This window comes from Serinus canaria, chromosome W (genome assembly GCF_022539315.1).
Source record: "Serinus canaria isolate serCan28SL12 chromosome W, serCan2020, whole genome shotgun sequence".
NCBI lineage: Eukaryota > Metazoa > Chordata > Aves > Passeriformes > Fringillidae > Serinus > Serinus canaria.
In genome coordinates this window covers 10,753,208-10,897,386 of record NC_066342.1, presented here as the reverse complement: position 1 = coordinate 10,897,386, position 144,179 = coordinate 10,753,208, and the positions used below count along the sequence as shown (strand labels likewise).

General features: G+C 43.9%; 2 protein-coding genes, 2 long non-coding RNA genes and 1 other non-coding gene across 7 annotated transcripts; 4 read left to right on the top strand and 1 right to left on the bottom strand.

The window, feature by feature from the left end:
* Positions 1-22,978: 22,978 nt before the first annotated feature.
* Positions 22,979-79,310, bottom strand: LOC127060994 (uncharacterized). Of its 2 annotated transcripts, none has more exons than XR_007780359.1 (4): positions 79,186-79,310; positions 74,867-74,971; positions 63,290-63,356; positions 22,979-24,343 (listed from the first exon to the last, which is right to left on the bottom strand). It is a non-coding gene; the product is annotated as an uncharacterized LOC127060994 (long non-coding RNA). The 2 variants fall into 2 exon arrangements; XR_007780358.1 differs by lacking the exon at positions 22,979-24,343 and adding an exon at positions 48,648-49,761.
* On the top strand, positions 64,339-67,236 carry LOC127060986 (uncharacterized). Of its 2 annotated transcripts, none has more exons than XR_007780339.1 (3): positions 64,339-64,695; positions 65,775-66,038; positions 66,697-67,236. It is a non-coding gene; the product is annotated as an uncharacterized LOC127060986 (long non-coding RNA). The 2 variants fall into 2 exon arrangements; XR_007780338.1 differs by having other exon boundaries at positions 64,340-64,695; positions 66,713-67,236.
* LOC103824835 (60S ribosomal protein L37-like) lies at positions 79,251-82,009 on the top strand. The gene is made up of 4 exons (XM_009100143.3): positions 79,251-79,362; positions 80,119-80,254; positions 80,538-80,622; positions 81,893-82,009. The coding sequence occupies exons 1-4, from the start codon at positions 79,360-79,362 to the stop codon at positions 81,960-81,962; spliced, it is 294 nt and encodes a 97-aa protein (XP_009098391.1). The 5' UTR covers positions 79,251-79,359; the 3' UTR covers positions 81,963-82,009.
* Positions 81,711-81,791, top strand: LOC115485395 (small nucleolar RNA SNORD72). Its single transcript, XR_003946150.1, has one exon. It is a non-coding gene; the product is annotated as a small nucleolar RNA SNORD72 (small nucleolar RNA).
* A 1,537-nt stretch (positions 82,010-83,546) lies between the features above and the next one.
* On the top strand, positions 83,547-142,048 carry LOC103824837 (5'-AMP-activated protein kinase catalytic subunit alpha-1). Its single transcript, XM_050986361.1, is given in 11 exon segments — positions 83,547-83,924; positions 93,205-93,356; positions 106,718-106,859; positions 110,382-110,475; positions 111,305-111,449; positions 114,925-114,954; positions 114,957-115,011; positions 115,913-116,137; positions 132,144-132,630; positions 133,037-133,163; positions 136,054-142,048. Coding segments are annotated over 10 exon segments (1,686 nt in total). The 5' UTR covers positions 83,547-83,924; positions 93,205-93,220; the 3' UTR covers positions 136,299-142,048.
* The last annotated feature ends 2,131 nt before the right edge of the window (positions 142,049-144,179 follow it).

The following is a 144,179-nucleotide window of genomic DNA, read 5'->3' as shown; positions in this document are numbered from 1 at the left end:
AGCATATATGAACATAAATATCATAAACTTATTGATGCAGTGAAGAACAGCACCTCTTCAGTCCTGTCGCCAGTTCATCCTTTTACGGAACACCTCTAGAAGGAGAAAACTCGATCCCACTTGGACCTGCTTCAAAAGGAGGAACTATCCACCCAGATTTCTTTTGTATTCTCTGCCATAGAAAGTTTTGGTGATCCTTTAATCAAACTAACTATTACAATCTGTGAAAAGAAACTTAAAAGACATAAAAAATGTGATAATGACTAATAAAACTTATTAAGTAAAACTTATTTAAACTATCTACTACCTTAACAATACTGCTAAAGATTCTTAGCACCATGAGGACAAACTTGAATTAGAGTAGCTAGCCACTTTTGAGATCTTTTCAGTTTTAGATAAAATGTTTTTTGTCAGATCCACACATTCTGTTACATCCTATTTTGAAAATTTGGACTGAAGTCCATAAACCAACCATTAATATCAGAACTATGATGATTATGCCAATCAGTTTTCTTACAACTGCATTTAAATTTGGAATACATTATGTTATCCAATGAAATATTTCATCCCCTTAATTTTTCCTATTTCATGAAAGATCCTGGTGTTCTTTCTAATTTCTTCCAAAACAGTTTGCATTCTCAAAGTCTGGTCCACATCTACACAGGAACTGGTGGTGATGACTATGCATACAACACCTTTGGAACCCAAAATTAATTCTAGAGCCATTCAGTCTTGGTTAATTACCTTCAAAAGGCTGATAATTTCTTGTCACAAAGTGCTCATTGCATTGTTTGTTCAGTTTTCTATTTGTTTGATAACTCCATATAGGTTCACTTGCTCCTTCTCCAATTCAGATACCCCTAACCATGGTAAAAGACCTCTCACAGACTTGTGAAATGCAGAGGACCTCTAAACTAAGGTATTTAAATTTCATTTTGCCTTGTCATAAAAGATCATAGATGTTCTCTGGGAAATTCCAATTTATCAAATACATAGCTCTTTGGTACCACAGTTTCAATGGTGCATATTCCTTGCCATCCAAGGGGTAGAGCTTTTCTTGCCTGGTTTCCATAAAGCCAGTAGTATCCCATATTATCTGGAATAGGCCGCCAATGGGTATTTAAAATACTCATCATTGTTACATCCCAATAAGGATTACACTTGAGATAATCTCCTACCATCATTCCTTGGTTGCAATTAGGTGTAGCAGGCACAGGGCCTGCAAGGCCTCCCTGGCGGTCAGCAGCCTAAGCTAGGAAATGCCTAGTCATGATGACTGGACCCAAGAAGCCCCTCTTCCGCCTTCAGACCTTTGTTATCTCTCTATAAATGATAGGTCATTTTCGCCTTGACCCTTACTATTGGACTGTTTCCCAAAACTCCTATACCCTATATAAGCCCCTATTTCTGCCCAGTTCGGGAGAAGAGCTGTCACTGGGATCCTTTGCAGAAGATACCAATAAAGACACCTCTGTGGAGCCTCATACAGCACTTCTCCTCTCTCTCCCTGTGTCTGCTACTGCAGCACTTAGCAAGCAAAGAGCTGGAATCACTAAAGAGCTGAAAATCACCGAAGAGCTGATCTCACTTAAGAGCTGAGCTGCTTGCTAAGATTGCCTGTGGCTTTGAGGCCTGCCTGAGGGGCCTGAACAGGTTGTGCTTAACTGGACTTCTCTGTCTGGGACACCCACAGCAGCCGGGGTTGGGGAGACCCCGAAAACCCCAGAGCCGCATTAATTAGGTAACTATTTTCTGGTAAGGGACTGCTCCTGGTCCTTTTAGGCATCGTTGAACACATGGGGTCTCTATGACTACTACTGTTGTAGTGTGTTTTAATACTTTGTAATACTTTGAAGTCATTTTGTTTTTGTATCCCTGTATTTTCCCCAAATTGTTTATCCCAGATTGTACCCCCTTCCCTTCACCATTGTAATCCCTCTCCCTAGTAGAGATCATCCCCAAATCCCCACCCTGGCTCTCTGTCAATCACTCAGCATCCCATCCCCTCCATCTAGAAGCTTCAGTCCAAGACATTGAGTGATTAGCCAGAGGCTAGGGGTCAGCCCCCCCAGACTTGCCCTATACGCTGTCCTAAATGTCTATCCCCCAGTATCCATCCCTTAGGGTCACTTATTGGTTAGTAAAATGTTATCTACTTTTGGTTTCCACCTCCCTTTAAATGTAACCTTGGCACATCTCCTGGGGCTCTCAGCAGGAGGCTCCCTGAGGTGTAGGAGCTCCCCTGGATCCTGAATAAAACCTTGGATTAACCCCTGCTAAGAGTCAGCCCTTTATCTTCTACCGATGTCTCTAGTGTCTCTTCTGCTGCAAAAGCAACTGGCCTAGCTACCCTCAGCACTCTTGGGACACGAGACAGTGTCTCCCCGCTGCTGGCCGTGTCGGGGTTGCCCCCCTTGTGTCTGCCAACTTGGGGCTGGCTGGGGGGTTCCTGAGAGGCTCCCAGAAGGACAGAGACATACTACTTCTACCAATGGGATTTGTTGACCTATGGGGGTTTGGGTTGCTTTTCCTTCTAAAAGGAGCATCACTCTATTTGAAGGAAAAACATTAGAGAATATGTTTGATGTTGGAAGTCCCATCATCTGAATGCTTTCATCTGAATGAGTGGGAAATGGAACAAATCCAGCAGTCACTGCTGTTTGTTATCAGTGTTACAGCTTGCATTAATTTAAGGTGTGAATTTCTTTTCGAAGGGTCAAGTAGTATTTGTTCTATGTGTGTGATATTAAAGTGGTCCTTAGGGAAAAGGGTACTGCTTTCTTTTCTTTGTTGCTCACTTACCCCTCTGGCATTTGAAGCCATACTTACTATTACAATCATTAGGTAGAAGGTCCGCCTAGGATGGTTGACTAATCCAGGAACAAACAACCATGCTGCCATACTGGAAACATTGCTCTGAAAATACAAAAACATAAACCATTTAATGTTTTTAATTTTAGAGTTTCTGGTTTTGTTGTAGCTTTGTCTGCAGTGGATTTGCTGTTTACTATACTGTCCAATACAGTTCCTCTGTGTCCGGAGTCTCCTAAATTATGCAAGTAAAGTCAGCAACACCTGTCTGCAGCACAGAGCCAGAGATGGTCAGGGTTGGGCCACCGTTAGTTAGTGCTTGAGAGTCCATTTTTCTTCCTCCCCCCTATTGGAACAGGGACCCAAGACAGCAGCACCGACACCAGTGGCTTGGGGGATGCAGTGCTGACACCAGTTGGATCCGGGTGTGACACACGTGCTGATGAGGCCCCACTATATAATAAATTACCAGAAAGTGAGAAGCAATATGCCTTGTTTACTGATGGGTTCTACCATCTTGTGGGAAAGCATCAGAGATGGAAAGCAGCTGTATGGAGTCCCCTATGAAAAGTTGCAGAAACTGTTGAAGGAGAAGGTGAATTGAGTGATTTTGCAGAGGTGAAAGACATCCAGTTGGCCTTAGACACTGCTGAACGAGAGAAATGGCTGATACTTTATACTGACTCATGGATGGTGGTAAATGCCCCATAAGGGTGGTTGCAGTGATGGAAGCAGAATAACTGGCATTGCAGGGATAAACCCATGTGGGCTGCTGCATTGTGGCAAGATATTGATGCTTAGGCATACAACCTAGTTGTGAAGGTATGTCATGTATATGCTCATGTACTCAAGAGTCAGGCCACTGAAGAACATCGGAGCAACTAGCAGGTGGATCAGGATGATGGGATTGATGTTGCTCAGGTGAATTTGGATTGGCAATACAAGGGTGAATTATTTCTGGCTCAGTGGGCCCATGCCACCTTGGAACATCAAGAAAGAGATGTAACTAATAGATGGGTGTCCTAGTTTTGAGACAAATTTCAGGAGAAAATGCCCTGGAATGAGCATTTCCTCTACAGAGAAAGGGCTTCAATAACTCCCTTTTCTTCTGCCAATGAGAGAAATGGATACCGGTTGATGAAAGTGAAAAAAAATCCCCAAAATGTTTAGTAACAAAAAAAAAAAAAAAGGGGGGGGGGTTGGTGTGCCTACAAGGCACAGAAAAGGATTGAATAAATGCTAAATACTGAGATTTCGAAACCTTAACCCCCCTCACCAGACTGCATGGCCAGGAGACAAAGATGGTGGCTGCCCTTCTTTGTCTCAGGGGATGGGAGGAACAGGAGTTTACATAGCTGCTTGATTCAAAGAAATCTACTCCACAGTAAGGCACTGTAAAGTAAAGCACACCTTTACTGCAGCATGTAGGGGGTTAACACCACACTTCCATGTGCATTTCCAGCATGCTCATCTTACAGAGGTTATTTATACATTTATAAGTTCGGCATCTGCCCTGTTTGTTCATTTATCAAGTTACAGTCTTAAAGGGTTGGGGTCTTACATAACTTGTGGTTTTCTTATCTTACTGTTACAAACACAACATGCTATTCTTATTTAATACATTCATCACACCTATTTTGCTAATGCTTACCTAATTCTATTATTGCACACTTTATTGCTATATTAGTTATACTTAATCTATAATTGGGTATTAGTTATGTTCCTATTCTTTTATTACATTTTTCTATCCTTTGTGACTGTGAGAAACAAAGCCCACTCCTCAGTTAAAATTTAAAGAAAATCTAATAAGAGACAATAGGGGAAAATGTCAATAAAGCAAAAGGAACAGGGCTAGATACTCAGCTGCAGCCAGAGGCATGTCAGTCAGTGCAGTAACACCCTTTATATACCCTGGGTGTTGCATCAGCCTAATACATATTTACAAACAGTTATACATATTCAAGCATTTTAACATAAATCCTCCTCTGTCCCGCCTTTTTAGAGCAAGTGCAGCTGCCCTAGTCATGGTCATTTGTTACTTTTTGATACATTCAACAGGTTTTGAGTCCTTCATTGGTTAAATGTTAACATCACAACGCTTCACCAACATTGGCATAACAACAAAATATTTGCATTAAAAGAGCTCTAAACTTAAGCAAAATTTCTTTTACAAAAGTCAACATTATAAAACACATACTATTCACTCTAACAATTGTGAAAGCCAACACAGTAATATATTTATCACAATACCTTCTCTTCCTTTTTCTAAATCATTTGGCTTGAGCAATAATTCTTATCTTTAACTTTGGTGATATGCTCATGTTTTTCATAAATCAATTTAGCGTCTTCGAAGGGGTCCTTTATTTTGTCTTGCTTCTGTAAAACCATTGTCTTTTGTGCTGTTCCAGATATAGCCAATTTTGGGTCCATAGGCATTGCTACCACTGGCATACCCTGGACTATACTGGTGATTAGCCAAATAAAACAGGGAATCAGACAAGGAAGAAATAATAAACCAGCTGCTGCACATAAGAGGAAGAAGCTTAGCTTTTTCCACCATTTCATTCCCAATAAATTGTCCCACCAACTGGCTTTTAGTATTGATTCCCATTTCTGAACAGGGACATGGACTATTTTTCTGATATCCTTGGCTATATCCAAGACAGCATCCCTGTTATCAGCTATTTTCAAACATCAGTTGGATGTATTAAATTTTCCATAGACACCCCCTTCTTCTGCTAATAAGTAGTCTAAAGCAACTGTCCTGGGTTGACTATCTGATGCTTTTATCCCCAGTTGTCTTGTTCTGTTTATGCTGAATAATAAGTTTTGTACTTTTAAGACTTGTTCCAGAGAGTGAAGGGGGAAGAGAAGAAGCGCACAGTTTGTTTTCAGACACTGCACTCACTCCTCCACATTCCTCTTCCTGGACTGTGCTCTCTGCGGATGGACAGACAGTGGGACAGTGCTCTCCTTTGTTTTAGTTAGTTTCAGCTAGCTGAGGCAAAGAAGTTCCCTGGACTGTGGGGTTTTTTTCCCTTTTCTTTGGACCTATTTAAACCTGCTCTGGACTGAACACCCAGAAGAGCACTGGCAGCTCGCATCTGTGGCCCACCAGGCCAGGCCTGCGCTGTGACATTTCCAACGCCACAGGGACTGATAAGAGACTGAGTGAGCCGAGCTGCAACCTGGGGAGGGGACTTTTCTGAGTTTGTCATCTCTTTTGGAGCAGCAAGAGGTTTTACTGTTTAATATTGTTTAGGTTTTATTGTTTAATAAACAGATTTTAATCCACTTTTCTCCAAGGAGGTATTTTCTCCTGAACCGGTTCAGGGAGAGGCAGATTGAATCTGCTTTTCTAGAGGAGCCCCTTTGGGGGTTCTCTCCCAAGTTTGCCCTGAACCAGGACACCAACCTATTTGGGTACACTGTGGCACTTGTTTGCCTTTGTTAGTTTGATATTAATTCCAGTGCTAGAGCAGATTTTTTAGTTATTATTTCTACAACTACTTGGAGTTTTTTAATACAATTTAGCATATAAATTGGGGTCCGATATCCCCAACTCCCATCTTGAGCACATCTGCCTGGCCCATACATTTCCAATATTCATTCAGGAGGCTATTCCTCATTCCCCCATTTTTCACAGAATTCACACAGAATTCACAGAATGACTGGGTTGGAAGAGACCTTCAACACCATCAAGTCCAACCCATGCCCTAACACCTCAACTAAACCATGGCATCGAGTGCCATATCCAGTCTTTTTTTAAACACATCCAGGGTTGGTGACTCCACTACCTCCCCGGGCAGACCATTCCAGAACTTTATGACTCTTTAATTGAAAAACTTTATCCTAATATCCAACCTATATTTCCCTTGATGCAGCTTGAGACTGTGTCCTCTGGTTGTCAGTTGCTGCCTGGTGAAAGAGACCAACCCCCACATGACTACAACCACCTTTCAGGAAGTTGTAGAGAGCGATAAGGTCACCCCTGAGTCTCCTTTTCTCCAGGCCAAACAACCCGAGCTCCCTCAGTCGTTCATCATAGGGTGTCCTGGTTTAGGACAAATTTGGGAGAAAACCTCCAAAATGGGGCCCCCCCAAAAAGCAAACCCACACGGCCTCTCTCCCCAACTGGTTCGGGAAAATTTTCCTCAGAGACAAGTGGAAAAAACCTGTTTATTTAACAGGCAAAGCACTGCCCAGTGCAAAAAATGAACAATACCAGATGACAAAACTCATTCGCCTCTCTGAAGAGATGACAAATTCAGAAAGTGCCTCCTGTGTGTGGTCGCTCTGATATCAGTCCCTCCGGCACTGGGAAAGGCTGCTGCCCAGAGTAGGCCCTTGTGGGCCACAAAGCGAATGCTCTCAGTGCTTCCCAGGTCCCCAGTCCAGACCAGGTTCGAACAGTTGCAAGAAAAGGGAAAGGAAAACAGTCCAGGGAAAACTTCTCTGCCTCAGCTAGCTAAACAAACTAAAAAGCAAAGGAGGGCTTGTTAGCGTTCAGGCACACATAATCACGAGAAATTATTATATGCAGGTGATTTTATTGAAGAGCTCTGGGTGTCAGGGGTACAAACCCAAATCTGACTCCGACATAGGTTCGGGATGGATATGCTTTTATATTCTATCGTTATATAACTTTCATGTTAATTATTAAACTTACATTGTTCTATAGTATACATAGATTTCAGCCAAGCATGGCCACCTTAGACTAGGAACATACAGTTTCTCATTGTTCTTCTTATGATTATACAATAATTATTTTAATTACTAAACAATCATCACATCTAGCAATTATACTACTTATGCAGGTAAAACACAAGGCTTAACATTTCAGAATTTTATCTTAGCATTTTTCCAGGGCCTCACTATCAGGCTCTGTTCTGCTCCATCCATGCCCAGACAACACAGTCTAGGGCTGAATGTCGAGGAGTGAGGCAGTGCAGTCTCTGATGACAAACTCTGCGCTTCTTCTTCGCCCCGCCTTCACTCTCAGAACCAGACTTGAAGGCACAGAATATAACATCCAGCATAAATGGAACAGACGATTGGGGATACAAGCATGATAAAGTCACCCTAGGACAGAGGGCTTATGTTACAAGCCCCTCACCAACCTAGTTGCCCTCCTCTGGACTCACTCAAGCATCTCATGTCCTTCCTACACTGAGGGGCCCAGAACTGGACACAGTACTCAAGGTGCGGCCTCACCAGTGCTGAGTATAGGGGTATAGGTCCTGCTGGCCACACTATTCCTGATACAGGCCAGGATGCCATTGGCCTTCCTGGCCACCAGGGCACACTGCTGGCTTATGTTCAGCCAGCTGTTGACCAGTACCCCCAGGTCTTTTTCCACCTGGGCACTCTCCAGACACACTGTCCCCAGTTCATAACGATGCAGGGGGTTATTGTGGCCAAAATGCAGGACTCAGCACTTGGATTTAATAAACTCCATCCTACTAGACTCAGCCCATCCATTCAACCGTTCCATATCTCTCTGCAGAGCCCTACTACCCTCCAACAGATCGACCCACGATCCCAGCTTAGTGTCGCCTGCAAACTTATTAATGAAAGACTCAATCCCCTCATCCATGTCATCAATAAAAATATTGAACAGAACAAGCCCCAGTACAGACCCCTGAGGGACACCACTGGTGACTGGCCACCAGGTGGATGCAGCACCATTCACCATCACTCTCTGGGCCCGGCCATCCAGCCAGTTCTTAACCCAGCAAAGAATGTTCCTGTCCAAGTGGTGGGCTGCCAGCTTTTCCATGAGTATGCTGTGGGAGACAGTGTCAAAGGCCTTGCTGAAGTCCAAATAGACAACATCTACTGCCTTTCCTGCATCCACCAGGCGGGTCACTTGGTCATAAAAGGAGATCAGGTTGGTCAGACATGACCTACCCCTCCTAAACCCGTGCTGTCTGGGTCTGATACCTTGGCCATCCTGTAAGTTCTGTGTGATGACACTCAATATAAACTCTTCCATAACCTTACCAGGTACTGAGGTCAGGCTAACTGACCTGTAATTAACAGGATCCCCCTTCCTATCCTTTTTATGAATGGGCATCATATTGGCCAGCTTCCAGTCATCTGGAACCTCACCAGTGAGCCAGGACTGCTGGTAAATGATGGAGAGCGGCTTCGCAAGATCATCTGCAAACTCCCTCATCACCCTGGGATGGATCCCATCTGGTCCCATGGATTTATGAATATCCAAGCGTCTCAGCATTTCTCTGACTGCCTCCTCTTGGATAATGGGGGGACCATTCTGCTCCCTGATACCATCGACCAAACCAAGAGGACTGTTATCCTGAAAGCAAGTCTTCCCACTGAAAACTGAGGCAAAGAAGATGTTAAGCACCTCTGCCTCCTCCTCATCTGCAGTTACTAAGATCCCTTCTGCATCTAATAAAAAACAAAGATTAGTCTTTCTCTTCCTTTTGCTATTAATATATTTATAAACACATTTTTTATTATTCTTTACAAAAGTCACCATTTTAAATTCAAACTGAGTTTTAGCCTCCCTAATTTTTTTCCTACATACTCTAGCAACCCTCTTAAATACTTCCTGAGAGACCTGACCCTCCTTCCAAAGATAATCCATCCTCCTTTGAGAGCCTCCAATTAATTCCCTTCTATTTCTTTTCAAGGCTTTGTAAACTGGCACCCCTAAGTCATCCCCATCCTACCCTGGTAAAAAAACAGTCCTGGCTGTATAATTCCCAGAGTACAACTCCCTTTCCACTGTGGGGGAAGGGGGGGGGGGGGCAGCGGGGGGGACGACAGAGGTTTGGGTAAGCTTTTTTCTCACATATCCAGAATAAGCCATCTGGTGCTCTCCAATATTCATTACTCTGTTGATGTTTATTTCCCCAAAATTTGGCTATCTCTGGGATTTCAGAAGAGGCATTCTTGCCTGTATCATTACACAGAAAAAGCCCAGCTTCATTATATATTCCCAATTGTTATTAGTTTTTCTCTGGGCCCAGTACACTGTTGGTTCTTCAGGGACCCACCATGTAAAAGTCCCATTACTAACTGTATATCTCTTACATGGGGTACTTCCTATTCTGTTAAAAAAAATTTCCAAGTGCACCAGAAGCACTCTTCTCCTATCACTGTTGAACTCAAGATCTGTGGTATTTTCCACAAGGGTCACAGGATGAGGGAAGAGACGAGAAAGTTGACTCCATGTTTTAGAAGGCTTGATTTATTATTATATGATAGATAATATATTAAAACTATACTAAAAGAATAGAGGAAAGGATTTCACTAGAAGGCTAAGCTAAGAATAGAAAAGGAATCAATAACAAAGACTTCTCTCAGACCAAGACCGGCCGGACAGGTGAACTGTGATTGGCCCTTAATTGGAAACAGCTTGATGAGGCTAATCACAGATTCCCCCTGTTGCATTCCACAGCAGCAGATAAGAATTGTTTATAGTTTGTTCCTGAGGCCTCTCAGTTTCTCAAGAAGGGAAAAATCCTAAAGAAAGGATTTTTCATAAAACATGTCAGTGACAAAGATCCACCCTTCTGGTCGGTTGCCCCCTCTAATATTTGTTCAGTTCCATTTAAGGAGTTCAAAAGGGCCTAGGCTACTGCCTTTCCATGGCCATTCCTCTGTCATTATGAGCCCCCCACAAACCCAACAGTTGTTTACATTCAGTTCTCTACTTATTCTTTCCCCCAAATCCACAAACAGGTTTTTCCCTAGTCTAGGGATTTCTATTTCCTTTTCCAATTGTTGTTTGAGTTTTGCATACAAATTTTCATGTGAGGCTGACACCAGGTTAGATTGCTGTATTTGCTTTGTCATCTTGCTCACCATCTGTTCTTTTACCAAATCCTGGACTCCACCCCTGAGAGCAATTGTAAAGCAATCCCATCTTTCCCCCTTAGGGCATTTACTTCCCAGCCTTTGGCCACCTTGTCCTAAGTTTTCTGCCACCCAGAATGTCTGCCCGTTCTGTGTACAGTTTTCTAATTTGGATGGGTCATAACAGTATCTGTTGATGTGTGTGTGAGCAGTGAAAAAAGAACCTTGGGTTTTTCCTAAGTAAAGCAATTTGTAGCACTTATGACATGGATTTGCTTGAATTCCAAAAAGGAAAAGACAAAAAAGGAGTAACAGACAAAAAAGGAATAACAGAGGTCCGGTATGGCTTCTACCCCCATGTCCCATGCCTATGGGGTTGCTACCCATAGCAGGTGTATATGATCTTCTTGGTGGTGAGTACAGCGGCCAACCCGGTCTTGCCCTCTATTTCCTTGTCACTCTCTTTTCACTAATTTCTAAGTAAATTGCTTTTTGCAGTTCTGTATTGTAGTTTTTCCACTGTTCATCAGGTACTTCCCTTTCAACAGACACTAGTAGCTCCCATCCACAAAGTAAGATAATTATATTAGTAAAATCACATACTAATGCTAGTACATTAGGACGCCCTGACCAATACAGTCCTGATCCTCCTGCTTGGAGCATAAGTGTCCCTCCCCAGAGGGGTACTGGAGGTTTCTCAAAACTTTTCCAGACAGTACTTGAAATCACTGATATGAACTTGGCCTTGTTTCCTGATTATCTGTGATTCTTGGAACATTCCTTGGATCATTCAAGTCATCTCAGTTCATTACCTCCTAGTCCTCATTTAAGAGTCCATTTTGTATCGCCCAGTCTAGATGTTATGGTCCATTCCTTACTTTCTTCCACAGGTCCTTTGATTCTGCTGGCGTTCATCCACTCACTTTCCTTGGTTCGGATCTTAGCTTCAGTTGTCAGTAGTACCTGAAAAGGACCTTCCCATTGTGGAGTTAAAGATTGTTCTTTCCATGTTTTAACCAATACCCATTCTCCCAAGTGAACATTATTGTGGATGTGACAGCCTGGTCAGAGAGTGAGAAAACGAGATAAGTTTTCTCACAGCGGACTTGTGAGACTTTTTAGGGAGTTGTAGAGAAACTATGATAACTTGCTATTATAAACAACCTGCAGGTGGTGTTTTCCTACTCTGTTTTTCTCAAGGATTGTTTGTAAGAAAGATGTTGTTGTTAATTATCCAATCAGGTAGAATGTATTGGAACAGTCTATAAAAGAGAAGAGTTTTTCACATTAAAGCTGCTGTTGTGCAAACCAGCCTTCTTGGAGTCCGCGCCGCTTTCTTACTCAATAGCTACATCTGGTGACCATGCCGTGTTTCGCATCAAAGGGATGGAGACGGTGCCTCTCCGCCTGCATCCTTTTCAGCCCCTCCATCACCAGCAGGTCGGTTCTCCCCTTTCCTGCGAAAAGCTGCTGGTGGGTCTCTGCGGTGGCCAGCTCAAGAATCCCCCCATGGCGGGTGAGGGCGGAGTCAGCTCCAGTGTTGACGGTCGCCGTGACAACACTGGCCACTTCCTTGTCGTCAGCTACGGAGCCTATGCAGCTGTACCCGTCATCAATGCCTTCCCGCGAGTGTCTGTTCCAGCCGATGTCACGCCCTCAGCCGGCTTCCCCCTCCTTTTCCATGGCGCCTGTGCAGACAACAGCAACTGTGACCGCCGCATCAGCGCTGTCTCTCCGAATGGTGAATTACACAGCAGGGGCTGTGTCTCCTTTTGTTCCCCCATCTTTGGTTGCAGAGCAACTGCCTTCTCCTCCTCCCGGAGTGGCGGCTGACTTGGTTGACTTAATGTCTTTTACACATTGCAGCCCACGGCAGCAGCAGTAGTGCCACACGCCGCCACACCTCCAGCTGTGCCATCTGCGTCTGGACCCCCGGCCGAGGCACAGCCAGCAGCCAGCCACTGTGCGCCTGGGCTCACAACTGGCCTTTTGGCCTCACAGCCCGCAGTCGGCCCCTTGACTCTGGAGCCTTTAGCCAACCCACCACCCCCTGCTGCCCACTGGCTGTCCTCCCCATCCCTGGATGGGAACAAGCCACAGCAATGAATGCCAACAGCCAGTCCCCCATCAGGGGCGTGCCTCAGTGGTAGAATGCTGGCACCAACAGGCAGAATCATCGTCCGTGTGTAACCTCTGGACTTTGCCTCCCTGTCGAGTGACTGTGCGCCCCAAGAATCCTCACAGCTTTTGGGATGCAGTTAAGACCCGAGCTTCAGAAGCTGGGGATTGGGATCTGTCAGACCGGGCGGGGAGGCCATGGTGTACAGCTGACACGACACTTGCTCTGGGGGGAGAGGCAACAGATGTTGGTCAGATAGCTTATCTAGAATCTGTCAGGGGGACACAGGCGGTTTGGGAGGACCATGTTCTGCCACAAGGCGAGGTGCAAGCTCTTCCCATGTATAAACCTGTCCCAAATTCAGGACACGCTGACAGGCATGATGTGATTGCCTGGAGGGTGATCCAGAATTTGCAGGACAAGGTTGCAAAATATGGCCTTGGCTCTGTGCAAGTTATGCAGGCTCTCAGAGTGATAAACTCAGATCTGCTTGCTCCATTTGATATTAAACATTTTGCTCAGGCACTGTTCCAGCCTGTGCAATATGAGGTCTTTTTGGACAGCTGGAGGCAGGCTGGTGCAAAGGCTGCAGCAAGCAACAGGCTTCTGCCTCGGGAAGACCCTAGGTATGGTGTGGGGGTGGGTGCTCTCCTCGGAGAACAGGCCTTTTCCAATCCTGATTTTCAGGCTACCTGGGACTCTGCTGTTCTTGAGCAGTGTCAAAGGGTAGGATTTAATGCATTGCTGAAAACTATTGAGACGGCCTCCCCCAGGCCACAGTTTACAACGATAATTCAAGGAGCAGGTGAGCCTTTTTTGCCATTTGCCGAGAAGCTTGCAGCTTCCCTGGAGAAACAGGGTGAGGATGATACCTTAAGGAAGATTTTATGCAAGCAGTTAGCTTGGGTCGACTCAAAAAGTTAGTGCCAGAAGATCATAGATGCTCTTCCAGGTGACCCAACCCGACGCTAGCAGACATGGCCAATGCATGTGCCAAAACAGGTTCTGTAGACCACAGGGTGTCGACTCTGACTGTTGCTTTACAGCCAGGCAAGGTACCCTTCGGGGGTGGACAACAGAAAGAGCAAAAATAAGGGCAAGAGAAAGCAAGAAACACACACACCAACAGGGCTGGGTGCCACCTTCTTGTGCGCTAGATGTCTAACGGCAGGTCATTACTCAAACCAATGCAAGGCTAAATTTCATGCCAATGGCCAACCTTTGGTAGGCCTGGGAAACAGGACAATGAGCGCACAGGGGAATTGCGCCCTGACACAAGTGATTCCTCAGAGCATGGCACTGGCTCAGGTCTGCCCAGCCAGCTCGAAGGCATCACCCATGGCTCTGCCGGCATGGATATATTTACTGCTGATGCAGACATGTTAAAATCTTGTTGTGAACATAAGGTTCCTTTGGATGTGTTTGGACCTTTGGGACAAGGACTGGGGGCGTTGCTTGTGGGGAAATCTAGTGCCACCCACCAAAGAATCTTTGTTCACCCAGGAATCATTGACTCTGACTTTTCACGTCAGATTTGCACCACGGTTTTCACACCCTCCCCCGTCACTATTCCAGCAGGGACTCGGATGGCTCAACTTGTGCCTTTTCAGTCATGTGTCTCCAGGACTGACCAGCAAACTTGTGGGAGTGGTGGCTTCGGATCCATGGGACTGCCACAAGCCCTGTGGTCTGCAGACATTTTTGCTCAGCGACCTCAGATGGTGTGTACCCTGACCCTACCGGGTGCTCATCCACCAGTGATCGAGCTTCAAGGTTTGATCAACACAGGAGCGGATGTGACAATCATCTCCCTCTCTGCGTGGCCTCCTATGTGGCCTTTGGCTCCTGTGGAGTCAGCCGTCATAGGGGTGGAGGGTGAGGCATGTACCTTGGTGAGCCAATGGTTCGTGCTGATCACTAACGCGAATGGGCAGATGGCTGCTGTTCGGCCCTATGTCATTCCATCTCTCATCAATGTCTGGGGGCGGGATGTATTGGGGAGTGCGAATTGGAAAAGGTTTTAATTGAGGCCACTGCAATGCAAAAAAGAAAAAAGAAAAAAAAAAGGGGGAAAGGGGGATGCCTGGAGAAACCAAATCAGCCACCTCACAGTGCCACAGGATTCAGAGAATCTTGTCATTCTAAATCATTTTCTCTCATTGCATTCTTCAGGTGAGATGCGCCTGCCTTGAGCAAAGGTCCAGATACAGGACCTAACCACTAATAAGTGGGAGGGCCTGTACGACCTTATTGCTTGGGGCTGCAGATATGCATGCGTTTCCACAGAAACTGGAGTGCGATGGGTACCTACGAGACATGTCCGCCCTGACTTGTGACACCAAAGACAGAATGTGGCCAACTGGAAACCCTCCGAATGATGATCAAGAGGATGTCCATCAATTAGATGGCGTCTCCCTGAGTAGGGAGTGAACATTCCATCCTTTGTTTTTGAAAGAGGACTGTCAACAGGCTAAGACTGTCAGTTTTAAACAAATTAATGATAAGTTGTTATTGTATTATTAGACTTAGTATTGAAATTGTATTAGAATAAGTAAATGATTTTAGGATTGATAGTGCATTTTTTGTAAGAGGGAATCACATGATCCAATATATCTGACCATTTTAAATTGGTGTCAAGTGGAGGAACCTCTGGAGCTGTGTTTGTTCTTCTTCCTGCAAGGGGCCCCGCAGAGGATTACAAACACCGCCTCCTTCTTTAACAAAAAGGGGGCCCTGTGGATGTGACAGCCTGGTCAGAGAGCGAGAAAACGAGATAAGTTTTCTCACAGCTGACTTGTGAGACTTTTTAGGGAGTTGTAGAGAAACTATGATAACTTGTTATTATAAACAACCTGCAGGTGGTGTTTTCCTACTCTGTTTTTCTGTTTTTCTCAGGGATTGTTTGTGAGAAAGGTGTTTTGGTTAATTATCCAATCAGGTAGAATGTATTGGAAAGGTCTATAAAAAAGAAAAGTTTTTCGCATTAAAGCTGCTGCTGTGCAAACCAGCCTTCTTGGAGTCCATGCCGCTTTCTTACTCAATAGTGACACATTATGGATATTGAAATCAAAGGGTGTAGTTGGAGGGATTAGCCCTTTCAACCATAAATTTTCTAGAGTTCGTGCAATTGTGGTGACATATTTTCTAACACTTGCTTCCCCTTCTTCATAAGTAGTGGTTTCATGTTGGGTGGTCAAAAAGGGCAATCCAAACGTAATTTCATAGGGTGACACTCGTAGATCTGATCTGGGTTTTGTCTGGACCCTCAGTAGTGCCAGAGACAAACACTTTACCCATGACATCTGAGTTGCAATCATCAGTTTAGTTAGAGTCCTTTTTAAAGTTTGGTTCATCCTCTCTACATGGTCTGAAATCTGTGAGTGCCATGTGGTGTGTAACTCCCATTCTATTCCCAGGACTTGAATTATTTGTTGTAAGACTCTGGATGTAAAATGTGTTCCTCTATCCGAGTCTATCTTGTTAACCATTCCATACCTGGGAATAATTTGTTCCAAAAGGGTTTTACACACCACATTAGCTGTAGCTGTAACAGTTGGGACAGCTTCTACCAATGAGTTAAACGGTCTATTATTACAAATAAAAAACTTCCACCTCTGCACTTAGGGAAGTTCAGTAAAGTCCACTTGGATGCTTTGAAATGGTGGCAGGGCTAACTCACGACCTCCTGGTGCTGTTCTTCTCATAACCTTTTTATTACCTTTTGGCAAGTTATACATCTCTCACTTACTTGCTTTGCTAACCCAAAGATCCCAATGCACCTGTCCTAGGGTGACTTTATGATGCTGCATTGGATCCCCACTCATCTGTTTAGCCCAGAAATAAGTTTTGTGCCTTTAAAACTAGATCTGAGAGTGAAGGGGGGAAGAAGGAAAAGCAGTGGAATTTTTTGCAGTTGTATTCAAAAACAAAGTGATACGAGCTTCAGCTCTCTTGGTGTGTGTTGTCTGCAGCACAGACAGACAGCGGGAGAGAACTCCCCTTTGCTTTGAGTTAGTTTTTTAGCTAGCTGAGGCAGAGAAGTTCCCTGGACTGTGGCTTTTTCTTTTCCTGCTTTTCCTGGAACTGTGCAAACCTGCTCTGGACTGAAAACCCAGAAAAAGACCAGGAGCTCACACCTGTGGCACACTAGGGCCCAGGATGTGGCATTTTGCAGCACAGGAAGGACTGATAAGAGACTGAGCAAGCTGAGGTACACCCCACAAAAAAGACTTTCTGAATTTGCCATTTCTTCAGAACAACAAGAAGTTTATTTGTTTAATATTATTCATTTTTTCATGTTTGGGAGTACTTTGCTTGTTAAATAAACAGGTTTTTTCCACTTCTCTCGAAGGAGATTTTTTTCCCGAACAGGTGGGGGGAAAGGCCACTGAATTTTGCCCTTTAGGGAACATCCCTTAGGAAGTTCCCTTCCAAATTTGTCCCAAACCAGGACAAATACTTTTTGGCACCCAGCATGTGGCTCAAGAAAGTGGAAAAAACCTGTGGTAATTGCATTTTGCTTGTACTTACTCTGTCTTGGAATAAAGCAGTCAGTAGCCATGCTGCTTAAATTTATACTGTTTCTCTGGTTTGAGTTCCTAATGTTTCTCTGGTCCCTAGGCTTTTTTGAGGTTTTAATTCCTTTCTGGTCCCTCTGCTTCTTTTCTTATCCAAAGATAGCTCCAGTATTGTCCCTAACACGTAGCTTTTACAAAAGAGGGGTGGGGATTAGAATAGCTATTTTCCTGGGCATGGTGATAATGATTTATAGGGAGTTTACAAAGATACTAAGGTTTGCTTAAAATATGTATAGTTTATGGTTTCTTCATCCTACCCTGCGTCCTAGTTCCAGTAGCCTGTTTTGGGGGTTTATTAGTAATTGCACCCAGTTTGTTAGAGGAGGAGCAGGGGATGAGGCTTTTCAGCCTTTCTTTTCCTTCTTCTCCTTTGAATCTGTTACGTCACTTTTTGAAAATTTTCAATTTCCCCTGTATGTTAGAGACCACTTTCCTGGTATTTTATCTGGTAAGCTTCCTCTATATAGTCTGCAGCTTGTCTAGAATGAGGGCTAGTATTCCAGAAGAGCTGATGAGACCCCTGACCCAGGAGTAGACCAAAGCATGGAAAATCCTGAGTGGTGTGGGGAATGAGAGGATATGGGCCAAACCCTGAAGGAATTTTCTGACGCTCTAGCCAGAGACTTTTCACATAGACAAATACAGAACCCAGCTGAGGTGGGGAGAAATCAGAAAAAGAAGTGCAAAGATTATTCGAATGAGAAAAAGATCATTGCAATAAGCTAAGCCTTGGCATATGCTTATCACATGCTGCAGATAAAAGCAGGGGGGCAGGGAGAAAAATCAGCAGCTACCCCAGTCACTCAGGCTGCAGCTAAACCAGACAGTGAGTCTAAGCCAGTAGCTAAACTAGATGGTGAGCCTAAGTCAGCAGCTAAACCAGACAGTGAGCCTAAGGCAATGATGATGGCGATTGATGAAAGAGATGGGGCATCTCTTGGGTTGTATGCAAGAAGCAGATGTTTATTCTTTGTGAAGCAGGGTTTATATAGTTTTACAACATCAGCTAAAATTTTCCACTACTAAACAATGACTACATCACTGATGTCTCTTAACTATGTTGCTTAACCACAGTTCTGCAGGTGCAGTTCTACCTGGCTACTCTAAAACAAAGTATAACATTCCTTTTCACTTCCCCCCTCTGTCTTGGTTTGAAAAGACAGGTGTTTGTTAAGGAAGGCAGGACCCTCTCTTGAAATTGAAAATGTAAACTTCCTCTCTCTGAATTATTATAATTTTGAAATTAAGAGGCTCTCAGGTAAAGATATGGGAATAGGAATAACAGTTCTTTACTAGGAAAATGAAAAATACAAATGCAATAGTGCAAACAAACAAAAAAAAAACCCCACTGACAGAGTCAGAATACAACCTGACACCCTGTTGGTCAGGGTGTTGGTAGCAGACTGAATAAGTGGTGGCTGTAGTGATCCTGTAGAAGGGTGTAGTTTTCTTCTGAAGGTCTAGTGGTGTAGATGGGCCTGGTCTTCTGCTGGCAATCCAGTGGAGAAGAAAAGTTGCTCCTCTGAGAGTCTAGTGGCAAAAGGCTGCCTCTGGTATTCTAAATCTCAGATTATATCTAGGTAGGAATGCTTGGCTCCTCCCCCTGGGCAAAGCATCTCACAATGGGATGGTGTAATTTTATCAGTCATGCAGTGAGATTCAATGGCTTATTAATAGAAGATATTTCCTGGAGGGAGGATTGGTTGTGGAAGAGATAAAGAAAACTGTCCAATTAACAGAAGATAACTGCCCTACCTCTAACAGATGGTAAATAGAATATACATCCCCATTTCCAACTTAAGACACCCCCACACTCCTATTCATTGATGCCAAAGTTTCCATTCCACGAAGATTAGCACATCTATGTTGGTTTCGGCCCTGCTCTCTAGCTGAAACCCCACATTTCCCCCTTTGTTTTCTACCAGTAAAACCTTCTTCATGGACTTATCAATTAGTCTCTGAATACACTGTAAAACATATGGCAAGCAAATTGCTATAAGCAGCAAAATAGCTAAAACATAAATCCCTGTCATAACTGAATTCTTAAGCCAGCCAGTAAGCCCCCATTCCCCAAGCATGCGTCCAAGCCAATTGCTATCATCTACAATCCCTAATTTAGTGACACTGTCTCTAAGGGCTTGTATGCTGGTGTGAATAGAATGAGAGTCATCAGATAAATTCATGCAGCATAAGCCTTCAAAGTCTTCACAACTGTGTCCATGTGCTAAAAGCAAAGAATCCATTGCAGCTCTATTCTGCAGCACAGCATGTCACACTATCAGCATCTGTTAATAGGCCTGTTAAAGCAGAGCTAGTATCATTAGTTTGTTTTGCAGGCCAACAGCCAATGTTCTTCAGGGTTTTTAAGGCGTGTGCTATGCCAGAAGATGGGATAATTGAGGCAAATACTTGTGGTCCAGTGTTCCAAGACTCAATGCTATTATCGCAATCTTGGCTATGTGTAAAAAAAGCCACGGGGCCTTGCTTCTAGCCGGATAGCTGAATCCCCACAGGATCAGGGTGCCCCAGGCAAGCAGTTTTAGGCCAGATAGCTCAGCCTTCTGGAGGCTGGGTGTCTGAACCCTGGCTGCTGGACAGCCGTGGCCAACCTTAGCAAGCTTAGTGATTGTCAGCTTTTAGTGATATCAGCTCTTTCATAGTTTCAGCTCTTTTTAGCTTGCTAAGGTGCTCTGGCTGATCGTGGCCTTCAGAATAGCAGACAAAGAGAGAGGAGAAGGCGGTCTCGGCTGGTTCCACGATGGTTTATTTGAAGGGGTCCGTAAAGGGGTTCCGACGACAGCTCTTCTAACAGAATGGGCCAAGGTAGCCCCTTTTATAGGATTTGGGGGGCTTGGAAACTGACCAATTGTAAGGATTAGGGAAAATAGCCTATGGGGTCACAGAAAGATAAGCAGGCCTGGAGGATCGGAGTGGAGACTTCTGGTTTAGTTCCTATGACTTGGCATTTCCTTATCTCTAAGCCTCCATCCGCCACAGGGCTGTAGCTAGCCCCGTGTCTGCTACAGCTATACGTGTGGGAGCCACACTTTGTTGGTACAAGCCTATGAAAGAACGTTAAATTTTCTTGTAAAGAGTGAAACATGGTCAGTCACCCAAAAGTACATGGACTTCCTAAGGCCCTTCCTGGTATTCCTTTCCAAGCTCTATTTCCACATATCAAAAATATGTTGTGTAGTAATCCAAGGGCCACTTCTCTTGCAACAATTTGCCATGGCAACATGTGATTACACCACGCCAAAGCATTGGTATAAATGCCTGTACCTGAAACATCAAAGGCAGGACCTATGTTTTCTCTGTTAACATGATACTAGCTCCCACAGATATAGTTTAAAAAGAAAAAAGCAAAAGACTGCACAGATCAAAAAATATCTAACTCCTGAGGTTGTAGGGAAATAGGGGGAAAGTTTCCCATGAAATGAACTTGATTGTTCTCATCACCAAAATACCATCTAACTGGCAGACCACGCTTTTTATACCAATCTATCTTGTCATACCACACTGGCTAAACTAGGCCTGGGGCGGTACACTCTTTATGCATTGTTAAATTGTACAAATTATCCCACTCACTTTTCTCTAAAGGCATGGCCACTAAGCAAGTTTGGAAAGGATTACCAGGGGAGGTCATGGATAGGTACAGCGTAGATTCATTTAAAGCCTGAGCTAGGGTAAGCCACACATTATGTTCTGGAAGGGGTGGCATTTTCGCTGTCGAGGCAGTCACAACACAAAGCAGAGACCACAAGCAGTCTCAGTTGAAGAAGAAAGAATTGATTTTGCTTCACTAGGAGACAATTTAAATTGCTGCTGTAAATCTTGAGCACTCTGATGAAAAAATTAATGAGATAAAATTGCCTGCTGCAACACATTAGGTACAGTTTTGATTGCAGCAGCAGCTACTAGAGAATCTACATAGGCATTGCCTTCAACAAAAAATCCTGGTAATGATGTATGGCTGCGAATGTGCATGATGAAGTAAGGATGTTTTCGAGTACCAATAACTGTCCATAACTTCCCTAACATGATAAACAGTGGTTTCTCTTGGATATTATACAACGCTGCTTAATCTAGATGCTTAACCAAATTGGCAACATAAATGGAATCAGTAACTATATTTACAGAACCAGGAAATAAAGTAAAAGCCAAAAGGACAGCACAAAGTTCAACCAATTGAGGAAATCCCTGCTGAATCATGGTCTCATATTCCCAGTGATGGTCCTTTTTCCAAGCCACAGCTGCTTTTCTGGTTTTCCTGGATCCACCTGTAAAAACTGTTATACCTACCACTGGAACAGGAGAACAAATTTGTTTCCCTTCAAAAGGAATCTCTTTGGTCAGTTTTAGAACAGGATGAGAAGGCAAATGGTATTGTATTTGACCTGTAAAACAAGATAAGGCAGATTGCAACTCATGATTATTTTGAAAGCACCATTCAAAATACCACTGTTGTACAGGGATCACAATGGCCACAGGGTCGTGTCCCAAAATCTCATGACAATGCCTGCGGCCTTTGATGATAATATCTGCAAAAAGCTCATAAAGTCCTGGAGCTGTTTTCAGAGATCTGAAAGATAAAAATATCCATTCCAGAATATGCAGTTGATCTTCCCAATTATCACTCCACTGACACAGTATTTCACATGGTATTTCATGGTCCTTCAAAATAAACAATTGAACACCAACAGAGGTATCTATCCTGTTAACAAATTTATGTGATAAGGCTAATTCAATTTGTTCTAGGGCCTTTTTTGCTGCTGGGGTCAATTGCCTCCTATCAGTAGAGGAGGTGATGCCCGAGAGCAAATCATACAATGGTTGCATCTGATGATTAGTTATGCCTAGATATGATCGAATCCAACCTATTAAACTACCAATTTCTGTACATCAGTAGCAGTTTTAACACCAATGTCTAACTTCGCAGGTTGAGGCATAACTTGAGTGTTAGTCACCAGCATACCTAGATATTTCCAAGGCATGTGTTCCTGCACTTTCTCTGGGGCAATGATCAGACCAAAAGCTTTCAAATTTGTCACAGCACATTAAGAGCTGATAATTGTTGTTTGTTATCAGATGCCAACAAGATATCATCCATGTAATGGTAGCAGTAGCAATTTTTAAATTGCTCCCGCACTTTTGACAAGGCCTGTGCCACAAACCATTGACAAATACTTGGCAAATTTTTGATGCCTTGTGGAAGTACTCTCCATTGATATCTTTTATTGGGTTCAGCATGATTTATGGAAGGCAAGGTAAAAGCAAATTTTTCTTTGTCCTGCTCAACCAATGGAATAGTGAAAAAACAATCTTTCAGATCAAAGACAACTATTTGCCATTCCTATGGAATCATTTTAGGTGTAGGAAGGCCTGGTTGTAAAGCTCTCATGGTTGCCATTACAGCATTTATCTGCTGTAAATCATGTAAAAGTCTCCATTTTCCTGATTACTTTCTTATTACAAAACCTGGGGTATTCCAGGGGCTGAATGATTCCTCAATATGTCCCGCTTGCAATTGTTCTGTTACTAATTCTTGCAGGGCAGTAAGCTTTTCAGTAGTAAGGGACCACTGGTCAACTCAGACAGGCTTAGTTGTCAACCATGTCAGGGCTTGTCACGATCCGTCCCTACAGACGGGTTTCGTGGTGGTTCATAAGGGATCTCAGGGTGCAAACAAAAAAAACCCGACGCGGTACAAGGGGGTTTTGCAGCAATAATCAAAACAAATGCACCTTTATTGAATGACCACAGCAAAATGTGGTAGAGGGATTAAGGGAGAAAAAGACAGAGAGAGAAAGAGAGAAAAAGGGGAATATAGCTACCAAATGTAGAGACGAAGTCCTTAGGTCCAGTCCAGTCGAGGATCCGCCTGTTACATTGGGGAGATCTCAGAGATGCAGTCCATCTGGACTCCAATTATACACTTTTCGATGGGGGGGAAGGAATTGTTTTGAAACTGAATTTATCGTAAAGAGAATGGTATTTGGAAAAAGGGTACACACAGTCCATATCTCAGCGGGCGAGGGCCATTGTTTTCGTGGTCTAGTCCCCGCACCTGCAACATCCATCTTGCTTTGGTCAGCTCGCCTCCCCCTGTGCACCTCCCCCGGGCTGGGGGCTCCAGTCCCAGTCCTTGGAAAGTGTGAGGGAGGCCTTTCTCACGTGGGGATTTCATGTCTCGGGTTTTTTCTTTGGTGGAGAGGCTTCTGTCATCTCAGCTTGTTTGTCACGGTGGTTGCAAACAAGTGAGAGGGGTCTTCTATGGGGGACCAGCCAAAAGCTCAGGAGAAGTCCAGCCAGGCCAAGAGGTGTGACAGCTTCCAAGGCTATTGTTGCAAAAGGGCACAGTGCCCCTTCTTCTCATTGGGCTCAGTGTAGCATGTAGCATGCACCTGTGAAAACAATTACTTAGCAATGCTCTCAGGTCTCAGGGCCTTTGTGTAACTTTCTCCTACAAAGCCAGAGATCGACAGAGGAGTCTTTTCTTCAGTGGTCCCCCAATGACAGTTGTGAGGCAGATGAGGGATATTTCAGACAGACTCTCACAGGGCTACAACTGGACGTTCATTGCCCTGCATCACAGTGGCCCCTATTAAAAATCTCATAGTAATTTTGACACCCCATTGAGATAAACAATCTCGTCCCCACAAACTTTGAGGAGCATCGGCAACATAGGGTCTGATGTTAGCTTGTTGGCCATCAGGATGTTTCACATTAATTACAATGGCTGACAAACCACCTGTCGTAGCACCACCCAACCCCAGAAGTCCAAAACTTGCATGAGTGAGAGGCCACGAGTGAGGCCAACAAAGTCGCAAGAGTATTGTGACATCTGCTCCAGTGTCAATCAAACCTTTTACTGATATGGTTCCTGGATGACATCCACTGGCGGTGAGAAGGCATGTCTTTTCTGGACGGTTCTCTGTTACTTTCTCAGTCCAGAACACTTGCGGTATTCCTGTTGATCCAAAACTTCCTGTGCCGCAACTTCGATCCACTGTATTTGGAACAGAACAAAAGGTATAATTTGAGCAATGCAAGTTCCTTTCTGAATAGTGACAGGAGGGTCATCAATGGGTACCATAAGCAAATCTGCATTAATTACACATATTAATTGCATTACCTCTGAGGAATTAATACCATACTGAGCCACTTTCGATTGGAGATTTTGCACAACCCTCCAGGCAAAGACGTGACCACTGTCATCCTGCCCTGTTCCAGGAGCTGCTTTAAAAACTGGAAAAGCCATAGGGTTATCACAAGCAACATTTGGATTGACACTGTTTTCCTGAGGTACTTTTGGAGCACCTAATTTTTCTATGATGTCCCAATTATTTTCTTCAACTGCTTTCCTCCCAACAAATTCCCAAAACTCCTGAGGCTGTCGAGGAAGCACAGTTACTTGACATGGGGGCAACATCCATGGGGCAGTAGGGCTAGAGCTATTAGAAGGTAAACAGGTTGGGGTTCCTTGCCCCAACTCAGGTGTTACTGCGGGCTACTCATCACTTGATTTGCTGTTGCTGTCACTGTCAGGTAACAGAGGATACGGCCTTGCAGATTGTTCAAGCAGCTCAGAGGGAAGTGGGGTGGCAGATGGTTGGACTAGAGCGGAGGGAAGTGGGGGGACAGATGGCCAGATTTCTTTCTCTGCTAGAGACATTTCAGCTAACTGGCGAAGCAGTGTAGTATATACAGGCACCATCGCCAGCTGCTGAGCAGGTGTGAGATAAATAGGTTTAGGGGTCTGATAAGAAGATACTATGGCTGATTGCCCAGAAGTTTTGGCAGCTTTCCCAGAAGCCTTGGCAGCCTTCCCAGAAGCTTTGGCATCCAGCCCAAAAGCTCTGGCAGCTTTCCCAGAAGCTTTGGCAGCCTTCTCAGAAGCTTTGGTAGCCTGCCTGGTAACTTGCATGGCACCCGGACTTTCTTCAAGGATAGATTCACCAAGTTCCCCATCAGAGGCCCCCTCTGCCTCATCCCCTCCGTCAGTTTCTGTTATCAGCCCCGCTTCTTCGTCCGCGTCCTGCTCTGCTTCTCACTCTGTTTTCCATTCTTTTAATGCCTCAAAGAGTGATCCCCAAGTAACCGCTAGATTGACAACAGTTTTATCTCCCGCTCAGATAACTTCCCACAGTCTGTCCCCGACTTTTTTCCATGCTTTAACACTAAATGCTGTGCCAGGATCAGTGCCAAAATCCTGTGATTTAGCCCACAGCAATATACTACGAAGGGCATAGTCTGAAGTATCAATTGCCTGATTTCTTAACAAAACTTTCCATGTAGCCAAAACATTCTCTTCCTCTTTAGATAAATTATGTCCCATTATTACTAGTTGGTGGCTCCCCTACTTCCAGGTGTCTTGATAGGAGAAAATCAGGTCCAGACCTCCCTGTGGCTTCCACCTGCCACTCTCAGCTGCACCAACGCCGCCTCCCCCACTACGTCCCAGTGGGTCACGGTTGCCAGTTGCTAGGACCCTGTATGGGTCCAAGGCCGAGTATGTTCTTAAGGGTGTTATATCACGTCGGCGATCACCAGATGTCGCTGTCGAGGCAGTCACGACACAAAGCAGAGACCACAGGCAGTCTCAGCAGGCAACTCTTTATTCTTGAACATGGCTGATCTTTTATACACTTTCCAATTGTTTATGCTTCTTCTACCTTAACTATTGGCTACAATAATTGGACATAATTTTATTGGTGAAAATTTACAGTGACTTAACTAACTTTCTAAAAATACTTTGTCCAGCTGCAAAGTTCTTATCTTTCTTCAGTTCCTCTCTTCTCTTGGTCTCCTTGGTGACGGCCTTGGAGAGAGCTCCTTATCAGCTTCTTCTTGCTTCTCACTCCTTTAGCTAACAGGCCCGCTGTTAGCCCCTTCCACATGGCATTGCGACCACCTCTTCTTTGCTGAAAAGGAGTCCTACTAAGAGGACCAGCCTGAGAAGGAGGATCTGGCTCCTAACAATACCATTGTGGAAGCCAGCCATACTATTGCCCACACACCAATTTTAAAATGACACAATGACTAGAAGAATAGCACAAAGGGTCATGCTGTGTGAAATTTCAGCGTTGGCACTCTGTTGCGCAATACCACTTCCTCTGGCACCTGTAACATAAACACAAGAGTCCATGCCTGGTGGGAATAGTCTCTGCAAATAAAACAAGGAATAGGGTTGTTTTCAAGGGTAAGTCCAAGTCTCTACTCTCTTCGCTCCTGCTGCTGTTCACGAATGGTGGCTTGTTCTGCAATTAAAGCTTTTACTATCTCTGGAACAAATTGACCATACAGTTCACAGAGTGTTAAGAGGTCAGTGAGTCCCCTCAGGTCAGGTAACAGCTGGTTTGGGTGCCCACGGGATCTAGTCGGAGGTGGGCTCAGTGGTCAGAGAAGGTGAAGACGGGGTTGAAGTGGGCGAAACCGGGGGTGGAGTGCCAGGGTGATCGGGATCCTCAGGAGAGGTATTCAAGGATTTTCTGAAAGGTCTCACATTCTTGGCCGGGATCCACCTCAGGCCATTTTCTGTGGAGACACAAGCAAAACCTCTTCCCCATGTGACAAGGGGGTAAGATTCCATAATCTTATCTGTTTCTGGATCTCTGATCAGCACTGAGGCCTTTTGCTCAACTTCTGAGGGTTATTGCCAAAATGCCTTACAATTGGAGGATTAGGGCCCATCAAGGAAAAATTTAAAAAATTGAAGGCATACAATGCCTTCTGTAATCACTCAGCTGGGGTGGTATTCCGCATTCCCCCTATCTGTTGTAACAAAAGACGCTTAAGTGAAGCATGGGCTCTTTTGATTATAGCTTGACCTGTTGAAGAATGGGGCATCCCTATTTTGTGTATCACTTCCCAGAGGACAAAGAAATTTGCAACCCTGTGGGAAACATATGCTGGGCCATCGTCAGTTTTGATTTGTGAGGGGATTCCCAGGACTGCAAAGGCACTTGTAAAATGATGGCAAATGTCTTTTGCTGATTCTACAGTATGACAGGATGCAAACAGAGCACCTGAAAAGGTCTCTATAGAGGAGTTAATTTACTTAAGTCTGCCAAACTCAGGAAAATTACTTACATCTGTTTGCCAAATTTGAAGGCTTTGAAGTCCTCTAGGGTTAAAGCCTCCGGACACAGAGGGGAAGGAGTGTCTTTGACAGTCTGGGCATTCAGCGACAATGCTGGAGGCTTGGCAATTAGTCAGGTCAAAAGTACAAGCCAGTGAGGCAGCATTCTGGTGAAAAAAAGAGTGACTTAATTTTGCCTGGGCAAAATGGTTTGGCAAAACTGGAGCAGGTTGAACCAGTAGGGCAATAGGTCTTCCTGCTGGTTCCCTTCTGCAATAAAACCAGGTAGTGTTGTATGAGACCTAACATGCATAACAAAGTAGGGGTGTTCTCTGGCATCTAAAAGGAAAGCAAGTTGCTGTAACCAGTGAAACAAATCTGCTTAGGCACATCCTCCACTACAGCAGCTTCAGCCCTCTCCACAATACCTGCAACAGAAGCAGAATCATTGATAAGGTTAAGAAGGGTAGCAAATCGCTGGAAGGCTCATACAACAGCTGCCATTTCAGCAGTCTGAGGAGAACTTGAAGTTGTGCAAGGCTCAAAAGGAGTTTTCCCGAGAGAGCGAATACTTCCGGGGACTCCTCCAGACCTCTTTATTAGATACAAATGTAGTACCCGCCGACTTGCGGACGCTTTTTTCATGTCTCCTTAACCCCACCGAATTTTTGGTGTGGGAGGAGGCGTGGAAAAAGGGGATAAGGGATATTCTTCCACAATTGTGGGAAAATACCCAGACTGCCACAACTCTTAGTGGTGAAGCGATTTGTACCGACCTACTAGTCGGTCTTGGGAATTGCGCCGACGGAGCTGTTGAAGCCAGGGTCATCCCCCGTTTAGCGCTCCGGGAGAGTGCAAAGTTGGCCGAGCGTGCTTTCCTAGCACTCCACCCTATCACCCAGGAGCCCACCTTTTCTAAAATTTTCCAGGGGCCAGGGGAACCGTTCATTCTTTTTGTTGAGCATCTCCGCAGGGCTATTGAACAACAAGTCCAGGCGGAGAGCGCTCGACTTGAAATCCTAGTGGAATTAGCGAATGCTAACGCTAATACACCCTGCAAAGCTGCAATCTTGAGTCTCCCGTTGTATCCACCACCAACCATCCAGAAGATGATTGAAGTCTGCCAGCGAAAGGTCCCATTAATCCTCAGGGAGGACCCCGGAGCAAGACCACCAGCCCGCCGGGTGTCCTTCGCTGAGGCGGCAGACTTCAGCACAGACGTGATGACCACACAACAGACACCGACGCAGAGACGGAAGCCAAGCCAAGGACAGTGCCACCTGTGTGGCGATCCAAGCCATTGGATGCCTGACTGCCCCCTGCAAAACCAATTTTACGAATTCAGGAAGAGGCAGGCAGCATCCACAGAGGGGAATGAACAACTGTCAAAAAACTAAATTATGAGCGCAACCCCTCCATGCGCAATGATACAAATGTGGCGGGAGTCAACACCATCAATGAGGGGAATTCAGGGAGGGGACCCCAATCCCGCACCTCAAACCTGACCACTTCACCAGACAAGACCTTCACATTTAACCAAACTTTACCAGCTATGACAACCTTTCTTTGTGCCTTGCCTTTCAGGTTGCGCCTCGTAGAGTCTCTTGTCATTGTAGACTCCCTCCACAAACAGCGATGGTAGAGTTCCAGGCACCAGGTACCTGGCACCAACTCGGATGTAAGTGCGTTGTCGTGGGAGACACAAAATTCACTCCCCCGGAAATCTCCATCATTCCGGGAGTGCTGCCGACACTCACTGACAAATTCACCATAAACATCATATGTATTCAGCCACCTGTCGTTTTGCCCAAGGGTCAAATCATTGCACAAGTGATACCGATTTTTACATCTTTAATTGAACAGTGTGAGCACACATCAAACATGTCACCACCTACATTCAACGTCAATTGGGTTCAGACTTTAAGTCTTGAGAAACCCCGCCTCACCTGCAAACTTACAAAAAATGGGCAATCGACAAAAGTGAATGGGATGCTTGACACGGGAGCAGATGTGACGATCATTCCCACAAGGGAATGGCCGTCACAATGGGAATTGCAAAGCGCTGCCGGGCGAATCCAGGGCGTAGGGGGTTTCCAATTAGCTAAACAGTCAAAGAGTGTGGTGCAAATTATGGGGCCAGGTGGGCAATTAGCTTCTATTTGCCCATTCGTTTTAGATTATGCAGAACCCCTGTGGGGGAGAGATGTTTTAGCCCAGTGGGGAGCTACAATTAACCTGCCCAAAGCTCCTCAAATTTTTCAGTAGCGGCCACTGAAGAGCGCCCTACCCACAAATTGACTTGGAAATCAGACAAACCTATTTGGGTAGAGCAGTGGCCGCTCAATAAACAAAAACTAAAGGCGCTCACAGAGTTCGTGGAAGAGCAACTGAAAAAGGGTAACATCGTAGAGTCCATGTCAGCGTGGAATTCCCCGTCTTTGTAATCAAAAAACCAAACAAAGACAAATGGCGACTCCTCCACGACCTCCGACAAATTAACAACATTATTGAAGATATGGGCACTCTCCAACCAGGGATGCCGTCCCCGACCATGCTCCCCCAAAATTGGAATTTGGCCGTTTTAGATAATAAAGATTGCTTTTTCCAAATTCCCCTTCACCCACACGATGCTCAGCGCTTCGCCTTCACGGTTCCCACCATCAACCGTGAAGCCCCAGGGAAGAGGTACCACTGGCGAGTCTTGCCGCAAGGCATGACAAATTCGCCTGTGATTTGCCAGCGGTATGTCTCTTCCTTGCTGTCCCCCGTTCGCGCGGCAGCAACGAACACCATCATACTTCATTACATAGATGACATTCTAATTTGTGCTCCTGACGATGACACACTTACCCACGCTCTTGCCCTGACAACCGATGCGTTGACTTCTGCAGGGTTCGAGCTTCAAGAAGTAAAATTCAAAAGATGCCACCCTGGAAATACCTTGGCCTTGAGATCACGAAGCGGACCATTGTTCCGCAGAAATTGGCAATCAATCCAAAGTGTCCACTTTGGCAGATGCCCAACAGCTGTGTAGGGCTTTGAATTGGGTAAGACCTTGGCTAGGCATCCCTACAGAAGACCTAGCCCCCCTTTTCAATCTTTTGAAAGGGGGAGAAGAACTTAGTTCTCTAAGGACCCTTACCCCAGAAGCCGCCGCAGCCTTAGAAAAGGTACAAAAAACCATCTCACAGAGACAGGCACACAGGCACAACCCAGATTTGCCTTTCAAAATCATAATTCTAGGAAATTTGCCACACCTCCATGAGTTGGTTTTTCAATGGGATGAGTCAGCAAAGACATCTGAAGACCCTGGCTTGAGGGACCCTCTCTTGATTATAGAGTGGGTGTTCCTCAGCCATCACAGGTCCAAGAGAATGACAAGGCCACAAGAGTTGGTGGCTGAGTTGATCCGGAAGGCTCACTTCCGGATCCGGGAGTTGGCCGGAGTCGATTTCGCATGCATTCACATCCCTATCCAATTGAATTCTGGCAACCTAACAAAAGCCATGTTGGAACATCTCATGGAGAACGAAGCTCTCCAATTTGCTCTGGATTCCTACACCGGACAAATTTCGATTCACAAACCGGCCCACAAATTGTTCAACAGTCAATTTAAGTTATCTTTAAAAAGAATTCAGAGCCGAAAACATCTAAAAGCTTTGACCATTTTTACTGACGCGTCCGGAGCATCCCACAAGTCTGTGGCGACTTAGAGGGATCCTCAAACTCAGCAATGCGAGACCGATGTTGCTACAGTTGAGGGATCACCTCAAATTGCTGAGTTGGCCACTGTGGTCAGAGTCTTTGAGAGGTTTTCCGAGCCCTTCAATTTGATCACAGATTCAGCATATGTAGCCGGTGTAGTGTCCAGAGCGGAGAGCGCAGTTCTCCAGGAGGTTCCCAACATGGCCCTCTTCAAATTGCTCTCGAGATTGATAAACCTAGTCTGCCGTCGAGAGCAACCATTTTATGTGATGCATGTGAGGTCACACACTGACCTCCCGGGGTTCATTGCGGAAGGTAATCGGCGTGCCGATGCCTTGGCCGCCCCCGTTGAGATGGCCCCGCTTCCCGATGCCTTTCAACAAGCAAAGCTTAGCCACCAGCGGTTCCATCAAAATGTGCCCGGCCTGGTCCGTCAATTCCACCTGACGAGAGATCAAGCAAAAGCGATTGTGGCCACATACCCACAGTGCTAAGCCTTCCAACTTCCCGCTATCAATGCTGGCGCCAACCCAAGGGGGCTCAACAGTTGTGAAATCTGGCAAATGGACATCACACACATTCCCTGTTTTGGCAAGTTTAAATATGTGCATGTCTCTGTTGATACCTTTTCTGGGGCCGTCTACGCTTCCGCACACGCAGGAGAGAGGACCGCAGATGTTAAAAAACATCTATTGCAAGCCTTCTTTGTGCTGGGCATCCCCAAAGAAATTAAGATGGACAACGGGCCAGGGTACACCTCCAGGGAGTTCCGGAGCTTCCTGCAGGAGTGGGGAGTGAGTCACAAGACCGGCATCCCTTACTCCCCGACAGGGCAAGCCGTGGTTGAGCGGGCCCACCAGAGCCTCAAACCGACTCTAGAACATCAAAAGGGAACTGTGAAGGTGGAGTCCCCTCAAATCCGACTCGCCAGGGCCTTGTTCACCATCAATTTCTTAAATTGCAGTTTTGAGTGCCTGAACCTGCCCATCGCGAGACATTTCAACTCCAACACTGCAGCCCGATTTAAAGACAGACCACCTGTCTTGATAAAAGATCCTGAAACATGGAAGACTGAAGGGCCCTTTGACCTGGTGACCTGGGGTCGTGGGTACGCTTGCGTATCCACCCCTGCCGGGCTCAAATGGGTCCCTTCGAAATGGGTCAAACCCTTCCTTCCAGGGAAGACACACAAGCCCAGCGCCTCTCCACAAATCCCTCAGTCAGCTTGGAGGCGCAAACTAAAGTTTGCTTTGTGTCCAGTGCCCCCCAGGCTGAACCATCCCCCCCAGAGCCCTCAGTTTTAACCTACTTTCTTCGTTTATTTCAGTTGGACCCCGACTCTTCAGTTTAAGCATGTTATTATTCTCATTATTTTCATTCTCTTATGTGATATCCTGAGTTCTTTAATTCTGTATAAGCTACTTCTTCGTTTCCTATCTACCTCCACACCACAAATCAACCGTGTCGCAGTTCCCTCTCCTGAAAGCTCTCGCCAAGAAGTTTGCAGTTCTGAAGACCACCTACGGAGCTGAAGACCAAACATTATCAGACTCAGAAACTAATCTTTAAAGACAATTTTTAAATTTGTTTTACAAAACAAAAAAGAGGGAGATGTTGTGGTGTGGGTTCAGTTTCCATTTGTATTGTTTTCCCTGTTGGTGTTGTTCTCCCCATCTTATAATGTTCTCCCCATTTTACATCCCTAAGCCTATGTTGATGGTTTAGCCCTGGTTTCCCCCTCTCCCTGAAATGGTTCCCTCCCAGTCTGGGCATACTGCCAAGCCCTTGTCTCCACCTCCGTTTCCACAGTTACCATCCCTCTTGTTGCTTTTCCCCTCCTCCCGGGCCCTGTCCATCTCCCGGGGCCCTGCCCATTTCTCCAGGAACTTCTCCCTTCCTCAGAAGGTGATTAGGCAGGTGCTCCGGGCCCCTCCCTAGCTCTTATATCATTAGTTTTCGCCCGTGTCAGTTATGTCCGATTCCCCTCCTCGGTTTCCCCCATTGGTTCTTGTACCTATGTTCCACCCCCTTTATATACTGCTGTTACTCATTGTTCTCTGCCTTTTCCCGCCTGGACCCCCTGGAGACAATAAACCTCTGGACTGCACCAAGCGAGTCAAGGTCCTCTTTTCTCTTAAGCTTCTCCGCTTTTGCCGCTCCTCTCGACATTGCTGCCCTGTCGAAGGCGCTGCCCAGACGCCCCTGGCGCATTAAGGCAGTGCCCCCCGCTGCTAGCTGCTGCTGTGCTCCCAGCTAGCCGGCGCCGCCTCCTCCCTGCTCTCAGGGGAGTAGAGTGCACTCGACGCAGCAGCGCGGCACACCACCACCACCCTCTTCACCCGTCGTCTCTGTTCACACACTTTCACATCACCGCACTCTCTTAGCTCTTAACCATTGCCTCCCCTTAGAATGCAGTCTCTGTGTCACAAGAACTCAAAGGTTCTGTCATGGCTATGTAAGAAAAGTCCAGCTAAAGGGCACTCTATTATCTCTTCTCACCTAAGATTCTACTCAGCTTCTCTCTATCTCATCAACTTCAAGAAGAATCAGCATTTGCAAAGTTTCTATCATCCCAAGAAAAGTTAAAAGTCTCAAGCTCTGCCGGTTTAGTTCATGAACTCTCACGGCTGGCTGCCCTGCTGGGCACTCCCCCCCCCCTTCTCCTTCACGCCAGCTGCGCTATCACAGGCACAGGCTGCTCACTCTCTCTCTCCCTCTGGGGAGGAGGAAATGGAAGATGGCTGCCGAAGCCCTCGCAGTGTTCTCCTCCACCCTTCAGCCCAGGCCTGGCCTACCTCCCTCCGGCCGCATGGCTCCCCTCCCCCCCTGCCCAACTCGGAGCTGGGCAGGGGAGGGTCCATTCTCTTCCAAACCAGAACCCAAAAAGAAATTCCCCTAAGAGTTCACAGCTTTTAACCCCCCGTGTTCTCAGAAGCGTATCCATGCCCTCAGTAGACAAACCAAGTGCTAATATTAAAATCTGAACACCGATTGGCGTGACCACACCATCTCAAAAAACTTCATTTATTCTCAAACCACAACAGAAATCAAACAGAAGGGCTCAGATCTGCATTTTTAATTCCTAACATGGAACAAACCCAATTAATTGTCCCCAAAAGCTTTTGTGCATCATGCACGAAATGAATGTCTGGATTTGTAAAGGCTGAGGAGAAATACTCTGGGTCCTAATGCGCCAACCAAGGTATTTCCAAGGGGGTTGACACAGGATTTTTCAGGAGCAACACAAAGTCCTGCTTGAGTTACAGCAGCAATGACAAGGGCTAAGGCATCTTCCATAACCTCCTGTTTTTCTCCTGCAATAAGAATGTCATCCATGTAATGATATTATAAAGCAGCAGGCATCTTTTGGCGAATGGGGCTGAGGACCCTCACAACAAACCACTGGCAAATAGTAGGGGTATTTTTCATTTTTTTAGGAAGAACAATCCAGTGATATCTTTGCAAGGGTGCTTGCATATAGATGTTTGGGACAGAAAAGGCAAATTTAGGAGCATCATCAGGATGCAAAGCAATGTCAAAAAGCAGTCTTTTAGGTCAATGACTATCAAGTGCCAGTCTCGAGGGATCATTGTGGGAGATGGGAGTCTAGGCTGCTGGACCCCCATGTCCTCTATCACAGAGTTAATTCTGCAGAGGTCTTGGTAATGCCTTTTGAAGGCTGACCTAAAACAGATACTAGACAGAGTTAAGTAGGTATTTATTAGAAGGCCTCAATGGATACACCTTGGGCAGCACAAGAACCCAGCCAGGACTACAAGCAAGATGAACTCGAAATGGTCACAAAATGGACAACGGTCACTGGGTCTCTCACTTTTATAACTTCTGGTCCATTAGCATATGGGAGTTAATTGTCCAACTATAGCTTTAACTTATAAAGTTCCATCTTTCTTGTTTTTGTCTCTTCAGTCCACCCTTGTTTATGCTCTTGGGCCTGAGATTTGAATCATTTGTCCTTGGTCCCCAGCTAGAGAAGGAATTGTTTTGTCTACCTACTTTGTGAAGAGAACCTACTATTCCCTAATATGAAGCTCAGAAGTACACACTAAGGCAGTACAGAATCTGAAAAATATAAAAGCTAAAATCTGAGGCATCATTGGAGCAGGTGCCACTTGCCAGTGTGTTTTTTAATTATAAACACAGGCAAATTCCAGGGACTGAAAGAGGGGACTACATGCTCCTTCTGGAGTTGTTCTGAACAAGGTCAGTGACTGCATGCAATTTAGGTAGTCATAGGGGCCATTGATCAACCCAGACAGGAGTATCAGTCTTCCAGGTCAATTTCAGGGTCTCACGTGCCACAATGGCCCCTAGCAAAAATCAGGCAGTTCTGAAACCCCATTGAGAAAGTACATCTCTTCCCTATAACACCATGGGTACAGGTAAGACAAATGGCTTTACAGAAGCTATGTGACCTTCTGGTCCTGTCACCTGAATTAAGTGGTGATTTTGAGAACTGCGACTGCTTCCCCCAATCCCAGTAAGGCCTTGGGGCACCTCCGTGAGGGTCCAAGTGGGGGGCCATTTGGCTTGGGAGATAACAGTAATGTCAAATCCAGTATCTAAAATACCAATGAGTCTTACCTGTTGCCCCCGTAACAATAGGGTACATTTTCAGGTAGGGTGTTTATCAGAAATTGCCTGCACCCATAATATTTGTGGGGTCCCCGCAGAGCCAAATCCTCCCACTCTTGTTTTGTATTTTTCTACAGGACATGGTGAATTGTGTGAAAAAGGAATCAGCCAAGCAATGTGAGTCCCTTGAGGGACAGTACAGGGTGGAAAAGGGGTCCAAGCCATAATTTTAATTTCATCAATAGAGTCTGAGTCTATGACTTCAGCTATCATTATCACTGCTTTTCAATGAAGGAATGGGACCACCATCAGGCTAAGAATGATTTATTACTCAGATAAACATCAGTCTCAGAGGCTGTGAGATTTATGAGAGCAAGCCATTGGCCAGAGCTCAAGAGTAGTAACAAGTTTCTTCGTTACAAGGCAATATATAACTTTCTAACCCAATAGACAGATGCCACAAAGTTTATTTTGCTTTTCTAACCTATCACCTTTACTTACTTCTACTGCACTGCGGATACTTTCATCCAATGGGCTGCTGTCACACGTACACCCATATGCTTCTATTATAACTTCTAAACTCTTAGCTTACTCTATACAATTACATAACTACATTATGGTGTGCTTGAGGGCCACACAGGACCAGAGTGGGGCTTCCTCCGTCACTGAGTGGCTATTTGGGAGAATGCTGAGCAGGTGTGTTGCTTGTGCTTGAGGGTCACGAGGTCTGGGGCAGGGCTTCCTCTATCACTGAGTAGCGGGCTGATTAAAAGAGGCCTCTAGGGAGCGTGGCGACCTGGAGCAGGGTGGACAGGAGCAGGCAAACAAGGGTGTGGCACGTCTCTGAGGGTGTGGCATGGCAGTTTGTGAGGCAGTTCTCACAGACAGGGCAAGAAGGCAAGGTTGCAGCGTTTCTTGCTAGTAAGGTTTACTATGTGTTGTTCACAGTGTTTCTGTTAGTTGGTAGGGTTTTTAGCATTTCTGGTAGTAATGGTTCGTACACGATCCAAAACTGTAGTTAGTATGAGTGCATGTAATCAAATTGAACCCTCCAAAAAGGATGTGCCTGTCCAGACCCATTCCTGTGCAGACTGTTTGAGCTTATCAGTGGTTTCAGGGGGCATTGTGAAGGAAACCTGCCTGCGGTGTGCACAGGTGAATGATCTCCTTTCACTGGTGGCTGAGCTTAGAGAGGAAGTTGAAAGACTAAGGAGCATCAGGGAAAGTGAAAGGGAAATAGATTGGTGTAGTTCAGCCCTTCCATCCTTGAGGGAGGCCCACCAAGAGTCAGAGGACACCCATGCCTCTCACTGTCAGACAATAGAAGGACACTTGGTAGGTGAAGGGGAGTAGAAATGGGTACCTACTCAAGGAGATAATAATAAGAATTCCTCCCAAGCCCCACTCCCAAGCCAGGCATCACTTCAGAATAGGTATGAACCCCTGGATCTAGAGAGTCAGCCAGATTATTTAGAAGAAATGTCCCATCCTTTATCAATCCTTCTATTACTGGCTTTAAGCCTTCTCTTCCTTCTAATGATATAGGGTACTGACACACACGTATGGGACATTCTCTCTCAATCATTACCCTTATTGGGTCAATATCCAATCCTCCCCTATTTCCTTCCCCGGCCCAAACTTCCTTGTTAATCCTTTCCTCATCTTCTTGGCGGAGTTTTAGCACTTTGGCTACCATTTTCCCTTCTTCAGGTGTAACCACTTGACGTTGCGTACCGATCGTGGGAGGAGGGGTGGCGCTAGTCACCCACGGGCTCCAATCCCCTTTTGTTTTCGGCATGAGTGCCAGGAGTGGCTGCCCCCTGCCTCAGCCACCGGTAGGCAAGATCGCAGTTCGGGCACTGGCTGGGGTCCATGGACCCACGTCTAAGGATCAAGGCAAAGGAAGAAGGAAGGACTCTTTGCTTGCGTCTCTGAGCCGTCTTTATTCTTTCCCGTGACAGGAGCGGCGCTGGGGCTGCAGCACCATGCGGGAGCAGCAAAAGAGCACTAAACAAAGAAAAACAGAGGCTTTTATGGGGGGGGAGGGGGGGCGGTTTCCTGGGAGAAGACCGTCTAACAAGTCAATGACTAGATAGGAGGGGTCTGGGGGCACAAATGTAAACATAATACCAATAGAAAAGGGGACAGGAAAGGTGCATACCAGTGAGAGAAGGGAAATATCATAACTGATAGCGAAGCTTCTGGATAAATGGGTGTAGCAAATTATGACAGACAGAATGCAGGGGCAGGATTTTGGAGGATAGACAGGGAAGAATCTGGAATTATCATAAATGCCATGGAGAAAAGGCGGGAAGACAGGTGGTAAACAACTCTAGGGAGAGACTAAACATATAATCTTCAAAACCCCACTGCCACAACCCCTATTCCTAATTGTACCTGCAAGTCTCTCCCCAATAAATCGCAACCTGCTCCAGGTACTAGCAAGACATCTCCCATCCCTATTCTAGTTTCCCCCTTCAATTACTGTGGGTGAGGGTCCATAGTGATGCAGAGTCCCCCAGCAGATGCAAAGGAGAGCTGCTTTATTGCAAAAACAAGGCTTTTTTAAGCAGTTAGGCCTTTATCAGTTACATAGTTTTAAATAATAACAAACATAATTCAACCAACCACCATACACCACGATAGAAACACATGATGGTATATAACTTGTTTTTCTACCTCTAATTCAGCTGAGTCACTCCCATAGTCCTTTTCTACTTAGCCAAAGTAACAGGTCTGAGACATGATTTTACAAGGCCTTCATTTTGTAAGGTTTTTCCTATATGTAAGAAATTACTACATTTTTTATTAGAGGAACCTTCAAACCTTCTTCTTTAGCTCCCATTACTTTTATAATGTCATTGCTTATTTTACACCCCTTTGGAATAGTAACTACACAAGTTCCCTCTGCCCAAGTATCAACTATAAATTTTAATACCTCCCCCTGGGGGCCTACTTTTAAAGTTATCAAGGGCTCTAGATGATATTTATCCAGGAAATAGAGCCCTGGACATCCCTAGTCTGCAAACTCTCCTGAATGTCCCTCTTGGAATACTTTCAGATCCTTGTTCCGTCAAGGTCAATATCTCTTATAGTGTCTCTCTTCTCCATAATAGAAACAGACATTTCTAGTTTGCTCCTGAGACCTTGATCATACAGGGGTCCTGTTTCCTCCCCTTTCCTTATCTCTGGAATCTGAATATCCAGGAATAGTACTTGGGAGCTGCAGATTCCTTGAGGGGTTACTTTCTGGCATGGTGGCTACCATAATTTTAGCTTTTGCCTTGGCTTTTTCTTCATCCCTCAGTACATAAGCTTTTTGGGCTTCTTTCAATAATTTGTTTAACCCCTTATCTTGCCATTCCTCAATGTTTTCCAATTTTTTCCTAATACTTGGCCAGGCATGGGTGGCAAAGTTAACCCTTAAAAGGGCTTGTTCGGCTATACTATCGCGGTCTGTCCTGGAGTACTGGTGCATGTTTTTCTAGAACCTCTCTAGCCATTCAGTTGGAGTTTCTTCCTTTCCTTGCTGCCCATCAAAAGCTTTGCTAACATTTTGCCCTCAGGGTGCTGCCTCTTTTATCCCTTTGATTATCTGATTGTGATAATCATTCATATTTCCTCGTCCTGCTGCATCATTGTGACTCCAATTAGGAGATGCTATTGGCATTTTATGGTCCCCTGGTGGGCTGTGATGATTTTCTCTTTCCAAAATTATCATTCTGGCAGCCCTAGTCATCTGCCTCTCCTCTTGGGAAAACATTATGCCCATTATTGACTGCATTTCTACCCAAGCAAAAATGTTGGGGCCTAAAAATTGGTCTAATTGTTAACCTAAACCTATGGGATCTTCTAATAATCCTTTAATTTCCCTTCTGAAGAGGTCAAAGGAGCATTCACAAATCCTATCCCCCCTTGAGCCCCTTCCATAGGCACTTTCCCTCAAAGGAAATAAGCCCACTTCTTGATCTCTTTCTAAATCAGACCAGCCTTTCTGTTTCTCAGCTATCATGACCTTGGGAAAGACCTGTTTCCCTTGCGGTGGGGTGGTGGCAGGGGAAGACTTATCGAGCAGCCCTCAAGTTTTTACTGAACTTCCCCTAGTGTTTTGGTATGGTCCCCCACTGGTGGGAGGGGGAGCCGGTGAAGCAGCAGGGGCCACTTGAGCAGCAAGGGTCACTGGAGAAGTGGGAGGGTACAGAGGGGTAATGCATCTAGCAGTTCCCACCTCTTTTCCTTCTTTTCTTCAGCTTGCTATAAGGCTTCTGATACCTTAAAAACATTTACCCCTGGGGCCAAATTTCTGTCCATCAGGAGGCATATTCATTTTCCTCAGGATCGAAAGGTTCTTTTGCATTTACAAATATGTTTAGAGCTTGACTAATGCAATGCTCAAAAGACCCATACCCAGGCCAATAGACATGATCGGATCTTATTTCCTTTTTTGTCCACTCTATCATGCAATATCGAATCATTTTGACTTTATCTTTTCCTTTAGTACATGGATTACTATCCCAGTTAGCTAACTTAATTCCTAGGGGACTGTCCTGGGGTATGCCTGCTGGTGCACTTTTCCTTCCCTTCTACCTCGGACCTGACTTACTTGTTCCTTGTCCCATCTTCCTGGGACCTGACCTGCTCGTCCCTGATCCCTATTCCTTTGCTCTAATTCATTCCTCCAGCAGCTTTGGCACCATCCACTCCCCACAGCTGCTTCCCACATTAAGTACAAAAAATCTCGCCTCTCTAGACACTCAATCCACCACCCTTCAGACAACAAGGCTGAACTCCAAATCAACAGTTGACATAACTGTCCCTGTTTAGGGCAAATTTGGGAGAAAACCTCGAAAAGGGGGCCCCTCCAGAAAGCAAACCCACAAGGCCCCTCCCCCCAGCCGGTTCGGGAAGGATCCCTTGGAGAGAAGTGGAAAGAATCTGTTTATTTAACAGGCAAAGCACCTCGCAGCACACAGAATGAACAATACCACATGACTAAACTCTTTCACCGCTCTGAAAAAGATGAAAAATTCAGAAAGTCTCTCCTGAGAGTGGCCACTCTGTTATCGGTCCCAGTCAGCAGCAGGATCCAATGGTTCCAAGAAAAGGGAAAGGAAAAACAGTCCAGGGAAAATTTGGACTGCCTAGCTAAGCTAACTAACGAGAAAAGCCAAAAGCAGGAGCAAGAGCAAAGCGAAAGCAAGAACAAAAAGTAAAAGCAGCACTAAGTACTGCCCCGTCTCTGTGTCCCGCTGATTGTGGGGGAGTGCGCGGGCCGATAAAAAAACAAAACTTCGATTTTCAGAGGCAGTCTTGAAGGCACAGAACATAATATCCAGCATAAACAGAACAGATGATTGGGGATACACGCATCATAATATCACCCAAGGACATTCCACCCCTTATCCCCATATCGTCAACATACGACCAAACATCATGCATTTTATTCATGTTAAAACTTCCATCTGTTCCACCCAAAAATTACAAGCAATACCCATCACGCCCTCGTCGCGTCCCCACACCGAACCACTGAATCCAAGCCCCATACTACAGAGCTGCAGGATTCCCCACTTTCATTTTACTCACTCAAAACTCCATCTTTCACATGCTCAGACCTTCAACACTTACACATTTCCTTCTATCTCCTGTCTGGGTGGTTTAATGTACAGTCAATGGCAATAACATCCAACAAACAGTGATATTTGCATATCATTCTCACCCCACAATCAGATCTACCTGAGGTACACATCCTGTTGCTCCATCTCTTTGCATTATACACCATGTGCAACCTGGTCCCTGAGCAAAGACAACCCCACGGATGGGTTTGTCTGTACTCGAGGCAGAATTGATCCACACGGTCTTCCCTAACAAACCTCTGACATGTACCACTGGGATTTTACCTCCATCTATTATATTCAGGGACTCAGACTGGGCAGGACCTGCTCGGTTGGTGGAACCTCAGGTGTTAACTAACCAGGTGGCCTTTGCGAAATGCTGCTCCCAATTTTTGAAAGATCCCCCACCCAAGGCTTTCAACGGGGTTTTTAGTAGTCCATTGTACCTCTCCACTTTGCCTGCAGCTGGTGCATGGTAGGGGATATGGTACACCCACTCAATGCCATGCTCCCTAGCCCAGGTGTTGATAAGGCTGTTCTTGAAATGAGTCCCATTGTCTGACTCAATCCTCTCAGGGGTGCCATGTCTCCACAGGACTTGCTTTTCAAGGCCCAGGATGGTGTTACGGGCAGTAGCATGAGACACAGGCTAGGCTTCCAACCATTCTGTGGTGGCTTCTACCATTGTGAGCAGGTAGCGCTTGCCTTGGCATGTCTGGGGCAGTGTGATGTAGTCAATCTGCCAGACCGCTCCATATTTGTACTTGGACCACCACCCACCATACCATAGGGGCAGCACTTGCTTGGCCTGTTTGATGGCAGCACGTCTCACAGTCATGGATAACCTGCGAAATACTGTCCAAGGTTAAATCCACCCCTCGGTCTCTTGCCCACTTATAGGTGGCATCTCTACCCTTGTGTTCTCAATCTAGGTCAATATTTGACACCCTTATCTTTGCAGCCTGGTCTACCTGCTCATTGTTTTGGTGCTCCTCATTAGCTCTACTCTTGGGGACATGGGCATCTACATGGCAGACTTTCACAGATAGCCTCCCTACCCTGGTAGAGATGTCTTTACACTCATCAGCAGCCCAAATTGGTTTTCCTCAACGCTGCCAGTTACCCTCTTTCCACCTCTCCAGCCATCCCCACAGAGCGTTGGCTACCATCCATGAATCAGTGTAAAGGTAGAGCTTTGGCCACTTCTCCCTTTCTGCAATGTCCAGGGCCAGTTGAGTAGCTTTGAGTTCTGCAAGTTGGCTTGATCCACCTTCTCCTTCAGTGGCCTTTGTGACCTGTTGTGTGGGGCTCCATACAGCTGCTTTCCACTACTGATTCATCCCTACGATGCAACAGGAACTGTCAGTGAAAAGTGCATAGCGTGTTTCCTCTGGTGGCAGTTGGTTATATGGTGGAGCTTCTTCAGCCTGTGTCACTGGTTCTTGTTCTTCATCTGTGACACCAAAATTTTCACCTTCGGGTCAATTTGTAATTACTTCCAAAATCCCAGGGCGATTCAGTTTACCAATATGGGTGCGCTGTGTGATAAAAGCAATTCATTGGCTCCATGTGGCATCAATGGCGTGGTGGGTAGAGGGAACCTTTCCTGTAAACATCCACCCCAGCACCAGTTGCCAGGGTGCCAGGAGGACTTGCACTTCTGTACCAATAACCTCTGAGGCAGCTTCGACTCCTTCATAGGCAGCCAAGATTTCTTTCTCTATTGGGGTGTAGTTAGCTTCAGACCCTCTGTAGCTTCGACCCCAAAATCCTAGTGGTTGACACAGAGTCTCCCCAGGCACCTTCTGCCAAAGGCTCCAGGACAAACCATGGCTCCCGGCTGCAGAGTACAGCATGTTCTTCACCTCCGGTCCTGTCCTGACTGGGCTAAGGGCTACTGCATTAGCAATCTCCTGCTTGATCTGGGCAAAAGCTTGATGCTGCTCAGGGCCCCAGTGGAAATCGTTCTTCTTGCGGGTGACCAGGTAAAGAGGGCTCACGATCTGACTGTACTCAGTAATATGCATTCTCCAAAAACCTATGGCACCAAGGAAAGCTTGCATTTCCTTATTGGTTGGTGGAGACATAGCTGTGATCTTGCTGATGACATCCGTAGGAATCTGACGCCGTCCATCTTGCCAATTTACTCCTAGGAACTGAATCTCACGGGCTGGTCCCCTAACTTTGCTCTTTTTGATGGCATAACCAGCTCCCAGGAGGATTTGGATGATTTTCTCTCCTTTCTCAAATACGTCTGCTGCTGTGTTCCCACACACAATGATGTCATCAATATACTGGAGGTGTTCTGGAGCCTCACCCTTTTCCAGTGCAGTCTGGATCAGTCCATGGCAGATGGTGGGACTGTGCTTCCACCCCTGGGGCAGTCAGTTCCAGGTATACTGCACTGCCCTCCATGTGAAAGCAAACTGAGGCCTGCATTCTGCTACCAGAGGAATGGAGAAAAATGCATTGGCAATGTCAATAGTGGCATACCACTTCGCTGCCTTGGACTCTAGCTCGTACTGGAGCTCTAATATGTCTGGCACAGCAGCGCTCAGTGGTGGAGTCACTTCATTCAGTGCACGGTAGTCCACAGTCAATCTCCATTCTCCTTCAGATTTACACACAGGTCAAATGGGGCTGTTGAAGGGTAAGTGGGTTTTGCTGACCACCCCTTGGCTCTCCAGCTCTCAGATCATCTTATGCATGGGAATCACAGCATCTTGAGTTGTTCTATACTGTCAGCGATGCATTGTGGAAGTGGCAATTGGTACCTGTTGGTCTTCCCCCTTCAGAAGTCCTACGGTAGATGGATTCTTGGAAAGTCCAGGCAAGGTGCTCAGTTGCTGGATGCCCTCTGTCACTACAGCTGCTATCCCAAATGCCCACCTGAGTCCTTTTGGGTCTTTGAAATACCCACTTTGGAGGTAATCTATGCCCAAAACACATGGGGCCTCTGGGCCAGTCGCAATAGGGTGTTTCTTCCACTCATTTCCAGTCAGACTCACATCAGCTTCCACCAAAGTAAAATCCTGTGATCCCCCTGCCACGCCAGGCTAGAGGCAGGGCCCCTCTAAGCCTGGTTATCCTTCTCTCCTTGGACATACATCTTGGAAGTTCCTTCAAGAGGATCGGACATGTCATCATCATCATCATACCTGGCAGTTCAGCTACAGGCAACTGGAGCTGCTTTCCTTTTGGTGGAACTCCCTCTCTGAGCCTTGCCTTCCTTTAATTCACACACCTGTTGTGCCAGAGCAGCAGTAAATTTTCCATCCCATCTCCTCATGTTTTCTCCTCAATCACGCAGGAAGAACCACAGCTCACCTCCTGGGGTGTACCTTCTCTCTCCATCTGGGGAATGTCTGCGTTGGGCACTACCACCTCTGATCTGTACTGCTGAGATTTGGAAAAGGTCCTTTTTAATCTCCTCCCTGAGTTTCTTATGATTCTCCTCTATCTTGTCCTCTAATTTCTGCAGACGTGTTTACACCGCTGTGATTCTGGCATGTGTTGGGCCATGTACAGCATCTGCATATGCTTGGAGCTTCTTCGCCACATCAAGCACGGTCTCATCCCTCTCATCCCGCTTCATTATGGCTAAAGCAGAAGCATATTCCTGTGGCCCAAGTTGTGCAAGTTTCCCCACATCATAGACATACAATGTACCAAGTCTGGATTCCTAGTTGTTATGCCATCTGAGAAGATAATCTCTGCCACTGCCATTTCTCTCAGGCATTGGATACCTTGTTCTATGGTCTTCCACTGGGTTTGCTGCATATAGAGATCATCTGCACACAGGTATCTTTGTGCTAAACTTTCCAGGACCCGTACTCTGGGGCTCTGAGGGTTAGCCCCCCATATCATTCCTTGGTCGAGGACGGGATCGTGTGACAGGCATCCCAAATGCCTTGCTTCACTATCATCCAAAATTGTAGCCTCGCTTGCAGCATCCCCAAGATGGACAAATTAACTAATTATAGATTCATCAGGTCGTTGAGTGTAATCCTTCCTTAGGCCATGAAGGTCCTTCAGGGAAAAGGACTCAGTACTGACTTCTGATCTTGTGCCTTTTGCTTTGACTCCTGATTTTATGTCAGGAAGCGCTGAGGGTCCTTCTCCTGCATCATCACCATCATTGTCATCATCATCATCATCATCTACTGGTCGATCGGTCTTGCCTATGCACTTTCCGCTTCTAGTGCTAGTAGCAATGGCCATTGGTTGAGGCTTATTGTCTGGTTTAGCTGCTGGCTTAGGCTCACTATCTGGTTTAGCTGCTGGCTTTGAGCCTGGGGTGTTGGCTGTAGCGTTACTGGGATAGCTGCTGATTTATCTCCCTGCCCCCCTTCCTCTGAGTGCTGCCCTACAATATCTTGAAGAGTGTGATAAGCATATGCCAGGGCCCAGCTTACTGCAATGATCTTTTTCTCCTTAGGGTCATCATGGTACTTTTCTTTCAGGTATTTCCCCACCTCAGCTAGGTTCTGAATTTGTTCATGGGGAGAGTCCCAGACTATAGGGTCAGAGAATTTCTTCAGGATTTGGCCCATATCTTTCCATTTCCCATACCACTCAGGATTTTCCACTCCTGGGTCTTCTCCTGGGTCAGGGGTCTCATCAGCCCGTCTAGAAATCTCAGCCCTCATTCTAAAGAAGCTGCAGACTGTATAAAGGAAGCTTACCAGATTAAATACCAGATGGTCTCTTTAACATTCAAGGGAAACTGAACATTCTCCAATAGGGATGTAACAGATTCAGAGGAGAAAAAGGAAAGCAAAGGCTGAAAAGCCTCATCCCCTGCTCCTTCTCTAACAAAATGGGTGCATAACCATAGCCATGAACCAATCATACCTGGAGCAGACCCCAGCATGTTTATAAACTTCTTACAAGTCATTACCATCAAGCCCAGCAGGATAGCAATTCTGGTCACTGCTCCTCTGCTGTAAAAAGTATGTATTAGGGACAATACTAGAGCTATTTCTGGATAAGAAAATAAACCTTGAGACCATAGAGGTATTAATATCTCAAAATAACCTAGGGACCAGAAATGCATGCAAGCCTTCACCCCAAGAAACATGAATTCAAAAAACATGGCTATTAACTGCTTTATATCAACACAGAGTAATGGCAACCAAAATGCACTCAAAACAGGGTTTTTTCGACTCTCTTGAGCCCCACGCATTGGGCACCAAAATTTTGTCCTGGTTTAGGGCAAATTTGGGAGAAAACCTCCAAAGGGGGCCCCTCCAGAAAGCAAACCCACACGCCCCCTCCCCACAACTGGTTCAGGAAGGATTCCTTGGAGAGACATGGAAAGAACCTGTATATTTAACAGGCAAAGCACCCCCCAGCACACAGAATGAACAATACCGGATGACACCACTCTTTCACCACTCTGAAAAAGATGACAAATTCAGAAAGTCTCTCCTGGGAGTGATTGCTCTGTTATCGGTCACTCCAGCGCTGGGAATGGCTGCTGCAGGCCACAAAGTGCAAACTCTTGGCGTTTCCCAGGTCCCAGTCCGGAGCATGTTCGAATGGTTCCAAGAAAAGGGAAAGAAAAACAGTCCAGGGAAAATTTGGACTGCCTAGCTAAGCTAACTAACGAGAAAAAGCAAAAGCAAGACCAAAGCAGGAGCAAGAGCAAAGCGAAAGCAAGAGCAAAAAGCAAAAGCAGCACTAAGTTGTTGCCCCGTCTCTGTGTCCCACCAACTGTGGCGGAGTGTGCAGGCCGATAAAAAAACAAAACTTCGATTTTCAGAGCCAGTCTTGAAGGCACAGAACATAATATCCAGCACAAACAGAACCAACGACTCGGGATACAAGCATCGTAACGTCACCCCGGTGTAAAATAAATGGAGCCACAGGGGCTAGCTTCTTAGCCGGATAGCTGGTTCCCCGCAGGGTAAGCGCCCCAGGCAAGCGGCCCAAGGCCGAACACCTCAGCCCTCTGGAGGCTGGGCTGCCCTAGGCCAGACTGCTGCGCAGCCAAGACCCCTAGCAAGCTTAGTGATTGTCAGCTCTTAGTGAAAGTCAGCTCTTTTGTGATTTCAGCTCTTAGTTTGCTCGTAGGGGCTGCGGCTGGCCGTGGCTCCTGGAAGGCAGACGAAATGAGAAAGGAGAAGGCTGCCAAGAGTGTTCCACGATGGTTTATTCTGAGGGTCTGGCGAAGGGTCTTGAAGCTGCTCTTCTAAAGAAAATGGGCCCAGACAGCCTCTTTTGTAGGGTTAGGGAGGATTGAAAACTGACCAATTGTAAGGGTTACGAAAACTAGCCTATGGAGTCACAGAGATATAAGGAGGACCAGAGTGAGGACTCCTGGTACAATTCCTATGACTCAGCAAATACCTATCTCTAAACATCCCTCCGGCGAAGCCGTAGCCGGCCCTGCGTCTGCTACACCCTGGGACAATAACCTACACTCATTCACTCACAGTCACTCGCTCTGCCTCTGTCCGGCTGCTCCCAGGACTGGGCCACAGAAATGCCGACAAGGCCTTACACTCGCCCCACACTCACCCTGAGTCCATATCACATCTCTCTTATTCACTCCACTATAATAACGGAATGACAACACAACAATAAGGTACCTTTATTTTCAAATCACTTGTTAATCTTTACCCACAGGTATAAGTTATCAAGTAAAAATGCTCTTATTTAGGGCATACGATCAGTATCTCAAATGTTATTAACCAACCCCAGATGCTCTTGGATGTAGGATCCTTAGGGTATTTTTCTAACCTTCAAATCCCCACTTCCTGTCTGGAGGAATTTTCCTAGCCTTCAATTCCACACATCCTGTCTGGAGGAATTTTCCTAGCCTTCAATTCCACACATCCTGTCTGGAGGAATTTTCCTAGCCTTCATGGACCCCAACTCTCAATCTGATCCTCTTTTTGGGATTGGGGACCCTCATTCTCATCTCCTATTTTCTGGGGGATTGCTTAGGAAATTTCTCTCTTTCCTGTCTCTGTATTAGGGGTCTAACCCCTCCCTGGAGCCCTGTCTCAGATACCCCTGGGGATCATTCAGTCTTTGCCTTTCGCTTTGTCTCTTCCCTGGCTGGTCTCCTCGCAGAGATACGGAACTGCAGCTAGAAAGACTCCCAGACTTTCTTCACAGATCTGGACTGTCCAGTCTGCGTCTCACACACACACCAGTCAATCCCCCGTACACTGCCCCCCTCACAGTACTTACAGTCCCTTTTCTTGTCTGGGTCTTTGTGCACAAGAATTGTAGGCTAGTTACCGTGGTTTCTTAGGGACCCTTTATCCTTCCCCCTTTCTTTTGCTTTACGAGTCCCTTCTTGTCCATGGGGTGTCAGCCTGCAGTCACCGATGATGCCAGAAGAAGCCAATCAAGCTGGCAAAGTTGGTGGGGCGCGCCTCTTGCTTGAAATCTCCTAGGGCCACAGAGATGAGGCGTCCATCCCGGATGAGATCCCAATTGTGAGAAACAAAGCCCACTCCTCAGTTAAAATTTAAAGAAAATTTAATAAGGGACAATAGGGGACAATGTCAATAAAGCAAAAGGAACAATGCTGGGTTCTTAGCCGCAGCCAGAGGCACATCAGTCAACACAGTAACACCCTTTATATACCTTGGGTATTGCATCAGCCTAATACATGTATTCAAATGGTTATACTGATCCAAACATTTTAACACAGTTCCTCTTCTGTCCCGCCTTTTTAGAGCATGTGCAGCTGTCCTAGTCATAGTCATTTGTTACTTTTTGATACATTCAACAGGTTTTGAGTCCTTCATTGGTTAAATGTTAACATTAGAACAACACTTCACCAACATTGGCATAACAACAAAATATTTGCATTAAAAGAACTCTAAACTTTAGCAAAACTTCCTTTACAGAAGTCAACATTATAAAACATATAGTATTCACACTAACAATTGTGAAAGCCAACACTGTAATATATTTATCACATGACAGTTCTTCTATTTATCATAAAAATGGCTGTTAGCATGCATCTTCCTTCTTATCCCTTAGCCCTCATGGGTTAAGCCCTTGTCCTGCAGAAAAAGCAGTTATCCAAACTCATTAGCTCACATTCCTTTCCCTTATCATCTTAGTCCACTTGGTTTTGTTTCTCTCCAAGAGCAGTTAGCATTAGGCATAGCATCTACTATTTGTTTATCATTGTAGCCCCTGCTGGGGCTAGGCTTCTTGTTTTGCAAAAGCGGTTGTGGTTGAGCACAGCAGCCAACACCCAACTTTTATTAATCTATACTTTATACTGAGGCGCTTGTGTTAAGGGAGTCCTGTGTTTCACACTCAGGCAGAATAGATGGGAACTTGTCTAGTGTTAGTGTCTTCCTTGCAGCAGTCAAAACTGGTGGGTTTTAGTGTCCCTTCTTTTGCTGGCTCGGTCTTTCCCAGGCTTTGGAATGGCTGGGGCTTCCCCCCCCCTCCACAGGCTCCCTGGACCAGAAAAAAAAAAACAAGCCAGAAACAGTTCAAGGGAAAAAACAAAAAAAAAACCCCAAACAACAAAAGAAGAAACAGCTGAAGGATCTCTGCTGGAGTCCAGGGAAAAAAAGGTGGGGAAAGAAAAAAAGAAGCTTCTTGCCTTAGCAAGCAAAAAAACTAATCCAACAAAGGCAATGAAGTAACAATTTGTGTCACTGCCTGAAACACACTGGAGAGAGAACGTTTAAACCAAACTGCACAGGAGCTCAAGGCTCACCTCCCCACCCCCCAGGTGCATCTTAAATCGACAGCAGCCGTTTTCTGGGCATAAAGCAGATGGTTAGGGAATAAAGTATCATTATAAAATCATCCCAAGACAATGGGCTTGTGATTGAGGGGTGGACTTAACCATGGACAATATTGCACAGGTTATACATTGACGTGGCCACTGGAGCCCAGGCTAGCTCTGGAGAAACTCTGGCACCATGCCAGGAGTGGAGGACAGCTGAGGTTTGGATTTAACGTGCAGCTGAACCTGAAGAGCAGCTTGCTCTACAGCGAAGAATGTCACAGCCACAGCAGGGATCGGGCAAAGGAGAAGGAGGAGGCTCTCTGGTCTTGAGGTTCCAACAGGGAGAAGTTTATTACAATTGAAGAGGTAAAGAACAAAGACCCCCGAGAACTGCTGTGCTTGGGTTTAAATACCCGGTGGGAGGGTACAAACAGACAGCCAGTGGGGAATCCTTGGGGGAGGAGTGAGGGGATTTGGTCACTTGCTTGGGGCCAATTAGGGCAGGTGGGAGGAGAGGGTAGGTCACATGGGCCAATGGGGCATCGAGGCTTAAGGGAATTCCAGAGGGGTGGCACAATCAGGGATTGGCCTGAGGTGGGAGTGACAAAGAAGATTCATTCAGAAACAAGGGGCAGGGTTACACTGACAAGCAGGGAAGGAGCTGGAACAAAGGGCATGGAATACCATAAAGGGCAGCTTTAGGGATGGATACACCTCAGGGACAAACCAACTTGGGGAAAATACAGGGGTACATTGGTACAAACTACTAACATTAACTTTTAACAATAAACTAATAAAATAAACATGGGCCGCAACAATACATGAATGTGAAACATGCTGCAATCAAGCAGAGGCAAGCAGGTAAAGCCTCTGAGGTATGGAGGATGATGGCTGAAACAGTTATGGGGAGATCTGGCAGATTGACTATATCACACTCCCCAAAACCCATAACAGCAAGTGCTGTGTGCTTACAATGGTGGAAGCAACCACAGGATGGTTAAGAACATACCCCATGCCCCATGGCACCACCCAGAATACTGTCCTGGGCCTTGAAAAGCAAGTGTTATGGCAACACAGTACTCCAGAAAGAATTGAATCAGACAATGAAACTCATTTCTGAAACAACCTCATAGACACCTGGGCCAAAGAACATGGCATTGAGTGGGTGTATCACATTCCCTATCATGCACCAACCTCTGGAAAAATTGATCAATGTAATGGACTGTTAAAGACTACACTGAGAGCAATGGCTGGTGGGACCTTCAAAGATTGTGACATGTCACGATATGGCACGAAATGATGACACAGACACTGCTGCTCTCGAGGGGAACAAAAAGAGGACCTTTATTTCCTGACTCCAACATTTATAGTTTTCTAAAGGTGACAGTGGATTGGAGGGTGACAGTGCCACCTCTCCAATGCCACTGGACAGACTAAGGGTCCATCAATTCTCTCCACCTCCATGAAAGAATGCAAAACATAGGTTATTTACAGAATGGTGTGTGAGAAAGTTTGTTGAAAGAATGTAAACATCAGAAGGCTTAACAAGGTTTTACAAAATCAGGGCGACAGTGACACACATTTAGCAAAGGCCACTTGGTTAGTCAACACCAGAGGATCTTCCAATTGGACTGGCCCTGCCCAATCAAAACTTTTATGTACTGTGGAAGGGGATAAAGTTCCTGTAGTGCACATTAAAATCATGCTGGGGAAAAGCCTGGGTTATTACTGCCTCAGGCAAAGGCAAACCCATCCATGGGATTGCTTTTCCTCAAGGACCCGGGTGCACTTGGTGGGAAATGAGGGAGGATGGAGAAGTCCAGTGTGTGCCTCAAAGTGATTTGATTCTGGGTGAAAATAGCCAATGAATTAAATTGTATTATGTTAATAACTATCCAACACTGTGTATTACCATTTGTATGGTGGCAATGTGTGCATTACCTCACTGAGCACCTCACGGCATCAATCTTAAACACAAGTGTTCTGGAGATGGGAGCCTGACTTCCCTCTGACTGTCACAGTCACACCAATGAAGAAGGAACTTTGATAAAAGTGAACAAGTGCGGCAGTACTGGAATCAGAGCTGACTCAAATGTGCAACATGCAACAATCCCACACCTCACACCATCTTTCCTGCTTGAAAAACTGTTACCAAGGATGAAGGCCAGTCATGGATTAAATGAATTCAACAATTTTTTTTGTGTGTGGACATTTTATGAACCATTGACAAAGGTCTTCCATAGACTAAGGGAATTATGTCTGTATGTATATCTATCAAAATAGATAAATGGGAAAGGTGATGGCATATTGGGGGCTGTGAAACTTGGCAGACATAAATGGTATGGAAGAAGGGGTTGATATTGTCCTGGTTTCAGCTGGGATAAAGTTAATTTCTTCTCAGTAGCTGTTATAGTGCTGTGTTTTGGATTCAGAATGAGAATGGTGTTCATAACACACCAATGCTTTAGTTTTTTGCTAAGTTGTGTTTATCCTAAGTCAAGAACTTTCTTATTTGTCACATGCTCTGCCAGTGAGGTTTGCAAAAGAAACTGGGAAGGAGCACAGCTGGGACAGGTGGACCCAAACTGACCAAAGGGATATTCCACACCATATAACATCATGCCCAGTATATAAACTGGAGGGAGTTACCCGGAAGGGTGGCTGATCTGGGTTCGGAAAAGGGGGCCTGGCATCAGTCAGTGGGTGGTGAGCAATTGCATTGTGCTTCAGATGTTTGTTTCCTTTTTATCAACATTATTATTATTATTTACTATTATTATTGTATTTTACTTTATTTTCCATTATTAAACTGTTCTTATCCCAACTTACAAGTTTTGTTTCAATTCTCCTCCCCATTTCACTGTGGTGGAGGGTAAGGGGTGGGGGTTGAGTGAGTGACTGTGAGGTGTTTTATCTCCAGCTGAGTTTAAAGCCATTACACCCACCAAAGTGTCACAGTAGAGCAAGGAGGTCAGGAAGGTCCATTGGGCCTTGGAGAGGGTCAACTTGAGGCAGAGGGACTTCTACCCCAGAGTCATGTAAGAAAAAAATTATGGGCATGTCCAGTGTAGCATTTTGCTTCCATCTTTTAACCCCAACTAGATAGGACAGGAGGCAGAACATGGTGCTAGGGGATACAAAAAGGCACTCACTTCCACAGTATTCAATAAACCCTGATCTAAATGCTTAACAGGATCACAGTATTTGCTGGCACAACAGTTTCTCCCTCGCTGGACCTGGCTGGACCAAAAGTGCTGGGTGGAAGCTGCAATGGGACTGAATTTGGTTTGCATGTGAAAAAACAAAGCCTTTGGGAAGGGCTTGCATTGGAGAAGTTCATGGAGGACTGTCTCCTGTAGGAGGGACCCCACGCTGGAGTAGGGGAAGGACTTCTCTCCCTGAGGAGGAAGCAGCAGCAGAAACAACATGTGATGAACTGACCAAAACCCCCATTCCCTGTCTCCCTGCACTGCTGGGAGGAAGGAGGTAGAGAATCCAGAGTAAAGTTAAGCCCGGAAAGGAGGGAGGGGTGGGGTGAAGGTGTTTTTAAGACTTGTTTTACTTCTCATTATCCTACGCTGATTCTGATTTGTAATAAATTCAATTAATATTCCCAAGTCATCTGTTTTGCCCATGATGGTATTTGGTGAGTGATCTCTCCCCATCCTTAACTCATGAGCCTTTTGTTATATTCTTTCTCCCCTTTCCAGCTGAGGAGGGGAGCGATAGAGTAGCTTTGGTGGGTACCTGGTATCCAGCCAGGGTCAACCCACAGCAGGGACACAAGCTGCAGTAACAGACTGCTGTTTCCTACATTGAAAAGACAGTCCTGAAACCCAAATGTGTCACTCTCTAAATCGTTTGGACTACTTCCCATACTTTGAAGCAGAAGGGTGAATTAGCCAGTGCTGAATTTAAGCTGGTGCTATTCAGCAGTTGCGAGTACAAGTGTGGGGTTTGAGTAAGCTGGAGAACACTATTGGCAGTGACCCATGACCTGCACTACAGCTAAGAGCCTCTGGGATTGTACTGGATCAGCCCTATCCCTGCCCATTACCTACCTAAGAAGTATCCAATGCTCCTGAATACTTAAGACAATGGCATGATGATATTAAAAAAAAATCTTTCCTAACAGTTTTGAAGACATGTAAATTGTTGGAACCCAGGACATCCCTCTGGCTGTCCTGAGCAGCCAAGACCCCTGCCAGGGGGCTCAGAGACCCTGGCACAGAGCCCAAGATGCCGGTGGTTTTGATTATGACCTGTGGAGCAAGTTACCAACCTTAGATGAAGATCTGCAAGCCACAACAGCGGGAAGGCTGCCAGCCAGCAGCAGACAGCTCAATTTCCCACAGGGGCCGGGGGTGGGAGTTGCCCTGCCAGCAGCAGGCTGCACTTGTCCCTACCAGCCCAGGGGAGGCAGAAATTGCACCCGTTGAGGGGGAACAGGAGGGAATGCCATCACCTCCAACGTCCATGGGGTCCCCAGAGAGCCCAGGAACCCCAGAAGTCTCAGGGCCCTCAGACATGGACTCAGACACACCCCTGCCAGTCCCGGGAAAACTAAAATTAACCATTTTCCCCAGTGAGCACAAAGATTGGGACTTAGCCAGTTTTGAGGCTCTGTATCCCAATCCGAGAAAAACAAAACGCAGCCTCACTGCGGGAACGGCAGCAAAATCGATGGGGGGTGAGACCACGGGACCCGAGGGGGAGGGGGAACTGCCCTTTGGAGACTGGCAAAGCCACGCGGTGGCAGCACCAGACAGACAGCGGCAGCCTGAGGCAGCAGCGGGGACAGCCGGGGGGGCCACGGGGGAGGTGGCAAGAGGCATAGAAGCTGCGGAGGCGAGCAGAAGCACGGCACTGACGGTTTCAGGCGGGGTGGTGCCAAAGACGCCCGCGAAAGGGAAAACCGGCGTGACTGCAATAGCGGGCAATCAGCAGCCACCCAGAGAAAGCTCACGGGTCGCGGCGGCTGCGTCAGGCGGGACTAAGCCAGCCGGGACAACTGCAGCGTCCCTGGCTGCAACCTCAATGGAACGCGGCAAGCGGGGAGGGTTTCCCAGTTTGCATACGTGTCACAGGCACTGGCCGAGCGGGGACCACGGGCCTTGGTTGTGGTTGAGGACACGGGGTTGGAAGATGAGGGTTGCAAATGGGATCAGGGCAAAGCAGAAATATCAGAGCCGGAATGGGACCGGGACAGTGGGGATGTCAGTTTCAGGGAAGAGGAGGGCGTTCCCGAGACTGCACCTGTGCTGAGACGAGTGTAGGGGAGGCGCAGTCGGGGCAGGGATGCCCGCAGTCCCGTGACAACACAGGCTGAGATGGGGGCATGGTCAGAATACAGAGGGTTCCCGAGGTACCACCCCCTCTCCAGTCCCATGGCAACAGGCACGCAGCCAACCCCAACAGCCAGCCCAAAACCAAGCTCAGCAAACCACGCAGTTTTAGCCTCAATAAAAATCTCAGATGGGAGAGTTGTCGCAAATACAGCAAATATTTTATAAGGCAGTCAACGACCCATCAGAGACACAAATAAGAGACTATAGTGAGAATGTGCAAGTGTTACAGCCGGTCACCATGCCAGATCCAACTGGGCAGGTGACAGCACCACCTTGTGGTGGGACCACCACATTGCAGGAAACGGTGCCAGACCCAGTCGGTCGAGCAACAGCGCCACCTAGTGGCGGGACTGTAACATTGCAACATTTGTTTCCAGTTTCATATAAAAAGAAAGCTAGGTTGAAGAAGACAGCTCCGACACAGCAAACGGAGCTTCCATCAACTTCAGAATGTCATGGGGCTCATGACACTCCTACTGAAGCACAGCAACAGGATGACACAGTACGTATTACTACTTCAGAGGGTATTCCAGCCTGGATGTTTTCAACATATGGTAACTGCTGGCTCATCTGGCCAGGGGCCAATGGTTACAATACCGAGGAGTGTGGCCAAATACCTTTTGCAGTATTTGAACACAGCTTTGGGAACCACAGCACAGGAATTTCAAATCCCTGTTCCTAATCTAGGGTCAAGGGCCAAGGCTTCAGCCTGACAGGGGATGCGGATTACAGCGACACCGATGAGTTCCAGGATGGGAGAGGCTGCAGCATGGCAGCAGCCTCCGCAGATGACTTCACCTTACATGCAAGTACCCATGGAAACATAGGTACCCAAAGCACAAATTATTCCAGCCATAGATTGGACAAACATTAGAAAAGAATTAGAGAAAGAAAAAGACCTATTACAAGGTTCAGGAGACATCACAATGCCCGTGGGTTATGATGCTCAGGGCCAGAACCCAAGATGGGAGAGGTTAGATGATGAAGTAGTCAAAGATCTAGCCAAGGTCATCAGATACAATGGACTGGGTTCTTCATATTTTAAGCAGCTTTTGAAGGGCACTTTCAACATATATGATTTAACACCTTATGATCTTAGATGTCTTGTGTCAATGATTCTTACAGACACACAGAACCTCGTGTGGGACACGAGATGGAGAAGAGCTCTTGGTGAGCTGAGAGCCAGATACCAGGGCGGACCAAACGTGGACCTCACCTTGGCACAATTGGCAAGTGATCCTCCGGAGGACAACCTAGCGTAGCAAGCGGCGAGGCTTCCACGAGAGGTGCTGAATGACATCAAGGAAGCAGCGTGGAGGGCAATCCTACAAATCGCACCAGCAGGAGTCCAAGACACCATCTACATGGATATCAGGCAAGGTCCCACTGAACCTTTCTCTTCATTCACAGATCGACTCACGCAAGCAGTGGATCAACAGGTGACTGATGAGGGAGCAAAACCACACCTCATCAAGGATCTTGCCTTTGCCAATGCCAACCAGGACTGCAGGTGAGTCTTCAGTGCGATGCCCAATCAACCCTCTCTGGCAGAGATGGTGGAGGCGTGCAGCAAGGTGGGAACACCTCAGCATGTTGCATCCATCATGAAGAGAGAACTGGAAGGACAACTGGAAGGACGACAGGAAGAACGGGTGGAGACAATGTTCCCAGCACATAATGAAAGGATTGATAAGGTTTTTATGAACTTTGAAAAGAAAAGCAACCCTCCTGGAGGGCAATGCTACAAATGTGGGGCATTTGGACACTTTAAGAGAAACTGCCTACAAATGCCAAGGACTGAAAAGCCATTAAACCTCTGTCCAAGGTGCAAAGGAGGAAGACACCTCTCAAGTGAATACCACTCTAAGACAGATGTGGATGGAAAACCTCTGCTGCATCTGGAAAACTCAAAAAAGAGCGTGCATTGCCAGCGCGTGATGACACAAGTGATGGCAGTGACACAAGAAAAGACAGAAAAATCATCGGGGAACGTCAAGCAGACCCCCTCAGCAAAGCAATCTGAAGAATCCCCAGCAACCCAGAGTTGCTCCCACCAGGAGCACAGTGCATCCTGGCAGCCTCAAAACTGATGTGCTTCATGAATGAGAGCCACGCAGTGATACCCACTGGTGTCACTGGAACTTCGCCCAAGAGACAGGACTTTTTAATAATCGGTATGGACAGAAGCAGCACCCTTGAACTTGTCATTTATCCTTCAATTGTCTCGGCAAATCAGAATGAAGAGCTGATAGTTCTAGCCAAAGCTCTTTGACCACCACTGACTGTTCCAGAGAACACCCCAGTAGCCAAAGCTATTGCTTTGCCACCACATGCAGCAGAACAAGTCATGTCGGTGTTTGATCAGCAGGACTTTCCCTCAGGAGACCATGTGGAAGTACACGCTTCCTGGATAAAACACATAGGTTGGGATCGACCCACTGTCACTTGTCAATTGACCTGTGGCAAAAAGTTGATCACCATCAGAGGGATGCTCTACACAGGGGCCAATGTCACAGTCCTATCATACATCTTTTGGCCCCAGGAATGGAAGTTGGTTGCTCCCTAGTTGGTTGCTCTCACAGGCATAGGGGGGAGTTCCCTGTTTCTGCAGAGTGAGAACACAATTGTTGTCACAGGACCAGGAGACAAAACAGCCATCATTCACCCTTTTGTTGTGCAAAAGCCCATCACTGTATGGGGAAGGGACCTTTTAGAACAATGGGGCACAAAACTGGAAGTGGATTTTTAGTGGGCGTCACTGTGGCACTCACCACTCTGAAATTAACTTGGAAAACAGACAATCCTTCCTGGGTGGATCACTGGCCCCTTGAATGAAAGAAATTGAGTGCTCTGAAGAGCCTGGTCAAAGAACAACTGCAAAAGGGACACATCAAGCCAATGAACAGCCCATGGAATTCTCCAGTGTTTGTCATTCAGAAGAAAACTTCAGGTTCATAGAGACTGCTGCATGACCTCAGGAAGATCAACAAAGTCATCGAGGACATGGGACCACTTCAACAGGGACTTCCTTCATTCTCAGTGATTCCCAGAGATTGGCCACTTGTGATCATTGATCTCAAGGACTGTTCTTCAGTATTCCGCTTCATCCAGATGATGCTCCTCGACTTGCATTCTCTGTCCCAAGCATCAACAGGAGCCTTTGCAAAGGTACCATTGGGTGGTTCTTCCACAGGGCCTCAAGAACTCGCCAACTATCTGCCAATGGTGCGTGGCACGAGCTTTGTCTCCAGCACGGAAGAAACATCCAGGGGCAAAAATCATTCATTACATGGATGATTTGCTCATCGCAGCACCAACAGAACAGGAGCTGCAAGAAGCTCATGACTGTGTGATTGCGGAGGTGCAAAAAGCAGGCCTGAAAATCAGTGTTTCAAAATTTCAGGAGATCGCACCGTGGAAATACCTAGGGGGGAAGATCTTGGAGCGAACAATAAGACCACAGAAAATGGAAGTCAGCTCCAAAGTCAACAATTTGCATGACCTGCAACAGCTTCTCGGAGAAATCAACTGGATGAGACCAATCTTGGGGATCACAAATTATGACATCCCATCATTGCTTGATCTTTAAAGAGGGGACAATGACATCAAATCTCCCAGAACCCTCACACCGAAGCGAGGAAAGAACTCGAGAAAGTTACAGAGGTCATTCAGCAGAAACAAGCACATTGTTTTGTAGAGTCACTGTCCTTTCAGTTGGCAGTTCTGGGGGAAAAAGTTCAGTTTCATGGCCTGATTTTTCAGTGAGATTCGTCTCAAAGAGACCCTCTCTTTATCATAGAGTAGATTTTTTTGTCTTACAGGTCTCCAAAGACGATCCTCACGGACCAGGAGATGGCATCTCAAATTATCATAAAAGCAAGGACAAGGTTGCTGACAATATCAGGCAGGGATTTTTCTACAATTCACTTACCACTGAAGAAAGATCATTTTGACTGGGTGATGCAAAAATCAAAAGACTTGTTAATTGCATTGTTAGGATACCCAGGCATTTGCACGATTCATTTTCCAGGTCACAGACTGCTGAAATCAAAAATATGTTACAGGGAAAAACCAAGAATAAGTGAGGAACCATTGGACAGGATAACAGTATTCACTGATGGTTCAGGGAAGACCCACAAATCAGTAATCACATGGCAGAATTCGGTCACAGGGGAATGGGACTCAGATGTAAAAATAGTCCAAGGTTCACCACAAATTGTGGAATTGGCAGCAGTGGTCAAAGTCTTTCAATTGTTCCAGCAACCTCTCAGTCTGATCACAGATTCAGCATATGTTACGAATATGGTCAAACAATTGGAAGGTTCACTTTTGAAAGAAACAAGCAATGACATCTTATATTCATACTTATCATGTATGAAAACACTGCTGGAAAACAGGGAAAATAAATATTTCATTACTCACATTAGAGCACACTCGTCCCTTCCAGGATTTTTAGTAGAAGGGAATGCCCAGGCAGACAAGCTAACCATGCCCATTTCACAGACTTTACCGGATATTTTTGAGCAGGCAAGGTTGAGCCATGCATTTTTTCATCAAAATGCACAGGCACTGATGGAATCCTTTCGCATCTCAAAAAGCCAGGCGAGGGAAATCATTAGTGCTTGCCCGGACTGTCAGCTTGTGCAACCACCTGCATCCACAGGAGCAGTCAATTCGAGAGGATTGCAGAGTCTCCAACTGTGGCAAGCTGATGTCACAAAATATCCATGTCTCAGTTGATATGTTTTCGGGAGCAGTTTTCGCATCGTTACACACAGGAGAAACTGCACAACATGCCTGTTGACACTTTTTGCAAGCATTTGCATCATTAGGGGTGCCTCAGGAAATAAAAACAGACAATGGTCCAACATATACAGGGAAGGTGCTTGACAAATTTCTGAAAAAGACATATATTCGGTATTCCCCACTCTCCCACAGGTCAAGCAATCATTGAAGGAACACACCATACCCTGAAATCCCTTTTGGATAAACAAAAAAGGGGGGAGCCAGAGGCAACACCTCACATGAAGTTGAACAAGGCATTGTATGTGTTGCATGTCCTGGCTAGATGGTTACAGTGGGGGGGCGACAGTCCCCTCTTTCGGGTCTCCGCAGAATCCCAGCTACCAGTGGAGGCGCAACATGGAACAGAAGGGCCACAGCATGGGCCTGGGTGGCACTGGGTTACTTTATTTGATGTTACACTCCCCGAGTCTCAGGGTCCCAGGCAAGGAACTGGGGGCAAACAACAGCTTATAAAGGGGGGCAGGTCTCAAGGGAGGATACAATGTTCAACTAATTAGGAGAACTGGGGGTGGAACACAAGGCAGGGGATACAAGGGAGGAAAACTACTTGGGACAAGAGGGGTTAACAAGTGGATGTGGGGGAGAATGGGTTTGAAACTTGGCAGGAAAGTAGCTAAGTAACAACAGATAAACCGACACCTGGCTCAATTGAATACCAAAGGCAGGTCTGTGTCCCTCTAAAACAGGGAGAGAAAAAACCCCAAAAGGACTACCAAAGTACAAATCAAACAATAACCTACAAAATAAAACCACATTGCAACAGCATGTGCTGAATTTTCTAAATGGCTCCTTTTCAGAGCCCACTCCATCAATTATCAGGCATTTTTCTAACAGTACCCAGGCAAAACTAAGGGAGAATCCTTTAGTTTTGATCAGAAATCCAGAAACAGGACAGATTGAAGGTCCTTTCAAACTAATCACATGGGGCAAGGGTTTCGCTTGTGTTTCCACAGGGCGAGGTCCGAAGTGGGTGTCAGCAAGACACGTGAAGCCCTACCGGACTCAGACACAAGAAGACATGGATCCCAGAAACAAAGAGGGAAGCACACAGATGGAAGGAGAAGAAAAGACCGTGGACATCTCCTCGAACAACACATAAAGAGTTCAAGGACTTGGGGTTTCTTTGAGGGGCTTGGGTGTCACGGCACGGCAAAGCTTCTCACAAGGAGTGAAGCCATGAGCTTGAGATTCCATCAAGTGTTGCTCATGTGCCTCATTCTCCCACCTATTGCCTTAGGCAATGGGGCAGATTTGCCCATGTTCCGGCCAAAACAAAATTTTTGGGAAGCTATGGCCAATGCAGTGGGTTTAGACAGCATCTGCTTGACACATTCAAGGCCAGGGAAACCATTCTCAACATGCTTGGTGGGCTTGCCGGTGAATGAGTGGCAAATTTCAGAAAACACCCCTCTAAAGGTTTCACAGGTTATTTCGAATCATGTGAATGAATGGCGTCTTTGGACACAGTTCCTTCCTGTGGCTCCTTTTGAACCTCAGGAATTGGAAATTCTTAGGTCAACAAAAATGAATTTTTGCATAAAATTCGAGCTTTCGGAGGCGACACAAACAGAAAATAAGAAAATTGATGTCATTCCAAATCATATAATTTATAGAAATGCATCTGCTTGGTGCAAATATACCAAGGTGACAGCCAAAGCATCACTCCAGGTTCCAGCACAATTGCCACAGGGAATCATTTTCATTTGTGGGGACAGAATTTGGCCTGGTATCCCTGCAAATGTCAAAGGTGGTCCATGCAGCATTGGGAGAATTTCATTGCTAACACCCGATTTGAAAATTTTGAAAGAGCAAAAACATAAGGGGAAAAGATCAGTGGAACAATACAGTCCAAATTGTGATGATGATGTACACACATGGGACAAGGCTCAGAGAATTGCAGTTGCAGTTTTCTCACCACAGACAGCATCAGGGGTGGCCTTGACTCAATTGGATCATATGGGTTGCTGGCTGAGCAAGCATGCTTGGGCTGGTTCTCTTACCCTGAGTGAAATGTTAACAGACATCAAGAATGTGAGACAAGCAACTCTCCAAAACAGAGCAGCAATCGACTATCTGTTGCTAGCACATGGACATGGGTGTGAAGAATTTGAAGGGATGTGCTGCATGAACATGTCAGATAATTCAAGATCGATTCATGAAAACATCAAAAGGTTACAAGAAAGCATTAACAAGCATGGGGAGGTCACTGGATCCTGGATGGATGATGTGACTGGATTTTTTAACCTTTCACCATTGTGGAGGGAACTTTTAAAGATAGGTTATGTTTTGATAGGGCTTGTAGTTCTGCTCATTTTACCATGCGTCTTCCAGCGCATGCGGCAGGCCATGAACAAAGTTCCGAAAGAGGTGTTTTTGGTGCAAACAGAAGGGGGAGATGTCGGAACCCAGGACATCCCTCTGGCTGTCCTGAGCAGCCAAGACCCCTGCCAGGGGGCTCAGAGACCCTGGCACAAAGCCCAAGATGCCGGTGGTTTTGATTATGACCTGTGGAGCGAGTTACCAACCTTAGATGAAGATCTGCAAGCCACTAAAGTTTAAGTAGAATGATAGTGAATTTATCACAGGGTGAAAAAGTAGATTTTGGGGTTTTTAGAATGGGGGTTCAGGGGGCAAGATGGAGGAATCTGGGTGTGTCCAGCCTTTCTCCTTCTTCCTGGCCTCCATCTTCTGCTGTGATGTTGGCACTTTTAGATTGGTTTAGAGTAGAAGATCACTGTCTAACATAGGTGATAGGTATTGGAAAGTAATTATAAACATTGTATACGTAGGTTTTAGTATAAAGACATAACACCGCCCCGGGGGCAGGAAGAGTGCCTTGGGCTGTCTTGCTGAACGGACCTCAGCTGGACAGGAGAAAAAAATTTTATAGATAAGGAACAATAAATAACCTTGAGACCGAGAACTGAAGAGCTCTGACTCCTTCTTTGAGCGCCAGGCTGGGAAAAGAGACTTTCTAACATTTCTCAGGGTCACTCTGACCAGCAAGAGGCCTCGAGAGTAAATGAGCAAGACTATTTTTATCCCACAAAGGAGAAGAATCTGTGTGTCCTTGCAGGTAGACAAACCAACATACTTCCTTTGGAGGCTGTTGCCATGGCATCTGTCCAATGTCTTCACAGCATCTTCCAGATTTTTGAGATCTAATGAGAAAGAAAGAGGAAAGGAGGCACCAGTTAAAAGACACACAGCAAGTTGCTGGGACAAATATGACCCAGTCCAGCCTATATTTATACTTTGAATTAATTGGAGGGGTTTTTGTATGGCATGTCATCCATAGAACACTGAGTTTTCTCATTTGATTTTTAGTAAGAAAGACAGAATTGCTACAAAAATATTTTCATTAAGTCAGGGTAAAATTAATTTTACCTAACTTCGGCCATCTAAGCCTAGCCTAAGGGGGCTGTCTAGGCTCCTGTTAGAATTAATGGAAGGAGAAGGGGTCCTCCCAAGGATGACTTATCCAGCCTATTTTAAATACCTAATTTAAGATAGGATGATTTACCCTTTTTCAGTATTTATCTCCTTTAACTACAGTGGGACCGCGGATGGACTAAATGTCTGGTATTTCAGATGAGGTAAAATGAATATGAGCAAAAACCTCTGTTAGGTGTTATTTCAGGGACAGAAATTGCCAGCCAAAATGAATGAGCTGAATGAACAGCCTGGGGCACACCTTTGTGTATCTGGAAACAATGCAGCTAAAATAAAAATAACTTTTTGCTTTGCTCCATATCTCAACCTTAACAGAAATCAAAAGCCTCCCAGCATATCAATCAGTGCCAAAGGAAGTCAGTGGAATGCCATGCTCAGGAAACAAGTGAAGATAAATTAACTCTTCTTAGATAAAATTGTCTATAGACTGTGAGTCTACTGAAGTTGCGTGGTAGGCTGGTGTACTGGTTTCAGTTGGGGTAGAGTTATTTTTCTTACCAAGGGCTGTTTTGGATTTGTGCTGAACACAGAGTTGATAATACAGAGATGTTTCTGTTATTGCTGAGCAGGGCTTACTGTCCTAGGGTGACTGTTATCCCCATCCGTGTGTATGTAATTTATGCTGGATATTATGTTTTGTGCCTTTAAGACTGGTGGAGTGAAGGTTTTGTTTTGGGCCTCTTATCAGCCACTTGGTGGGACATACAGATAGCACCAGTGCATGTTGCGGCTTTTTTGCTTTTTGCCCTGCTTTTTGCTTTCGCTCTTGCTTCTGCTTCGCTTCTGCTTTGCTTGCTCTTGCTTTTTTCCCCCCTTCTCAGTAGTTACTTTAGCTAAACAGTCCAAATTCCTTTCTGGACTGTTCCCCCCACCCCGTTGGACCTGCTTACTGCTCCGAACTGGGATTCAGAACACGGAAAGAGAGTTTACACCTTGTGACTGCAGCAGCTGCCTCAGCGCCTGAGGTACTGATAACAGCAAACCCCCAGGAGAGACTTTTCTGAATTTGTCATCTTTCTCAGAGCAGTGGAAGAGTGGTGTCATCTGGTATTGTTCATTGTGTGTGCTGGGGGTGCTGTGATTGTCAAATAAACAGGTTCTTTCCACCTCTCTCCGAGGAATTCTTCCTGAACCAGTTGGGGGAGGGGCCGTGTGGGTTTGTTTCTGGAGAAGCCCTTTTTGGGGATTCTCTCCCAAATTTGCCCTAAACCAGGACACTTACACAGAGCCAAGGCCTTTGCTGCTCCTTGTATGGCCACGTTACTGGGGCGGGGCGGGGGGGGGCAGTGTGTATGGGAAGTTGGGAGGTGATACAGCTGGGACAGGTGACCCCAAGTGACCAAAGGGATATACCAGACCATATGACATTATGCTCAGTATATAAAGTGGGGGGAAGAAGGGGGAAGAAGGGGGAAGAAGGGGGAAGGAGGGGACATTTGGAGTGATGACATTTTTCTTCCCAAGTAACCGTTACCCGTGAAGGGGTCCAGCTCTCCTGGAGATGGCAGAACACATGCCTGTCCATGGGAAGCAGTGAATTAATTCCTTTCTTTGCTTTGCTTGTGTGTGTGGCTTTCTGTTATAAATACATATTATGCTGTTGGCTTTTCGCAAATATTAGGATGAATGTTATATGTATAATGTTAAAATAACTTTGCTTTTATTTCTGCTATTAGCAAAAACTTAGTAGTAGGGATAGCTGATATAGTTAGGAGTGAACTGCCTGTTTGGTTGAGATAACATCCACTGAACATGTAATGAAGACCCTGCTATTGATATGCCAACTATCAGCATCTGCTGTCTGAAGAAAGTATGGACCAAAGCCCAAATTGGAAGTGATAAAGAGAAGGAGCCAAAACCACAGCCAAGAAACACACATGCTCTAAAAAGGCAGACCCGAGGAGGGGCCATGTAAAATAGTTCCTGGAATATCTAAACTAGCTTATGGATATGCATAACGGTCTATGAATATGCAACAGGCTGATGTAATTGAAAACGTATTTAAAGGGTATCCCTGAAGGTGACAGTGTGCTCTTGGCTAATTGCCAAGACACACCCGGCCATAACCTTTGCTTTACTGTCTTTGTCTCCTATTGTCCTTTATGAAACTGTTTAAATTTTCACAGGAGAGTGAATGTGTTTTTCACAATTTGGGCAGCTAGCCCAGGATGTAACACCTCGCTTCCGAGACCCCAGAGGACGCAGAGCGGCACACCCCACTCAAGTTCGGCAGCCTCACTCGCTTCTTCTGGCGTGGATTGGCGGTTGCAGGTAGAACACCCGGAAGACAAAAGGAGACACATAAAGCAAAGAAAATGGAAAAGGCTCCCTAAACCGCGGTAGCCCCACAAATTCTTGTGCATTAAGACCCGAAGAAAAAAAGAGGATTGGTAAGTATTCTCTTGGGGGGAAAATATGGGGGATGAATGTGTGTGTGAATGATAGGTGAGCTGGTTATCCCACACCTGCTAAGTAAGTGAGGGGTCTCCCATGCTACGGCCAGTAAAGAGATGAAGTGACAGATAAAAGGAGTGAGAGAACTCCCCAGGGTAACTGGGACTAGGTCTCAGGGAAGGGGTAGGACCCCTTGGAGGAAGGGAGCCGAGGGTTTTCCTGGCACAATTCACTGGGAAACAAGGATAAAAAGTGTAAGGGGGCCCCTAAAAATTCTTCTGGATTGAGGGATAAATATGCCCAAGAGCATCCAGGGTTGAACCTGCTGCGTTGAGGGATAAATATGCTTGTCACTGTCATATTTTCTGAAAAATCCCTTTGGCAGGATTTCTTTTCCTGGGAAGCTGAGAAGCCTCAGAGAAAAATGAGAACAATAATTATCTGGTTCGCTTCTCCTGTGTTTGGCTGCTTTGGAATGTGGTTTGTGTTATGAACAAAAAAAAAAGGTTACCTTTTTTTTAAGAGAAGGAGCAGCAGAGGAGTTTTTGAGTTGATCTGAGAGTTGACCATTGGCCAAGAGTTCTTTGTTAGTGAAATGTTGTAACCGCCAGTTAAGTATCCTTAAGTATCGCCATTTGACTCTCTATTGTGGAGGATTCTTGTTTTCCAGCACCACCCTAGTCTGTTGCCAGGAGGATGACAATTCCCCTTGGACGGTGGGGAGAGGGGGATATTTGCATCTCAGGAGACATGCAAATTTACCCCCAAACCCAGACTACCTTGGGACAGGACCTTTACCAAATCCTGGAAAATACCCCAAAAGAGACGAGCCGAAGCAGAATTAAAAGGTCAGAGTGGTATCTGGACAGCAGGGCCGAGGTCCGAAGCCGGCAGAGATGCTTGAAAACCTCGGTCACTCCTCGCCCCAACTACAAACGATGTCAGTCAGACCCAGGACCCGCTGAACTGACAACCCAAACTGAGAAACCCTGGGTATACCCCACTGCCTTGCGAGGACAGGACTCCCGGCTCTGCCCCCTTGAGGAAAGAGCTGCAAGTCCTCCTCTTCTGATTCACTGCTGGGAGCGGCAGCAGAACTCTGCGGATCTGCCAAAACCCCCATTCTCGAGCTGATCACTTTAATAAAGGCATTAAAAGGAGGAGAATCTCCTGCCCTGTTTATTTCAGTTTGGACATTGTTTACCAACTGGTCATTGTTTTATTGGTTTCATGTGAATATTTTTAATTTAATATCCAATCACAGCCAGCTTTGTCGAGGCTCTGGAGAAAGTCACGAGTTTTTCATTAGTATCTTGTTAAGCCTTCTGTAAGTATCCTCTCTTTATTCTTTAGTATAGTTTTAGTATAGCATTCTTTAATATAATATAGATCATAAAATAATAAATTAGCCTTCTAAGAACATGGAGTCAGATTCATAATTTCCTTCCTGCCACGGGGGACCCCGAAAATACCACATATGCCCAAGAGCATCCAGGGTTGAACTAAATTCTACCAGACTGAGGGATAAATATGCCCAAGAGCATCCAGGGTTGAACAACACAGCTGGATTGAAGGATAACCAAGAGCATCCGGGGTTGGCCAATAACATTTTGAGATTTTATAATACCCATGGGTGGATATTAACAAGTGTCTTGAGAACAAAGGTACCTTATTTTTGTGTTGTCCTATTGTGAGTGAGTGAGACAGACAAAAAAAAAAGAAATAAAAGTGAGTGTGAATGGAGGAAAGTATATGTAATGTATGTTGTTTATTTTGGGTTTAACTTTATTTTCTGGAAGGAGGTGTTTTATACTGTGTTGTAGAGAGAAGGGATTTTCAGTGTTACAGGGAGTGGGTGATTTTCTGTGTTGTGGGGAGGGGGTGAAATTCGAGTGGTTGGGAAGTAGGAAACAGGGGCCAGGGACAAACAGATAAAATCCTGAAAAAAACAGGGACAAAGAACCAGTAAGTTGGGCTCAGGGAAAGGAGGGAATAAAAGGGTGCCAGCAGATATACCCCAAGATAGTCCCCTGGGAATGATGTTAGCTAACTGGGATATTGATCCTTGTATAAGAAAAAAGGATAAAGTAAAAATGGTTCAGTATTGTATGAGGGAATGGACAAAAAAGGAAATAACACCAAACCATGTTTATTGGACTAGATATGGTTCTTTTGAGTGTTGGATTTGCCAAGCCTTAAACACATTTGTAAATTCTAAAGAACCATTTAATCCGGAAGAGGGAGAATATGCTGCATGCTGGACAGAAGACACGGAACCCCTGTGGATAAAAGTTTTTGAAACAGCAGAAACCCCAAAAACAGAGCAAGAAGAAAAAAAGGAAGTAAAGGGCTGGGACCCCCAGGAAATGTTGCCTTCCCCGCTCCTGCTAGTTCCCCCAGCTCAGGATTTTCCATCCGCCTCAGCCCCAGCCATGACAGGGTTCCCTCCTGCGCCGGCTCCTGCCGCCTCACTTGCGGCAGCCCCGATCACCCAAACCCCGGCCGCCTCGGCCACCCAGACTGCTCTGGTTCCTCCAGCCCCTCCGGCTGCGCCAGGACTCCCGTATGCATTGGCCGTGCCGCTTTTTTCAGCAGCTCAGGTTGACCCAGTTTTTCCAGCCTCCCGGCCTCGCTAGCATTCCTGCCTGTGCCTGAGCCTGCACTGGCCCTGGCCGCTCTGGCCATCCCAACCCCGGCCACTCTGGCCGCGCCGACACCAGACGTGCCGGGCCCTGCTGCTCCGGCCTCCATGGACCTCATGCAAACTGTCCGCACCCCAGTTAGGTTTCCTCCAGAAAACTCCACCCCTTTGGCGGTTCTGGCGACGGTCTCCGCCTTTGCCCCGCCCCTGCCCCCCCTTGGAGGACTCAGCAGCCTTAGTGCTGACTCCCACTCCCAATCTCCTTTCTCTGGCAGCCCCATCAATCCCCGCCCAGGCCACCATTTCCTTGGTAACGACAGCTCCTGCTGTTCAAGGGAACTTTCTCCTTAAAGGAGGGCCACCATGCCAAAATTCAAGAAGCTCACTTAAAAAGCATCTTAATAACCTTTCCCCTGACACTTCCCCAAAACAAGGGAAAAAAGCTATAAAGAATGAAGAACAAAAGGGTTGGGATGAAGAGGTTAGTTTATTTCCATTACGAGAAGTACCAATGGGTGGAGTCCAAGGGGGGACAGGATTTGTAAACGTCCCCCTGACTTCTTCCAATGTCAGAAATTTTAAAAAAGAGATTAAAGGATTATTGGAAGATCCCATAGGTACAGCTGAAAAATTAGATAAATTCTTAGGTCCCAACATTTTTACTTAAGAAGAAATGCGGTCAATATTGAAAATACTATTTTCCCAAGAAGAGAGGCAGATGATTAGAACCACTGGAATGAGAATTTGGGAAAAGGAGAATCAACAAAGTCTACCAGGGGACCAGAAAATGCCAATAGCATGTCCTAACTGGAACCAAAATGAAGGGGGGGGGCGAGGACATATGAATGATTATCATAATCTGATAATCAGAGGAATAAAAGAGGTAGCACCCTGAGGGCAAAATGTTAAAAGGGCCTTTGAGGGACAACAGGGAAAAGAAGAGACCCCAACTGAGTGGTTAGAGTGGCTCCGAAAGAATATGAAACAATACTCTGGAATAGATCCTGAAACCATAGCAGGGCAAGCCCCATTGCTAGTTGATTTTGTCACTCATGCCTAGCCAGATATTAGAAAAAAGATGGAAAAGATGGAGGACTGGCATGATAAGTCACTAAATGATCTATTAAAAGAAGTGCAAAGGGTTTATGTACAGAGAGATGAAGAAAAAGCCAAAGTGGATGCAAAGATTATGATAGCCACAATGAGACAAAGCAATTTCCAGAGGAATCTAAATCCCCCAAGTACCACCCCCAAACATTCCGGTTTTAGAGAAAGGGAAAAGGGAAGAAATAGAATCCTGGCACAATCAATATTCCAGGAGCAATCTAGAACTGTCTGCTTTTATTGTTGGGAAGAAGGGCACTATAAGAAGGAATGCCCTCACCTAAAAAAGGATCTGAAAATTTTCCAAGAAATACAACCAGAAGAGGAATAGGGAGGTCATGGGCTCTATTTTCTGGGGGACAAGTACCATCTAGAGCCTTTGATAACTTTAAAAGTAGGCCCCCAATAGGAGGAATTAGAATTTATAGTTGATACTGGGGCAGAGAGAACAATGTGATGTCAGTAATGATACTGTGAAGGTAACAGGAGCAAAAGGAGAGGGGTTAAAAGTCCCTGTTATTAAAAATGTAGTAATTGAAGGGGAAACCAGAATAAGGATGAGAGATTGTTGTATTGCACTAAATAGTTTATTTAGTTGTTTTGCACTGGGTTTTGTATTATTGCACTGAATAGTATGTTTGTATCCTCTCTTATCACATGGTCTTCTGCCGCTAAGCCCTGGTGGTAGTGGTTTGTCCCAGGTTTACTCCTCCCCTCGCCCCCTCCTCACTTGTATCCCATTGGCTGTGGTCCCCTTCCTTCGCCCCCCCTTCCCCTGAGCTTAAATTTCCTGAGAGGAGACCCCCAGGCTCTCTTTTTCTCTCCTGGGACACTGCTTCCTTCCCATCTAGGATCCCCTGGAGTAATTCCACAATAAAGCTGTGGGATTGTTGGTCCCGAGAGGAGAAGAGCGCCTCCAGTCTTTTACTTCTGTCCTTGTAAAGGCTGCAAGGGGCCAGGGTCCAGAGCTAGTCAGATTGGATCCAAACGCCCTGGAGAAACCAGCTATTTACAAGAGATGTCTTATTAATTCCTGGAGCAAGCAGCAACTTATTGGGGAGAGACTTACAGGTGAAACTAGGAATCGGGGTCATACCAGAAGAAGGAAAGACGACAGTTAAAGCGTTAAAGATGGGCCAAGAAGATGAGGAAAAGATAAACAAAGAGGTTTGGGCTGGGGAAGAAAATAGGGGGGGAATGAATATTGATCCCATAAGGGTCATGACTGAGAGAGAAGAATGTCCCATACATGTTCAACAGTACCCTATATCCATAGAAGGAAGAGAAGGCTTAAAGCTGGTAATAGAAGGATTGATAAAGGATGGGACATTGGAACCTTGTATGTCTCCTCATAATACTCCTATTCTCCCAGTAAAAAAATCTGATTGGAGTTCTAGATTAGTACAAGACCTAAGGGAAGTTAACAAGAGAACTCAGACCCATTACCCAGTGGTACCAAATCCCTATACTCTTCTAAGTAAAGTCCCACCCCAGCATCAGTGGTTTAGTGTAGCAGATCTTAAAGATGCTTTATGGACTTGCCCATTAGCAGGGGAAAGCCGAAATATTTTTGCCTTCGAATGGGAGGATCCAAGTACTGGGAGAAAACAGCAACTAAGATGGACAAAGTTACCACAGGGATTTACAGAATCTCCAAACCTATTTGGACAAGCTTTAGAAAAAATATTACAAACTTTCTCCACTTCTCCTGGAATACAAATTACCCAATATGTGGATGATCTTTTACTATCAGGAGAAGATGAGGTTGAAGTAAGGGAGGCTACTATAAAACTTTTGAATTTTCTTGGGGAAAAAGGATTAAGAGTATCAAAAGAGAAGCTACAATTTGTGGAACCAGAAGTAAAATATCTCAGCCACTTAATAAGCAAAGGTAGCCAATATCTGAATCCTGAGAGGGTTGCAGGAATTTTATCTCTTCCCCCTCCCTCTACAAAAAAGGAAGTTAGAAGGCTGCTTGGATTATTGGGATATTGTAGATTATGAATAGAAGGGTATACACAGGCAGTAAAATTTTTATATGAAAAATTGACAGAGGGAAATTATATAAATTGGACTAGGGAAGGTGGCAATAAATTAGAAGAACTGAAGTTGAAAGTAGCCTTGGTACCAACTCTGAGCTTACCTTCATTAGAAAAGCCCTTTCATCTGAATGTGAATGTGGAAGGTGGAGTAGCTCATGGAGTTTTAGTCCAAGAATGGGGGGGAATAAAAAGACCAATAGCATATTTATCAAAATTGTTGGATCCAGTGAGCCATGGCTGGCCAGTTTGTACTCAGGCTGTAGCAGCTGCTGCTATTTTGGTGGAGGAAAGCCGTAAACTTACTTTTGGGAGCAAACTAATTGTGTGTACATCTCATGCAGCCCGAAATGTGTTATATCAAAAAGCTGAAAAATGGTTAACAGATTCTAGGATATTAAAATATGAAGCTATTTTGATAAACAGTGATGACTTAACACTAGAAGTAAACAAAAGTTTGAATCCAGCACAATTTTTATATAGGGAACCAAAAAGTAATTTACACATAATTGTTTAGAAATTATACAAAACCAAACTAAAGTTTGAGAAGATCTAGCAGAGCAAGCCCTCCCAGAAGGGGAAAGAACATATGTTGATGGTTCATCCAGATGCATACAAGGAAAAAGAATGTCAGGATATGCCTTGGTTGATGGGCAAATGATGCAGACCATTGAAAAAGGAAAATTACCTTCAAATTGGTTGGCTCAATCTTGTGAATTATATGCTCTAAAAAGAGCACTGGTATATTTGGCACACAAGAGAGGAACCATATATACTGATTCAAAGTATGCTTTTGGGGCAGTACATACCTTTGGAAAAAATTCAGAAGAAAGGGGGTTACTAAACTCAAAAGGAAAGGGACTGATACATGAGGGACTCATTTTGGAGGTTTTAGAGGCATTAAAATTGCCTGAAGAAATAGCTGTAGTACATGTTAAAGGACATCAAATGGGAATGACTTTGGAAATAGGAGGAAATAATTTGGTAGATCAAGAGGCTAGAGATGCAGCAGAAAATAGGACCAAAAGGGTTATAATAATTTTGACCTCAGATAAGGAAGAATTGAAAGTTCCAAAGTTTAGTGAGGTGGAAGAGGGGGAACTAAGTAGGACAGGGGGAGAGAAAGATCAGTTAGGGAAATGGAAACTCCCTGATGGGAGACAATTACTTAATAAACCACTTACTAGGAAAATATTAGAAGACATGCATCAAAAAACTCATTGGGGTACTCAAGCTCTGTGTGATCACTTTCTAAGGAATTATGGGTGTATTGGGATTTTTGAATTGGCAAAACAAGTAACTGAAAGGTGCATAATTTGTCAAAAGGTAAATAAAAAAGGTTGTTGGGGCACCAGTTATTGATGTTTGTTTTACGTTGGGCCCTTCTGGGTCTCCCTGGATGGGGGAAACCTCCTGTAGCAGTTCTGTGCCAGGAAAAAGGAGACGCATGGGACTTTTTTGGTCTTCAGCTTCTTGTTTATTGTTATCTTATCTAAAGTTTTGCACGCTGTCCACACCAGGCTCAGCACGCTGGAAAAGCACCGCAAAATGGCCCCGAAATGTACAGTTTCAAGGTCTTTTAAAATCGTCTCATCCAATTAACTCTTAAAACGTACATTATTTCTACTTATCTACCAATAACTCATCCCTTGACTGTCCACGTAACCTCTGCACTCTGCTTTCCTTGAGCAATCACCCTGTGCCACCAACACTGCAGAAAATGGAGTAGATGAAGAAGACAGGGACTACACCCAAATTCTTCCATCTTGCTTCCTATCTACACCATACTAAAAATCCCAAAACCTAAATTTTTCATCCAAGTGACATACTATACTACTCTCTATAATCTACTTCACACTTTGGTAGATTCTAGTATATCTCAAAGTCTTGGAAGTCCTCTCCATGGGCAAAGGTTAAAGGCAGTGTTTCTCTGGGGGTCAGAACCCCTCAGAGCAGACAGAGAAATGTTCCCTGTGCCCTGGGTCCCCACACAAGGTCATGAGGAAAACAACATTTGGAGGTCGTGAGTTAGCTCTTTGACCATTTCAAAGTATCCAAGTGGACTTTACTGAACTTACCCCAAGTACAGAGATGGAAATTTTTATTAGCAATAATAGACCATCTAAATCATTGGGTGGAAGCTATTCCTACTGTCAGAGCCACAGCCAATGTAGTATGTAAAACCCTTTTGGAAGAAATTATTCCCAGGTATGCAATGGTTAATAGGATAGACTCAGATAGAGGAATGTAGCCTCTCTCCGAGGCCGCAGGAGCTGGACGGGTGCCCGGCTAGGTGCTCCCGGATCCGGCTGAAGATGGCCACACAATGTGCCACTCCTGGATCCCCACCAGAACCCTGAGCAGTGGTTACCGTCTGCGGCGTGGGTGGCACAGGCAGGATCATGGCTACGAAGTCCCGAGATAAAGGAAGGAGGAGTGGACACCCGTATAGGTACCAAGGATTTTTAATCTTCCCCGGTGGGGCTAGGGGCGGGTGACAAGGAGGAGGTCTCAGGGGTGCCCTGATAAAGGGAGTGGGTGTGATTGGAGGAGACACAAAGCTAACCAATAAATGAGGACCCAGGGAGGAGCGTGGGTTACAGCTAAGCCACTGAGGATCACACAGGGGAGGGGAGAAATCCCAGGGGCAAATCATACATCGAATAAGGGATGGTTGACACAGAGAATTCTCGAGATAAAGGGGGGTGGTTACCATGACAGATGGGGGGGGCAGCTCCAAAAGGGAGGAAATAGGAGGGAGAAACCATTGTGAGGGAAGTACATGGGGGGAACTGAGGACCAAACCATTATTGACTTACAAAAGGAATAACCAATTATAAAAACACACGATGCCACAGAGGAACACATTTTACACGAAAAGTCTTACAGCAAATAACTCAAGCCTTGGGAATGAAATGGGAATTACATCCCCCATGGCATCCGCAGAGTTCAGGCCGGGTAGAGAGGATGAACCAGACTTTAAAGAGAACTTTAACAAAATTAATGATTGAAACCCAAATGTCATGGGTAAAATGCCTACCTTTGGCTCTGTTGAGGGTCCGAACACAACCCAGGTCAGACCTGGGAGGGTCACCCTATGAGATGATGTTCGGATTACCCTTTCTGACCACCCAACATGAAACTGCTACTTATGAAGTAGGGGAAATGAGTGTTAGAAAATACATCACCACAATTGCAAAAACTCTTGAAAATTTGCGGTTGAAAGGGATAATCCCTCAAACCACACCTTTAGAATTTAAAATTCATAATATCTATCCAGGGGAAGGGGTACTAGTGAAAACATGGAAAGAGCAATCTTTAACTCCACAATGGGAAGGTCCTTTTCAGGTACTACTGACGACTGAGGCAGCGATCCAGACCAGGGAACGAGGGTGGATCCATGCCAGCAGAATCAAAGGACCTGTGGAAGAACCTAAGGAATGGACTATAACATCTAAACCAGGTGATACCAAATTGAGTCTCAAGCAGGGACTGGGTGGTAATGAACTGGGAGGACCCAAATGAACCAAGGAATGTACAAAGAATTACACTTAATTGGGAAATAAGGCCGAGCATATACCAGTGGTTTCAAGTGCCACCTGGATAAGTCCTGAGATACCTCCGATACCTTCCTTGGGGAGGAATACTTCCACTCCAAACAGGAGGTTTAGGACTGTTTTGGACAGAGTGTTCTTGTATTCTGACCTTAGCCTGTGACTTATACTAAGAATAGGAGGAATTACAACTTCCATCAGTGCCATATCGTATACCCTGTTTGATTCATCCAAATACCAGACATGCTAGCTGGGTTAAATGTAAATGTTTAAATTGTGGGAAAAATTGGTATTTTAGTTCACACAATTGATGCTCTCCTTGCAGGAAGTGTCGAGTGCCTAATCTATCCTCTATCCAGGTAGAACTCAACTGAAATAATAACTTTGTTTTGTGGATGGAAATTATTAGTGCCTGTTGAATGGAATATACCTGAAGAATGGTGGGAAACTACAGTTAAGGAGTGTAAAAAACTATTTGCCTGGAAATTAGCAAAAAGGAAGTGACAAGGAAAAAGAAGGCAAGACTGGATTGGCCGTTGTACTCGCCACCAAGAAGATCATATACACCTGCTATGGGTAGCAACCACATAGGCATGGGAGGTGGGGGTATAAGACATACCAGACCTCTGTTATTCCTTTTTCTGTCACTCATCTTTTCCCTTTCAGGATACTGACAAAGTCATGTCACAGATCTTACCAAAAACTGTATGTGGAAAGACACCAAGGTTCCTTTTTTATTACACACACCCATATCAACAGTCACTATTATAACTCATCCAAATTATGCAATTGTATACAAAATGGGAAAAAGTACTGGATTGTGGAGAATTTAGGAACAAGTGGTAACAGGTTGGGAAGCAAATGTCCTAAAGGAGAGAGATGGGTTTGTTTCACTTTTGCTAGTGGGAGTAAGGTCCAAGATTTGGTTAAAGAACAACTGGTAAGCAGAAAGGCAAAACCAGTACAGCAATCAAAATCTGTGCCAATTTCACTTCAAGATTTATATACAAAACTTGAACAGCAATTAGAAAAGGAAATAGATGTCTCAAGACTGGGGAAAAATCTGTTAGTGGAATTAGGGGAAAGAATAAGTAAGGAACTTAACATGACCTACTGCTGGGTTTGTTGGGGAGCTTTGATGTCAGAAGAATGGCCATGGAAAGGCAGTAGCTTAGGCTCAGTTGAACTCCTTAAGTGGAACCAGGCAAATACAAGGGGGGAAAACCGACCTCAAGGGTGGATTTTAAGCTCAACAGTGATAGGAGAGGAATGTCTCTGGCCCACTGGGAAAAATTTTCATAATGAAGTAGGAAATACTCCCTGTAAGAGATATAAAATTAGCAATGGAACTTTTACATGGTGGATCCCAGAGGAACCAACTCTGTATTGGACTCGAGGAGCAATGAAAAAGAGGAATTGTAAATATAAAAATGAAATAGGACTTTTTCAATGAAATTATACAGGCAAAAATCCTTATTCTGGGATCCCAGAAATATCCAAATTTTGGGAAAATATAAATCAACAGAAAAATGGTTATTGGAAGGCACCAAATGCCTTATTTTGGATATGTGGAAAGAAAGCATACACAAGACTCCCCTCTAGCTGGAGATGGAGTTGCACTTTGGGAATTATACAAACAGGATTTTTTCTTCTACCAGGACCAAACGGAGTTCAATTAGCAATACTAGTTTATGAGGACCTAAAAAGAAATAAAAGGGACTTGACTGGGGGTTCTCAAAAATGGGGAGATGAGGAGTGGCCCCAAGAACACATAGTGGAAACATATGGGCCAACCACGTGGGCACCAGATGGGTGTTGGGGATATCAAACCCCAATTTATATGCTGAATCATATTATAAGACTCCAAGCAGTTGTGGAGATAACAAACAGAACTGGTCAGGCAATGGAATTAATATCAAGGCAACAAACCCAAACAAGAGCTGCTGTGTATCAGAATAGGTTGGCCTTAGACTATTTATTAGCTGAAGAAGGGGGTGTTTGTGGAAAATTTAATACATCAGATTGTTGTTTGAAAATAGATGACAACGGAGATGCCATCCTAGATATAGTCAATGATATCAGAAAAATAGCCCATGCACCGGTCCAAAAGTGGGAATCAATGCTAAAAACTAGCTGGTGGCATAATGTATTGGGAATAGAATGGTGGAGGAAACTAGGCCTCTTCCTTTTATGTGCTACAGCTGGTTTGATATTTCTTCCCTGCTTTATTCAGCTAATCACCAGCGTAGTCCGGGGCATGCGAGTGGTAACAATGCCTATAGACCCAAAATTGACTACATCTGGGACTGCACAAAAGATAATGGTGTTAAAGAACCAAAATAATATGGAAGACCTCTTGGAAGAAGCAAAAATGATTTATGAAAAAAATAAGCAAATAATAGAGGATGGAAAACAAGGAATACTGATCAAGCCAAATGATTTGTAAAAAGAGAAGAGGAGAGATTGTTATAAATACATATTATGTTGTCAGCTTTTCGCAAATATTAGGATGAATGTTATATGTATAATGTTAAAATAACTTTGCTTTTATTTCTGCTATTAGCAAAAACTTAGACATAGTAGTAGGGGTAGCTGATATAGTTAGGAGTGAACTGCCTGTTTGGTTGAGATAACATCCACTGAACACGTAATGAGGACCCTGCTATTGATATGCCAACTATCAGCATCTGCTGTCTGAAGAAAGTATGAACCAAAGCCCAAATTGGAAGTGATAAAGAGAAGGAGCCAAAACCACAGCCAAGAAACACACATGCTCTAAAAAGGCAGACCCGAGGAGGGGCCATGTAAAATAGTTCCTGGAATATCTAAACTAGCTTATGGATATGCATAACGGTCTATGAATATGCAACAGGCTGATGTAATTGAAAACGTATTTAAGGGGTGTCTCTGAAGGTGAAGGTGTGCTCTTGGCTAAGTGCCAATCTTTGCTTTACTGTCTGTCTGCTATTGTCCTTTATTAAACTGTTTAAATTTTCACAGGAAAGTGAATGTGTTTTTCACACTTTCCCTAATAAACTGTCTTTATCTCAACCCATGAGTTTTCTAGCGTTAAACCTTCCGATTTTCACTCCCATCCCACTGATGGGGGAGTGAGCAAGCAGCTGTGTGAGGCTTGGTTGCTGGCTGGGGTTAAACCACAACAGCTGGCATGTAAGAATTTAAGTGGTGCATCTGAATAAAAAACAATTTTACATTAATGATGTCCATTGCAATGCTTTAGGTAGACTGTCACCTTGCATGTGTGGGGCTTGGGAGGGACACTGACAAGCACAGTGTGCCTATTTTTTAAGGCAGTTCACTTTGAAAGTATGTATTACAGCCACAAATATCCTGTCCCTGAGGGGAAAATTTCATTTCAGTCATGAAAATAGGTTTCACTTGACGTAGAAATAAGGCCAGGACTTGATTCTGCAGCCTGAAGTGGAGCCGTAGGCACCTGTGAATAGCAGCATGGGTACTACTGCAGGGAGGATGCATTAGAGTTAAAAATTATGTACCAATTAGGCAACTTAGGTGTGTTAAATTTAGACATAAATACCCGTTAATCATTTCCAGGACCAGTTGCACCATGGCCTAGGACACATTGTATCGCCCTAATAAGCACCAGGTTTTGTGTGATGTCACCGAGGAACCTTTGGGGTCTGGCCCCCGAGGGTCTCGCCCACGACACCACAGCTTTCAGGGACCCTGCCTATCCCAATAGGCCGGGCCCGGCGGGAAAGGGACATCATATGGGGGGGATTCCTGAGTACAATTTGAGGTGAGGCTAAGACAAGGAAAGCACTCACTTTCTGCCGCGCCGAGCCAGGCCGAACCGGGCCTATCCAGCCGGGCCACCGGACCAGATACCTCCGCCATCCCCCACCTAACACTCCTAAGCACGTCTCCGGAAGCGCTTGCCGGACTATAGCGGAAGCGGGGCGGGGCATAGTCTCTTTGGTGCTAACCCCCGGAGAAGATGGTGAGTGCTGGGACCTGCGTGCGGCGATATCTGTCATCATCCTCCGCCGTGCCGGGCTCTGTGAGGCCGTGGGTCTCTTCTGGGGCGCGGGGTGGCCCTGCGCCGTGCTGTGGCCGGGCTTGGCGGTGGGGCTGCGCTGCAGGGAGACGAGGCTGGGACCTGAGCCTGAAGGCCTGGCAGTGAGCCCCGTTCCTGGCCTGTGTGAGGGCGTGGGACATCGTGTCCTGGGCGAAGAGGCAGCGATGGGGTGTGGGGCTGTGCTACCGCAGGATCTCCTTCGGGGTCCCCTCCGTGCTTGCTGCGGGCCTGGCCGGGACAGCGCTCTTCCCAGTGATGAGGAAGCATTTCAGATAACGTAGTAAGAGGGAGTTTGATTGCCAGAGCCTCTTGTGAGTGTGCGGTTCATCTATGAAAATAAATACATTTTTTCAGGAAAAAGCAGTTTACTGTTTATCACCGATAAATTTGAGGGAGATGAGAAAGGAGTTGGAGATAACCACTTGATTGCTTCATTTTATTTCAGCATTGAGCAGGGGGATAGGAATGGCAAAGAGAAGTGTAAGAAACTGGTTTCTTAAAATGGAGGATACCTATAAAAGAAACGGAGTTAGTGTTTCAGAGATCAGTGTGCCTCTGCCATGTTTACTGAACTTGGTGAATTTGAAAGTGTTTTTTAGAGAAGCCTGTGTTTTGAGTTACATAACTTTTGAGTGATAGTGTTATTTACAATGTGCAATGTCTTGAAATATTTCTCAGACAAAGGGTACATCATCATTTGGTAAGCGACGAAATAAGACACACACCTTGTGTCGTCGGTGTGGGTCCAAGGCGTACCATCTGCAGAAATCCACCTGTGGGAAATGTGGTTACCCTGCTAAGCGTAAGAGAAATTGTAAGTAAGAGTTTTTAAAAACCTGTGGCTTTTTGTCGTCTTCAATAATCTGGCTTTTTTCCAACCAAGAAAGAATACTGTATCATTTTGCAGTGTTAGGAATTTTTTTGAAATTAATACTGATTTAATTGTTTTTCAGCTAACATGCAGTATTACTGAATAATGATTTACTTAATTTATAATCGTTTTTTTTCTTCTGTGAGATTGAATAGTTGTGCTATTCAAATGTACCATGCAACTAATTATTTGGTGTAGATGAGTAACAGTAATTTCTCTGTTCTAGATAACTGGAGTGCAAAGGCTAAAAGACGCAACACCACTGGTACTGGTCGCATGAGGCACCTGAGAAGGGTCTACTGTCGATTCAGGTACGACATTTTATTACAAACTAGTGTAATCTGACATCTTCAATGGATTTCACTGAATTATAAAAGTCATCATTCAGAGTTAACACTTATTTAGTATGCTTGATGAGGTATGGTGTTTCTTTTAAAATATATTGTGAAAATAAATGATGTCATATCTTCAAAAGAATATACTGCCAATTATAAAAAGCTTGTTCATTGTTAAAACATAGGCTGTATAGCAAACTGATGTTTCTGTTAATTGTAGGTAGTACAGAACACACAGGGTATTGTAATAAAGCACTCACATTTGAAAAGGCATACTTTGTGTAGCATTACCTCTTTTTGGGAGTCTAAAATTTATGGTTGCACTGAAGTTGGATTTTTCTAAGAAACAATTCTTGAAACGCACCCCAATCCCTTCTTGCCCACAAGAAAAGGATTTAAATACTTCAGTGGTTGCTATTTAATTTGGAGTACAGTTAGTAAGTAACATCTGATTCTGAGTTACAGGTTTCTAAAATCTGTTATAAAGCTTTGAGTTGTACTTAAAAGGTACTGTACTGTTAAACTTGCTAAGAATTTCTTTTTGTATGACCTCCATGTTCTAAAGCACAGCTCTGTAACTTTTGGCCTGATACACCAGAAAGATGGATTAAAAAACCCAAGCAATTAAAAAGTCTTTTCCTAAAAATGTAGATTGGATTTAATAGTGAAAAGTAAATCTTTTAAGTCCCGGACCTAGGTGTATTTGAGGGATCCATTCATCTGTGGTTTTTTGGTAAGCATAGTCTTTCCCAGAAGCATCCAGAAAACACCTTACAATGTGCAACTGCAGCCTAATTTCTACCAAGTGTTGCTGAAGTAGAAATGTCATCTCCAAAAGTAAGCTTGGGGTCGATTTCTGTAAGAAATTGACTTGCGCTTCAGTGCTAACAAATGCGAAATCTTTTGCCAAGCTGCTAAGTAGGAACATAAAGTAAGACATGCCTTCAGTTGGTGTGCTGTATCAGATTCAGTCTTGCAATGTTTACTCAGTTAATGAAATCTTCCTATTTGAAGAAGTAATTTACTCCAGCAGAAGAGAGAAAACCATATTGCTTATTCCAAACAGTTTGTGAATTATGTTTCTTAAGAAAAACCACTGAACATATGAACTCCATAGTGATTTCAGTGCATTACTGAGAGAAGCTGAAAAAAGCTGGTGAACCTGATCTGAAACATTGCTTCTTGAAAAATAACTTGGAGAAAAAGTCAACCTTTCAAAAAATAATGACCTTATTTCTACTTGTAGGAATGGATTCCGTGAGGGAGCCACGCCAAAGCCCAAGAAAGCAGCTGTTGCAGCCTCCAGTTCATCATAAAGATGCATGTGTTTGTTAAAATAAATTGTCTTATCCAGAAAACGTAATCTTTTGTACATGTTTTACTTCAGTGAAACATGGTATATTGTGTCTGGTGAGCTGGGGTTCGTTTCCCCACAGCAGCACTCCCAGTGCTGTGCTTTGCAAAGGAGCTGGAATGGAAAGGTTCTGATAACACACCAGTGTTGTCGCTTCTGCTGAGCAGCACTGGCACACCATCAGTGCTGTCTCTCAAACATTCCCCCATCAAGGGGCTGGAAGTGGACAAGATCCTGGGTGGGGACACAATGAGACCAGCTGACCTAAATTACCCAAAGGGATATTCCATACCATATGACATCAGCTCAGATATAAAAGCTAAGGGAGGAGGGAAGAATGGGGGTATTCATTACTTTACAGTGTTTGCCTTCCAGAGCAACCGCTCTGCGTGCTGAAGCCCTGCTTCCCAGGAAGTGTCTGATCATCACTCACCAATGGAAAGTAGAGAATAAACCTATTTCTCTTTGCTCATGTGTGCACAAACTTTTGCTTTTGCTTTAGTAAACTGCCTTATCTCAACCTACAAGTTGTTTTCCATCATATTATCCCTCCCCTGTCCAGCTGGGAAAGGGATCAAGAGAGCACCTTTGTGGGCACCTGGTGTCCACCCAAGGTCAACCCACTAGTCTTTTTGACACACAACTTGTGGGATGAGACAAGTGCAGGTAAATTTATATAAATATATAAATCATGCGATAGTAAAGAGTAGTTATCAAGTAGCATGCTCCTGTGGGGGACATGTAGTTTGTCAGCTGCACTCTTTATCTCTATTTTGCTGAGTTTGGGAACATGTTAACACAAACAATGGCTCTATGCTTTGCCCTTACACTGATGGCCTTGTTATGCCAGGGGAACTGTCTTTTGTGGACAATGAGAGAATACACTTCCCTCTGCCTGCCTGAGATTGCTGTGAAGGCTTTTATAATGCAGCCTCCCATGGTCATTGCTCATCCTTATGTAACCTGCTTAATACTGTTAACGATATTAGCTAATACTGTTGGTACACTATGGAGTTCATGGAATCTGGTGTCATCTTGGTGTAAGAGAAAACAAACTTAAGGTGAGCAGATATTGAAATCTGCCCTGAGGCATCCACTTCCTGACTGGGAGGGTGGGTGGAAGGATTTGGGCAGGTTCCTAGGGCAGTTCTCACCTCCCATTACCTGGCACTTTATACCTGAACAGGTAATCAACCCTGCCAAACTGACCTGTCAACTGATAGAAGGGTGCCTTGCCTACCCGGCTGAAAGCCATCAGCTCCTCACTCTGTACTGGGGCCTGATCTATGCCTATTGAGCCACAGTTCAGTACTCTCAGAGGACTGTAGTTGAGGCACGAACCCAAACTGCATTTGAGGATAATAATGGCTGAGAGGGACACAAAGAACAATTACAGTTATTGCCCCAGTAGTGAAAAAAAAAAAAAACATTGACAAGGCGAGCTACAGGTCCATATCATCGATTAGAAAGGGAGGAAGAAGAAGAGGATCAGTGGAGAAGGAGGGGTGAAGCTTTCAGCGCTGTGTATTTGATACCAGTCACGTCACTGCTGGGGGGAGTAGTTCCGGTAGGGGAAAAATGCCACGGCCGGAAACATATGTGGCAATTTTTGACTGGCTCGCTTCAGCTAAGGGGCCTGCGGACCCCGGCACCCTGCGCCCTCTCCCCTCTCTTCCCGTCCTTCCAGGACGTTTTTGCCGGACGAGGGGCTGAGGAGAGACGGCGGCGCCGATATCAGCTGAGTCTAGCCGAGCCGAAAAAGGAGTCCAGCGGGGTATTGGGAAGAGGCAGCGAAGCGGCAGAACCGACTCACACACACACCCAGCACAGCGGACCGGTGGTAGAGGCGGTGCAGGACCCTGGTGCCGAACTGAACTCAGCAGAGGGAGAGTCGAATTAGCTTGGAGGACCGAGCTTCTGGGAGGTTTGTTTAGTCATTGTATTTTCAGTTCGTTTGTTGGGGTTTTTTGTTTGTTTGTTTTTGTTTTCTTGTTTTCTTTGGGGGGTGTGTTTGGTTGTTTTTTATTTTGGTGTTTTATGCTTTTTTCTGGCAGCGGGAGGGGGGGGAGGGCGTTAAACCGTAGAACCCTTGGTCATCTTGCCTCAGGCTTCATATCGCTTTTTTCTTTTTGTACAATCGTTTATTATTATTGCTGTGTTTATTGCAAGCCTCTTTAGTAAATTGTGACTCCCACTTCAATCTTCCTTAGTATTTACTTCAACGTTATAGAAAAAGGGGCGGCTCGAGTGGCCTTATTTTCCCCGATGAGTTTTTAAAACCAGGACAAGGGGCAGGATGTGCTCCAGCCGCTGGAGCTGAGATTCCCCTGCAGCCCGTGGTGAAGCAGCTGTGCCCCTGCAGCCCACGGAGGTCCACGGGGATGCAGAGATCCACCTGCAGCTGGTGGAGGAGCCCCACGTTGGAGCAGGTGAATGCCTGAGAGGAGGCTGTGAACCCGTGGGAGGCCCGTGCTGGAGCAGGGACCTGCAGACCTATGGAGAGAGTAGCTCAGGCCGGAGCAGGTTTCCTGATAGGACTTGTGACCCCATGGGGGACCCACGCTGGAGCAGGCTGTGCCTGAAGGACTGCACCCCGTGGAGAGTGACCCACGTGGGAGCAATTTGGGGAGGATTGTTGGCTGTGGAAAGGACTCACGCTGGAGAAGTTCGTGGAGAACTGTCTCCCGTGGGAGGGACCCACCCCACATTAGAGCAGGGGAAGGACTCCTCTCTCCCTGAGCAGCAGCAGGAACCACGTGTGATGAACTAGTCATAACCACCATTACCCATATCCAGGTGCTTCTAAAGTCTTATTTTACTTCTCATTATCCTGCTCTGATTTTGTTAATAATAAATTAAATTAATTTCTCTAATTTGAGTCTGTTTTGCCCATGATGGTATTTGGTGGGTGATCTCTCTGTCCTTATCTCAACCCATTAATCCTTTGCTATATTTTCTCTCCTATGTCCAGCTATGAACTGGAGTGATTGAGAGGCTTTGATGGGTGTCTGGCATCCAGTCAGGGTCAACCCACTACAGTCTATTTGGTGCCGTCACTCAGATCATGAGGATTTTGAGATAAGGATAGTAATTGAGAGAGGTAATGGGCAAAACAAGTACTGAACAATGTTAGAGTAGAATGATCATGGGGAATTGCTATAATTGTGGCAAAGGGGCAAGGGGTGGATTTTGTGTAAGTTGTCTATTTTTGTTCTGTGTTATGATTATGTTATTTTGGTTTTTGTGGGGGGAATCTTTGTCCATGGTCTTCACCATGGGCTGCAAAGAAATCTCAGCTCCAATGCCTGGAGCACCTCCTGTCCCTCCTTCTCCACTTACCTTTGTATCTGCAGGGCTGTTACTCGCACATTCTTGCTCCACTCTTCTCTGGCCACAGTTACATCTGCACATGAACTTTTTTCTTCTTATGTTATCACAGAGGTGTTACCACCATTTCTAATTGGCCCAGCCTTGGCCAGTTGCCCATTCATCCTGGAGCCAGCTGGCATTGGCTCTGTTGGACATGGAGGAAGCTTCCAGCAGCTTCTCACAGAAACCACCCCTGTAGCCCCCCTGCTACTAAAACCTAGCCATGCAAACCCACTACACATGGAATTCCTGAAAATGCATGTATTTACGCATACAAATTCTTGGTGGTATGCACTGAAGCAATTAATTATAAATAATCCCTTAATTAACTTTTCATTTGATAGCACCTCCACTTTGAAAAGGGCCATCATCTCTGTGCTGAATTTAAAAAGAGGGTTGTATGTTACTTGCCTTGCCTGCAAGAGAAATGGAATATTGGCACTATGGACTGAGTCTCATTGTGTCCTAGCATGTAGAGTCAGAATTTATTGCAAAGATGGTAATTGAATAATGGCTCTAAATGCTGTTCTGGGAGGGAATAGTTTAAGAGGGATTCCCAGTCTGAGACACTGTTCACTGTTGTGTGGCTCTGAAAGGCCTGCAAAACTATTGCCTATTCAGTGGGTCATTGCTTGGGTAAGGAGAAACTGCCAGGTCTGGAGCACACATACTGCCAGACATGAAGGGACTGGAGATATGTTATTGTTGACACACAAATAGATCAGAGTTAATTAGTGAAAGGACTAGAGCACAAGTCTTATGAGGAGCAGTTGAGGGAACTGGGATTGTTTAGGCTGAAGGAAAGGAGGCTCTGCGGGACCTTATAGCTCTCTACAACTACCTGAAAGGAAGTTATAGCTGAGTGGGGGGTTGGGCTCTTCTCCCAGGTAGCAAGTGACAGGATGAGAGAAAATGGCCTCAAGATCCATCAGGGTAGGTTTAGGTTGGATATTAGGAAAAATTTCTTCACTGAAAGGGTGGTCAGGCATTGAAACAAGCTGCCCAGGGCAGTGGTGGAGTCACCATCGCTGGAAGTGTTCAAAAAACATGTGAATGTGGCACTGGTGGACTTGGTAGTGCTGGGTTAAGTGTGACTCAGTCTTAAAGGTCTTTTCCAACCTAAATGATTCTAGGATTTTATGCTGGGTGAAAACATTAAATGATAGGTAGTATGATACAGAAGTCCATGGCTTGGAGATACATTTGAATTATGGATTGGTACCTGATAAACTTGCACCCTACATGGTGTGTTACTGAGTCACTCAGCTAGCTTTCAAACTTAGCTTTAAAAAAAGTGATTGTAAGGTAAAAGTTTTGGAAATTTAGAAGATGGTAATCCCTGCAAGGCTTTAGAGGATTTCAGATGCTTTGGAGAGAAAATGCTTAACAGACACCTCTCTTCCTCCCCCCCTCAAAAAAGAAACCCAAACAACCAACAAACCACCAAAAACTTCTAATATTTTAAGCTTCTGAGGCTGTTCTATTATTCCTTTGGTTTCATAATGAATTTATAGAAGTGGCATACTGCTTTGTCAGTACTGAAGGATTAGCAGTCCACAAATGTATCAGCTTGTGGAGATCACTGAAGAAATTTTCAGCCAGGTTTGAAATTAGAGTGCCCTTAACTGCACTTTCTTATATTTTAAATGAAGTATAGTTAATACTTTTGGATAATTGAGTGTATCTACTTAGGCTGTTTGTAAACAAAAAGATAAATCTTGTCCTGCTGTTCTCTTAGCATGTAACAAATATATTGTACTCACTCTGCTTTTAATTGGTCCTGAGAGATTGAAAGTAAGTGGTGTCAAAGCTGTTAACTTAAAAATACATTTTGTACATATTGCACATCTATGTATTCACAGGGCTCAGGAATGCATCTAAAATGTGTTGTTTGATTATATACTGGGAAACAAATGTAAAAGGAAGTAATCATAAATGTCTTTTTGTTACTCTCAGAGTGAGAATAACCCCTCAGAGCATCTTAAAACAGGTCAGCAAGGCACTAAAGGCTTTTTGAACAATAGTACTGTTGGATGGCAGGTGTTCTGACTATGGGTGGGAATGAAAACCTTTGCTTTGCGAAGTCTTATATGATGTTCTTTGTGTAACATGGGATTTTTGTTTTGAGCAGCCTGTGTTGCATTAAGAGTAAGAAATTTGGCAGAAAATAACTCCGCTTGCATTCTAGCTGGTCAGAGAGATCAGAGGGGCTGGGTGCGGCTGGGCTTAATTTCTGATTAGAACCAATTCAGTTCTATAGGTCTGGTCCTATTCAATAGGAACTTCCATGAGCACAGATTTATAAATAGTGCAGTTTACCAGTCTGATCCTATAGGTCTGGTTGCATTCAATAGGAATCTTGTGATCGATCACAGATTCACTAATAGTGGGGTATATTGAAGCAACAGAAATACAGATTTGGAATAATAATATTGTGTTAACCTGAGTAATAATAATTGTACACAAAATCTTATCAAGAAGGTGTCCCTGCTTGGGAGGAGGGAGGGGAGAAGAAAGTAGCCCATCGACTGTCTCCAAAGTCTTTTTGCTTCTTCCTCACTAAGTGAAATTTCTACCCTCTTTATATATAGCCATATATTATCTTCCTCCTCCTATGTAATGTACAGCATGATCTAAGTTGAGAGTTGAGTATTGTCATATATGTGGTACCATGTACTTCATTAAGCTTATTAGCATATGCAGGGATGTGCATTTTAATGACCCTTAATCAGGCAAAAGTTACTTTTTTGGCCATGGTGTCAAGTTCCAGTCATATGACTTTGTTCTGTCCTGTGCTGTTAGTTGGAGTCAAAACAGGAGCATCCTATCTCCACAGGACCTTCTTTAGCCAACTCATCCTTTCTTGATGTCAGCTACACAGATATCCATCCACAAAGATAACATAGAGGGAATGCAGTGTGGGCTGCAGATAGATAGTAAGTCTTAGCCCTTGCCTGGATTCTTGGTCATCATCCCACAGCCTGTTATGCTGACCCACAAACATAATATTGCAAAGGCAAGTGATTAGCTAGTTGCTGCTGCTGTCTGTTAGCTCTTCAGCCTAAATTATATTATGCTGTACCACACTGCTGAAAAATGAGCATTTATATAATATACAACAAATCAAGGTAATACTGATTGAAACTTGCAATGGCTAGCAGTCCCTTTGAAAACTTACAAACTTCCTTTCAGGGGGAATTTTTTCCTATACCAAGAATGAATTTTATGAACAGTTTGACAGCTGCTGCATTTTAATCTCCTTTAAAATTCTTGGTGGGGGGCAGATCAGTTAATTTGGGTTACGTTAAACCTATTCAAAAGAGCTTAGGTAGCTCACTATTACATGTCAGTCATTGTTGGACTAAAAGCTTTACTAGATATAGATTCTGAAGTGCTTCAGTTCTTTGTAGTGATTTGTTAAATGTTGAAAGGTTGACTGCCTCAATGATTTTTCAGTATATAAATGATCTTTTGAGATCTTGTTATAGTAATCTTAACTTGAGGATTATGAGTTAGAATTGAGCCTCTGCATAGTGTTCACTGGTACTTTAGATCAGCCCCCTTTATGTCCAAAGTCCTACACCTGAGTCACGGCAGTCCCAGGCACACCTACAGGTTGGGGGAAAAAGTGATTGAGAGCACCCCTGCAGAGAAGGACTTGGGGGTGATGGGTGATGAAAAATCATGAGCCAGCAGTGAGTGCTCGCAGCCCAGAAACCAACAGAATCCTGGGCTGGATCCAAAGGAGCATGGCCAGCAGAATGAAGGAGGTGATTCTGCACCTCTGTTCTGCTCCTGTGAGACCCCATCTGGAGTACTGAGTACAGTTCTGGTGCCCCTAACATAAGAAGGACACAGAACTGTTGGAGCAAATCCAGAGATGGACCAACGATGTTGCTTAGAGGACTGGAGCACCTCCCTTACAAAGACAAGCTAAGAAAGTTGGGGCTGTTCAGTCTGGAGAAGAAAAGGTTCTGTGGAGACCTCACAGCAACTTCCAGTACCTGAAGGGGCTACAGGGAACTGGAGAGGGATTCTTCATCAGGAACTGCAGTGATAGGACAAGGAGTAATGGGTACAAATTGAAAGAGGGGAAATTTGAGTTAGATATTAGGAAAAAATTCTTTAATGTGTGGCTGGTGAGGCACTGGAACAGTTTGCCCAGAGAAGTTGTGGATGCCCCATGCCTGGAAGTGTTCAAGGCCAGGTTGAATGGGGCTTGGAGTAACCTGGCCTAGTGGAAGGTGTCCCTGCCCATGGCAGGGGGATGGAAGTAGATGATCTTTAAGGTCCATTCCAACCCCTTAAAATTCTGTGATTCTGTACAGAACTATTACCATACACAGTCTGTAATGTTTTATGAAATGTTTTTTCATACCATATTTCTTATTAAAGCTTTCATATTTTTTATTCCATAGTAATGAACAGATGGGTTTAAATTTCTTGTCCCATTAGGTTAGGGGGATGCTTTAACACATAAAAACTCTTCAGGGATCTAAATTTTTTTTCCAACTTTCTGTTAAATTCATGACTGTAACAAGTAATACTGAATGTTTTTTGAATCATATTTAAGACTATTACTAGAAAAAATGTTTTTTTAACCATATGCAACACACTGCATTATTAGTGCCTGAAACCCTGTCTGCATGTGGATGTTCAGCCATGTTGTGTTTTGACACTGGCCCAATGCCAGGCACCCACAAGGATCGCTCGCTCACCCTCTGTCTAGGTTTGAAAGGCAGGTGTTTGCTAGGGACAGCAGGAGCCTCGCTTGAAATGGAAAATGTAAACCCCCTCCCTCCGAATTATTATAATTTTGAAATTAAGGGGTTCTCAGGCAAAGATATGGGAATAGGAATAACAGTTCTTTACTAGTATGTATAACAAAGCAAATCAACTACAACAACTATGGCATTAACAACAACCAGAACCACAAACCCAGTAACAGCCTTCTCGGCCACAGCCATTTTCCCCTTTGGTACAGTTACGGTCACAGACGGCAGGAGCACTGGTGACTCCCGATGGCCCAGCAGGACTCTGAGGAGCACCAATCTGGAACGGCAGGAATGAGCAAAAATCCCGGGGTGGTGGACGAGATGTATCAGAAGCTCCGCGGCGATAGCTGGAACTGCGGGACGTCCCGGCAGGGGAGGGGGTGTGGGGCTACAGCGTGGAGAAACCCAGAGCAGTGCCGAAGAACCGGTGGGGGTGGGGCAGCGGCGGCCCGGCTCCCAGCAGGGCAGGGAGAGACGAGCTCAGGATTCCCGGGCACCCGAGCAGATGGTGATGGGTCCCTCTTTTAGTGAGGTAGGTGATAATAAGGTCCCAGTTCAGTTGTTCCTCTCATGAACAGAGGCTTCGGGCTGGGTTATGGCGGTGGCATCGAATTCTTTTTCCTAAGCAGCAGCTTCGACCATCCTGCTCCGAAACAGAGAACGAGAGAGTGCCTAGTAGCTGCCCCCGCCCCTTTACCTGCCCAATTCTCACGGTATCTCTGCCCCTCGAAAAGAAACTCCCCAAAAGAGAGATGCAACCAGATGCCTTCCTCCCCTGAGGCTTTGGCCACTTCTTTGTTGTCTTAACTACCCAGTTGTCAGTGTCTCCTAGCAAATTAATGGGAAAAAATTCTAGAAGTAAAAACGAAGAAAAGGAAAGAAACTTAATCCCCAACACTCTCCCCTGCCACAGCTGGGCAGAGGAGGGAAAATGAAAAAAAAGTAAACGAGGGATTCCTGAGTTGAGATAAGCATCGGGAGAAAACACTTCAAGGGGAAAACAGGCACAACTTAAGGTTGCGAAGTGAAATTTATTACTAACAGAAACAGAAGAGGATAATGTGAGGTAAAATAAGCCTTAAAAACACCTCTTCCTCCCCTCCAGCCCCTCCCTCCTTCCCATCGATAGCACAGGGAGACAGGGTGTGGGAATTTTGGTCACCTGAGGTTTTCTTTGGGAAAGGAGTCCTCCCTGAATTGCCGAAAAGGAAACAAACTCCACAACTTTTGTAAAAGTTGTAAAGCTGGTATGTTTATTACAGCGCTGGCCGCATGTGGGGATCGTTCCCCTTAAAAGGACATGCGTACCTCTGGGAACTCCAGATCTCTTTTTATCTTCCTTACGAATCCATATGCATAGAATTTCACAACAGGTTCATAAATATTCATTTTAGCGATTTCGCGTTACACTTGCAGCTAGTTTTTTTTTATCAGAAAGTACAAAAAGAACTCCTGGGTCACCCTGCCCTGCCTCCCGCAGCCTCTCTGTCTCCCCTTATCTCTGTCCTTCGGCTGAAGCAATTTCTTCGAACATAGGTTTTTTGCAAGAACACGCAGTCAGACTAAACAGCTATGTTCACAAGCTACAGACTTAATTCAAAGATGTACTTTTTACCTAAATCGATATGGATTTCTACTCTGGTTAATTTCCACTCTGTCTCATTCCCCTGTGAGACTATGAGGTCCCTCCCATGGGAGACAGTTCTCCGTGAACTTCTCTGACGTGGGTCCACTCTCACGAGCAGCAGCCATACCGCACCTGCTGCAATGAAAACTCCCCCCATGGGCAGAGAGTCCTCCCAGAACTGCTGCAATGTGGGTCTCTCCTTCCACAGGATGCAGTCCTCCAAGGACAGGTTGCTTCAGCCTGGAAGCAGGAGCCTCCTCTCTCCACCAGGTCTTCCACTGGATCACAGCCTCCTCCAGGCAGCCACCCACTCTGGCATGGGCACCTACCCCACAGGCTGCGGGTGGATGTCTGCATCCCCGGTGGACCCATGAGTTGCAGGAGGACAACCTGCTTCACCATAGCCTGCAGAGGAATCTCAGCTCTGGTGCCTGGGGCACCTTCTCCCCCTCCTTCTGCACTGACCTTGGTGTCATCATGTTGTTTTCCCTCACATGTTCTCACCACCTCTTATTCTCTAACTAGAAGCAAAATCCTGTGACTTTTGTTTTAATTTTCTTCTTAAATATGTCATCACAGAGGCATTACCAGCCTCTCTCATTGGCCCAGTTTTGGCCAGCAGCATGTCCATCTTCAGAGCCATCAGCCATTGGCTTCCAGCAGCTTTTCACAGGAGGCATCTTTGTGGTCCCCCTGCTGCCAAAAACCAGGCTGTGCAAATCAATACAAGCCACCACCCCAGCGAGAGCTGCTGTGTGCTCTCCACAGGCAGGCCTTGCAGTGTGCAGCAGCACATTGCATGGCACTCCGTGGCTGTGACAATGCAGACAGCCTAGCAATATCATTGTGCTATCACAATTTCTCAACTGAAAGTATGCCTGTGTTTGACACATCTTCTCACTTTAGCATCAAGAAGGACAACCCATATTGTGGGGAGCGCTTAGCCCTAGCTTCCCGCTGCCTGCAGGCACAGGCCTCGCGGGCGATTGCGGTGCTAGCCAGGAATACAAGGTAGCTTAAGCTTCCAGACGGTGCCACTTCTGATGCTGGTGGGCCCAGGTCAGCTCCTCACACTGCGCCAGAGCTGAGGGGAACTGCCACCACTTCTGAGAAGCACTCTACACCCGCCTTCCCTCCCGGTCCCGAAATCCGTGCGAATTTCCAGTATTTCCCAGGGAAGGTGGCATAAAAACACCCCGGCCCCCTCACTTTGCCCCACAGTTTCCCAGGGCTGTTCTTTCCATCCCGCCCTTATGCCCTGCCGGCAGGGCCCACCTGTAGAACCCTCACCCCTTAGGGTGCCATGAGCCGTCACAGCCCTCTCCCACTCAACAGCAAGGATTTGCCCCAGGGGAGGGCAGGAAAGTGATAAGTGCTGAGATCACTTCCAGATTGAGTTGATGAGTGTTATTTGTTTGCTCCTCCCCCGCTAGTACTGCTGCACGGTCTATGAGCAGGCTCGGCCCTAGGCTCAAGATGGCGGCGGCAGTGGCGGATAAACAGAAGCACGAGCATGGCCGGGTGAAGATTGGGCACTATATCCTGGGCGACACGCTCGGCGTTGGTACCTTTGGCAAAGTCAAAGGTGAGTGGCAGGGAGTGGGACTCTTGCCTGCTCCACGGAGTGGCACGGTCCAGTCGGGCTGCGTGGGGTAGCGTGCTGGGCGGGTGTGTTGAGCAATGAGTCTCCATAGCCGGCTGAGGGACATGGCCGCCTACGGTCGCCTGACTGTGGTCAGTCCTCTGGGGCTGGAGTCAGGTGACCATTGAGGCCTGATCGAAGTGGTGGGGCATTTTGGGGCTGGACTGCCACCTTAGTTCGGGCTTGGTCCCACTCTGTTTCCTGCTCAGAGTGTTGGGGATGGGGTCTGAGTTTCATCGGGGGTGGTGCCCAGCTGTATCTGTCGAGCCTGGTGGGTCACTGGGATGTGACCGCCCTAGCACCGGGGACCAACAGGGGTGGTGGGAAAGGGGTTGGGGAGAGTGATGTAGGGCTGACATGTTTTCTGGGTGACCGGGAGAAGGCGTTTCACGGGCTGTTACCTGGAACTTCGCCCCCAGATGCAATGGCTACAAGGTGTTAGCCGGGGCTACATTCTGAATGATGTCAACTGGGTGTGGTGGTGTGGAAATATCGTCTGGTATGCTGTGAATGTCTTTCAGGAAAGGGGAGTTGTATTAGCTAACTTCTCTGGGGTAGGGACTTCTAATGGGAAGTAATCATAGGAAGAGTAAAATTTTTCTCTTCTGTATTTACAGAAATAATTGTTGGAAGCTACTTATGCTGCATTTATATAAATCATCATCAGATATGTAATGAAAGTAGATAGTCTTAATTCTTGAGCTGTCTGTATGTTTTGCCACACAAATATTATTAATACTCTATGCCCTTATAAGGGAGAAAAGATGCTTCAAGGGGAGAAATAAGCATGTGTCTTGGTTTAGGGCAAATTTGGCAGAGAATCTGTGAAATAAACAGGGCAGGAGATATTTCTCCCTTTTTGATGCCTTTATTAAAAGTGATCAGCTCAAGGCTGGGAAGCCTGACGCATCCACGGGTTCGCCGTCGCAGCTCCCTGGAGTGACTCGGAGGAGGAGGCAAATGCAGCTTTGTCCACCAGGGGACAGAGCTGGGGGTCCGGCCTCACGAGAGCAGGCAGGGGTATACACCCCCAGGATCCCGGTTTTGAGTTGGCAGACTCAGGTCCTGGCTCTAACTAGCATCTTCTTAAGTTGTGGTGAGGGGCCATCAAGGTTTTCAGAGTCTCTGCTGGCTTCTCACCTCACCCCTGATGTCTAGAGACCACTTTGATCTCTGAGTTCCATATTGGCTCGCTGGTTTAGGGGTTTATTAATTGCGTTTGGAATAGGGGCTTGCCCTATTGCATTTTGGCTCTAAACTTATCCGCATATCAACTCCTGGTTCCCTCCCCTCTACTGTCTGGGGGAATGCTATCCTCCCACCTGGCCACAAGCAGGCTGATGCTGATACAATAGAGTGAATTCTCAACCATAGATGGCTAACGACTCGATACTTAACAGGTGATTACAACAAGCAGCTAACAAAAGCACTTTTCGGCCAGAGCTGGTAAAACTTGTAATTCTACTTTTGGAAAAAAAATGGGTAACCCTTTTTTTGTTCATAACAATCTGTAAAGGGGTTCTTCTAGAAAAGCAGACTTAATTGGCTCTTCCTTTAACTGGTTTGGAAAAAAATACTTCCTTGGAGAAAAGTGGAAAAAGCTGTTTATTAAACAATAAACCCTAAATAATATCAAACAATAAAACTTCTTGTTTCTTTAAAAGAGATGACAAACTTAGAAAAGTCCCCTCCGTGAGTTGTAGCTTGGCTCACTCAGTCTCTTATTAGTTTCTCTGGCGCTGGAAATGTTGCGACCCAGGCCCAGCCCGGTGGGCTACAGGTGTGAGCTGCTGGTGCTTTTTTGGGTGTTTAGTCTAGAGTAGATTTAAACAAGTTTAAAGAAAAGGGAAAAAACCCTACAGTTTAGGGAACTTTTTTGCTTCAGTTAGCTAAAACTAACTAAAACAAAGGAGAGTTTTGTCTTGTTGTTTGTTTATCTGTAGACAACAATAGCCTAGGAGTAGGAATGTGGAGGAGTGAGTATAGTGTCTGAAAACAAACTGTGTACTTCTTCTCTTTCTCCTTTACACTCTGGAATAAGTCTTAAAGGTGTAAAACTTATTATTTAGCATAAACAGAACAGATGATTGGGGATAAAATATTATATAGTTAACTCAGGACATTCCACCCCTTATCCCCATATTGCTAGCTTACTACTAAATTTAATATATATTTTAACTATATAAACATATATATTTTACATCTAATATACAGTTATACACAGACAATGGCAGTAACATTCAGCAGTGATATTTATATATAGTTTTTACTCAACAATCAGATTTCTTTGAGGTATACATCGTGTTCTTTTCTCTTTCTGTATTATTTCCTATGTGTAACTCGGTCCTTGAATAAAGTAAACTCTACAAATGGGTTTGTCTGTACTTGAGGCAGAATTGATCTAAACTGTCTTCTGTAACAAACTTCTGACGTACTACTGGGACTTTGTCTCTATTTACTCTATGTAAAGGTTCAGATTGGGCAGGGCTGACTCGGTTAGTAGAGCTTCGGGTGTTAATTGACTAGGTGGCTTTTGCCAGATGTTGCTTTTAATTTTTGAAAGATTTCTTACCTAATGCTTTTAAGGTGGTTTTTAATAGTCTATTGTACCTCTCTACTTTGCTTGTAGTTGGTATATGGTAGGGGATATGGTATACTTATTTAATGTCATGTTTCCTAGCTTAGGTGTTGATAAGGCTGTTCTTGAAATTAGTCTTGTTGTAACAGACTGGTGACTACTTTTGAATTTCGCATAAAGACAACTGAAAGCAAGACCTCAGATAATATCATGTAGAAAAGAAGCCAGTGTTAAATTTATGAAAGCTACTTTTTATTACCTCTTGACAGAAATTACCTAAGAAGCCTCACAAATAAGAAGCAATCAAAATATATTTATATTAGTCACCCTAAGCCTCAATGAGCTATCAGTCCTTCAAAAGAATAACTGCAAAAAGCTCCCTTTACAGATCTAACATTTCCTTCTATTTCTTTATTCTTTGATAATGACAATTGCCTTCATGTGTCACCATGGCTATGCATAACATGAACATTTCTAAGACAGTCTTAAAGGAGCAATGACTCGTTTGAACTGTTCAAGTGCAGAGCAACAGTGTCTAAACTTTGTTCACCTGGCTTTCAACTGGAAAAAAAACAGATCACGAGGACATTCAGAGTAAATATGACATTCTTATGAAATGCAGGTACTAGTCATGAAGGCTGTAGAAAAAAAGCTGAACAAGCATATGCTGTGTTTAATGAGGCATTTCTGTCATATGCCAAATGGCCAACCCAAGGCTTAGAGGAAGATAGTCATTAGAAATAGGAGCTAAAAGTTTTCATTAGTATTTACAGAAAAAAGAGCTAATGCTGTGATGCTGTGCAAAGGCATATTGCTGCACAGCAACATTAGATAGCAAACTCATCTTCATTGTCCATTCTCAGTTCTCTAATCACTGCCTTAATCCGGAAGACCAATTTACATCAGTTTTGGAGGCAATACAGACCAGGAGTTTGAACCTACAGCCTTGAACAAATTTTGAATATTTACAAAGGTAATTTGTACCCTCATTTTCTCAGTACAAATCACTGAAAGTCTAACTATTAAAAAAAATCTGGACGTTTGCATTTGCCTGCAGCAGGAATCATCAGTTTTTTTAACACATAACTGATTTTGGTCCAGTACTCTTTTACGCCACAGCTTTTTACTTCTGTGGTGTTTTAGCTTTGACTGGATATTGGCTAGAAACAGCTTTCTTCTCCATGACTGCCCATCTGAGGGACAGTCAAATGAGCTAAGCCTGTTAATAGTTGACTCAGGCTAGCACAACCAGATGAAAAGCTAAACTGGTACTGATGTGATGTTTTCCCAGTTATGTGGAGGGTAAAAGGGTAAATAGCAGAGTGAATTCAATTAACAGCTATCTTGACAGCAGGAGCCCTTTAAGAATTATTAACCACTGGTTTTTCCCACTCATCTTTTGGGGCTGACACCACTGTTAAAACTAATGACCCACTTTCAAGAAGCCATATGCTACATCACATGAGCTCTCAAGAAAAATCCTAACTAAAAAAAAAATTAAAAAAAAAAATGTTAGTTTATCCTTTTATTGCCAATTGATGAAACCATATCAATCACCAGAAAGGGAAGATGCTAAAGGTTACAGGAAAACAATCACAGATATAGTATTAAATGAATGCGTGCTCAAGAAGAAAACTAGTGCATCACAGATAAAATATGCCCTTTTTATGAAGTACAGCTTGAGCAAGAAGAAAACAACATAGCACATTATTTAGGGACAAGATAACACATTTTTTTTACGGAAAAAGAGCATTAGTCCATGAACACTAACACTTGCTTTCAGTTCCTAAATAAATTCCCAGACCACTTATAGCAGGCAAGTCAGTATGCAGAACGATGCTACATTTTACCACAAAGTGATTTCTCCCTCTGTTAACATTCAGGAACACATAATCACGGAATGATTATATGCAGGTGCTTTTATTAAAGAGCTCTGGGTGTCAGGGGTTCACAGACCCAAATCTGACCCGACATGGTTTCGAGCTGAACGTGTTTTATATTCTATAGTTATATAAGTTACATATTAATTATTAAACTTACATTGTTCAATTGTATACATTGATTTAATCCAAACATGGATTTCTCGTGATCCCCCTCAAACCCCTAACATAGTTTCTTATGATTCCTTAAACAATAATTATATCTAATCACATCTAACAATTATATCATCATATACTGACTACACAGGTGCAGTTTCACATGATCTAGCAAATACAAGGCCTAACATTTCCCAGGGCCGACCTTTATTATTTTCTCAGGGCCTTCTAAGCCTAACTTTCTTTCTAGCTCCCCAAATTTTCTATGATTTTAAAATCTTTTACTATCACCTCTACTCTTAAAAACTGATGTTCATACATGTATGTGTGTACTCTTCACACAATCAGTAACTACAAGCCTAAAAGAAAACCCAACTTAAACCAAATAAGGTAGACAGAGGGGTATTATGGAAATAGAGCAATAATAAAACTGGCAAGTTTGGGGGTTTTTTAAACTAAGTGTGTCAATTAGGCAGATTATTAGCCCTTCAAGTTAGTTTTATTTGATGAAATATTAACAGGAGGGACATTCAAGAACATGTTCAAATTATAACACTAGCTCCACCACAACAGTCCTTTTTTGACATCCAATGCAGGCCAAGAGGGGTTCGAGATAATAGGTTTGTTGGGGATGTGCTAGATCGAATTTGTAGCTGTTATTGCAGTTCATCTTATAAACGGGCAGGCTCCTGTGCTTGCCGTTGGGTTCACTTGCCTCTTAGAATCTAGTGCTTGTTAGTGACCACTTTTTGCTTTAATTGCTGCTGTAGTGCTGTGCTACTCATCACCTTACTCTGCTGTGCCTGGGAGCATTGTGATAACACTTGTGTCTTGTGCAGTAAGTACAGGATGCAATCCAGACAGGGTGTAGAATCCCAGAAGATAAGGGGCTAATATGTATGTCTCAAAAACCTATAGACAGATGGCAGTGGAGCCAACCAAGGACTTGGTAATCTGTGGGAAAGAACAGGATGTGGCTGGAGAAGGATCCATGCAGAAGTAGGGCAGCACTTTTCTGGGACAAACATTCTTGTAGCTCCTGGACATAAGCACAACACAGCACATCACAAGCATAGAAATGAGGCTGAGTAGTAGGCATGGACTGTAGGGGGGATCAAGACCACCCAAGACCCCTAAAACCTCCGACCCATTTCCAGAAAGACTGCATGTGAGAACTAATTTGCATAGAAAGCAACAAACCTGTCTTCAAGTCAAAGAAACCTGTCTGTAAAAAGGTACCCCCACTAAGCTGAGAAATAAATGAGATTATGACATCAGAAGTGTTCCACCAACAGCAAAAGTTAGCACCAATGCAAAAAAGCCAACCACTCCAGCCCCACTCCCAACTGCCATCTCAAGGCAAAGCACTACCTGGAAAATGCCCAAATGTCAGAAATTAAGGTTTGGCAGGTCCCCCAAAATTGCTACCACTGTAGTCTCTTAGTGTGAGGGGGAACCAATGTCCCTATGCTCCTTTAACTATAAAGTGGTGATCTGGGGAGATTTTACATGTGTTAGCTTTGGTGAATACTGTAGCTGAGGTTACTGTATTACATAATGATATCGTTAATAAAGAAGGCGCATCACAGACCTGTGGATTTTGGGGAATTTAACCCCAGCCCTCTGAGCCAAGGTTACCTTAATAGGAAAAGCCACTCAATTTACCACAACTGTGTTAACTGCCCCAGTTTAAAAAAAATCTATTGTGGGTATTGATATGTTGGCAGGAAAAACAGTTGAAACTTTAAAACAGTTGGTTCTGCTTCAGGACTTCGCAACGGGAATTTATGAGTCTTGGGTGGATTGGCAAAGTGGGATCCTGTTGTGCTGCCTGTGACTAACAAGGTTGTAACTGCAAAACAGTATCATATTCCTGGGGAAAAGAGAAAATTACTCCAACCATTCAGGCACTTCAACAAGTGGGAATTGTTAAGGAAACCATGACTGCTTTTAACAATCTTATTTGGCAGCCTGTTAAAAAAACAGATGGCACTTGGAGAATGACTGTAGATTATAGAGAATTTAATAAAGTCACCCCCCCCTTGCAGTTACTCTGCCAGACATGGTTACCTTCATAGAAAAGAAAAAAAAAAAAAGCAAAAATGTACAACCCTGGAAGGCGGTAATCTTGCTAATGCTTTCTATTCCATTGCCATTACACATTTATAGCCATGTGTATGTAATTATACTGTGTGTACTCAGCTACATTTAAGGACATTATATAGGCCATGGGCAAAGATAAAATAGGGTCGGTGGGCCTTGAATACATGGCAGGTCAATTACATTGGCCCCCTGCCCATGTCAAGAAGGTGGTGATATGTATTCTCTGCTGTGGATACAGCATTGGGACAATTTTTTTGCTAAACTGACTAAATATGCTAATCAACATAACAGAATTAAAGTACTGGAACAACTCATTCTGCATTACGGACCTCCTCACCAAATGCAAAGACTGATTGAAAGAACAAATGGAATATTGAGGAAATAATTTTAAAAAGCTAACCAGTACTTAAATTTTACAACAGTGGTGTTCGCATCTTACTAAAGCAGTCTTTCTTGTTAAACAGCTGGAGTATTCATAATCAAACATCCAATGATCATACAAACATGGCAAGGACTGAATTTCTTCCAGATGGTATCTCTCCCAAATTATTACCTAGAAGGCAAAGGGAATTGTTTACACGAGTAGATTGCATGGTGGGACTGCAACCTATTAGCCTAGACATGAAGATTCATAGAATAACCCCTCAGAATGCTATATGGTTCTGTACCCCAACTTCTCTTATTTTACATCCTCTGTTGATATCAGATTCTCAAGTTCTTGTATTTTGGGTATCTTTGATGAATAACTGTGCCTTATCTAGAGGAGACAGTATTTGAGCGGTGTTATTGGTGTCACAAACCCAACATCAAATTGAAGCTCTTCAATACATGTGGGCAATTACCCCATATCAAGTCATCAAACTGGCATATGTATTACCCGAAGGACTTTACATTCCTATTTTACTCCCTTATCACAGGTTGGCTCATCATGCTTTGCAGTCTTGTATTCTGGCTTCCTGCTGGGCAGGTTTGCCCCCGAGCAGGCAGCACGGGGCCGGATAGCTCAGTCCTTTGGGGACAGACTGTCTGAGTACCCAAGCCGCTCTTAGCCGCAGGCAACCTTAGCAAGCTTAAGGGATATCAGCTCTTTAGTGATTTTCAGCTCTTTTATAATTTCAGCTCTTTGCTTGCTAAGGTGTTGTGCAGGCCGGCCGGCAGGCAGACACGAGAGAGGAGAAGACTCGTCCTGGCGTTCCACAGCGATGGTTGTATTGGGGGGTCTGTGAAGGGTTCCAGCAACGGCTCTTCTAACCAGAATGGGCTAAAACAGCCCATTATATAGGGCAAGGGGGGGATCAGAAATTGTCCAATAGCAGGGGTTAAGAAGAAGTGACCTATGGGGTTACAGAGGGATAAACTGGGGTCCGAAAAGTGGAAGAGAGGGGCTTCTTTTGCTACTTCACCCTGACTTGGCATTTTAAGCCTCTTCCCTCCACGGGGCCCTAGCAAGCCCGGAGCTTGCATATGGAGATCGTTTTCACACAGATATCTTTGCATTACACTTTCCAGGACCCGTGCCCAGAAGCTGTGAGGGTTAGCTCTCCTTATCATTCTTTGGTTGATGACAGGATTATGTGACAGGGATCTTAAATGCTTCGTCTCACTACTGTTTAAAATTGTAGCCTCGCTTCCAGCATTTCAAAGACGGACTAACTAACTACTTTTAGATTCATCAGGTCTTCCAGTGTAATCTTTTTTTAGGCTACAAAGGTCTTTCAGGGAATAGGAATTAATAGTGGCTTTTGATCTTGTGTTAATTGCTTTAACTTTGGCGTTTGTATCAGTAATTGGTGTTGAGACTTTTTCTTTTGGATCATCGTTGTCGATCACTGGCTGATTGGTTTTGCTTGTGTGCTTCTTTCTTGTAGCGACTGCCAGTGGCTTAGGGTTACTGTCTGGTTTAGCTACAACTTGAGGAGCTGGGGTGTTGGCTGCAGCCTGAGTGACTGGGGTAGCTGCTGATTTATCTCTCTGCCCCTTTTCCTCTGTCTGCTGCTTTACAGTATTTAGCAGTGTGCGATAAGCATACTTCAGTATCTTTGTAAACGCCCTATAAATCATTATCACCAAGCCCAGAACAATAGCTATTCTAATCCTTGCTCCTCTACTGTAAAAGTTATGTGTTAGAGACAATAATCTTAGTGACCAGAAAGGTATTAAAACCTTAAAAAAGCCTAGGGACTAGAACTACATGAAGGCCTCTACATTGAGTGCCACTAATGTATTTGTCCTGTTTCAGGGCAAATTTCGGAGACAACCCCCAAAGGGGTTCCTCTAGAAAAGCAGATTCAATTGGCCCCTCCCCCAACCAGTTCAAGAAAAAATACCTCCTTGGAGAAAAGTGGAAAAAACTGTTTATTAAACAATAAAACTTTTTGCTGCTCCAAAAGAGACTACAAACTCAGAAAGGTCCCTTCTCTGGGTTGCAGCTTGGCTCACTCAGTCTCTTATCAGTCCCTCCGGCGCTGGAAATGTTGCAGCCCAGGCCCAGCCCGGTGGGCCACAGGTGTGAGCTGCTGGTGCTCTTCTGGGTGTTCAGTTTAGAGCAAGTTTAAACAGGTCTAAAGAAAAGGGAAAAAAACCCAAACTACAGTCTCGGGAACTTCTTTGCCTCAGCTAGCTAAAACTAACTACAACAAAGGAGAGCTTTGTCCTGTTTGTCTATCTGTAGACAACAACAGTCCAGGAGCAGGAATGTGGAGGAGTGAGTGCAGTGTCTGAAAACAAACTGTGTGCTTCTTCTGTCCCCTCCTCATTCTCTGGAACAAGTCCTAAAGGTGCAAAACTTATTATTTAGCATAAACAGAACAGACAATTGGGGATAAAAGCATCATAGAGTCAACTCAGGACATTAGGGGAACATGGCAATGGAAGTATTTGAAAAAGGAGAGAGAATCATCCAGATTCTGCTGGAAGCCAGCTTTGCCATCAAGAAGAGTAAAGTCAAGGCACCTGCCCAAAAGATCCAGTTCCTGGGAGTAAAGTGGCAAGACGGATGGCATGAGATTCCCACTGAGGTCATCAATAAGATCACTGCAATGTCTTCACTGACCAGCAAGAAGGAAACACGAGCTTTCCTAGGCACCATAAGTTTTTGGAGAATGCAAAATTCTGAGTGCAGCCAGATCCTGAGCCCTCTCTACTTGGTTACCTGCAAGAAGAACGATTTCCACTGGGGCCCTTAACAGCAGCAAGCCTTTGCCCAAATCAAGCAGGACATCACTCATGCAATAGCTTTTGGCCCAGTCAGGACCGGACCAGAGGTGAGGAATGTGCTTTACTCTGCAGGCAGAAACAGTGGCTTGTCCTGGAGCCTGTGTCAGAAGGTGCCTGGGGAGACTCAAGACCAACCACTGGGATTCTGGAGCTGAAGTTACAGAATATCCGAAGCCAACTACACTCCCACGGAGAAGGAAATCTTGGCTGCCTATGAAGGAGTTCAAGCTGCCTCAGAGGTGATTGGCACAGAAGAACAACTCCTGGCACCCCAACTACCGGTGCTGGGGTGGTTGTTTAAAGGAAAGGTTCCCTCTACCCACCATGCCACTGACCCCACATGGAGCAAATGAATTGCCCTCATCACATAGTGTGCCCATATTGGAAACCCGAATCACCCTGGGATTTTGGAGGAAATAATTTCAAACTGGCTGGAAGGTGAAAACTTTGGTCTCATTGACGAAGAGGAGCAGGAACAAGTAAGGCTGAAAAAGCTCTACCGTACTACGAACTACCAGCAGAAGAAACACGATACGCTCTTTTCACTGACAGTTCCTGTCGCATGACATCGTAGGGATGAAAAGAAAGTGAAAAGCAGCCATATGAAGCCCCACACGACAGGCTGCACAAGCTACTGAAGGAGAAAGTGGATTGAGTCAACTTACTGAATTCAAGGCTGTTCAGCTGGCTCTGGACATTGCTGAAAGAGAGAAGTGGCCAAAGCTCTACCTTTATACTGATTTATGGATGGTAGCCAATGCTTTGTGGGGCTGGCTGGAAAGGTGGAAAAAGGCCAACTGACAGTGTGGAGGAAAGCCTATCTGGGCTGCTGAGGAGTGGAAAGACATTGCTACCAGGGTAGAAAGCTATCTGTGAAAGTCTGTTATGTAAATCCTCATGTCCCCGAGTTGGGCAAATGAGGAGCACCAAAACAATAAGCAGGTAGATCAGGCTACAAAGATAGAGGTGTCACAGATAGATTTAGATTGGCAACATAAGGGGGAGTTGTTCCTAGCTCAATGGGCCCATGATGCCACAAGTCATCAGGGCAGAGATGCTACCTATAAATGGGCATGAGACCAAGGGGTAGATCTAACCGTGGACAGTATTTCTCAGGTTATCCATGGCTGTGAGACATGTGCTGTGATCAAGCAGGCTAAGCAGATGAAGTCCATATGGTATGGTGGGCAATGGTCGGAATATAAGTATGGGGAAGCCTGGCAGATTGACTACATCACCCTTCCCCAAACCTGCCAAGGGAAGCGCTATGTGCTGACCATGGTGGAAGCCACCACAGGATGGTTGGAGACCTACCCAGTGCCTCACGCTATTGCCCGGAACACCATCTTGGGCCTGGAAAACCAAGTCCTGTGGAGATATAACACCCCTAAGAGAATCTAGTTGGTCAATGGGACCCATTTCAAGAATGGCCTTATAAATGCCAGAGAACATGGTATTGAATGGATATATCATATCCCTTATCATGCACCAGCTGCCAGGAAAGTTAAACAGTGAAATGGACTACTTAAGACTACCCTGAAGGCACTTGGCAGGGGAACCTTCAGAAATTGGGAAATTAACTTTGCAAAAGCCACCTGGATGGGCAACACCCAAGGGTCCATCAATCGAGCTGGTCCTGCCCAGTCTGAGCCCTTGCACACAGTGGATGGAGATAAAGTCTCTGTGGTACATGTGAAAGGTATTTTAGGAAAGACTGTTTGGATTAGTCCCACCTCAGGCAAAGGCAAACCCATCCGTTTTGCTCAAGGACCTGGTTACACTTGGTGGATAATGCATAAAGATGGAGAAGCCGCTTGTGTACCACAGGGAAACCTAATCTTAAGTATGATCTGTGTGTAAGGTTACATTGTGTAGAGTTTATTGATTTGGGCATGATGCACATGGTAATAGAATAAGGGGTGGATAATGTCTTGGCTTTCAAAGGCAAGATGTGGTGGGGGATGAGTGTTCTGTTGCCATCTGTTAGAGGTGGGACAGTTATCCTCTGTTAATTGGCCCACTCTTAGAACCAGGTGGGCAGTTTTCTTTATCCCTTCCACAACTAATCCTCCCTGGGGAGATATCTTCTGTTAATGAGCCACTGAGTCTCACTGCATGACTGATAAAATTGCATCAACCCATTGTGAGATGCTCTGCCCAGGGGATTAACAATTTAGTTCTAATGTGATAGCATACACACAATAATAAAGCTGCAAAGCTGCCTTACAGTAGAAAAAATACAAATATTTTTGTCTTGATTAAATGCATGTGGAAAAACTTGTATTTGCTATTACATTACGTAGCAAAGTGAAGATTATTTTTGTAATCTTTGTAATTAATTTTGAGTTCAGCACAGGTCTGTTACTAATGTCCATTCAAGTGGACAAGGATGAACCATGTAGGTGTGTGTCTGGAATCTGGCTTGTCTTCAGATGGTAGGATTCAGGGTGGTGGATGAAAGTGATGTAGTTATTATAGTATTAGTGCTATATCACTGCATGCAGAAACTGATGCAGATAGTGAAGCCTTCTAGTGGAAGAGATACCTTTTGTGGTTTATCTGTAATACAATGTTGAGTTTAAGAAAAATATTCTTAGCAACGCTATTATACCTACTTTCAATAGCACCTGCAAAATTAAGGAATTTAAGAGGATTACCTGTCTAGGAAATGTTTTACATTTTCAAGTTCCCCTGTTGAAAGAAAAATGAAACTCTCTCAGAAGTAGGAAAGAAAGTGAGGAATGTAAGAAGTTGCATGTTTGCATTGCTTCTCACAGTTACTATTGGATTTTATTTTGTGCATTTCATATAACTTTTGTCACTTATTTTATATAATAAAGCCCTGGTGTTTGCTGCACAGAATGTGGAGCTTATTTAGGGTTAGACTGCTCCAAAGACAGATAAGTAATTATTAAGTAAACCGATTAGATACTTTTAGCAGTAATTCAGAGTAATTGCTGAAACGGGCTTTTTGAGGAAAGGATAGCGGTGATGTCCTTAGTAAGAGTATCCTTGCAGATAAAGTAGAAAAGTGTGTTAGAGCAGGTTGCCAAGTGAGCCAAAAGCTTGAAGTTACTTGTACAGGGAAAGAAAATGGTCTCCATAATTAGAAAGGATGGCAGTGTTTTGGGATGCAAAATGCTGTTTACCGTAGTGCAAAAACATAGTCATGCAGCAAGACTTCTGAGCATTAGGTTTAAGGTTTGTTACTACATATCCAGTTCATCTTCTAATGATAGAATTCTGGGAGAAATTGGAGTAGGGCAGAAGAAACAATGTGCCATCTGGTTTTCAACCTCCCCAAGGATAATGGGGCTAATGTGGAATGCTTACATCTTAACTGTGATATTTCTTGGCCTTGTTTCTTGCAGTTGGTAAACATGAATTAACTGGGCATAAAGTCGCAGTGAAGATCCTAAATCGACAGAAGATTCGCAGCCTTGATGTTGTAGGAAAAATCCGCAGGGAGATCCAGAACCTCAAACTCTTCAGACATCCTCATATAATTAAACTGTAAGTTTTGCTTGCTATAATAATATCTATTTAAACAGTAGTTCCTTGCTCTCACTGGTCTGAAACATGTTTAAAGGGCAATACTATTCGTGGTATACTTTAGGGAAAGTAACCAGTTTTCAACTATGTAACCATTTTGGTGTACTTTGTAATGCATTTTCACAAAACTGATTATTCTGCAGGGCAGAGGGCTTCCATTAGTTATTTACTTACAAATTCTTTGGGCAGGTATAGAGAAGGTAGTAGCATGATGGATGCTTATGGTAACATCTATCTCAGTTGTTTTAGCTGCTGCATCTGTTTTTTTTCTGGTAACATTTGAGCTTTGTTTCTGCTTGGAAACTGAGTTCAGTACAAGATTGTAAAGGGTACTTCAATAGTAAATTTGTTGTGTTTTCTTTACTCAAAATATTTTTTAGGGTTGTGTTGGTCAGTGCCCTGTTTTTTCCTGTGTAGATGGTGCTCTACAAGATTTTCCTGAAAGATGTGCAGTCTGTTAAATGTGATCGCATATTTCAGAGCTCTTCAATATAGCTGTTACTGCTTAACTAAATAAATGTGATATTTACAGTGTGCCTGTTTACATTTGTTTGATCAGTAGCTCATCAACAGAGTTCAGAATACAGTTATGTCCCGGAGTAGACACCTTGTATCTGGTCTGAGGAAATAAATTAAAAATACTATTGACTTTTTTACTTTTCCTATAAAGTCAACCTGTACATCTAGCAGGGCAAATTTAGAATGTGGGTGGCTTTCACTGTTAATTGTGGTGTTGGAATTAAGGTTTCCTTTATTGGCAGAGTCTTTTTTTTTTATTCTGCTTTCGCTGATATATGCCATCCCTATACACTCATTTGTCAACAGCACTTATACTGGAGCTAAATTTGATTGTGTCAGATCACACTGACTTCTTCAGTGGGTCAGTTTTCAGAAGACTATTGAGCTGATTGGTTTGGCTGCAGAGCTGCTAGTGCTGCCAGTTAGAATTCATGAATGAGTCCAAAGTATATAACTTTAGCTAAAACAAAATAGGAAGTGTAAGTGTGCCAATTGAGAAATTTGGGCTGGAACAAGAATGTGTACTTCTGGTGCTGCCAAACTTCTAAGTCATCTTAACAAGTTTCAGGTTTCAATTTCTTTCTTGGGGAATTATGGGGAGAATTTTCTCTTCTGCATGTTGAGAGAAAGGTCAAGACGAAGGACATGATGGAAAAATTGATGGGTCCCACGCTTTTCAGTTGGTCATCCTGCATTTCCAAAACAGAAGGGTTATTAGCCTGAATGCAGATAGCATTTGAGCTATAATTGATACTGTTGTGTAGATAGATTTGCTGGTGACTTTGGATCATGCTGCTTGTGCTATTAGCTGTATTAGGGAACTGCTAGGTTCTTAAGAAGCAGAGCGACGCAGACTCCCCAGGCAGGTGCAAAAGAGAGCTCCTTTATTGCAAAAACCAGGCCTTTTTAAGCAGTTGAGCTTTTCTCAGTTACATACTTTTAAAATACAACAAACATAATCCAACCAACCACCATACACCACAATGTGAACACACAATGGTTATATAACTTGTTTTTTTACCTCTAATTCAGCTGAGTCACTCCCATAGGCCTTTTCTACTTAGCCAAAGTAACAGGAGTGAGCCATGATTTTACAAGGCCTTCATTTTGTAAGGTTTTACCTATCTGCAACACTAGGTAGCAGCTCAAGATACTTGGCATAATGGTAATGAGATTATTTCAGCTGAATATTACAAATTAGACAATGTCTAATTTGAAACAGCATGCTTTATTAAATTTTTTCATACAATGCTTTACCAATATATGCAGTTGCAAAGCTGCCTCACAAAGATTTTCTTTTTATACCATGCTTTAAATAAAAACCTTTGGAGCATCTCCTGTTGTGGTTTTTGACCTCTAGCAATAGAACGCATCTTGTTTTCCTATGTAAATTGCCTCTTTGTGCATTCTGGTCATCTATGCTGTGTGGTTTGATAACCTTACTTATAGGTATGTAACTATTTCACAACATCTTTTTCCATAACTACAAAAATGAACTGACTATAGAGAAACATGACTGAATCTTCCAAGAGGCTGAAAATGTGAGGTGCAGAATGGCTCATTCTTTTCAGTGATGCTAAGAGGTTTATCTTCCAGCACTGTTCACTATCTCACTATCTAGAGGATGGAAAATGACCATGAAGATCTAAAATATAAGCTTGCTCATGTTTGCCTGAAGCATAGAGCTTAGTAATTTCACAACTACGGAAGAGGTCATTAACAGTAGGGGTGTTAGAAATGAGGTTGCACTGTAGCTTCTGGATTAAAAGGATTACAATGTTATTTCTGTAGAGTGTCTTAGTGATGACTTCAGAATGTTCAAGTACATGACACTTTCAACCAAGGTATTTGAGAGAAAATTAGTAAAGGTAAAACATCTTGGACTATAAGATGCTAGGTAAGTTAACTTTGAAGATGACTCCTTCAGAATAGTATTCAGATTATTGTAATGTTACACTACAATGCTAAGCTGTTAAAATAGATACATGCACACATATATACATGCACACATACATTCACCTGGATAGTCTGAACTCACTGCTGTCAAGAAAAACTTTGTTAGCTGGAGCATGTCTGTTTTTCCCCCTTGTCTCAGAATCAGCACTTGGAAGAACATTTCAGTTCTGTAGTGTATGGGTGAATTCAATTATTATTTTACAATTGGGATATTTTTGTGCTTAAGTGTAGTACCTTGAAGCATTCATTTGCATCCAATTGCTATCTCCTGTCTTAATATAGTATTTGAATTTTTTGACTGAAGGTTTATCGGTGTGCATTTTCTTGCTATGTTAAAAATTGGTCACTTCTGACTGCTGGAAGAAGAAAAAAAAGTAAACAACCTTTAGGTAAGGATATGCAGAAAACATATCAATCTCCTAAGTGGAGAATTTGACCATAAACTAGTTTTTTCAAAACCTCAAAGCTGACTTTAAAGTATAGTGATAAAAATAAACCCAATACTCTTAAGTACTAATGAGAAATTTAGGTCTCTTTTTAAAATATAATTGCTTTCAATAATCATGAATATTTTTTCAAGTCTTGAAGTATACTTTATTTATGACAAGGCAAGGGGTTTTTGCCTGTTTAAAGTTGAAGGGTGTGTGCTTTTTAAGACACTAGCAAAGTCCTTTTGAATCCCTTCCTCATAACACTAAAATGTCTGTGAGACAGCACTGTACATGGCTTCACAGAAAACATTTGGACTCAGAGTAGTCCTCTGAAAGCACAAAGACTGATCCTTGTGGGAAATACAAATTCCCTGGTAATCTTGGCTACGATGGTATCACATAGTGAAAGGAGAGGAAATAACTTCTGAAAAATATTATCATTCCAGTAGCTGTAAATGGGCTGTTAATTTTTTTCAAGTATACTTTTATCTGACTCTTTGCACAACTTTGGTTTTAACTAAGTGTAACTAGCTGCTTTTACTGAGTGCATAGACTAACAGATACTTATTCTTATCAGGTACCAGGTCATCAGTACACCAACTGACATTTTCATGGTGATGGAATATGTTTCAGGAGGAGAACTGTTTGATTATATCTGTAAAAATGGAAGGGTAAGAAGTAGTGTAACTCTACAAATCAATGACTTGCATTCTGTTATTGCTTTTGCAACCTTCCTGTTAAATGAAGGTTTGTTTGTTATGTATTCAGCATTAATTTTGCAGTTAGCAATTAAAATATACCTTATGACTATATCTTGTTTTGAAAATAAAAATGGTTATATATTAACATGTTTCAGATCTTTGTATGTGACTTTGTAGCATTTTTCCACTCTACTGAAGAATAAATGATACTGATATGTTAATTTACAATTACTGTGTAGAAACTGGATGGATATGTTACCCAGTTGGAGTAGCTGTAAACTTTCTTCATTATAAACTATTATTGAAAGCTACTGTTGTGCCCTTATTACCCTCTTCTACTATTAGACTGGTTTCTGTGAAAGTCCTAAAGTCACTTTTGACAAACCATCCTGATAGCCAGGATATGTTTAGTTAGTTGTTAGACTGAGCAAACTTTGACATGGATTAGGGTGTGTTTATAGGAAATATCCAGTTAAGTCTGCTGTTTAGGGCTAGCTGCTAATAAGAGCATAAGCAGCATCCAAAGTTTATCACTTGTATACTGAGTGTCATCAGCTTTTGTCAACTTTAATCTTTTATCATTCTTAAATATCTACGTTCATTGATATTTTAATTAGACAAAGTTAATGTTTGGGTGCTAATATTTCTAATTACTAAGTATATAACATCTGCTGAATAAAATATCAGAACTATAAATGATAGCTTTTGGTCATTGGAAAGTTTCCTTCAATTCATATAGAGGAAAATCAAGTTATCCTTCCACTGTCTCAAAATTGTTTAAAACCTTTGTTTGTCTTAGCTTGATGAAAAGGAAAGTAGACGTCTGTTCCAGCAAATCCTTTCTGGCGTGGATTACTGTCACAGGCATATGGTAGTACATAGAGATCTGAAGCCTGAAAATGTGCTGCTTGATGCACACATGAATGCCAAGATAGCTGATTTTGGTAAGCATTGCTATTTTATATCTGATCACATTTCTGGTGTTATTTAGATCCTGTTAATTTAGATCCTGGCCCGACTGCAGGACCTCGCTCACTTTTCTTGCTGCCGGCAGTTTGCAAAGTTCAGGTCAAAACAGTTTCTAATTGCTAAATGTAGTCTTTACGAGTGGCTACAGCTGCAAACCCAAAACAACCACCTTTGAAGCAGAGCTCTCGCCTTTCTCTCTTTCGTCACAGCTTTTGCTAAAGTCTCCACTTCCATAGTTTTTTCTCCTTGGCCGGGCGCTGCTGACAAGTGACAAGTCACCGTCGACTTGGACCGGAGCGGGGAGGTCGGTGCAATGCCCTGGCTGCAGACCGGCAGCTGCGGAATTCACCCTAAGGCAGCTCAAACCCGCTCACTGCAGTGTCTCTGAGACAAGGAAAAACAAATGAAAAGAGAAGCCCAAAAAACCTCCACTTAAGCAAAGTCCAAACAGCCAGCAAAGCAAAAACCATGCGGCAAAAGGGAGCAAGCTGCTTGTTCCAACAGACTCTAAAAGCTCCCTCAAAACACAACCCTACCCGCCCCCGCCCCCCCCCCCCCCCCCCATTCTCTTCCTGGCTGCACTGCTGGTTCTTAAAGACACAGCTTAATATTTTCTCTGATAATGCTAAGTAGAATTAGTTCCCCACCCTGCCACTTCAAAACTGACTCTCTGATTGTCTGTTTCTTTATCTATAAAATGCAGATGCCTAGCTCTCTTTTAAGTACAGTGCAGGGAAAGTTCATCATGTTTAAGAACTACATTGCTCTAGTAAAATACACTGTTTCTAAGAAACTGCTCTAATTTCACTTTAAAAGCTCTAGAGATGTGACTGAAAAATGTAATTAAAGCATAAAAGGTAAAATAAGAACAGTTTTGCAAATTCCTGTGCTTTTAGTTATATAACTGCTATGAGAAACAGAGCTTACTCTTTGAAATTTTTAAAAGTTTTATAAGGGATAAAAGGGACAATATCCAGCACTGGGGTGTTTGGCAATATGCCAAAAACACACTACCGAAAACAATGTTCTTATATACTGTTATATTACATGCATTATATGTATATTCATGAGCGTTTATACATTATTTAAACATTCCTGTGAGTTCAGATGTTTCAGGAATTCTTTTGCTTGGTTTTAACCTTTGACTTGTCTGCATGCCATCCTGTAGATTAAATCAATGTATTTTCTTTTTTCTCATGGTTCCATCTTGTTGTTTTTACACTCTCTGATAACGAAGAGTCAGTGAATTCTTCTCTTGGTGCTCTGGTTTTTGTCACTGTTATCTTATCATTCAGATAAGATAGTCCACAAATGTGAGAAACAACATAATTATTTTACACCATTCTCTGAGTTAGTTGTATTAATAAAAGCATTTTAACATTACATAGTCTTTATTTTAATATTATGCTAAGGCCTAAGATATATTTATCATGCTACTATTTATATAAGCTATATGGTGCATACATAAACTGACAGATTATACTATACCAAAAAGCAGTTAAAATAAATTATAAATTGTACCATATCAAAATCTTTGTGATTAATAATAACATGCAAAAGCTAATACATAAATGCGAAAGCCAATACTATATTGTAATTTATAACAGCTGCTTAAGTAATCAGAAGCTTAATTGTTTATACTAGCTATTCAACACAGCTGCTGTGAGGACTGGTAGCTAGTTCTTGGAACTGTATGTGAGAAACAAGCCTCGCTCTTTAAAATTTTTTAAAGTTTTATAAGGGATAAAAGGGACAGTAAACAGCGCTGGGTGCGGAGCCATAGCCAGAGGCATGCCGATTAATCATAACAACTCTTATATACTTTTTCCATTGCATTGGTTAAATACATATTCAGAAAAATTATACATATTCAAACATTTCTTTGAACTAGTTTAAATGTTCTGGGAATTCTTTAGCTTGGTTTGACCCCTGACCCCCCTTTTTAGAGTACATGCAGTAATGTATATTGTGATTTTGATAGTCGTGTGTCACTTCCTCACAACGGCCCCCCTGCTCTGTGGTTTCAGCAGGCAACAGTTATCAATAGTCAAAGGGTCAATGGCAGGAGTTTTTAATCACATCCATTCCTTAAATGTTATCTGACCATGCACAGTGTTTTAGTTATTTCCACAAGTACTTTAAATCAACATTAGCTATTTCACAAATATATGAGTTATTCTCATTATTGTCAGTTAGTTATGAAAATAAAAGCATTAGTTATTATTTCACAGCTACAGCTACTTCTGTAAAAGTTAACATTTTGCAAAAGCCAAAACTATAATATATGCTTATCACACTGTTTATAAACTAAAATATCATCTATAAATGATGTTCTGAGAACACAAGCTACACAGGGGCCAGGACATTGGCCACAAAAAGCTGACAAATTATACTATACCAAAAGTAGTTAAAAGTGATTACAAACTGTACTATATCAAAATAACTTGCAAAAGCCAATACATAATAGCAAAAGCCAACAACTACATAGTTATTTATAACATGTCTGTATTGGGAAATCTGACCACATAAGCATAGTAAAGTATTCAAAGTCTTGTAGGTGTAGTAGAAAATACTTGCCCTTGTAAAACACTTCGAGGTGTCTGAAAGAGGCTTGGTAATGCTGAGTATTCTAAGTATAACTTAAAAGCATGATGTTCAAGTATGTGGGTGCATGAAAACTAGCCGAGCTGTGTTCGTTCATATTCTTCCCCCCCAGTAAGGGCATAATTTCTGGCTGAGTTTGCTGGCCTGTACTGATTTTGATTATGCAGCTCTCACTGAAGAAACTAAAAGATATTTTACACAGCTATTCTAGAAATGGTAATTCTTTACTGATTATAGGGTATGCCAGAGTGGTGAATGAGGATGACTTAGTTCCAAAGTACACTCTAATCACTAACAGTGTTTAGTATGGCTTGATTTTTAAATTGCAGTGTTTCAGAAACCACTTGAAGCAGTGTTGGTGTCTAAATTGTGGCAAGGCTGTGTGCACTCCTGAGTTCCCTTATTCTATATAACCTCTTAAAGAATTTTAGGCAATTCTGTGGTAGCATCTTCCTCTTTGGCATTTAGAAGAGAATATGGTTTTTAAGACACTTTTGTGTTAATGACCAAAATCCTATATTACTATGTTGCTCTCTCCTTTAGAGCAGCTTTGTTCTCTACCATACTTGTGTAATGTAGAATGGATTCGTTTTTGTCTTGGAATTAATATGTTTTTGAACATTCCTAGGTTGTGTGCAATAATGGATTGATGTTACTCAAGTTTCTGGTAAACTAAATGCAGGATCGTGTGTCATTCTCATATAAAAATTTCAATCACTCCAAACAATTTTGCCTCTTTACTGAGATAAATTAGTTAACTTTCTAATTTGAATTACCAGTGATCTTTTCTAGTGTAAAATCACTTTACTCTGTGAATCTTTAGTAGTTACTGTTATATACTTTCAGGTCTATCAAATATGATGTCAGATGGAGAATTTTAAGAACAAGCTGTGGTTCCCCTAACTATGCTGCACCAGAAGTAATTTCAGGAAGGTAGTTTCTTTTCTACTGGATACATGGATGAGCTTCTTTTCTATTGGATGCATGTGTGCATGTACTTCAGTCATTTTGCTGCTTAATTCTAAAGGCTACAAAATAGTGTAATTCACAAGCTTTATACTAAGAAATTGTGGGCTGAACTCTTAAATGCCTTGATAATTTTTCATAAATATTTAGGACTTTGACCGAGCTTTGAATAGTTTTTGTAAGGTGGAGGTGATGTCTGATGTCCCAAATACAGTGTGTACAGTGTTCCTGAATTGGTTTAAAAAATCTCATTTACAGCTCAGATCTTGGAAGTAGAGGTAGAGATAGAAACACAGGCAAAGTCTCTGTGAACTTGAGTAGCAGTGAAATATCTGCTGTAGAATCTACATTCAGTCTGAATTTGCTCAGTGATTGTCCAATATGCTGCTTTCAGCTCACTACCCTAATATCTTTTGCTGACTGGAGGCCAAATGTATGTTTTATTCATGCAATAGCATAGAAGATGTGGCAAGTTCTGCTATGTGGACTTGTCTTAAACTTCTTAGCCTCCAAGACTTGGAGGCTAGATGACTACATAGATTGCACTCAAACAGTGATAGCAATGTATAACATTGGCTTTCTTGGTAGTAGCTACAAGTTTCTTTCAGTTTGCCATTATCTTAAATTGTTTCTGTGGATTATTTTTATATAATAGAGAGGAAAACTAAGTACTTTTCTAGTTTCCTTTACATTTGTGAAAAGGAAAGACACTAGAGTTCAAGGCATAGTACTGAATAGTATAGTAAGTGCAGATTAGTTGTCCAAAGTTCATATACTCTTGATTAACATGATACGATTTAAAAATGTAGAAAAAAAATCTATTTAAATGTATTAAGCACAAATTGCTAATATTTAACTTTTTTCCCAGATTATATGCAGGTCCAGAAGTAGATATTTGGAGCAGTGGAGTTATTCTCTATGCTTTGTTATGTGGAACACTTCCATTTGATGACGATCACGTGCCAACCCTTTTTAAGAAGATATGCGATGGTATCTTTTATACCCCTCAATACCTGAATCCATCTGTATCTAGTCTTCTGAAATACATGCTGCAAGTAGATCCAATGAAGAGAGCAACAATCAGAAACATTAGGTAAAATGTTAACTGATACCTGATCAGAGGAGGCTGGAATGTTAATTTTAATGAAAATATGCAGAACAAAGAAATAATTTATATAGCTTGTCCCTGGTTTATAGTCTGAGATGAAAAATTCAACTTCTGTTTTTTTGGCTTTAGCTCTGGCTCTGATCTCCTGTAGCCAATGAAGTATCTACTGGTGGTCAGAGTAAAACAAATATATATGTTTCATATAAAAATTCTGTGAAATTCTACATTTAAGAGTGCTAAAGAAAGCCTGTTTACCTGCAGAATAGTTTGCAAAAACTGTACGGTATTGACTTCTCTGGGCAAGAAAAATATTTGCTGATATGAACTGCTGTTTTGTATTGTAAATGTTTAAGGGGAAGTTATGACTCTTTAACCTGATAACTTGCTTTTATTCATATTTCTGCAGACTCAGCAAAATCATCTATTGAGGTTTAATATTCCATGTATAAGATGGCACTCACTATTCTAGCTTGAAAACCCTGACATGAACCTGTGTATGAGTGACAATTGCTACATAGAATACTGATAAGTTTAAGACTGCAGATAGAGATAGCCATCATGGACTCCAGATTTCAAGATAGAATTATGGAGAAGGTGACCACTTTGACAAGTGAACAGTGGGTAGAATTTAAAAAAAAGGTAGCTTCATGCATAGCATAGTTAGGTATTCCTGTTTTATTTGTAAGAAGCTCCAAGGAGAGAGCTCTGAAATACTACCTTAGTGAAGATGCTTCCTCATTTAGGAATGGAAGTTATCAAGTTAGCAATGTTTTTGTTCTTTCAGTAAAACAAAAAATGTGTTATATATATCGCTTACTACTTCATTAAAATGGAAAGTAGTTTCATAGAATGTTAAAGGGTTGGAAGGGACCTTAAAGATCATCTAATTTCAACCCCCCTGCCATGGGCTGGGATACCTTCCACTAGACCAGGTTGCTTAATATTGGCGATGGAGAGATGGGGACATCTGAACTTGGATAAGAAGCTGATTTTTATTGAGAATACAAAGTATTTATATAGGGTTGACTTGTTTGGCACTTATATAGGGTTCTATTTTTGGTAACAATTTCCCATTGACATTCTTCATGACATCTGTTACCTGGTAATCATTATCTTATTGCAAAGTTTCACAACACGTCTCTTGGTCACTTCTATATCAGGGATCTGTGTCTGTCTCTCCCATGGTTTCTGCTTGATCAGGCCTAAGATATCAGGCTCCTTTATCAGTTCCATTGTACTTTCTCTTACTGTCTATACCTCCCCCTTTCCTTTCAACTAAAAATACACTCAAGTGACTTGTCTATTAGTTTTTTCACACACTGTAAAATACAAGGAATAACCATAACAATACATAATATAATGCCTAATACATATAAGCCTATTTTAACTAAATTTCTTATCCATCCACCAAGTTCCCAATCCCCCAGAAGTCTACCTAGCCAATCAAATCCATCATCTACTTGCAGTTTGTTTACACCCTCTTTCAGGGCTTGAATGCTTGCATGGATTGATTGAGAGTGGTCGGACAGGTTCATGCATCATATTCCATTGAATTCCTCACATCCATGTCCTTGTGCTAAAAGCAAAAAAATTATCGCTGCCCTAATTTGCAAAATAGCATGTCTAATAGAATCAACATCAGCTAAAAGTCCTGTTAATGCTAAGGACATAGCAGTAGTTTGTCTAGCTAGACAATAACCTAATTTGTTAAGTAATCCTAAAGCTTTTCTTGCTGCTACACCAGGGGGGAAAACAATGCTGCCCATTGCTGTCCTTTATACCAAAAATCAAACTAGTCATCACAATCTTTGTCAATAGCATGTCAGGTGTTACCCCGTTCTCAGGGGTTCCAAGATGAGGGAAGAGACGAGAAAGTTGACTCCATGTATCAGAAGGCTTGATTTATTATTATATGATAGATAATATATAAAAACTATACTAAAAGAATAGAGAGAAGGATTTCACTACAAGGCTAAGCTAAGAATAGCATAGGAATCTCAAAACAAGTCTTCTCAGACCGAGACCAGCCGGACAGGTGTTCTGTGATAGGCTCTTAATTGGAAACAGTCTGACGGGGCCAATCACAGATTTCCTCTGTTGCATTCCACAGCGGCAGATAAGAATTGTTTACAGTTTGTTCCTGAGGCCTCTCAGCTCTCAGGAAGGGAAAAATCCTAAGTAAAGGATTTTTCATAAAACATGTCGGCGACAGTCAGGTTTGCTTGACTTTAGAGGCATATTTATGCTGAAAAATTGGTACGTGAGGTTGTGGTCAGAGACAGACAAATGACATGAACCCTCCGAAGATCATGAGACAAACAGCAGCAGTTTATTATGGAAGACTCTTATATAGGGGGTTTGAAAGTCCCGTGTTAAAACAGCTAATTGGTTGAGATCTCTCTCTGGCCAGTGGTGTGCCTGCATCTAAGCTTGAACAGGGTTAGCTGAGGGTCCCCTGTATAGGTTTGAATCCAACCTATTGTACTGTAACAATTCCTCCTTTCCTTTTTAATAAAAAATGCAAAATGTTGTCTGTTATCCTAACTGCAAGGGCCCTTTGCAGACAGGGTGACAGAAGACAGCATGGGTCTAATTTGAATGAGGTTTTCCACCAAATTTTACAAACCTAGCTCCCCTCAGCCACTGATCTGTCTCATGTACCATTGGAGTTGTAGCACTCACTTCCAGGAGCTGTTAGGCAAGATCACAATCCTTCAGGCTAATATGCCAAAGGTTAACTACTTATAGGTACAAGTTACAACTTAACTCTAACACTAAGAAACCATTTAACCCTTAGAACCATTAGAAAAACCCAATTACCAGAAAAGCAGTTTGTAAACAGAAAAACAATTTGTAAACAAAGAAAGTCCTTAAATGAACTGTCACTTCAATAGTCCCAGATTTCTATGAGGTAGTGCCCCTGTGTTGGAATTATAAGGGTCTCAGTCTCAGTCCTTGGGAGGGGGCTTCAATCCTCCGTCCATCATGGTGGTGGTGAGGCAGATGAGGGATTTTCCATGGGGGATCACCAAAGTTACCCCAGAAAGTCAGACTTTCTCCAAAGCGGGTGGCATCTGGTCAAGAGGTGGGGAAATTCATGGGCTATTGTGATGGGCAGGTAGCATGAAGCAGATGTAAGACCGTGGTGACACAGCAAGTAGACCTGCAAACAATCGCTTGGCAAGCATCCACCTCAACCAGGCCAGAACTCCGGTCAGGGTCTTCAGGATCTTAGTCTCTGTCCTTGTGACAGTTGTGGGGCAAAAGAGGGAAACTTCGGACCGTCTCTTACACAGGCTGTCAGGAGGATGCTGCTTGTGGGCTCAAGCAGGACGTAGGGCAGGACAGACCATATAAGGTCTTTGATCACTTACTACCTGAGTCCAGTACATTTGGGGCTGTCTTTGGAATGTCCCCTGTGGTATGGACTGGTGTGGACAGTTTACCTTCACATGGCCTTGTTGTCCACATCTCTAGCAATGGGGAGTTTGTTTAACAGCAGCTGTAATAGTATTAGCTAACATATCCATGTTGTGAGATCCAGTCACAACCTTAGGACATGCATTTATCATATCCTCTAGGAATGGATTCTCTTTAGGTAATGCATCTGTTATCTTTCTACAGTCTTCATTTGCATTATCTTGTGCTAATTGTAGTATTAATTGGCTCCTTGCTTTCCTGTTTGCTATCTGTTTTTCGATAGCATCTTGCAATTGTTCTATGAACTGCATATATAGTTTGTTGGGGTTTTATCTTATACCTGAATAACTTTGGGTAGACATAGACATATTTGTACTTTTTGTTAGAGTTCACATTGCTAAGTCCTTTGCTTGGGCTAGGATTTAGGGGTCCAGGCGAGCTTGGGTTTGTGGGTCTTCCATGGGGGGCAGTCCCATAAGTTGAGAAATCCCTGCCCCAAAACATGGGTCCTGCTGCGAAGCTCTTGAATTTTGCAGTCCCTGGTCTTCTGCATAAGACTTCCAGGCTGATTCAAACATCATATATTGCACTGGAGTGCAGAGTAATTTTGCAATTTGCTTCATATCATAGGGGGTTAATTCACTAGCAGTTATAAATCAAAGCCTATTTGCAACAGCAGGTGACCCTAACCTGTGTTTAGCAGCCAGTTGGCATAGCTCTGAACGGATTTGCCAATTAAAGGGCACGTATTTGTCAGGTGTTGTCCCATTATCTCATACAACTGGGAATGCTGCAATTGTTCCCCCCCTCACTGCTAGTCCTCTGATGATGGTGAATACATGGGTACAGAAATTAGTTCAGCCCCCTCTGTATCCCCACATTCTATCGCTTTTTGTTTTACCTCCATCCAGAAGATTACCAGGTTGCGAGTGGGGATGGTTTCTGCTCGGAACATCAAAGAGGCTGGAGCTGTTGTTGGCAGGGTTGTAAGGGCTTCTTCGGGTTGTTAAAACCTTGGCTGTAGGTGTGATGGTGCTATGGCAGTGACAGGTGCGGGGCTGGGAGCGGGACTCAGCATCATAGTGCTGGGACTTCCTGGTTTCGGTGCATTTCCGGGTGTGATGTAGTGACACTATCCAGGCATTTCGAGTGACATCATCTCGGGCCCCATCCCCGCGTTGCAGCGGCACGCAGGCATGGCTAGCAGAGCTGGGACTGTGGGCGCAGTTTGTGGGCTGAGCCAACCAGCTCCAAGCAGGGGCGGTCCAGGTGTTTCCATGGTGACGATGGGTGTGGGCAGCTCTGGTGGTGAGGGGGCGATCCCGGGAGCTGCATGGACCTGCGTCATGGTCACAGGATGCTCAGCCAAGATGGTGGTGTGGTCTGACCCAGCACATCAGTCCCACAGCATGGACACTGGGCGCTCTGGCACTGCACAGCACCCCCACAGCGTGGGCACAGGGCATTCTGGCACCACACTGCATCCCCGTGGCACGAAGCACAGGGTGTTCTGGCACTGCGCAGCATCTTGGTGCGGGCGGACCTTCTCTGCTTGCTGTGGTTCTGCCTGCTGCTGGGGCCCCACCAGCCACTGCAGAATTGCTGCCGCTCGGAGCTCTGCCGCCCCCTGTTGCACAGTGGAAACACGCTGAGGCCCTGCCACGTGGGGCGATCACATAATCTGGCTCGTTGTTGCCTGATGCAGTTTGTCCATGCACCAGGGCACTGCCACGTGTGGGGGTTGTGGAAAGCATCTTGACAGGGAACAGTGCCGGTTCAGGGGACACATTCAGGGTGGCGCAGCCACACAGGACAGCAGAGCCCCACAGGGTGACCATTTCATCCAGCCACATCCTCTGTGGGCTTCGAAGGGTGCCCAACTCCCCCGCTAATGCCTCTGGTGCCCAGTCCTTGCCATATGCCCCGGTATTTAACAATCTCATCTATGGGAATAAATCACACCGACTCCATTTTCTTCATGGTGGAAAAAAGCCCCTTCTTTATTCATGTAGCTCAGTTTTATACAGTTTTACAGACCTCGTGTGTTACTCCACTTGGTTAGTAGCTTTCTTGCCAATTACTTTTATTGGTTAGTAACAAGTTGTTATCCTGTATTGATTGGTCACTCAAACCCCCGGTGTGTAGATGCAGGAAAACTTGTTTGTGAGAGATAATTTTCATTTTTCTATCTAACGGTGTAAAAACAGTTCATAGAGGTGGCTAGTTGTTTTTTCACGCAGGAATAGATTGTTATGCTAACAAACTGCTCACACCAGGATTGCTTTCATATGGGAACTTGCAAAGTGCTAGCTTCCCTTAGAAGAAATGACAGGCTAACAGAGCAGGCCTGATATTTTGAGGCTTTTTTCTTATAATTTTTCTACTTTACTGCAACACTTATCAAATCTAAAATAAGTTTCTGGGGCTTTATAACTTTTATTGGGCTTTCATCACCTCTGGAAGCTGCTTGAATTATAAATTGGCCGGTTCATGCCCAAGTATTCAAATCAAGGGCAGCCTCTTTAGTTGTGTCCAATCCGTGGTTCTTAGCCCACGTTAGTAAAGCTAACAATGCCTCTCCATCATAATCTACATCCCATTCCGCAAGAAGAAGTTTCCATACCTTCATAACTGGATGATCTTGCACAGAGACAAAGCCACGATTTCTTTGGTAGGGTTTTTCTTCTATTTTTCAGCTTTTTCAGCTTCTCTGGCTCCTATGCCATTTGGGGGTTTTTTTTCAGCTTTTCCAGCTTCTCCGGATCCTATGCTGTTTTTGTCTCCCCTGCACTGTACACAGAGATGGCTGTGTCCTCACACAGGAGCACCACGTGTTACGTGAGGTTGTGATCAGAGACAGACAAATGACATGAACTCTCTGAAGATCATGAGACAAACAGCAGCAGTTTATTATGGAAGACTCTTTATATAGGGGGTTTGAAAGTCCCATGTGAAACAGCTGATTGGTTGAGATCTCTCTCCACTCAGATCTCTGGCCAGTGGTGTGCTTGCATCTAAACTTGAACAGGGTTGGCTGAGGGTCCCCTATATAGGTTTGAATCCAACCTATCATACCATGACAAAAAATCACAGACATGTTTGGGGTTAAAAGGGATAATCGCCCAAGGCTACATGGTCTTCCTTTTAATATGCTATGGGATGGCAGGCCAAGCCCAATCCCCACAAATTAAAAATACTCCAGGAGGTAAAAATTATGGAGCATTGGTTGAGCAAGAAAAAATCCTGGATATATAATTACACCAAGCGCTCGCATTTTTACAGACAGGTTAATGAGGGGAAACATCCTAAGGCTTAGACTGATTTTTCCCAAAATAATTAAACCTTACACAAAGATCCATTTTCACTGAGCCCAGGAGTTCAAACTCTTAAGGCTCAAGGGACACCAAGGAAAATAAGGGGTCCATTGATCCCAGGCGTCAGCATGATTACTGTTTTGCAACATTGTATTTGCCTGACTCAGGCAAGGCCAATTGTCTAAGGGCAGAGCAGCAAGGCATGTTGAAAAAGGATTATCAGGGGATGCAGTGGCCAAACACAACGTATCTTGTCCTGTAACATTCACTAAGGTTACCCAAACATCTGTTTTAGGTTGGTTAACAGGCCATGTCTGAGCACTAGAAACAATTCCCAGTAAATACCATAGTATTCAGGAGGTCATCATTTATCCTTATTCTCAGTAGGAATAAGCCACTGCTTTGGAGTAATTTCCAATTGTTCAGGTAGATCAAACTTATACGCACACACTAATTGTTGAATTTGTGTGTTATTTCTGCTGCTTCTCATTGGATCATATTAACAGCAAGCACCTTGCCTTTTATGAGATGTGCAGTACCACAGTATCCCATATTCAACACATTTGCATAGGTCAAACAGGTGCTGATGTGATGGTGAGGTCCTGTTCACAAGGATTCTCCTCCGATGTTGGTGTTAAAGGTGAATCTTCTGGTGATGCAAAGGTTCTGTAAATGGCTTCACATTCTTTGCTGGAATCCACTTGGTACCATTCTCTGTGGAGACACAAGCAAAACCTCTACCCCAGGTGACCAAAGGATAAGGCCCCAATATTTTACTGGATTCTGGATCCTTCACTAAAACCGGGGGTTTTTCCTTTTGTTGCAATTGTAAATTACAATTAAAATGTCGAACAATCAGTGGGTTGGGGTCCATCAAAGAACAATGCAAAGAGTTGAAAGCATAAAGGGCTTTCTGTAGTCTCTCGGCAAGGATGCCATCTCTGTTTCCCCCCTTCTGTTGACTTAAGAGATGCTTGAGGGAGCCATAAGCCCATTCAATGATAGATTGTCCTGTTGGGGAATGAGAAGTACTTGTTTTGTGCATAATTCCCCATAAGGCAAAAAAGGTAGTAACTCGATGGGAAGTATAAGCTGGTCCATTGTCTGTCCTTACTTCAGATGGTATACCAAGAGTTGCAAAAACAGCAGTGAAGTGTCTACAGACATCTTTAGCTGTTTCCCTTGAATGGGCTGATGCAAAAAGAGCACCAAAAAAGGTATCAGTAGAGGAATGAATGTATTTTAAACAACCAAATTCAGAAAAATGGGTAAAGTCTGACTGCCAGATTTGAAGGCTCTGAAACCCTCTGGGATTAACACCTCCTGCAACAGAAGAAAAAGAACACCTTTGGCAATCAGGACAAACACCAATAATTGCTGAAGCTTGGGCTTTGGTAATGCCAATGTGTCGAAGCAAAGCAGCAGCATCTTGGTGAAAAAAAGAATGGCTCAATTTAGCCTGTTCTATCTTTTTAGGTAGAACAGTTTGTAGTACAGGCATTGTTCAAAGGTCAGCTTGTCTGTTCCCTTCAGCCAAAAATCTGGGAAGGTCTATATGCAATCGAATATGCATAACAAAGTAAGGAGATGTTCTATTTTATAAGAAAAAACAAGGAGCTGCAACCAATTAAAAAGTTTTGAATTTTTAGCCTCTCTGATGCTTCAGCTCTCATCATGATTCCTGCAACATAAGCTGAATCTGTAACCACATTGAAAGGAACAGAAAATTTTTGAAAAGCTCTGACAACAGCAGCAAGTTCAACAATTTGGGGGGACCACTCAATTGTGGATACATCTGCTCTCCAGGCACTAGTAGAGGGGCCTCTCCATATTACCTCTGATTTATCAGTGCAACCAGAACCACCTATGAATACTGTTAAGGCTTGAAGTGGAACCTCACTCTTCTTTGGTTTTTCCATCAATTGAAATAGAGGTGTTAAAAGCTTATGTTTTGGAGGATGTATTGAGATTTGTCCGCTGAATTTGGCAAAGGCCATCTGAACAGCCTCTGATTCCTGAAATATCCAATTCTAATAAAAGGTGGTAAGAGGTAGGAAGATAGTGGAAAATTCCACTCCTGCAAGAGAAGTGAGTCTTTGTCAGGCCTTAACAACTAGTTAGGCCATCATTTCATGTTGAGTACTGATGGTTTTGGTCATTTGGTGTGGTAAAAACATCCATTCAATGATAAGCAAAGGGTCTGGTGCCTTGGAGTCTCATTGATAAATCAAAGTGTGGGGCTGTTTTGCTGGATGCAAAATTATTAAAAAGAAAGGCAGTTCAGGTGCCCAGTGTGCAGCTTGTCAGCTTACTAAGGCATCAGATACGCATTGCAGCGCCTGCTGAGCTTGTAAAGTTACCTAGGTGATAAAAGGTCTGAGTCTTATTTTAGCAATTCAAAGGACTTAGCTCTGCATTTGAAATTCCTAACAAGGAGCACACCCAGTTGATTGCTCCCAAAAGTTTTTGCACATCACGTAAGGTGCAAATGTTTGTCTGAATTTGCAGAGCTTGGGGGGAAATTGAATGGACTCCAATGTGCCACCACAAATACCTCTATGGGAGGTGTTTTTGTACCTTTTCAGGAGCTATGCAAAGCCCTGCCTGATTTACAGCTTCTGTGACAAGGGCTAAGGTTTTCTCCATGACTTCCTGTTCTTCGGCTGCTACAAGAACATCATCCATATGATGATAAAAAAGAATATTAGGCATTTGTTGATGAACATGATCGAGGACCTTAGCAACAAATCACTGGCAAATATTACAGGAGTTTTTCATGCCTTTTGGTAAAACAATCCAGTGGTATCACTGTAAGGGCACCTGCATGTTTGTGGTTAAAACTGAAAAGGCAAATTTAGGAGCATCATCAGGATGTAAAGGAGTATCAAAAAAATCAGTCTTTTAAATCAATAACAGTCAAGTGCCAGTTTTGGGGGATCATGGTAGGAGGTGGGAGACCAGGCTGTAATGCCCCCATGTCCTCCATAGCTGCGTTAATTTTTTTAAGATCGTGGAGTAAACGCCACTTGCCAGTTTGTTTTTTGATAACAAACACAGAAGAATTCCAAGGACTGGTAGAAGGGACAATATGTCCTTTCTGGAGTTGTTGTTGGACCAACTCCATTAATGCACGCAGTTTTTGCAATGGTAGGGGCCATTGATGCACCCAAACTGGATTTTCTGTTTTTCAGGTTGGTTTTAAAGTGTTGCACACTTCAATGGCCCCCATTAAAAATCTGATTGAATTCTAAAGTTCCATTGGTAGAGAACCTCAATAGCACCATCGGCACTGGTAACACAAACGGTTTGACTGAGGCAAGGTGTCCCTCAGGGCCTTTGATCTATATCAAGTGCCAGCTTTGATGCCTACAGCTGCTCCCTCCAATGCCTGAAAGTGCCTGAGGCACTTCAGCAAGGGACCATTGTAAGGGCCATTTAGCTTGAGAGATAACTTTAATGTCAGCCTCTGTGTCTATGAGACTTACAAGTGTTATCTCGTGTCCTTTTAATGTCAGGGTACATCGGCATGTGGGGCATTGTTCTAATATAGGTTGTACCCAGCATACTTGGGTGTTCCAGTAGACCCAAATCCCCCTTATCGCGTTACATCTGTGAATGGTATGCTCATGGTTTGGGGAAGTAAAATCAATTGAACTATTTGAGTTCCTTGTGGAATGGTGCAATGTGGTCAAGGTGTCCAGGCCATAATCATAATTTCATAGTCAGAGTCTATAACCCCAGAGAGAACAAACAGTCTCATCAAAGAGGTGAATGACTAACCTAAAAGCAATACATGCATACACTGCCCTGGTGGTCCAAAATCTCCTGTGGGAAGCAAATGAAAAGATGAATCAAGTAACGTTACTGTGATGGCAGTTGCCAGGTCCAGTCCGGCACTTCCTGGTGTGGGGGGTGGTAAAGGCTGATTGTTGCGGTGGCTGGGCTGAGGCTTGCTGTGTTCCGCTCTGAGGCATCAGGTGGAGCATTTGTGTCTGTACGTGGTGCTGCCCCATGCTTCAGCTCCGATTTCCCAATATCGGATGCCCTTCAAAATCATACTTGGAATGACATTGATTAGCATAATGCCTTCCTTTATGGCACTGAGGGCAAATACTGTGAGCTTTGGATCTGCCCTCCCCCTTTTGGAAACAGTCGTTTTTCAAATGCCCAGATTTCCCGCACCCAGGGCATGTTCATGGGTCCCCTGGCGTAATCTTCAAAGCTGCAAAGGCATTAGCTATACCAGCCCCCACAGCCTCATAAGTAACTGTTGCTGTATGCTGAAGTGTGCCAAGGCAATTACATGCCTCAGTCATTTCCAGCAGGGTAGGTTCCTCCTTAGGCAAGGACTTAAGCAGTTTTTTACAGTCCTCATTAGCATTTTCAACAGCTAATTTTAAAAGCAACACCTCCCTGGCAATGTCATTCTCAATTTGTCTTTCACAAGCTTGTTTTAAGCGGTCAAGAAATTGCATATAAGATTCTGCCGGTCCTTGCTTTACATTAGTAAATACTTTTGGGGGGGGTCGCAGCATCGGGAACCTTTAAAAATGTGATATGCGCAGCTTCAGTAATGCCCTCAAGGGCTTCTCTAGGAATGCGGGCTTGGCCCACAGGGTCTGAATGCGCCCCTTCTCTGGCCAAGTGGTCAGTCATGAGGGCTGTGATATTCTGGTTTGTATGCCCTACAAATCTTACAAGCAAAGCTTCTAACCCCTTTTTCCACTGAGCATCAAAAATAGCATAGTGAGTTGGGGTTAATAATAATTTTGCCAGTCCCTTTAAATCACGAGGGGGTCATAGGATGAGTTAACAATGTAGACTGTAAAAGATTAACAAAATAGGGAGACCCTAGCCCATGTTCTGCAGCCGTGTGGCGTAGTCCCTTAATTTCCGAATAGCAAGGGGTTCCCACTGTGGGTTGTTTCCCTTGGTGCTGCAAAGCCTGACCGGTGTGACTATTTTCGCTGCGCTATCTAAATCCCCCTCCTTAAGAGCCTTTTTCTTTAACTGCATCCAGTTATCATGAGAGTCAGGAGGGAATAGATCAGTCTCATAATCTGAAGGTCCCAGATCAATGGGGTCCCTGTCCTCTTCACTGCTAGAGCCGCAGGTAGTGATCTAGGCTGTTAACAACCGTGAGACAGGATGCCTTCCCCTCCTTTATCTGGGCAGAGGGGAGGTTGATGGCTGCAGCCACTCTTCAGTATCAGGGCCGCCAGTTTCAAGTGGGTAGGGAGAGTCAGAGCGGGGTAGGAGACCAGCAGTATCTGCAGCGGATACAGCCTGAGACTGCTCTTGCTTTTTCAATGTCTCAAAAATCATTCTTCAGGACGGGAGCATACACATTGCCAGCTTGTGTCCCGTAGTGGCTAAATCATAGAGCTTAACTCCCACATCATCCCAAACAGCAGCTGTAAAAATCGAGGGGGCGGTAATGTCAGAACATTTAACAGCCACCCATTTTAGAATGAGCTTCAAGTCCAGCTTTGGCAAGGACTTGCCATGTTTTACAAGCAAAGCAAGCATTAGTTCAAAAATGCCTCTCTCTTTAGACATGCTTTGTCCCATGTTCCCCCTGGCTCACCTCCTTCTTCGTGGAGAGATTATTTTGGGCCCACTCCTGGTTCTCGCACTAGCACTTCCAGTTCCGAGGGGCTCACCGACTGCAGCCAGATAAGCTGATTCTTGCTCCTCACACAGGGCTACCAATTATCGGCGATGGAGAGACGGGGACATCTGAACTAGGATCAGAAGCCGATTTTTATTGAGAATACAAAGTATTTATATAGGGTTGACTTGTATGACACTTATATAGGGTTCTATTTTTGGTAACAATTTCCCGTTGGTTACACATTCTTCATGACATCTGTTACCTGGTAATCATTATCTTATCACAAAGTTTCACAACATGTCTCTTGGTCACTTCTACACCAGGGAGCAGTTATCTGTGTCTGTCTCTCCCATGGTTTCTGCTTGATCAGGCAGGCCTAAGATATCAGGCTCCTTTATCAATTCCATTGTACTCTGTCTCCATAGCTCAAGGCCTTATCCAACCTGGCCTTGAACACTTCCAGGGATGGGGCATCCACAACCTCCTGGGCAACCTGTCCCAGTGCCTGACCACCCACACAATAAAGAATTTCTTTCTAATATCTAACCTAAGTTTCCTCTCTTTCAGTTTGTACCCATTACTCCTTGTCCTGTGACTACAGTTCTTAACAAAGAGTCCCTCTCTGCCTGCCCTGTAGGCTCCTTCAGATACTGGAAGGTGCTGTGAGTTCTCCAGGCTGAACAGTCCAAACTTTCTCAGCCTGTCTTCATAGAGAAGGTGCTCCAAACCTCTTATCAAGTTAGTCTCCCTTCTCTGGACTTGCTCCAACAAATCCATGTCCTTATGTTGGGGACACCAGACCTGAATGCAGTACTCCAGGTAGGGTGTCACAAGAGCAGAACAGAGGGGGAGGATCACCCCCCTCACCCTGCTGGCCACGCTCCTTTAGATGAAGTCCAGGATTCCATTGGCTTTCTGGGCTGTGAGCGCTGACTGCCAGCTCATGGTGAGTTTTTCATTACTTATCATCCCCAAGTCCTTCTCTGCAGAGCTGCTCTCAATCACTTCTCTGCCCAACCTGTAGGTGTGCCTGGGATTTCTTTGACCCAGGTGTAGGACTTTGCACTTTGTTTTGTTGAACTTGATGAGGTTTACACAGGTGTGGTATTGTTCACAAGGGTCCCAGGATGAGGGAAGAGACGAGAAAGTTGACTCCATGTATCAGAAGGCTTCATTTATTATTTTATGATAGATAATATATTAAAACTATACTAAAAGAATAGAAGAAAGGATTTCATTAGAAGGCTAAGCTAAGAATAGAAAAGGAATGAATAACAAAGGCTTGTCTCTGCCCGAGACCGTCTGGACAGGTGAACTGTGATTGGCCCTTAAATAAAAACAACCAGATGAGACCAATCACAGATTCCCCCTGTTGCATTCCACAGCGGCAGATAAGAATTGTTTACAGTTTGTTCCTGAGGCCTCTCAGCTTCTCAGGAGGGAAAAATCCTAAGGAAAGGATTTTTCATAAAACATGTCGGTGACACACAGGCCCACTTCTCAAGAGTGTCAAAGTCCCTCTAGATGGCATCCTTTCCCTCCATTGTGTCAACTGCACCACACAGCTTGGTGTTGTCAGCAAATTTGCTGGGGGTGCCCTCAATCTCACTGTCCATGTTGTCAACAAAGATGCTGAACAGTATTGGCCCCAGTACCCACCCCTTAGGGACACCACTCATCACTGGTTTCCACGTGGACAATGAGCTGTTGACCCCAACTCTCTACATGTGACCGGCCAGCCAGTTCTTTATCCACCAAGTAGGCCATCCATCAAATCCATGTCTCTCCAATTTGGAGACAAGGATGTCATGCAGAACAGTTTCAAACACTTTGTGCTAGTCCAGGCAGATGATGTCAGTTGCTCTGCCCCACCTAGCAATGCTGTAGCCCTGTCACAGAAGGTCACCAAATTTGTCAGGCATGATTTCCCTTTTATAATGCCATGTTGGCTGTTAACAATCACCTCTGTTTTCCATGTGCCTTAGCATAATTTCCAGGAGAGTCTGCTCCATGATCTTGCCTGACACAGAGGTGAGACTGACTGGGCTGTAGTACCCTGGGTCTTCTGCTTTCCCCTTTTTAAAAATGAGAATGATATTTCCTTTTTTCCAGTCCTTGGGAAGTTCACCTGACTGCCAGGATTTTTCAAAAATGATGGATAGTGGCTTAGCAACTTTCTCTGCCAGCTCCCTCAGGACCCATGAATGAATCTTATTGGGTCCCATGGACTTGTGCGCATTCAGGTTCTTTACATAGTCTTGAACCTGATATTTTTCTACAGTGGGCTTAGGGTCTTCATTCTCCCACTGCCTTCCTTAACTTGGGGGCGTGTGGCTGGAGCACTTGCTGTTGAAGACTGAGGCATAGAAGTCATTGAGAAGCCTTGCAGAAATCAAAGCACTGAGAACTAAACATTGTAAAACTTAAGCTAAGTTCCTATCCATTCATCTAAGTCATGTCAAATAAGTCAGAAGGAGAAGTGATATGAAAAAAGATGTTGAAAAATGTTGACTACAGAGCATGGATGGATTTTTGAATCCTAAACAATTTTGTCTTGTTAGCTATGAGACATCATCTCAGTTTAAAAGATAAACTTTTGACTTTAATTGACTCCCTTAATTTTTCTAGTGGTATGTGCATGCAAAGAAAGAGGCCCACTATAACAAATAGTAACAAAATATTCAGTTATTCAGCTAGAGCTGTGCTTTATAATCATATAGGAAAAACTTCTTATACTTCTAAGTTAATTGCTTTCATATGATGAAAGTACATTTTGCTCAATTCAGTTGTGCTGAGGCATGTTCTCAGGCTCATACTGACTATAGCTTGATCAATATAACTGCTCTTAAATCTGTAGCAATTTTTTATGCTATAGAATAGGATACTTATAAAATTAGCATCATATCGTATCCTTAGACTAGTTAAACAGCTTACTCTAGGCACACAAAATTATTTATTTCTGTATGATTGGGCAACCTAAGTATTTGGTTCCTTCTATATATTTACTTTTCACTCTTAGCCTATGGATACACCAGTAAAGAGGTACAGATCAACTCTTCTCTAGCCTTCCCTCAACTCTTTAAGGCTTGAAGAGACAACAGGGGTTTTCTGAATGGAAAACTCATAGGCAGCTTGTTGGGGGCAGGGAGCATGTGACTTCAGTGTTCAAACATCTACTAAAAAAACTATTCAGTATCAAGATTTCTTTAATTTGTTAAATATTCTTCTGTATGTACTTGGGGAGTGATAGCTTTGATTGGGTAGCATATATATTTCAGTTGAAAATATCTCAAAACTAAAATTGTTTTTCTTTTTACTGCCTCTAACTACAAACCCAATGCCAAAACCACAACTATTTATATTAAAAGCTGGTTGACTTATACAAAGATATTATTCATAATCAGGTAGTTGAAACCCTTAGAGGAAAGAGGCATTTTTCAGTCTCCTGCAAAATGTCTAGCAAAATCTTGTGAAGGAGATGATTACTTTTCACTATGTACTGTTGTGTTGCACAGAAGGGGACTTTTATTGACAACTGTTGATCTTTTTTGTATAGACTAAGAATAATTTTATTTTTAAAATAATTTAATAATAAAAATGCTTGCTTTGCATATATATACTCAGATTTTATTTTTAAATCTAGAGAACATGAATGGTTTAAGCAGGACCTTCCCAAGTACCTGTTTCCTGAAGACCCATCATATAGTTCTACCATGATTGATGATGAAGCCTTAAAAGAAGTGTGTGAGAAGTTTGAATGCACTGAAGAAGAAGTGCTAAGTTGTCTCTACAGCCAAAATCATCAGGACCCTTTAGTGGTTGCTTATCACCTCATTATAGATAATAGAAGAATAATGAATGAGGCCAAAGACTTCTACATGGCTACAAGCCCACCGGATTTTTTTCTTGATGATCACAATCTGTCTCGACCTCATCCTGAAAGAGTGCCATTCTTAGTAGCTGAAGCACCACGTCCCCGCCATACTCTTGATGAGCTGAATCCACAGAAGTCAAAACACCAAGGTGTAAGAAGAGCGAAGTGGCACTTGGGAATACGGAGTCAGAGTAGACCAAATAATATCATGGCTGAAGTTTGTCGAGCAATTAAACAACTAGATTATGAATGGAAGGTAAAGAATAAAGGGTCTTTACAGCAGACAACAGTAATTTTTTTTGAGCTGTGTTATAACATAGCCTTGAAGTATGAAACTGTGCTCTCCTGTGCTGTGGAAAATAGTCTTGTGTGCCTGTACTGACTACTTGTGTTTGCTGTGCAGGAAGGGTTTGGGGAGGAAGGCTATTTATGCTGGCAGGAATAATCTTGCTAATGTGTTTAATCTTTCTACTGGGGCTCTGGGAATATGTTGAGTAGGGTGTTTTGTTTGAGGTTTTTTTTGGTGTGTTTTTGTTGGTAATAAAAACTCTGGCAGGTAAACCTGAAATCACTTAATAACATCATTGACTTGAAATAAGAAAAACAATGTGCAGTGCTTCTAAAACAGTTCTAGTTACTAAGTCAAATATCTTGTGCACTAGGTTGTAAATCCATACTATCTGCGTGTTCGAAGCAAGAATCCAGTGACAAGTGCATATTCCAAAATGAGTCTACAGTTGTATCAGGTGGATAGCAGGACGTACTTACTGGACTTCCGTAGCATTGATGGTATGTAAAGACATACATAAGTCGATGGACTTGTAAGGGGAATAATTTTAAATGCAAACATGTCTTAACTACTTGTTTATAAGTGATGTAAGTGTTTATTAGTTTAAGTCAAGCTAGATCTGCATTTATGTTTCTTTATTCCTTCCTTGTCTAGTGTTCCTATGATCAGATGGTTAGCTGTTTCATTCCTTAAATAATCACTTTAGATATATCAACTCTCAAACTGCTCCATTTTGTGTCTGCACCAGCACTAATATTGCTGGTGCAAAAGGGGAAGGATTGTTGGAGGTGAGTTTTGAATCAACCTAAACTGGTTTTGTGGCCTTACCCCCAAATTTAAACTTTAATTTAGATCTGAAGTAAGCATGGGAACATATTTTCCTAGTGAAGATAAAGCTCAGCATTTAGGCATGCAAATTTAACTTTAGCTGTACATTGCTGTACTGCATCTGGCTGAGATGTAGTTAACTTTCTTCATTGTAGCTGGTATGGTGCTGTGGTTTTGATCTGTGACTAAAACAGTGTTCTGGCTATTGCTGAACAGTACTTGCATAGTATCTAGTCTTTCTGTTTTCTCACTGTGGTGCACCCAACGAGTAGGCTGGGGGTGAATAAGAAGTTTTATGGGGACATAACCTGAACTGCTGACCTGGCTTGATCAAAGTGATGTCATGCTATATGATGCCATGCTTAGCAAAAAATCTGAGTGGATGGGAGTTTGGGGAAGGTAGCCATTGTTCGGAGACTGGATGCATGTTAGTATGCTTATAGGAGGTGGCACATGGTTGCCTTTGCATGACTTTTTTTTCTTTCTTCCTTCATCTTAGTAAGCTGTTTATCTCAATCTATGAGTTTTCTTGCTTTTATCTTTCCAATTCTCCTCCTCCATTGCACTAAGGGTAGGGTGGAGTGAATGAAGGGCTGGCTGGGGATTTAGCTGTCAGCAAAGTCCAACCCAACAATGTTAGGAGTAGACAAAATTTAAGATGGGCATACGCTTTCAGTAAGTGAAGTCTTGAAAGCAGTTGGACAGATCTGTAGAAAAAACTGTTATAGAGTGACAATATCACAGCATACAACTCTGCTGTGGTTTAAGCCCAGCTGGGAACTAAGCCTTACACAGCTGCTCCTTCACTGTCCCCTGGTAGAATGGGGGAGACAATCAAAAGGATAAAACTGAGAAAACTCATGGGTTTAGATAGAGACAGTTTAATACAGAAAGCAAAAGCCACATGTGCAAGCAAAGCAAAACAAGAAATTTGGTCGCTCCTTCCCATGGGCAGGCAGGTGTTCAGCCATTTCCGTCATGCATAACAGTTACTTGGGAAGACAAATACCATCACTCCAAACATCCCCCACTTCCTTCTTCCCTCAGCTTTATATGCTGAGCATGATGTCATATGGTCTGGAATATCCCTTTCATCAGTTGGAGTCAGATGTCCCAGCTGTGTTCCCTCCCAACTTCTCTTGCATCTCCAGCCTACTTACTGGTGGGGTGGTATGAGAAGCAGAAAAGTCCTTGATGCTGTGCAAGCTCTGCTCAGCAATAACAAAAACATCCCTGTATTTTCACACACTGTTTCAGCACAAATCCAAACCATAGTCCCATGCTAACTACTAGGAAGAAAATGAACTATTCCAGTGAAAACCAGCACAAACTGCAAGTCATACCTTCCTGAAAATGGAGGAGCAAATACAGACTGGCCATAATGCTTGTTTAAGAGCATAGTAGACTAAAGCAAATTATTTATAGCCAATAGTGTACATGATATGCCTAGGAAAACGTGTAATGGAAAAAGGATTTACTGGAATATGGCTGGATTACAGTACAGGATGGCTAAGGCTGAGTCTCATGACAGTTTAACCTGATCTGACTTGGCAATGCAATTCTTGCCTTGTCCCTTCTAACCATACAAGTGCTTGCTTAGATCTAGTAGTATTTGATACAGGGCATTAATCCCTTTTCTGCACTGACCTCTACTGTAGCATAAGACAAATGCCATTCCTGTTGAAGGGGAGATGACTGCTTAGAGCCATGCAGCTGGGGCAGCTGCAGTCCTGGCCTCAACTCTTGAGGAAATACAAGCCTAGGGCATGGATTTGGCATCTCTCTCTTCCAACAGTGAAGCTAATCTGACTTGCCATCCACCACAGCTAGCCATTCTCTATCCCTCTTGCAAACTGTAGTTTAACGTAGCTTTGATGTGAAGACCCAATGTCTTCTGTGTTCACTAACTTATCTTAGAAATAACTTTTTCTAGTGACAGGTGCAAGTCAAAACTAATGTTGAGTATTTAAAGTAAGAATAGAGATACTTCAGCAGAAAATTACCTTCAGTATGAGGCAGAAATGCTTCCATCTTAGAAGTAAACTTATACTGTTGCAGCCCAAATGCATATTAAAGAGAAAAACTTCCAAAAATGAAGAACGTAGATGCTAGCATTTAATGTATCAATGAATTATAAGGAAATACAAAGTATGAATAACCAAATAGAAAGAAAGCAAATAAAATACTATCAAAAAGCATCTACACAATGTTCAAATTGTTATTTGATTTAACCTTATGATGCTGTCATGTTTCTGTTTTAAGTTTAAGCTAAATCTATTTAGCTATTAGCTGCTGAAACTACTTCATGAAAAATGCGGTGAGTGCTGGTCTAAACTAGATTAGATAGTCCTGGAGGACAATTCAAAGCACAAGAATAATTTTCATAAGGACATTTAATTCTGTTGATATATGTATAAGCTTTAATTTTGTATCAACTACATACAGTTGCAAAAGCTGTTTATGTATTAATCAACATTTAAGAAAATCAAGACTGGAAGTGTGAAAAAGGGAAGTTTGCTGTTCTTATGATTAATTTTCCTCTTCTCTCCAATTGTCCCCCAGATGAAATTACTGAAGCAAAATCTGGGACTGCAACTCCACAGAGATCAGGTTCTGTAAGCAACTGTAGATCCTGTCAAAAAGATTCAGATGGTGATGCACAGGGAAAATCTGAAGATATGTCCCTTATACCATCCGCAACCTCTTTGATTGATTCTTCTAAGGCTGAATTAACTCCAAGACCGGGGAGTCATACAATAGAATTCTTTGAGATGTGTGCAAATCTTATTAAAATACTTGCACAATAAGTTTGAAAGTGGGCTTATTTCTTTTACAGCAATAAGCATGCCTAAATCATAGTCAGATGCTTCCAGTTACAATCAAGTTAAATTAACTAAGGTGCTGAAAAAACTAGCCACAGAATGCAATTTTCAGGAGGATCGGAATGATTATAGTCCATTATGTATATTATTTTGAAGCTGGCTGAATTCTGATTGTCCGCTGTCCAATAGCATAATACAGGTATAGGAAGTTATGTGCCCTTGGGGCAGTGTTCGTAACACTTTACACTGATTGCACATTAGAATTCAAATATTTAAGTTATGCTGGCCTTCTCTCTTTTTTCACTGATAATACATACATCTAATGCACTGTAAGTAAATGTAGTTCAATGACTTAAGTATGACTTGATCAGCATTAATAGTTGTGCCTTAGTTGATCAGAATTGTCAACATCTAACAGTACTATATCAAAACTGCTGTTTCTTCCCTCTTATTTGACAGTAAATGATAAAGAATAGTTTAATGCATTATAATATACTACTTTTAATAACAGATAAATATGATTAAATGCATGCAAATCCAGCCAGGTGAAAATATATGTAGGGGCTTTGTAATGCACTAAGGGTAAAATTCTGTGGGCTGTAAGTAGAACAATTCAGGTCACAGCAGTGGTGAGAGGCTTAATGCTGAGAAGACTTGGCACCCTATGGGCTGAAACAAAATGTGGTTCTGTGAAGGAGAACTGTCAGCAGGTTCCTGATCTGTGCAGATTTAGTAGCCCACATCTTAGTGTGGTAGCAGCACAGCAGTTCCCCAATGCTACTGCAGGCTGAGAATCCTGTTCCTTATAAACACATGCATGTAGTTAAAAGCACAGCTCTATGGCCTCTTGCATGCTATTCCAGAATCTAAAATTTTCACTTTTAAAAATATGTTCATACTTTGATACATCTGTTTATATCATATGCTACCTTGCCATATATTTTATAGAATTCACATTGCAGTTGAAAATACATATATTGGTTTAGGTTTTTCAAAGCAGCTTTTATAGTGAACTCTGCCATTTAAATTGTGTCATTAATAGTCCAACTTTTCAGTTGAACATTTAAAACTGATCACGACAGCTTATCATATAATCATAGAATGGTTTGGGTTGGGTGGGACCTTAAAGATTACCTGCTTCTAACTCCCTGCCATGGGCAAGGACACCTTCCACTAGACCAGGTTACTTGTAACCCCATCCAACCTGGCCATGAACACTTCCAGGGATGGGGTGTCCACAACGTCTCTGGGCAACCTGTGCTGGGGCCTCACCACACTCACAGTAAAGAATTTCTTCCTAATAGCTAACCTAAACTTGCTCTCCTTCAGCTTAAGGCCATTCCCCCCTCTCCTGTCACTGCATGCCCGTCCTGGATTGCTAAGCAAATTGTATTCTATTTGCCATCTGTATGGCAGTTGTCTTCTGTTAAGTGGGCAGTTTTCCTTATCTCTTCCACAACCAATTCTCCTTCTGGGGAGACATCTGCTGATAACAGGCTATTGAATGTCACTGCATGACTGATTAGAACTATAGCATCCCATTGTGAGATGCTCCACCTAGAGGGAAGAGCCAAGCATTCCTACCGAGATATAATCTTGAGATTCTGGAACACCAGCACTTTTCCCAGAGGAACAGCTGCCTCTTCCACTGGATCTTCAGAGGAAGACTACACCTTTCTACAAGATCACTGCTCCAACAGAACCACACCTGACACTCCAGGAGGACTGCGGCCAAAATTCCAATTGGACTGCTACCAACACCCTGACCAACAGGGTGTCAGGTTGTGTTCTGACTCTGTCAGTGTTGTTTTAGTTTACTGCATTGTTTATTTTATCTTTTTATTTTCTTCCCTAATAAAGAACTGTTATTTCCTGCTCCCATATTTTTGCCTGAGAGCCCTCCTTAATTTCAAATGTATAACATTTTGGAGGGAGGGGGTTTACATTTTTCCATTTCAGGGGAGGGTCCTGCCTTCCTTAGCAGACACCTGTCTTTCCTAACCAAGACAATGCTCTTGTGAAAAGTCCCTCTCCATGTACCTTGTAGGCCCCATTTATGTACTGTAAGGCTGCAATAAGGTCACTCCAGAGCATTCTCTTCTCTAGGCTGAACAGCCCTAAGTCTCTCAGCCTGTCTTCATAGGGAGGTGTTCCTGCCCTCCGATCCTCTTTGTGGCCTCCTCTGGACTTGTTCTAAAAGGTCAATGTCTTGTGTTGGGGGCTCCAGAGCTGGATGCAGGACTCCAGGTGGGATCTCACAAGAAGAGAGTAGAGGGGCAGAATCACCTCCCTCAATCAGCTGGGTATGCAGTGATAGGACGAGTGTTGGAACCCAGGGCACAGGGAATATTTCTCTGCCTGTCCTGAGAAGTCCTGATCCCCAGGAGAACACTGCTTTTAACCTTTGTCCATGGAGAAAGTTTCCAAGACTTTGGGATGAATTGGAATCTATGAGTGTGTGAAATAGATAGTAGTATAGTTTATCACAGGGTGAAAAGCTTAAGAGTTTTGGGGTTTTAGTATGGAGGTAGATCAGAGACAAGATGGAGGATTTTGGGCATTGTATGATCTCCTTGTTCTTCATCTACTCCATTTTCTGAAGTGTTGGGAGCACAGGGTGATTGGTTAGAAAGAACTGCAATGCAGATATTGTGTGGACAGAAAAATAATTAGTTATTGGTAGAAAGGTAGAAATAAAGTATATTTTAAGAGTTAATTGGACAAAACAGCTTTAAAAGACCTTGAATCTGTGTGTCTTGTGGCTTTTGGTGCCTTCTCTTTGTACGCTAAGTCTGAGATGTAGATGGTATGCTGTGGGAGCTCAGCACATCACTCCTGATGTCCAGAGCTACCGAGAGAACCCTTGGGGGGCTCGGGAGTCTTGGAATGTTGCCAAAAGCACTTGGTGGCTTGATTTTGATCCATCTAGGGATGTGCCACTGATGTATGAGGAGATGGAACCTGTGGGAATTACTCGGGTGTGAATGGTGAAGGGAAAACATAGTTATAGGGTAAATTACAGATTTTAGAGTTTTGGTACAGGGGGGTTGTGGAGACAAGATGGAGGAAACAAGGCATGTCACAAGACTCTTCTTTCTTCTTCTTGTCGTCCATCTTCTGCTGTGGTGTTGGCACTTGGGGATTGGTCTGGGGTGAGGGTGTACCTGGTGACAAGGGTGATAGGTATTGGGGATATGTAAATATGATATAAGTAGTTTTTGTTATAAAAGATGTGCCCGCCTTGGGGGAAGGTCAGAGTGCCTTTGGCTGCCGTGCTGGTCAGATCCCGGTCGGGCAGAGAAGGGACTCTGTAGGTAAGATATAATAAACAATTCTGAAGACCGAAAAACCTGGAGTTCAGACTCATCTTTTGAGGCCCAGCTTGCCAGAACCATCCTAAGCGTGTGTGGGAGCAGAGACGAACAGCCGAACCCCATAGTATGCAAAACTTTTGATAAGAGAAAAATAAACAACAGCCTGAAGACCGAAAAAACCAAGTCCCATCTGTCTCTCATTCCTGGCACAGAACTTATTAGGGGTCTCCCCATCAGGGGGACCCATGAGGGAGGTTTCGACAAGGAAGAATGGACTTAAGCTGAAGGAGAGAAGGTTTAGATTAGATATTAGGAAGAAATTCTTTATTATAAGGGTGGTGAGGCACTGGCACAGGTTGCCCACAGGTTGTGGATTCCCCATCCCTGGAAGTGTTCAAGGTCAGGTTGGATGGGGCTTGGAGCAATCTGGTCTAGTGGAAGGTGTTCCTGCCCATGGCAAGTGGGTTGGAAGTAGATGATCTTTAAAGTCCCTTCTGACCCCAGCCATTCTGTGATTCTTTATCAAGCTTCTCATCCACAACCATCCTCAGTCCTCCCAGGGCTAATTCTTGATTCATTTTACGCCTAGCCTTTACTTGTGCTTAGGATTCAAAAAGTTTTTAACAGTAGATTTCTGTTACCAGTGTCATAAATCCTACCACAGTTATGGTTTTTGCAATGTTTTCAGAACAAAATTGAACCTTAAATGTAAAATCTTAGCTAATACTTGCATAAAACTATGTACTCTCTTGTAAACTGGATGTAATTATCCACAGTTCCATTTTCATCTAGCACTAATGGATGTAAACATTGCACAATAAACTATGTCATAAAACATTTGCCTTCAACAATGAGCATTCTCTTCAAAGTCAACTTCATTACCTACTTTCTTTCAAAGATTGCTCTCCTGATTAGAGACTGGAATCAAGGCATTACTATGAACAGTAAAGTCTTGACCCTGAAAATGAATGCAAGATATTGTATTGTCTGACTGAAAAATGCTAGCTACACCTATAAGAATAGTCTAATCCAGGCCAGCTGGTTCCAGTTATGAATATGCACAGCACAGAATTTGAACAAACTTAAAGCTGCTTAAGCTCTTGAGCTGCCGTAACTGTGTTCTGAACTGGGAAATGGTGTAGTCTGCCTAATATGTAGGTACATGTTACAACCAGTTCTTTATCCTCAAGTGTCACACACTGTCCCCATAATGCAGGGTTGTATTACTGTATATCAAAGTGGAAGATTTCTCTTAATGCTTTGGGTTTAAACTCCTGAGATTGAGATGTCAACATGAGACCAGTTTCCAATCCTACTTAAGTGGGGGTTTGTGTTATGTGGGGTCTTTTTAAGCCTTGTAAGAAATGATTCTGATGTACTAAATAAATCAATGTACTCATTTTTGTAACCCTTTTATTTTGAAGTTTGTAAATATTGTACAATATAATAAATGCAGAGGGTTTTTTGTTTTTTTAATTGCAGTAATTTCTCATCTGGAATTGGTTTGGAATCATTGAAAGGGTCTCTGTGTATGTTCAGCTAAATATTTGTAAATGGTATCTGGTCCTGTTTTGCAAATTTGTAATGCTGACCACAAGTGCAAGGTGTCAAGGTGCAAATATCTTTTAATTTTTATATGCTTTTTGGCAATCATGCATTAAGGCCACCTTGTTTATTTTGTCTCAGTATCTGATAGTTGAAGAGAGTTTCTGGCAGAAGTGTACAGTATGTATAGCTTTATTTAAATTAAATTTTATTGGTATGATAAATCAGTTTTGATGGACAAAAGTTTCCTGATGGAACAAAGTTGGGGTGGGGTTTTGGGGTCTTTTTGTTTGTTTGCTTGTTGTGGGAGTTAGCTTATACAGGAGGGGGGGGAGAGAGAAATAATACACTGGAGAGTCCAGAAGTGGAGCCCACTGGTTGAGATACCCGTGCAGGGAGGGTAATGCCTGAGAAAGAGACAGCAAATAATTTCTCGTAATCCTCTCCCCATCTAAGCACATTTGGTCAGTTTGATTTCCTGGTAGGATATGGTTTTCCATATAATACTTCGAAGGGACTTTCTCCCTCTCTAACCCATAGAGTTATCTTGATTCCCAACAATAAAACAGATAAAACCTCCACCCATTTAGGATGTGTTTCCTGACATAATTTTGTGATTTGCTGTTGCTCTGATTTTTAAAGATTTTCTAAACCTTCTGATGTTGACATTTTTGTAGCTAATTTTCTCACACACTCTCTGTAAATAACTCATTGTTTTGCATTCTTTTATAGAAGAGGAGACATTTGATAGACTGTTAGTTTGTCCAGTGTCATTGGAGAGGTGGCACTGTCACCCTCCAATCCACTGTCACTTTTAGAAAACTATTAATGTTAGAGTCAGAAAATAAACTTCCCTTTTTCTCTTCACCTTGAGAACAGCAGTGTGCGCTTGTGTTCTTTTGTGTCCTATAGTAACAATTTGCCTCTTGAGAGTCTGTAGGAATAAGGCCTACAGCCATGATATATACCATAAAATATGTGTTGAAGGGATTAATGTGAGCATGAGAGCCTACTGATGGGGCTGATAGTTAGTCAGGCAGATGCTGGATGACCCTTATCCCTGCAATTGGCCAGGTGAAAGACGAAGTGATACTAAGGCATCACAGTTCTGTTCCACCCTTGCACAAGATCCAGAGCCTTCGTAATGTCTCTCTTTGTTACTCTTGATATCTCTAATTTACATATAAAGTGGCTTGCCTCCCCTATTTATGATGGCAGTAACGGTATATTTGACTGCAGTCTCATCTCCACTTCTCCCAAGAATGAGAATATGACCACCTTGCAGACAAGTTGATGGGCTTTTGTGAGAACTCAGCACATCACTCCTGATGTCCAGAGCTACCAAGAGAACCCTTGGGGGGCTCAGAAGTCTTAGAATGTTGCCAAAAGCACTTGGTAGCTTAATTTTGATCCATCTAGAGATGTGCCACCTGTGTATGAGGAGATGAAACCTGTGAGAATCACTCGAGTGTGAATAGTGAAGACATAAGGTAAAACACAGATTTTGAAGTTTTAGTACAGAGAAGTTATAGAGACAAGATAGAAGAATCAAAGCGTGTCACAAAGCTCTTCTTTCTTCTTCTTGTCATCTATCTTCTGTGGTGATGTTAGTACTTGTAAATTAGTCTGTAGTGAAAGTGCACGTAGTGACGAGAGTGATAAGTATTGAGAATGAAGAGTAAATATAATATACGTGGTTTTTACTATAAAAAACGCGACCGCCTCATGGGCGGTCAGAGTGCCTTTAGCTGCCCTGATAGTCAAATCCAAGTCGGGCAGAGAAAAAACTTTGTTGATTGTGGGAGAGTTAGGGATTGCGGCCGGAAGAACTCGGGCTGTTACGGGTAGACAGGAAGACCCCTCCTCACCTTCAGTCTGACCTTGGCTACCTGGCCGCACCCAGGACAGGGCCAAAGGAAGTGACACAAACTACTCAAGCCATAAATACCCCTGAAACCTTTGAATAAACACCATTTGCTATCCACCATATTGGTGTCTGCAGCATGTGGACCGAGTGACTCTGTATTTGGGTCACCGTGCCGGATCCCAGAACCAGGTCGCCTTGCAGGGAACTGCAACATTCTGGTGCCGAAACTCCGGGAACCAGCACCCGGGGTGCGGGAATCGCTTGGACAGGGGCCGGCGGCTGCATAGCGGGTCTAGTACGGCGGGGAGGACGCTCCCGGACCAGCAAGGGACATGGAAGCCGTCCCGCAGGTCGTAACCCAAATGCATGTTCAGTGGGGAATAGATTGTAAACTCAAGGATTTATGCCTCGCTATTTCGAGACTTATTAAATTAGAGGCGATAGATAGCCCCGTGGATATTCTCCATCCGGAGAAATGGGACCATTGTACTAAGGATTTAGCTGAAGAAACCATGTCCTGTGGCTCGGGGAAAGCTCTCAAGTCATGGGGCAGGGTCGTGCAAGCCTTGCAAAAGGCAAGAAATGAGCAGGACACCTGGCGAGCTGCGAAAGCGTGGTTGCTGGCCACGCCGCAGCTGGGGGTGGGCGCGGCGACACAAACCGCGGAGGACTTAGAACAAACTGGCGGCGAAAAGCCGCGGACGCCGGACCCGCGGCGTCCCGAGCAGATCGGCTTACCATCAGACGAAGGGGAGGACGCGCAGGGGAAGGAGGACGCGCGGTCGTTTTGGCGGAGACTCGCGGAGGGGGCCAGGGTGGCGGCGAAACCGCCGAACCCCGAAGGGGAGGACAGGGATACACCTCCGCCATATGCGTTTGAAAATGGCGGGGAGGCGTGTGTTCAGGGCGGAAAGAAAGGCGCGCCGGGCGGAAATGGAGTCAGCCCGCTTAACAACGCATGCGCGGGTGAGCGGGGGAACGGGGCGGCCCGCGCAGAGGAGCGTATGACCAATCAGAGCGCTCAGCTCACATTCGGTCCTTATAGGGCAAGGACCTCCCCCCACAGGAGGCGGGGGGACCCCAGGGGGAGGGAACGGTCCGACCCCCGCAAGAAGGGGCGAGGCCGGAGCCCAAGAAAAA

Bases quoted from the DNA above. Each gene is read 5' to 3' on its own strand.
- LOC103824835 (XM_009100143.3), top strand. The intron at 80,255-80,537 runs GTAAGTAAGAGT...TCTCTGTTCTAG, and splicing joins TGCTAAGCGTAAGAGAAATT to ATAACTGGAGTGCAAAGGCT. The intron at 80,623-81,892 runs GTACGACATTTT...TTCTACTTGTAG, and splicing joins AGGGTCTACTGTCGATTCAG to GAATGGATTCCGTGAGGGAG.